This window comes from Vicia villosa, linkage group LG4, assembly GCF_029867415.1.
Source record: "Vicia villosa cultivar HV-30 ecotype Madison, WI linkage group LG4, Vvil1.0, whole genome shotgun sequence".
Taxonomy (NCBI): domain Eukaryota; kingdom Viridiplantae; phylum Streptophyta; class Magnoliopsida; order Fabales; family Fabaceae; genus Vicia; species Vicia villosa.
The window spans coordinates 134800887-134937386 of NC_081183.1; the positions used below are offsets into that span (position 1 = coordinate 134800887).

At 34.2% G+C, this 136500-nt stretch overlaps 11 protein-coding genes, 1 long non-coding RNA gene and 1 other non-coding gene across 19 annotated transcripts in view; 7 read left to right on the forward strand and 6 right to left on the reverse strand.

Moving 5' to 3' along the window:
* The window catches only part of LOC131599723 (chitinase-like protein 2), a 2044-nt gene extending 1016 nt beyond the window's left edge, over positions 1-1028 (reverse strand). Inside the window, exons 1-2 of the mRNA XM_058871995.1 lie at positions 499-1028; positions 52-211 (exon numbers count right to left, since the gene is read on the reverse strand). Coding sequence (XP_058727978.1) covers positions 52-211; positions 499-880 — 542 coding nt within the window. The 5' untranslated portion in view covers positions 881-1028. The remainder of the gene's footprint in view (positions 1-51; positions 212-498) is intronic.
* Positions 1029-10058: 9030 nt separating this feature from the next.
* LOC131597923 (uncharacterized) lies at positions 10059-11812 on the forward strand. Its single transcript, XM_058870582.1, has 2 exons — positions 10059-11008; positions 11104-11812. Exons 1-2 carry the CDS (start codon positions 10059-10061, stop codon positions 11810-11812), a joined length of 1659 nt encoding a protein of 552 aa, XP_058726565.1.
* A 50248-nt stretch (positions 11813-62060) lies between these two features.
* On the forward strand, positions 62061-68685 carry LOC131595262 (calmodulin-binding transcription activator 5-like). Of its 5 annotated transcripts, none has more exons than XM_058867567.1 (14): positions 62061-62204; positions 62347-62480; positions 63440-63565; positions 63930-64045; positions 64241-64329; positions 64527-64572; positions 64979-65150; positions 65269-65388; positions 65481-65539; positions 65723-66112; positions 66233-66930; positions 67055-67601; positions 67741-68049; positions 68259-68682. In XM_058867567.1, the coding sequence occupies exons 2-14, from the start codon at positions 62414-62416 to the stop codon at positions 68322-68324; spliced, it is 2805 nt and encodes a 934-aa protein (XP_058723550.1). In that variant the 5' UTR covers positions 62061-62204; positions 62347-62413; the 3' UTR covers positions 68325-68682. The 5 variants fall into 5 exon arrangements, with proteins under 5 accessions (XP_058723550.1, XP_058723553.1, XP_058723552.1 ...); XM_058867570.1 differs by having other exon boundaries at positions 62066-62204; positions 62340-62480; positions 65290-65358; positions 68259-68685; XM_058867569.1 differs by having other exon boundaries at positions 62066-62204; positions 62340-62480; positions 65269-65358; positions 68259-68684.
* A 728-nt stretch (positions 68686-69413) lies between these two features.
* Positions 69414-71453, reverse strand: LOC131595263 (GTP-binding protein SAR1A). Its single transcript, XM_058867571.1, has 3 exons — positions 71156-71453; positions 70923-71054; positions 69414-69969 (listed from the first exon to the last, which is right to left on the reverse strand). Exons 1-3 carry the CDS (start codon positions 71282-71284, stop codon positions 69649-69651), a joined length of 582 nt encoding a protein of 193 aa, XP_058723554.1. The 5' UTR covers positions 71285-71453; the 3' UTR covers positions 69414-69648.
* On the reverse strand, positions 70111-70232 carry LOC131600923 (small nucleolar RNA snoR83). The gene has a single exon (XR_009283525.1). It is a non-coding gene; the product is annotated as a small nucleolar RNA snoR83 (small nucleolar RNA).
* A 14218-nt stretch (positions 71454-85671) lies between the features above and the next one.
* LOC131595266 (uncharacterized) lies at positions 85672-88832 on the forward strand. Its single transcript, XM_058867573.1, has 4 exons — positions 85672-86040; positions 86404-86547; positions 86622-86827; positions 88413-88832. Exons 1-4 carry the CDS (start codon positions 85799-85801, stop codon positions 88571-88573), a joined length of 753 nt encoding a protein of 250 aa, XP_058723556.1. The 5' UTR covers positions 85672-85798; the 3' UTR covers positions 88574-88832.
* A 203-nt stretch (positions 88833-89035) lies between these two features.
* Positions 89036-91628, reverse strand: LOC131595264 (transcription termination factor MTERF5, chloroplastic). The gene is made up of 4 exons (XM_058867572.1): positions 91323-91628; positions 90947-90996; positions 90625-90831; positions 89036-90533 (listed from the first exon to the last, which is right to left on the reverse strand). The coding sequence occupies exons 1-4, from the start codon at positions 91457-91459 to the stop codon at positions 89413-89415; spliced, it is 1515 nt and encodes a 504-aa protein (XP_058723555.1). The 5' UTR covers positions 91460-91628; the 3' UTR covers positions 89036-89412.
* A 905-nt stretch (positions 91629-92533) lies between these two features.
* On the forward strand, positions 92534-95248 carry LOC131599724 (uncharacterized). Of its 3 annotated transcripts, none has more exons than XR_009282893.1 (5): positions 92534-93572; positions 93706-93831; positions 93985-94536; positions 94628-94981; positions 95079-95248. It is a non-coding gene; the product is annotated as an uncharacterized LOC131599724 (long non-coding RNA). The 3 variants fall into 3 exon arrangements; XR_009282894.1 differs by lacking the exon at positions 95079-95248 and having other exon boundaries at positions 92534-93055; positions 93512-93572; positions 94628-95003; XR_009282892.1 differs by lacking the exon at positions 95079-95248 and having other exon boundaries at positions 94628-95003.
* Positions 95249-96955: 1707 nt separating this feature from the next.
* Positions 96956-103248, reverse strand: LOC131595267 (dihydrolipoyl dehydrogenase 2, chloroplastic-like). Its single transcript, XM_058867574.1, has 15 exons — positions 102745-103248; positions 102292-102438; positions 102016-102150; positions 101544-101652; positions 101265-101389; positions 100894-101019; positions 100726-100806; positions 99299-99361; positions 99138-99212; positions 98980-99058; positions 98801-98901; positions 98483-98596; positions 97884-97997; positions 97628-97699; positions 96956-97527 (listed from the first exon to the last, which is right to left on the reverse strand). Exons 1-15 carry the CDS (start codon positions 103072-103074, stop codon positions 97516-97518), a joined length of 1683 nt encoding a protein of 560 aa, XP_058723557.1. The 5' UTR covers positions 103075-103248; the 3' UTR covers positions 96956-97515.
* Positions 103249-107612: 4364 nt separating this feature from the next.
* Positions 107613-108414, reverse strand: LOC131597924 (uncharacterized). Its single transcript, XM_058870583.1, has one exon. The coding sequence runs from the start codon at positions 108351-108353 to the stop codon at positions 107613-107615; it is 741 nt and encodes a 246-aa protein (XP_058726566.1). The 5' UTR covers positions 108354-108414.
* A 4871-nt stretch (positions 108415-113285) lies between these two features.
* On the forward strand, positions 113286-115358 carry LOC131599725 (outer envelope pore protein 16-2, chloroplastic-like). Its single transcript, XM_058871996.1, has 6 exons — positions 113286-113576; positions 113692-113769; positions 113861-113892; positions 114075-114108; positions 114391-114458; positions 115075-115358. Exons 1-6 carry the CDS (start codon positions 113387-113389, stop codon positions 115216-115218), a joined length of 546 nt encoding a protein of 181 aa, XP_058727979.1. The 5' UTR covers positions 113286-113386; the 3' UTR covers positions 115219-115358.
* Positions 115359-118671: 3313 nt separating this feature from the next.
* Positions 118672-119579, forward strand: LOC131597925 (uncharacterized). Its single transcript, XM_058870584.1, has 2 exons — positions 118672-119296; positions 119482-119579. The coding sequence occupies exons 1-2, from the start codon at positions 118672-118674 to the stop codon at positions 119577-119579; spliced, it is 723 nt and encodes a 240-aa protein (XP_058726567.1).
* Positions 119580-129601: 10022 nt separating this feature from the next.
* Positions 129602-131539, forward strand: LOC131599726 (DNA-directed RNA polymerases II, IV and V subunit 9A-like). Its single transcript, XM_058871997.1, has 4 exons — positions 129602-129728; positions 129815-129890; positions 129981-130139; positions 131318-131539. Exons 1-4 carry the CDS (start codon positions 129700-129702, stop codon positions 131396-131398), a joined length of 345 nt encoding a protein of 114 aa, XP_058727980.1. The 5' UTR covers positions 129602-129699; the 3' UTR covers positions 131399-131539.
* The last annotated feature ends 4961 nt before the right edge of the window (positions 131540-136500 follow it).

Sequence of the window (136500 nt, forward strand, 5' to 3'; positions counted from 1 at the left end):
ATACCAAACATGTCTTTGTTTAGAGGTGTCGGTGTTAGAGAAACTGCTTACCAGTAAATTGGTATGGCGCCGCGGCCATAGTATGCTGCGCCAGGACTACATGGATAGGTTAACTTGTAGTAGTCATCACAATAAAATTGATCAGGACTCAACTCCTTATTATAGCATAATCCCCATGCCATGGGTCCTCCAGTAGCTACACCATAACCACCTGAAAAAATATATATTTCGAGAAAATATTACCATACAATTCATCATGTTATACAAATTAATGTGAAACTAGAGCCATCTCAAATTTTTGGAGACTCGGTTTAAGTTAGCTGTAGTTTAACTGTGCCAAAATAAATAGAAATCTTATTTAACCATTTTACGATATCATATTTAGCTATGGTTTAACTGTGACAAATTTTATATCTATGCAGTAATCCGTCTTATACGCTCTCAAAGACGACTCTTACAGTCAAACCATAAACAAACAAGAATTGAATTGTGACTTACAAGAGGTTTTGCTTCCAACATGACCAAGAAAAGCAGCAACTTCTTTCTGTCCACCATGTTTTCCACCAGAGGTACCAAACCCAAGAGGCTGATAAAGTGCAGCAGCAGTAATAAAAGAACGATAATCCCAAAATCCAACCGCATGCGCCGTTGGATCATTCCTCTTTGAGAACAAATTCTCAAACTGATACGTTTGAAGATAATCAGAGATAGTCTCATTGCAACAATACACTGACCAACCCTTACATTCCCACCCTCTGTCACATAGTTTTTTTCCCCTAACTGTTTTCACCAATGGTTTCTCTGATGATACTGATTGTGTTGTTCCTATTACAAACATTGTTGAAATGGTTAGTAGAAAAAAGATCCATTTGGAATTCATGTTTTTGTTCTTCTTTGTTGAATGAATCTTGTTGTTTGTGTAGCTTTTGGAAGATATATTTATGTGAGTTAGAAAGAGAGTTCTAGAGATTGTGTGTGATGTTATAGTGAAAAGGATGGAAAGTGAGATTTGAACGTGTTAGGAGGAATAGATTTTCGGAGAGCAATAGATGTAGCTTTTGCTTCCATTTTCATACATGTTTTGAGTAGAAGGAAAGTAAACACTTTGCTTTCGTTTTTATCACTAGAAATAAATACTGGTGAATGAGAGGGATGCAGTTTACCAACATGGTATTAAATGGCGGTTAGATCAAGATCACACCATTTTGATTTAAGCAGTAACTTGATAGGGAAGATAAGAGTTTATCTCCACAGTTATGATTGGAAGAGACTGAAACCACTTGATATCAAAATTGAATGGTAATGAAAAAAATTAATAAATTTTAAATTATGATAAAATTAAATTTATAATTTTTTAAATAATTAAATTTTGATTGAATGGTCACTAATCTACTTTTAATATAATAAAGTAGAAGACATAGTAAATCCTTTAATTATCCCTCTAATCACCATTTTAGAGAGTGATAAACGGGGACATAAAAGTAATTGCATTTTCCTTAATATTTAAATTAATAAATAAATATTATAATTATTTCTAAACCTTTCATTAATCCTTTCATTAACCCTTTTATATTTTTCCATCATTACTAACGTGTAAAACTTCCTTGGAATTGTGCAAAATTCCTTGGAATACAGTAAAACAACCTCCATGCTTCTCCTCTTAGGTTTCCATGTGATTTTTTTACGGCTTCCCATACACACTCCATGCATTCCAAGACTGCATGCCTACAAATTCACGTTTCCAATACAACTAATCAGCAACATCCAAAACCCTTTGTACCTTTACGTTTTCCAGCCATAACCCTAAAACTCAACAATAAAAATCGGCATATGCAATTCTGCTCTCAACAATCACACAAGCAAACAATTGATTCATCTTCCATTCTACTAAGGTAAGATTCTATCGTTGAAACAATGATAAGGTCACACTGTTTCCATTATACAGTGTTTTTTCTTTCTTTTTTTTTTTGATATTCAGGAGCATTATAATGATGTTACAGTTGTTTCCACGGTGATGGTTGAGTAGATCCAATGAAAATACGACCACATGGAGGTGCTATGACGGTGCCGAAATCGACGAACGGAGGCGCAATGAAGACGGAGGCGCGCTGTTGGTTCGTGAGACAGATCGGACCATTGTTAGAACTTGAAATTTCAAAAAAATGTGTTTATTATTGATTGAGAGTGGATCAAAGAGGCTATATAATGGAAAATAATAGATTGCCGGAGGTATCCCATAATCCCCTTGATGTCTATTATATATGTTTTGCATTTCTTTGTGTTTTTCTGTCATTGTTGTTTTGTCTTAGTTTGACACATTTAGCTACAGATTTTGTAATTTTTAATTTTAATAATACAAGTTTGGCTTACAAAAAAAAACTATAATTTTGAATATTTTAACCAAGTATTTTACTTTTGTTATTTCATTCGGTTGATGGGGGTGGCTGCAAGCGAATCATTACTTTTGTCAGACGCAAGCGAATCATCTGGCGGTGGCTGCAACAATTGATGCATTTATCTTCCTTGAAGACTTATTTTCAAGATGTTATGAATTTTGAGTTGTACTTTTGTTATCATGTAGTTTCTTTAGAAGGTGAGTAAAACAACTGTTCCTGTCATCTGGCGGTGGCTGCAACAATTGATGCATTTATCTTCCTTTATAAAACAGAATGAGCACTACAAAGAATTCATTCATCCCTAAAGTGTATCAATTGTTCTGAGAAAAATTTTGAAAACTTACATTTTCTTTTTGCCTGCAGATTAGAGAAAAGTTATTGTACGATGATTTCCTTCATACAAAATCGTTTTCCAGCTACATTTATTATCTTTCTCCATTAATCGTTTTTTTTCTTTTATTAATCCATGAAATTTTTTACTGAACCAATTTGATATTTATGCTGAAAAATCATACATTCACGAATTCTCAAATTGATTCGTTTCAGTTTTTTTAGCTGTCATACAATCGGATCAAATTTTAAATTTTAAAGGTAAAACTTTTTTGTTATTCTTTTGTTTGCAGTTATGAAATTGGATTTGTTTTCTTTTATGTAACAAACTCAAATCTTCTTTCTCTTTTGAGATATGTTTTTTATAAATCATAAATTTGCAAATACTTATAGGTTATAATTCACTTAATTTGAAAGAGGTAAAAAAAATTGTTATTATAGTAATAGATTCGTTTTCAATACTGAAATTGTTGGCCAGTTCTAAATTTCTAATGTATATTTCTATGATTAATAAAATATAAATTTGTGATTTTCTAATTTAAACAGCTCATGTATCAGGTTATGGTACTAACCGAGAATTGAATGACTGGAACATTATGAGAATTTGGCCTTTATCTCCATTTAAAAAATATTTTTATCATTTATGAGACTGCTTTAATTTATTTTCTATATTTCCTAATGTATCATTATAGAATCTTAATAATTTCATTTTGTTTCTCTTTGCAATGGTTAGTTTATTTTTTTCAATACATTTAAAATAGGTCATTCTATATTACATTTATCTATTCTTATTAATCTTTCCATTAAACACTTTCATCCATATTTTTGTGTAGCATTTTGGTCAATCATAAATAGATTGCAACTATGGCATTGAAGCAAACTCACACTACTCATCAAACAATGTATTATGATCCATCATTTTCCTTGATTTTCTTTGATATAAATGTGTGTTATGTGATAAATTTCTGTTAGTGATAATTATCATCTTTTTTTTGTGATAAATGTTTGTTAATAATAATAATAATAATATAAAAATATATTCTATAATCTATCTTTTAATAGGTTTTTAACATTAAGGAAGACCAAAAATAAAAATAGGTTTTAATTATTCCGATTTTTTTGTTATTAGGTTGTTGTAGTTATTAAAGATTTTAATTATACATTCAATTTTTTTATTTTACCATTATATAAGAAAATAAATTTATTAATATGTTAATTATGTTAAAAGGCATTTACTTTTAATTATAATTCAATTTTAGTTTGTTGTATAAAAGGCATTTACTTTTAATATTATAAAATAGTATACTTTCAAATTTACGTAATTAATTAAAAAAGTTTATTTATTTGACAGATACTGTTAAAGTAATTTTGATCTTTACATTTTTCCACATGACCTGCATAATTATTCTTGCAGTGGAAAACGTAACAGTTTAACGTTTAACCAATTTCCACAATTATTCTTCCAACAAATTTATACCTTTTCATATTTCTTTCCTACATTAACCAAAGTAAGTATTCATTAATTTCAACAATATTTTATGGCTTTTGAATTTTCTTCCCACATTAAAATACAAACTTTTTGAATTCTACTATATTTGTAAGTAAACCCTATCAGACCTTTAATACACCGTATTTTTATAATTGTTGTATAATAAATCAAAATATCAAACGTACAAGGAAAACTTCCTTTAAACACTATTCCCTTTTTATAATTGTTTTATTACTTTCACTTACCAATGTAAAATCTTTGAAAAACTTCCTTTAAACACTATTCTCTTTTTATTATTATTAGATGTACCTTTTGAGTATTTCAAACATGAAATATTATTGGTAATAATTGATGTGCAGTTAATTATTGGTAATACACGGGGAAAAGGAAAAATTCACTCGATTCAATTAATTTTACAATATTCAATATAGCTAAAACAAAAAGGTCATCCTGGAAAAAAGGAATACTCATCGTACGCTTTGAGTTTTTATATATGATTATAAAATTATTTTTATAAATTTTATTGGAACAACTTTTATTCAATTATCTTCACCCTGTTGTTGTGCAAATACTTTTCTTTTATTTTTAAATATTTTAATAATATTATTGATTCATTGACAAAATAATATACATTATATAAAAAATATAAAATAATTAGAAAATTTTGTTTTTTATATGCTTCAAAAATAAAATACTATTCAACAAAATACAAGAAAATATTTTAAATAACAATAAAAATAATTTTACAAAGTTTTATTTATCTAAAAAAAATTAGATTATACTATTTAAATATGTTGTAGCTGCAATATCCATAAGAGGTTCAAATGTATTGAATTTTTTATATTTCAAATATGATTAGAATGTCATAATGAATTAAAAGGTATTAAATTTCTTATATTCTAAATATTATTTATTTAGAATATAAGGAATTTAATACCTTTTAATTCAGTTTATATTTATAATACAGTTTATAAACGAGAAAAAGTCAACAGTTGATATAATTATTTTTATAAAACGGAAATAAATTATAAATAATTTTATAAACGCGAAAAAAGTCAACTGTTAATACAATTATTTTTATAAACAGGAATAAGTTACAAATATTTTTATAAACGGGGAAAAGTCTACCGTTGATACAATTATTTTTATGAACGAGAGAATAAGTTACAAATATTTTTATAAATGGGAAAAAGTCAATTGTTTATACAATTATTTTTATAAACGGCAATAACTTACAATTATTTTTATAAACAAGAAAAAGTCAACTATTGATACAATTATTTTTATAAACAGAAATAAGTTACAAATATTTTTAAAATTGGATACACGGATTGTAAAACCTTGCCCTCGCCCTGCAAAATCAGGGGCGCGGGGTGTGGCAGACACACCAACATTGCATCTTTTATAGAAAATACAAAATTATTACATTTTTTTATGAATATTTTTAAAACTTATAATCTTCATTTTATTTTCATTATATATATATATATATATATATATATATATATATATATATATATATATATATATATATATATATATATATATATATATATTAAAAGACAATTTTAATTATTATTTTATTTTTCTACTAAAATATACATTTTTCGACGGGGCAAAGCTACTTAATCTGTATATATTTTATTTATATTTTTAACACTCACTATATTATATTTATTTACTATTGATAGATGACTATTTAATTATTTCCTTTATTTTTTATAGTTTCATATTAACCTATAATTGAAATTTTTGAAAAAATAAATCTATTAAATATATTGAAATTTTTATTAAAATAAGTGAAAAAGATTTCAAATGTTTATAATAAGATAGGGGTATGAGTGACAATGAATAAAATTTGGACAAAACAGTTTGGTACCTGTTACCAAATCAAATAAATATAAAATATAATCACATATATTATATTTATTTATTATTTATAACATTGCAATCCTTGCGAACGCACGGGTAGATGACTACGCATGGTAGATTTATAACGATATTGTATGATGCATGCGAACGCACGGGTAGATGACTACTTAATTATTTCATTTATTTTTTCTACTAAAGTATATATTTCTTACTAGATTAAATTAATATTTATATAATAATTATAATTTTAAATGTTTTTTCTTTTTAATTTGCGCATCTTTTACATATATTTATTAATCATTATTATATATTTATTTATTATTTATATCGACTTTGCGTGACCCGTGCGAACGCACGGGTCCTTTACTAGTTCTTCAAATACCAAAAGAGATTGACTATATAAATCCAATTTTGGAAGAGAGAGGGTGGGATTCTAATTTACTTTAAAAAAATTATTTGTATAATTTTTGTTATTGTTGTATTTTCTAGAAATAATAAAAATGTAAAAAATTATTTTTTTTAATTTTTGGAAATAAATTATATTTATTTCATATTTATCTTCTCTCAATCTTAATTGCATATTTTAATTGTCTCACGTCATCTTACTACAAGTTAAAATAAACACAAAATAAAAAAATAGAAATATTTTCACAAAATAAATGAAATTTAACTAAATAATTTTTTAGAATTTTTTTTAGAGAGTATAATTTATTCGAAATTTTACTTTGAGGCGACACAAAATTTATGATTTTCTTTTAGGAAAATTTTATTTAGGTTCTATTATCAAAATTACTCAAAATATCCTTAAACTATATCATTAACTAAATAATTTTTTAGAATTTTTTTTAGAGAGTATAATTTATTCGAAATTTTACTTTGAGGCGACACAAAATTTATGATTTTCTTTTAGGAAAATTTTATTTAGGTTCTATTATCAAAATTACTCAAAATATCCTTAAACTATATCAATTAAAGTACTCAATTTTAATTATAGTTTTTTTAGAAAAATATAAAACAAGGTGAGTACTTTCTGAAGAAAAATTTGGTCAACTTTTTTTATAATTTGAAAATATATAACAAATGTATTTATGTTAGGAACTATTCATTTTCGAAAAATATAAAATTCTAGATTTTAAACCTTCAAAACATAAATCTATCTTTTTACCAATACAAATTTTAGTGTCACATGTAGGAGTGGTGGGGTATGTATTGGATTTAATTTCTCTGAGATGGTGAAGCGATTTCGTGGGCGGCCAAGATTGACGGTGCCGACGGGGACGACAAGCTCGGTGCCACCGGAAAGCCAACCGGAGGTGAAATCGGAGAAGAAGGATGAGGAATTGATGGATTCAATGAAGAGTGCATCAGATTGTGTCAATAAGGGAGCTACAACTGAAACCCTAACTGATACCAAAGATTAACCTAAGAAGCGAAGGCTATGGGTTGAGGTCATCAGTGACAATCGGAATCCAGCGAAAGGAAGATCACTGGAATATGTTGCACCAATGGTGACTACTGGCGAAATTGAAGTTGAGATCAATGATGAAGACCTTGCATCGAAAATTCAATTTTGGGAGAATGCTCTGATTTTGTATGTGTTTGGTGAGGATTTGAGTATGCATGCTATCAAGAATCTTATGCAGAAGATGTGGAATTTTGTTCAATTACCAGATTTATTTTATCATGATGAGGGCTATTTCATATTGAGATTCAAGAACTCAGAGGATATGGATTTGGTGCTGATGAAGGGGCCGTATTCAATTAGATGAATGCCAATCTTGATCAAAGAATGGAGTCCTGAATTCAATCTAAAGAAGGATCTGCTCAGAACCCTTCCTATCTGGATCAAGCTTCCAATGCTTCCTCTCCAATTATGGGGAACATCAAGCCTAAACAAGATAGGAAGTGCATCAGGTACTCCCTTGGTGACAGATAAATGTACTGCTCATAAATTGAGAGTGTCATATGCTCGCATTTTGGTGGAGGTGGATATTACTAAGAAGCTTCCAGGTGAGATAACAATCCATAGCAGAGGTCAGACAATGAAGCAAGTGGTGGAGTATGAATGGCGCCCAAAGTTGGACATCAATGTGGAGAGAGGCCACAGATCAAAAAATGGAAGCCTGTTTTGAAAAAGCCAGAGGATCAGAAGCCTGGGAGCCTAAGCAAGACACAGTAGGAGTGTTTACTCCTAAGGGTAATCATATTGAGAATGCTGCTCAAGATGAAGATAAAGAATGGACAAAAGTGCACAAAGTTGGGAGAGACAAAGGTAAGAATCACCTATTCCCTGAATCTGCATAGTTTTTGGATTGTCTAAACGGGTTTGAGGCACTAGGGGTTATGAATGATTACCTAGTGACTGTTGATAGAGGCCCGTGTTAGTCTCTTGGAACATTAAGGGGCTAAATAAGGCTAGTAAAATTAGGGAGATTAGCTCCCATCTCCTAAGTTTTCAGGCTGAGATTAGCATCCTTATTAAGACTAGAGTTAAAAAGAAGAACTGTAAGACTGTTAGAGACAAGCTTCAGTTAAAGGGTAACTACATTGACAATTATGATCAACATGATAATGGAAGAATTTGGATCCATTGGGATAATACTAAGGTGGATATCAGATATATCTGTAGTTCATATCAGTTTATTCATTGTGGGGTTTATGATATGATGGGAGGGTTCAAATTCTAGTTGACTGCCATCTATGCTTTGAACCAGTTGGAGCATAGGAAGATTCTATGGAAACACATTATTAATCTACAGAGACAACACAAGGGACCTTGGTGTTCTATTGGGGATTACAATAATGTTGCTAATGCTAATGATAGGATAGGTGGTAAAATGGTGGTGGAAACATAATATAAGGATTATAATGATATGCTGGGAGCTACAGGGCTTTGTGAAATGGATAGTAAAGGAAATCATTTCACTTGGAATAATAAACAAAGTGCTAATCCTATATATTCCAGAATTGATAGGCTCATAGAAAACACTGATTGGTTTCAGGACAATGGCAATCTCAATTTGAATGTTTTGTCTCCTCACATCTCTGATCATGCAGTTTTATATTTGAGTGATCCTGGTACTCCTAGATTGAGGAAGAGACCTTTTAGATTTAATAATAGTTGGACTGATATTGAAGGATTTCAGGATGCAGTAAAGGAGAGTTGGAATAGGCATATGTTTGGCAAACCTATGGAGATCCTTTGGAAGAAATTAATGAGGTTGCAACCTGTCTTAAGAGCTCTTAATAGACTTGTGTCTGATCTGCAGAGGAAGATTGATGATACTAGAATTAATCTTGAGAAGGCCCATGAGGATTTAAGTACCCATCAGATGGATGCTAACATTATGGATAAAGTTAGAGAGCACACTGAAGAGCTTATTAAGTGGAATGAAATGATGGCTAAGAATCTGATGCAAAGAACCAACATAGATTGGATTAAGATGGGAGATGAAAATAATTCCTATTTTCATGCCTACCTTAAGGCCAGGGGTAATAACAAGAGCATTCAATTCCTACAGAAGGATGATGGCAGTATTATTACTAATCAGAAGGATATTGAAACTGAGTTCTTAAGTCTGTATAGAAATCTGATGGGCACAGCTAATCAAAGCACTACTCATATTAATATAGATGTTATGAGAAGGGGTAAACACTTGGACAAGAATCAATGCAACTTCCTGGTCAGCAGAGTCACTACAGAGGAGATCAAGGAGGTTCTTAGAGGCATTGAAGATTTGAAATCACCTGGGATTGATGGATATGGCTCTAAATTCTTCAAAGCTTGCTGGAATACGGTTAACAGGGATGTAACTGCAGCCATTGAGGAATTTTTCTCATAGGGAAGGATTATTAGAAATTTTACTAGAACTAGTGTGACTTTGATCCCCAAGACTAGTGAAGCTAAACATGCTAGAGATTATAGACCTATAACAGGCTACTCAACTGTCTATAAGATAATTTCTAAGATCATGACCAAAAGATTGGGAACTGTTTTGCCTAGCATTGTCAGTCTCAATCAGTCAGCATTTATTCCTGGGCAAGTGATACATAACCATATAATGATGGCCTATGAACTGCTGAAAGGATATACTAGGAAAGGTGGGCCACTAAAATGTATGCTACAGCTGGGCTTACCAAAAGCATATAACATGGTGGATTGGAATGCTTTAGAAACAGTGTTGCATGAAGTAGGAATGCCTCACATGTTCACCCATTGGATCAATATTGTTGTTACAAATGTTTCCTATGAGTTTAATATCAATGGGCACACCACTGATATTATGCAGGCTAGGAGAGGGCTGAGGCAAAGGGATCCTATCTCCCCCTTGATGTTTGTGATCATGATGGATTATCTTGATAGACTGTTGAGGAAGATGCAAACATATCCTGGCTTTAATTTCCACTCAAAGTGTGAGAAAGTTGGTCTAACCATCCTCACCTTTGCTGATGATATTCTCTTATTTTGCAGGGGAGATGTCACTTCAGTGCAGAGGTTACTTAAGACTGTTCAGCCATTCTCTGAGCCCACAGGGCTGGTGGTTAACCCAAAGAAGTGCAAGGTTTTTTGTGGTGGGATGGACAGAGTGGACAAAGAGCAGATGATTGGGACTACAGGTTTCACTAAAGGGCAGCTGCCTATGAGGTATCTTGGAGTTCCTATCACTAGTAAGAGGTTAAGTATCAATCACTATATGCCCCTGATAGATAAAATTATGTATAGGATAGCTCATTTGACATCTAGACTCCTTAGCTATTCTGGTAGAATTTTGCTTGTTAAAAGTGTGATTTTGGCAATCACTCAGTATTGGATGCAGTGTGTTCCAATACCACAGTTTGTCATCAGGATAGTCTTTGTAGGATGTTTGTCTAGAATGGAAGTATTGTTGCTGGCAGGAAGAGCCCTGTGGCTTAGAGAACTGTCTGCAGGCCTAGAGCACAGGGTGGTCAAGGCTTGCTGGATCTCAATATGTGGAATAAAATTGCTATGATCAAATGTCTTTGGAACCTCTGCAGGAAGATTGATAATTTGTGGGTCAAGTGGATCCAGATGTATTACTTGAAAGGCTGTAATGTGATGAAGGCTAATATCAGTCAAAATAGTTCTTGGGTGGTGAAGAGGATTATGGATACTATCGAAGATCTGCAGCAACATCAACAACTGTGGGACAGAATGCTGAGCCAGAATAGATTCAAGATGAATCTGATGTATGCAGCCATGAATGAGAATGATAACTTGGTGGATTGGAGGAGCATTTTCCATAAAAACTTGGCTAGACCCAGGGCAAATTTTATTACTTGGATGTTGTATCATGCGAAACTTGCGACTAAGGATAGGCTCAAAATATTCAACATGATTATGGATAGTGTATGCAGCATATGCAAGACAGCTGATGAAAATATTGCCCACCTGTTTTTTGATTGCAGGGATAATAAGGAGGTATGGTGCCAAGTCTTGCAGTGGATAGACAAGGCTCATCACCCTCTTCCTTGGGCTGAGGAATTGAAGTGGGTGACTACGGAAGCTAATAAGAAAGGCTGGAAAGCTTGCCTTTTGAGATTAGCTTTTTCTGAAATTGTATATGGTATTTGGAAAAGAAGAAATAGTATAGTCTTTACCAATAGTATAAACATTAATATAGTGAATAGCATCATAGAAAATATTGTTTATAGAAGTTGGCAAGATAGGAAACTTAGAAATCATTTTGCTCTTTTGATGGTGTAATAGGTCTTGTTGATAGGTTGGATCTATAGATCACCTTTGTAATAACTGTTTTTGATGTAATATATTATATTTGCTTCAAAAAAATGACAAAAAATCTGTTTGGACGTAAAGTCATACATGGAGAAGATTTGATTATGTAACAAAGAGTACTGATAACGAATGTAAGATTTAAGAGGAGAGCGAAGAGAAGAAACATTAAAGATTTAATATATCGAGTGGTGGCATTTGAAGAGTGAAAATATATTACTTTTCAACCCAAGATCTTCGAAGGAGGTTTTAAGAAGGAGAAAAGTTATATATAGGTTTGCTAATAAAAGACAAAGCAAGGCAAAATGCTTGGATCAAGTGAAGTGTATTAAAAATGAAGAAGATTGGTTTTGATTCAAGAAAAAGATACAAAAGATAGATGAAAAATATTTTTACAACTTATTAAATGAAAGATATGATATATTTACTCGACTTTAAGAGGCTAGACATTAAAAAAAAGGGTAAAAAATATAACTATTATTGTATAATTCAAGAACACGAGGTAAAAAAAAGCTTTGAAAAATATGAGTAATAGCAATGTAGTTGGGTTGGACAACATACCCATTAAAGTGTAAAAAAGTCTTGAAAAATGCGGCATTGGGTGGCTCACAAATTTTTAAAGAAATTATGGGGTCAAAGCAAATGTTTAATTAGTGGAAAATAAACATTTTAATTCTGATATATAAGATCAAGGGAGATCTATAAACTTGTGCAAATTATAGGGGTTAAACTTATGAGTCATACCATAAATTTAAGAGAATTAATGATTGAATGGGACCAGCGAAAAGATACATAAGTTACTAATAATCAATTTAGTTGTATGTATGATAGGTCAACCATAGAAGTATTCTAATTACTATGACATGTCATGGGACATTATCGGATGGATAAAAAATACTTCCACTTTGTTTTCATTGATTTGGACGAGGCATGTGATAGAGTGTCCAAAGAGATTTTATGGAAAGTCTTAGAGAAGAAAAAAGTTAGGATTGTCTATATTGGAGCTATATAAATGACATGTGTGAGGGGGTCTCGACTTATTTAAGGACACATGTGGAGACACATAATATTTTCCGATAACAATAGCTAGCACTAAGGTGTTTGTCTTTTTTTTTGCATATACTTAGAGAACAATTCCAAGAGCTAGCACTAAGGTGTTTGTCTTTTTTTTTGCATGTGATATAGTTCTACTTGGAGAGTCAGTGGAAAAATCAATTGGAGGTAGGAGGCGAGTCTTAGAAGAAAATGACTTTTTCCTGAGTAGAAAAAAGAAAAAATATAGAGAATGTAGTTTTACCAAAAGGTGGGGCATTTCTAGCTTAGAGTGAAAGTTGGAGATCATATCTGGAAGATATTCAAAGATTTAGTGAAGTGCTTATATGATCAGTGTATCTAGAAAAAGAACTTGAAGCTTCATAGTTGTGAAAGATAGGAAATGCGAAAGGTCACCTGGTCATGTCTATTTGAGTAACGAGAGTCTTGTAGAAGTAGGAGAGTAACTCCTAAGCTACTAAATAATCTCTCTCTTTCTCTCACTCACACACACACACACACACACTTAAAACCTTTGAGGAGTCTCTCTTGATTTGATAAAACCACCTGAAAATATATCAAAGGCTTAGCTTATTGATTGGGGAACTTTATTTCCTTTTTTTTTTACCATATTTTCTCTTATATAAATGAGGTTTCTCCTTATTTGAAATCACACTAGAATTCGGATTTTTTATATCTCATTTAATCTTGTTACTATCCTCTTCTCTTTCTCTTTCTGATAATTTTCTTTCACCAAAAAGTTGCCTTGGTGCCTTGTGAGTAAAAACTACTTATGAGAAAAGTTGTGTATTGGTGTCTTGCTTGTTTGGTTCATTCAACCGTGCGATTCTCTTGATAATTATTTTTTTTCTAGAGATAAACATATGGAAATATTTGTTTGGTTATAGAACTCATCCTGGTAAATGTTCTGTTTGGTTATTGAGATTAGTTGGTAAAATTTCTACTCAATTCGTGAGCTTAGCCCGTGGAAAAGCTCTTTTTTGGTTGGGGAGATAAGGTAGTGTAAAATCTCTCGATTCTCGTGTAACAAAGGTTCGTGGGTATAACTTTAAAAAGCTCATGTAATTATTAAAACTCTCAAGAAGATTTATTTGGGAGAGGACTAGCCAAGATCCAGTCAAAACTCTATAAATTTCGGTGTCATCCCTCTAAACTTATTTCTGTATATTTTGTCATTTATTTTCTTTCTTTTGTTTCTTTCCTCTGTTTTTTTTCTCTATGTTGTCTCAATACTAGCACAAAACTAGGGGTGGTAAAACGGGCTCGGCCCGCGGGGAAAGCCCGTTTTACCCGCACTTTTTTGCGGGGCGGGGCAAGGTTTTAGGCCCGCTCTCTTTAATGTGTCCGCCCCACCCCGTTTTTTTGTGGGCTTTTGCGGGCATTTGTTTTTTCATAGAATTTTACTATTTTTAGGCCTAAAAAGCCGAATGCCCGCGGGCTTTCTCCGCCCCGCCCTCAGTTTTTTGCAGGGCGGGGCAAGATTTTAGACCCGCACTCTTAAAAAAGCCCGCACCGCCCCGCCCCGTTTTTTCGAGGGCTTTTGCAGGGCGGGTCTAAACGGGGCGGGCATGCCCGTTTGCCACCCCTACACAAAACTATTTTAAATAAACAATTTTTTAAAATTAGTTACAAATTTTAAATACCACAATTCACCTCTTTTGTGTTTGAAGTCATTTATACAACATTTATAGTAAATGTGAATGTTTGTATGGAGTACCCTAGTATTGTCAACTAGTTTTTAAGGAATCTAATGTTGTTGGTCCGGATGCGAATATACAAGAGGGTTTGGTAAATGTGGCGTTGCTAAAGTTATTATTTATTAAATTGATGCAGGAAAATAATTTATTATAAAACAAACATTTACATTAAGGAAAAATATGATTAAACGGGTTCATGCTAAAGCTATTAAATTAAATTTTGGTGTAATTGTTGAGAGGTTTGATTCATTTTTCTATAGAAGAAAACATTTTACCATGTTAGATTGTGAAAGAAGTGGTGGTTATAAAGATACAAAAATAAAGCTCAAATGTAATCAATCTGGATAAAAGAAAATTGGATGTCTATTCATGTTGCATGGACTATATGATTTCAAATTTTAGAAGTTTGTGGTGGTGTGTGATGTACACATATATAACTTGGATCGCAAGTTAGAAGATCATTTAATTGTCGGTCGTTTAGATGTTGAAAGAACAAAAATGTTGTTTATATGACAACTAATATGATTCTTCCAAAAAAAACATTTTCTTGACATTAAAAATAAATAGGCTCAATAGTATAATAAATATTAAGCAAGTTTATAATGTTCGCCACATAAATAACAAGGTTATAAAGAGTCCAACAATCAAAATGCAACAGTTGTTGAAATTGTTTGATAAACATGAGTATGAGTATGTCTTAAATTTATAATATATATATATATATATATATATATATATATATATATATATATATATATATATATATATATATATATATATATATATATATATATATATATATATATATCAAAATTAAAATTTAACACTCACCTATTTGTTACATATACGACGAGCAACATGGTTCTTAATGAGTAGAAGCAAAAATAAGTTTAATGGACTCCCAAGAAAATATGTCAGTGCCCGAGGTTGAGTTTGTGGTTGACTACGAGCATGGTACTTGGCCTATGACTGGGACTATATGTTGTAATTTATTACAAATGTGTTCTAAAATGACAAAATGGTGAAAACGAGTAAATGCTAATAAATGCATGTAATAAAGTCCCACATTGGAAGATTCACTCATTTTCAAAGTCCTTATAAAGAGTTAATAACATTAACTCAACAAAAGGACAAAAGAGGATAAAGTGCCACATTGACAAATGTGATGGTCCCAAGCATTATGCCACTTGTCCCAATCCTACAACCACTCGCCGGTGTCGCCACCGGCGACACCGGCGACACCGGCTCCGGCTCCGGGTTCGGGGCGTGGGCGTAGAGGCGCTAGTGGCGGCTTGTAGACGGCAGATCGTTCTTTGCTGCATTCGAGTTTTCGCCGGTCTTGCGCAAACTCGATAAGGCTGAATTATCCTGGGTATTCCTGCATCAAAACTCTAAGACATTTCGGGAGTGCTTGAAATACTTTAAGGAAAGTGATTCCGTTCACGATTCCAGCCTCGGTCCTCTCGATTGAAACACATATTTCTAACAATCTTAAAATATATCAAACCATGGCAACCGACGCTTCTGTTTCAAGCATCAAACTCATGAACCAGGATCTTGTGAAACTAGATCGCTTTGATGGAACAAACTATACCCGTTGGCAGGACAAAATGACTTTTCTCCTGACTACTCTGAAAATTCAGTATGTCTTGGATCCTGACTTGGAAGAAATTCCAGAACCAACCGCGGATGACACCGATGAAATAAAAAAGGAGAGAAAGAAACGTAAGGAAGATGAATTGCTTTGCCGTGGACACATTCTGAACATATTGTCTGATCGTCTCTATGATCTCTACACTGATACTGCATCTGCAAAGGAAATCTGGAAGGCACTTGAATTCAAATTTAAAGCCGAAGAAGAAGGTACGAAAAAGTTCTTAATATCTAAATACTTTGACTTTAAAATGTTGGATTCCAAGCCTATTCTTGCACAAGTACACGAGTTACAAGTTCTCGTGAATAAAATAAAGGCCGTAAAAATTGATGTCCCTGAAGCTTTCCAAGTTGGTGCAATCATAGAAAAATTGCCACCTTCATGGAAAGGATACAAAAAGAAATTGCTGCATAGTTCTGAGGATCTCTCGTTGGAGAAACTTCAGAAACACCTTCGAATCGAGGAAGAAACGAAGGATCGTGAAAAGACCGAGTCCGCTGGATTTGCAAAGGCAAATACTGTTGCTGCAAAGGGAAAGAAAAAGTATGATGGCACAAAAAACCATCTTGGTCCAAAGAAAGATTATAACAGGTTCAAAAACTCTGGCGGACAAAAGGGTACTAAAAATGGATGCTATGCATGTGGCAAACCCAGACATTATGCTCGAGATTGCAGGCACAACAAACCCAAAACTGAGGTCAATGTTGTTCATGTCAATGACGACATAATCGCTACTGTGAGCGAAATTATGGCCATCTAAGGAAAAGTCCAAGGATGGTGGTATGATACATGTGCAACTGTACATGTGTCCTATGATAAAGCGGCATTCAAAACCTATACCGAAGTCAATGATGGACAGGAAGTGCAAATGGGCAATGAAGTGCGATCAAGAGTCGTTGGAACAGGATCCGTCGAACTCAACTTCACCTATGGAAAGAAAGTCACTCTTGTCAATGTCCTTCATGTTCCCGACATGAATAGGAACCTTGTTAGTGGGGACCTGTTGGGAAAACTGGGCATTAAATATGTGTATGAATCAGGCAAGTTAATATTGACCCGTAATGGTGTATTTGTAGGAAAAGGATATTCCGCTGAAGGAATGATCAAACTTTGTACTACCGATAATATTATTAATGAAATTTCTAATTCTGCTTATATGCTTGAATCTATTTCATTATGGCACTCTAGATTAGCACATATTGGTATTAGTACTATGAATAGACTAATTAAATCTGGATTGATATCATGTAACATTTATGATTTCGGAAAATGCGAAATATGTGTTAAGTCTAAAATGATTAAGAAACCTTTCAAAAGTGTTGAAAGAAAAACAAATGTTCTTGATCTTGTGCACTCTGACTTGTGTGAATTCAACGGAATGTTGACCCGTGGGGGTAATCGTTATTTTATAACATTTATCGATGATTGCTCTAGGTTCACACATGTATACCTTTTAAAGCATAAAGATGATGCTTTTAATGCTTTTAAAACATATAAAGCGGAAGTCGAAAATCAATTAAGTGTTACCATAAAAGTACTTAGAAGTGATCGAGGCGGTGAATACTTCTCGGCAGAATTTGATGCATATTGTGAAGAATATGGCATAATACACGAATGTTCTGCGCCTCGCACACCACAACAAAATGGCATGGCCGAAAGAAAAAATAGAACATATCAAGAAATGATTAATGCTATGTTAATGCATTCAGAATTGCCATTTAATTTGTGGGGTGAAGCATTATTATCCGCATGTCACATAATGAACAGAATTCCATTAAAAACAACTGGAATTTCTCCATATGAAAAATGGAAAGGAATATCACCTAATATTGATTATTTTAGAGTGTGGGGGTGTGTGGCATATTACAAAAATATGGATCCCAAAATAACAAAATTAGGTCCTCGAGGGATCAGATGTGCCTCCATAGGATATGCACCAAACAGTAAAGCATATAGACTTTTAAATTTAGAGTCTAATGTAATTGTCGAATCTAGAGATGTGGAATTCTTTGAAAATCTTATCACCAAGAATAAAGAACCAGAGAATCCCACGATCAAAGAGTCTTGTGACAATGATTCGACTCGGATGGTTGAAACACAACCTGAACCAAGAAGAAGCAAAAGGGCACGAAAAAATAAAGGTCTGGGACCGGATGAAATCGATTCTCAACTTATTTTCGTTTTTCTAATTGAAGGAAATAACAAGAATGATGTTCATAAAATTCCAATTATTCTTCAAATTGAAGATGATCCTAAAACATATAAAGAAGCAATGACTTCTAGAGATGCTTCTTTTTGGAAGGATGCTATCCAAGATGAAATGGATTCAATTATGTCAAACCATACTTGGGAACTAGTTGATCTTCCGAAGGGATCAAGACCCATCGGATGCAAATGGGTGTTTAGGAAGAAGTATCACAGTAATGGTACATTAAACACCTACAAGGCCAGACTAGTTGCAAAAGGATTTAGACAAAAGAAAGGTATCCATTATTTTGATACATATGCACTAGTAGCAAAAACTATGACGATTAGAATCTTGTTTGCACTAGCTTCCTTGAACAACCTTATTGTACATCAAATGGACGTTAAAACAGCATTCCTAAATGGCGATCTCGACGAGGAAATCTATATGGAGCAACCAGAAGGCTACACACTTCATGGAAATGAAAAAAAGGTATGTAAACTTGTCAAATCTTTATACGGTTTAAAACAGGCACCAAAACAATGGCACCAAAAATTTGACACTGCCATACTTTCAAATGGGTTCATTCCAAACTCTTGTGACAAATGCTTGTACACAAAGGTGTGTGGAAATGCTATTATATTTCTATGTCTATATGTTGATGACATGTTGATTATTAGCAATGAAATGAATGGAATCTTAGAAACAAAAGGTTTTCTAACTTCCACATTCAAGATGAAAGATCTTGGATTAGTTGACACTATACTAGGGATCAAAGTAAGACGAAATAGTGGGGGTTATGAACTTAATCAAACACATTACATTGAAAAAATGTTGGAAAAGCTCAAACACCTTAACTTCAAGGAAGTAATCACTCCGTTCGATCCTAGTGTCAAACTTCAAAAGAATAATGGTAGATCCATGGCACAATTGGAATATGCAAGTGCCATTGGATGTCTAATGTACTTAATGCAATGTACTAGACCAGACATAGCATTTGCCGTTAGTAAAAGGAGTAGATTTACTAGCAATCCAAATGATGAACATTGGAAGGCAATAACAAGGATTTTTGGATATTTGTCAAAGACTAAAAACCTTGGCCTTCATTATGATAAGTTTCCTGCCATACTAGAAGGATATACCGACGCAAGTTGGATATCAAGTGTTGGAGATTATAAATCTACAACTGGGTGGATATTCACATTAGCTGGAGGTGCGATTTCTTGGAAGATCAAGAAACAAACATGCATTACTCTCTCAACCATGGAATCGGAGTTTGTGGCTCTTGCATCTGCTGGACAAGAAGCATAATGGTTGAGGGATCTCTTATTAGAGGTTCCATTAGCTAAAGATAATGTTTCAAAGGTGTTGATACATTGTGATAGTCAAGCCACCCTGGCTAGAGCATTCAGTGAAGTATACAATGGAAAGTCTAGACACATAGGTCTTAGACATTCTCTCGTGAGAAAAATGATAAAGGATGGGATCATTTCACTGACATATATACAAACAAGCTATAATTTAGCTGATCCTTTTACTAAACCACTGGCCAGAGATTTAGTAAAGTCTACCTCGAAAGGTATGGGATTAAAACTCCTTGAATGAGGGTTCCGACAATGATAGCAACTCAATCTGAAGTTAATACATCTTAACCTAAGATTCAATGGGTAACAACAAGTCATTGATTTGGAAGTTGGTGCAACATTTCGTGATAATGTTGACTATTACATAATTGAGGGTTGAGTTTTAAGGAAACTCTTAATGAAGTTCTATATCGAGGATATGTATCTAAAGAGATACTAATAAAACTTCACCTATATGAATTTCGAGATGGTGCCGTCTCAAAGTGAGAGTTGGAGTTTCTCTCATGAAAAATTCATGAAAACAGGAAAAGCACATGGCCATAAATAGTGCTAGGCGAGATATGTAGGCGAAGAAACCTTAAAAGTGTGTGTATAGCAATGGCGGTATGATCACATGGGATAATGGTTCAAAGCATAGCTACCTAACGTTCCGATTAGACTTTGCGTTGTCTTTACTAAGGTTAAGTTCAAATCGAAAGATAACTAACTGTATTAACACTTTTATCTTCTATATTCCGGAATTGGATTTTTCATTATTAGAACAAGTGGGGGATTGTTGTAATTTATTACAAATGTGTTCTAAAATGACAAAATTGTGAAAATGAGTAAATGCTAATAAATGCATGTAATAAAGTCCCACATTGGAAGATTCACTCATTTTCAAAGTCCTTATAAAGAGTTAATAACATTAACTCAACAAAAGGACAAAAGAGGATAAAGTGCCACATTGACAAATGTGGTGGTCCCAAGCATTATGCCACTTGTCCCAATCCTACAACCACTCGCCGGTGTCGCCACCGACTCCGGCTCCGACTCCGACTCCGACTCCGGGTCCGGGTCCGGGGCGTGGGCGTAGAAGCGCTAGTAGCGGCTTGTAGATGGCACTTGAGCACTTAGGCACGTCGCATCGGAGCGATCGGGCTATTCGCGGCGTTAATGAGGCGGCTCCGGAAATTAAACCATGCAAATAGGTGCATGAATCTGTACAAGTGCAACAGTCATAACTTTTGAAAATATATTGTTTCATTAAGGGTCGCAACTTTTGAAACTAATATTTTCATGGCCTATAAAAAGATGGTTCCGCATTCAGAAATCACATCACAAAAAATTCCGAAAATCCTCTGAATAATTCCAGATCGTTCTTCGCTGCATTCGAGTTTTCGCCGGTCTTGCGCAAACTCGATAAGGCTGAATTATCCTGGGTATTCCTGCATCAAAACTCTAAGACATTTCGGGAGTGCTTGAAATACTTTAAGGAAAGTGATTTCGTTCACGATTCCAGCCTCGGTCCTCTCGATTGAAACACATATTTCTAACACTATATGCCTAAGACGACTACCATGAATCAAACTAGGAATCCTAAGTCTCATGCGTCTGTTTTGACTCATACCTCGGACTCTAATGGTTAGGCGACCTCGATCAACCTATAAGTTACATTCTATTTCTCTACGTACAAATGCATATTGGACTACTCTATCGTGTCATAAATGTTTATGTCTATCCACCTGTAATTTTGAATGAGAAAAGAGAAACAACCATAAGATAGGAGTTTTCTTAAACAACTGCGAAATATTATTGATAATTGTCATTCAAGAAGGATTTATCCGAAGAAAATTCATCATAGTTTAGGAATGATCCATCTAGAGGATGATCATCATGGTTGTGGAAGGAAAAATTCGGTATTGTAATTACAACCATGGCAACTAACCTAAGGTTTCAAGATCCTGACAAATATATTATAAATTTAAATATATTTGATAGATTAATTGATAATCAGAAATAAATTGCAAATTTTATCGCTTAATTTGGATGAAAAATAAAAGATTGAAATAATTGAGAGTTTCAAAAATAAAAAACTGAAATAATTGAGAGTTTCAATATTTGAGAAATTGAAATTGATAAAATAGGAATGGTAAAGATGAGGTCTATATATACTCATATGCTCTAGAAAAATCCTTCTAAAAGAGTTTGAATGAATCCTTCCAATAAAAAAATAAAATAAACGATTTCTGAGATTTCTGAAAAATGATGAAGTTTGATTGAAAATTTCTTTTATTTTTTAGGATATGTAAATGCAAAGTCATATTAGAATTTGGAAAAGTTGCTCACTTATAACTAATGTTGTATATACCCCCTAAAAGAGTATAATTCACCAGAATTACACCTAGCCCAAATTTTATGAATTTGCCATTTTGTGTTTTATTATTTGAGGCCCAAATTTTTTAGACTAAAGAAAATAATAATTTGGACTTCAAAAGGAAATGTTCGTACTTTGTAGTAAGTTTAAAAAGGGGGCATTTCTTTCTCTAAATTGAGTTTGTTTACCTATAGTTTTCCTAAATTAAGATGTATATGAAACGTGTGAAATTAATACTATCATAGCTTTTTTTCTTTCTCTGATAGAACTATCATAACTGATTGAAAATTTAAGTGAATTTCATGATTTCATAATTTTTGTCGCAATAATGTTATTGTTTATTATACTTATACTATTAGTACCTCTTGTGTATAACTAAGTAGTTGAGTTTAAGTAATTAATAAATTTAATTAGGAACGGTACAAATATTTGACAATTTCTTCTTTAACAATATTAATCAAAGTTATCCAGAGCACTTGAATTAAATGATATGATAGGGTCTGTTCCTATTTCATTAGAGTCTAATCTCTTAGGGAGAGTTTCTTTTAGGAAGAGTTTGTCGTCTATTATGGTTCTACAAAACTCAAAGGAGAGAGAGTTTACGACCTATTATGATCATCTAAATATAGACTATTATGGTTCTACAATACTCGAGGAGGATCGTCCTATAAATATATATTTTGCCTTAAATATTTCCTTCATTTGTTTCAACAAAGTAAAAAAAATTCCCTATGTCCATGGGAAATGCTATTGAGGTCGATAATGTATTTTTGATAAGTTTATTTTTATCAGGGGTCTGGGTTCGAATTCAACCCTGAACACACATCAATGTTAAAATTCTTAGGGAGAGTTTGTCGCATATTATGGTTCCACGAGACTCGAAGGAGGGAGAGTTTACGATCTATTATGATCATCTAAATATAAACTATTATGGTTCTACATTACTCGAGGAGGATCATCCTATAAATATAGACTTTGCCTTAATTATTTCCTTCATTTGTTTTAACAAAGTAAAAAAAGTTACCCATGTCAATGGGAAATGCTATTGAGGTCGATAATGTATTTTTTTTATAAGTTTATTACGAGTTTATTTGTTTTAATTTTAAAAAAATAGATTTTTTTATATTTTAAAAAAGATTTTTATAATAATATTTTTAAAAAAAGTTGTATATTATTGAACATCAAAATATAGTCGAAAGCAATTTTAAAAAAAAGTTGTATTTCAAAAATTATTTTTATGAAAAACTATTTGAAATGCCTTCAAAATTAACTGATTTTTTGAAATTTTGATTTCCAGAAAAAGTTTCAATAAAATGATGAAATACCTAAATTAAAATCTTAAGAATAAATATTCAAAGCAAATTTTCATTTGAAATTTTTAAGAAAATTTCTTTGTGAATTTTTTTATACAAAAATATGTTATACCATAAAAATTATTTTTAAAAAAAGTCAAAACAAACAGGTCCTATGTCATATTAATTTTAAAACATTTAACGATTTTTCATTCAAATGATGTAAAAAAATTATTCTTTCAAATGTTTACATCATTTCAAGTATTGAATTTATTTTCACTCTAAAACTACTTTTCACTCATTTACTGACTTGAGTGTTGAAGTGTTAACCTTGTAGGTTTACCCTCTCTCCATCACACTACAAATCTCATTTACCACACTGAAAGACTGATCCTTTGCATCTAAGCTTTATTCCATCACTTCATCACATATCTCTAGTTCCTGAATGGAATAGTGACGCCGTCCTTCATCACCTATCTCTAGTTCCTGAACGAAAAAATGATGTTCTATGTGGGAATCACATGCTGATTCTGACCATTTCTCCATAGAAAACCAACACCTCTTCACAAAAAATTTAGATCACTGATACTCCTCTCGCGAATCACATCTCTTTCTCGAACAGATAATATGTTGAACTTGCAAGGCCATGGTGACATTGAAGATTACTAAATCTAACGCATAACATTGCATCGTTGATACGGCCGCTGAAGCTAACAAGACTCCATGTCCTCCTCTGTTAGTAGATGATCAAATTCTATTGACCTCGTTGCCCGTTCTTGCACAGCAATATTTTTTTCCTCTGAGAGTTGACTAGGGAATGTTCCAAGCCTTTCCATTTTTCCAACCTCTGCAACAAATTTGTCAAGCCCAACCTTCAAAGTAACACATGTCGCAACCGTCAATTCCTGGACAAGATATGCTCCCAAATATTCAGTGTTTCATTGCGGAATCAGAAATGGTGATAGTTGCGGAAACTACGACGGAGTAGAGCTTTCAAAGCACTATGACGTGACGACACTGTGGATCGAACATTGCAATCACGATACTTTTGTTGGGTGAGAATATGGATACAAAGTGGTCTAGAAGGAGGGAGATAGAATAAACTCTTTTCCTTTTAATACAATTTAAAAAAAATAGGCCTCATATACGAAAGTAGAGATTTTAAGAAGCGCATAAGCAAAACACAAAAATAAGAGAGTTTAGAAACATCTCAATAAATTGAACCAAATGAAATAATACATGATATTTACTAAGCACTTATTACTTCTAATGTAAGTCAATTATAAACCAACCAAAGCCACTTTAAATAAACAGACTTCAAAAATCTTTAAATATATGTTATATCAAGACATAATTAGATTCAAGATACTTCAATAAGATTAATACACCACAAACCTGAGGTTATACATTAAATCTCTATAAGCAAAGTCTAACTTATATGGCATACAATCAATGTAATGATGCACTAATGTAATAGAAAAATTAATTAATACTAGAAAATTAAAAGAGATAAAGGAGCAAGAAAAGATATACAAAGATATATAGTGGTTGGACGTTTCCCCTCGCTTTGCCTACTCCACTCTTCAATGGTGTTTAAAACCATTGGAAAATAATCACAATCTTCCACTATTTTGATAAGTTTAATTACAAGTGTTTTGTTTACAACAAACTATCAAATGATAAATCCCTTTGTTGATACATGCACTCAACCGCTAACAAAAAAAAATCTCTAAAAGATCTTGATCCAACAACCTTGTTATCCACAATAACTTCTTCCAAGTATTCGTATGTGGAAATCCACCTGATCACACCGATTTCTTCTCTGAGCGATTCCCATTAGCTAAGTATTGATTGGACAACTCCCAACTTTTTCTGTGAGCAATCTTTCTTCTCCATCAAAGACGGACAACTTCCATCCCCACCTTATGGACAGTTGATACTTGATCTCGCCAAAGTATTATTTGGGGTATATTGAAACTCTCTTCTTGATGGATAACAACAAATGCCAAACTGCATTCAAGAAGTGATACTTGCACATGTAACAAACATTAAACTTCATACAAAAACATTATATACCCTAAAGTACCACTAGTCTCCCTCAACACTCAATCTTTAGACATGATGATCCTCAACAATGGAAAAAGATTAAGGGTGGAGATGATGAACAATGCAAGAATATCTTACAAACACTCTAAAAGCACAAGGTGTTAGTCAAGGCATTAGATAAATGTGAATGAAGAACACACATTCACAGTTCTCTCAAATTTCTAGGTAAATCGGTATTGGTATTTGGTTGTTATCATGAGCTTTATTAATCATGAATAACACAACAATATTAATCAACTCACTCTATCTAATTCACTCAAAACAACAACAAATTGCACAAGAACAAGATGCAACAGAAAAGGAGAATGGATCTGACGTGAATTCATAATCAGGAAGTTATTCTAGAGAAAAAGAGAAAGATTCATGGTGATGGGTATAGACACACTAAGAAGAGAAGAAAAAATCACTCTTTGTCTCTATGGGCTTCACCCTTATGTTTCACTCGCTTGTTTCTTTCACCAAAGAAATAACTATTTAAATCAATGATGAAAAAATTGGTCTTATGAAGCCTTGATTTAGATCAAGTAAAAACTATAATTCAAATCAATTTGAGAAAGAGCCCAAATATAGCTTCATGGAAACAGTTGATTCAAATCAATTTTTACACTTGATTCAGATCACATGAGGTTGTAATTCGAATCATTTTCCTAATGTGATTCGAATGACATGGTCCAAAGGTAATTCCCAATTTTACCACAGCTTCTGATTCAAATCATGTTTTATACTTGATTCGAATCAACTAAAAATCCAAATTTAAGAGTTCTAACTTATGATTCAAGCTACGCCGGATGAAACGACAAAGTAGCAATTTTCTAGGCTAAAAAAGAAATGATATCAAGGATCAAACTCTCTTAAAAAAGAAATAATATCCGAAGTGATTACAATACAAATGAAAACTAATAGAGTACAAACACACGATTAATAAATGAAAATACAATTACAAATACACAAGTACTAAAACAACTATATTCAAATTGACAAAATCATCAAAACAGATAAGCAATACCATATGATATTATGACTCTACTTTTAGGCTCCCCTTTTTTGTTGTTGGGAAAATTTGAAATATTATTGTTAATCAATTATTCAAGGTGTAAGAATAATATTTGATTTTGCATCTGGCCTTAAGTTTTTGTGATAACATTACATGATATCTTAGAGAACAATTTAGTACTCTAACGATTTATGTCTAATGTGTAGCTTTTGCTAATAGGCTTTGACTCTGGAGATAAGGTGTGTGACGTCATCAGGTTCTAGATTTAACACACTATGACTCTGGAAGAAACCAGTGGTGTTTACAAAGACTCAGTCAAGTTCGTCTAAATTTGTCTAGGGCAAAAGTGAATGAATGTGAAGTGCTATACATCTTGGAAAAATTATTCTGGCTAACTTTTCACCATGGTTGAAATTGATAATTGTGAAGAAATGAAATTTATTTTTAATTTAAAAATAAAAAACAGGAAGGTGCCACTTTTCACCACAGTTGCAATTTCAACCATGGTGAAAAGTGGCTTAAAATTAATATAAAAAAATGTTGTTGCTGGAATTTGAATCCATGACCAGACGCCATTTTGCACAATGGTTGGAAATTTCAACTGTGATAAAAAGTATATTAAAATAAATAAATAAATTGCTGGTGTTGGAATTTGAACCCATGACCAGGCGCCATTTTTTATCACGATTCAAAACTTTGACCGTGGTAAAAAGTGGCTTAAAATGAAAATGATAGAAAAACGCCCAAATGAATAGATTTTACCATGGTGGACACTATGACCGAGGTAAAAGTGCATTACGAAATCTATATTTTGTAGTAGTGTATGTACACAGAGCTTTTCAAAAAAAACTTAGACTAAAAAGGGAGAAACTATGATAGTATGAGAGATTTGACCTATAAGCCTTTAATGGCATGATAGCTCATCCATAGGGGGTATATTAAGCTAATGGTTACTCTGGGATAAGGGAGAGACACCGGGACGGTCAACTTACAATTCCTAGTAATTCCATGTAGAAGTGTATATAACTTCATCTTAGGAAGACCTTTCGCTGAAATGATGGACATAATAGCCTCCTTGGTTCTCCTCAAATTGAAGTATAACAATGTTTATGACGAGCTGGTATCAATATGCACCGACCTGTATGAAGCATGAAAGATACATAAAGCTTTGCAACACGACTAGAAGGGGAAAGACAGAGAGAAGACAATGGAAATCAACGTGGTCTTCCTCTCCAAGCAGTTAAAAGAAATGGAAATCAAATCCCTAAAATAAAGGACCAGTGATCCCAGTACATATATGGTGCGAATAATTCTGAATAAAGATTATGATAGTCTATAAATTTCCTTTTTATTTCATGTGTAAATCACACCTTTGATTATAATGTAATATCCTTTTTTCAATATCAATGAGTAAATTTTCACCTAATTCTCTTCCTTGTGATCTTAAAGGATAGCCACGAATCAGGGGTGTTGTCGCAAACACCACAGGCCTACGACCAAAGAAATTAAAACCCATGACGAACATCTCAAGGGTGTTTTCATAAACACTACAAATGTATGACTAAATCAATCAAAGCTTGTAGCAAAAGTCACATGGATACATACAAAAATCCACAAAGTGGTGAAGGGCTCACCTCCTCTTCGTAGCTAGCCATTCCATAACATACATGGTGAGTCCTCACTAAGTCGGCCTCAAACTAAGTCTAAACTTAGGGAAAAGGAAGAGGAATAAATCCTTGGAAGAGAACATTCCTTAGAGACGTCCAATAAAACAACGAGCCCAACCTCTGAAAAGTAGATTTTCCATAGAAATGAACTCAGGGCTCAAAACAACGTTGTAACAGGTAAAACAATGAAAAGTAAATGAAGTAGGATATATACCCCCAAGCAGGGACCATGAAGTTTATTTATCCAACAAACTTACACAGGATAAGAGCACCCCATATAAAAAGGGAGACTAAAGGATATGAATATGGCTCATCTCCAACAAACATCAGCTTCCTATTCACCATTTCTTGATCGAGACAAATTTGTTCTTTATAAATATGCACTTTAGGAATGCGTTTTCAAAAGATACGTGCATGATAGAGAAACTGTTTTTCACCGACTTTATTTATTCTTTAGATAAGGCAAGGTTTTCAAGCACATCTCCTGAAGGCCATCTTCAACCTTCATCCAACCTTCCTGAGTCTCGCTTAGAGACAATTCTAACTCCTTCACCGTCTTATGGGATGAATCAAATGCCTGGTTCGCTTAAGTAATAATGATCTCGGTCATAGATAGGGTTGTTCAAGCAACGATCAAAGCTTCATCCTTTGTCTTCATCTCTTGCACTATACCTTCTTGACCAACAAATCAGTATACCTAAAATAATTTACATCAGCCCTTATTTCCGACAACAAGATTGTCGCCTTTCGATGGTGATAAGTCGGTCATGCAATAAGGGTCCACGTCAAAGTCCTAGCACGTAAATTTTTTAAACAATTTTTTGGGGTGAAATACTAAAACAAAAATTACAAGTAATTCTACATTTTTATATTTCTTTAAAAGATATTGCACGCTAATTTTTAAACAGTTACAAATCAATTAATATCCTTTAATCCACAATCTTTTTTTAGCACATTTTTACAGGTTGGAAATCTTGAAATGATGAAAAACTTGAAGAAGAAATTTGAATGATTTATTGGTTTTAAAAGGACAATAGATGAGCACAGGTAAGAACTAATATGGAAGTGTATTTGAAAGGAATCATTTTAGTCCCACATAGGAGAGAACACAAATATTAGTAGTATATATATATATATATATATATATATATATATATATATATATATATATATATATATATATATATATATATATTCCAACTTGGCCAAATGGGTTGGGCCCCAAAGAGTATCCAATTTTGTAAAGGAGTGAGGACACACCACCAAACCATCTAGACACACACGCACCGCCGCCTGCTCGGCTCGGTCTGATCCAGTCTAAATGAATTAATTTTTTAGAACTTGAATTGGTGAAATTTAATTAATTAAGAATTAATTCTAAATGAGAGTTAATTATTTATTAATTGATTTTGTGGAAATTAATTAATACTATTTAATTAACGTTTAATGACGTGTCACTCATTAGTCTTAACCTAGTTTTGACTGAGTTTGGCTTGCCCTCCAAAAATGAGTCAAAATATGACTTGTTGATCAAGCAAAAACGGTCACTAATGGGCCTGAAACTTTCAACTCCCACCCACGACTTTTTCTCAACTCAGTTTAATCTCTTACCTATAAATAGAGTTCCTCAATTCATTTGCAAACTACTCATGAATTCCATATTTGAATTACCTCCTCTATCTCTCTCTACTTCGCTTCATTTAAAAAAATTTCTTTTCTGTTTTTTTTTTGAGTGGCTTATTGCGCCATCAACGAGTGGTTTAAATACAATTCAAAGGTGTATCTCTTCGAACGATTCATTACAGTGCAAGTGATAATCGTAACTTTGAACATACTGTTTTATCCTGGAGACATCGCCGAAACTCGACTGTATTGCATAATTATTAGCAGTACCACGAAACGTTTTAAAGAAAGCGACCTAGTACGTGACTCATCCCAATAATTTTTTTCTGGCAATTTTTCAAAACCGAAATACTTTCGTTCACGTATTCGATTTTCAAGTCATTAATACATATATTATATTATTATTATTATTATTATTATTATTATTATTATTTTATTATTATTATTATTATTATTATTATTATTATTATTATTATTATTATTATTATTATTATTATTATTATTATTATTATTATTATTATTATTTAAAAGAACAAAGTCATTGCTGAAAGCTACTTTTCTATTTCTTTTAATTGTCATACTTTCATTTAGCAATGTACCAGCATATCTAATGAGTGATTAAGGTTGAATTGTTGGGGAGATAGAAGGTCCATCCCAAATTTTGGCCCTAATCTATAGATAGGACAAAAAACTAGTATTAATTATTGATCAGCATTGTTCAATGTTTTCATTGATCTCTCTCTTTCCAGACAACGCATGAAGCTACATAACCTTTTTCTCATTTTGTAGTCTTTCACATGATTCTTAATTTTGATATTGACTTAGCTGCACTTTTGACCCACAAATATGACATCTCAATGTATTCATAAGAGGGATTTGGATTATCTATTGTTTGTGGATATTTTTTCAACAAAATTAAACAGCATAACAAATGTACAAACAAAAATATGCAAGTTTATTTTTTTATTTATTTATTTACTAGCTTATTTTTCTTTTAGATTAGACAAAGTCAAAATTAATTTAAGAAAAGTTGTTAGAAAGCTATGAGAATGTAATGATTCTAACTTTTTGTATCAGATGTACAAGTTTTTAAAGAATTATAAAGATGAGTTTTATCCTTCTTCATTTTCTAGTTTCAATCATATTTCTACAAGTTGAATGTAGATTTAGCCAAAAAGTTGGACCGTCGGCAGAATCTTAAAAAGGTATTGAACTTTGTAAGAGAATTTGTAACGCATAGATAGTGGAGACAAAAGATGAAGTGTGAAACCCCGATGTCTCAAAAGTCTTTCTGTGAAAAAGGAGAGAAAAAAAATATGTTATCTTAATAAATTATATTTGATGGTGATATATAATAATATTTGACCACACAATTTTTTTATACTTAAATGAAAGAATATTAACAACTAAAATAAATTGTTACAAACAAAATTAATTAATTTGTCAAATATTATAAACAAATTCGAAATAATAATAAGATAAAGCGACAGGTAAAAAAATTGTTTACCATTTTTTTCACCGTGATATATTTCGGGGTTACTATACTTCAAGAGTTGTCAGAAGAAACTACAAAAGAGTTACAATAAAATAATCTTTCAATTAGTTCACAAGAATTTCTCCTATTCTCTAACTAAATGTTTCTCAATCTTCACAACTCTCAATATATATGAATCACACAAATCCAAATGTTTAGAAGTATTTTTCAATCCCTTTATATATCTTGAAATGTCTTTCAATTCTTAAAATAATGAATTCTAGAAATCCCCCATTTGCATCTCTTATCTCATTAGGATTTCTCTATCTTCCCTCGACCTCATAAAAGGGTAGGAAAAACTTCTTTTATAGGGTTAAAGAAAGCACCTTGTGTATCCTAAGACACATTATGTTTTTGAAGAAACATATGAATGCATGGTGTTTCCACAAGACGCAGTGCGGTTTGTAAAATCCAAATTAGTTTTTAAGCAAAATACCATAATTTTCCTCCTTGATGCGTCCGCAAGCGCACGGATGTATCGAAATAATATAAAAGATTGTCGAACCCACAAAGACCAATGTCAACCTACTGTAATCCATCGTTGCTTTATAAAGCTAAGGCTAATGAATATTTAAATTAGGGGAAACTAAGAACTAAAACTGAAATAAATGAACTTTGCAAATAATACTAAATCGAGGTCGGAATATGATTTCCGCGTTCCTGAAGGACTTATAGAAAACGGGTACTAATTACGACTATAACTTAGTTCCGTAGAATATACCAACTTAAAGACTTCGCCTCAATCTCTCGCAGTATTAACTAAAGTCATACTTCCTAACCCCAAGATTTTGATCTCGCTCGCCCGGTAACTAAGAAATATATTTTGAAAGCCAATAATATCCTAAACGCATCTAATGCGCTCTCGCTGTATTTAGATTTGTTGCCTAATTTCCACTATCCGGTCCGATCCTCATGCTCTCGTAGTGACGGCTCTAACCTTAATTGATTTCTCACTCTCGTGACAAAATCGTGTTAAATAACCTTTCACTCTCGTGACAAAGCTATTTAAATTATACTTGAAAATTAAAACCAAAACAGAATTTTAATCATAAGTTCACACCTATTATTTTCTATCGAGTCCGTCGGTAACAACTGTCCTCATACACCGGACTCAGGAATATTTAGCCGGACATGTTACTAATTAAAAACGCATAAATAATTATAGTTACGATAAAAAATGACATAGCAATTAAATTTGACAAACAAAATATTAATAATAAATAATGCGATAAAAGGAAGCCTGTAAATAATTCAAAAAGGAAAGCTGGAATTCTGAAATAAACTTTGCGTACAATAACATTTTGGATTATGCGGACATGCTTGAAATTCAAAGTACATAATGAATAAAAGAGAAAAGACTCCTAAAACAAATGGTGCGGTAGTTCCTCAATGTGAGAAACTACCACTTTCACATGGTAAAAAAACTACCTAAAAACTAAACAAGGGAAAATTCTGGCTAAGCGGAGAGAGAGAGAGAGAGAGAGAGAGAGAGAGAGAGAGAGAGAGAGAGAGAGATTTGCTGTCAAATGCCATCTATTTATAATCGTCTCTAAGAACTGCTTCTTGAGAAAATATAGGAAGAAGTGGCATTCCTTGCTTGACTCAGTATGTGGAGAAAATATAGGATGAAATGGAGATATTTTTTGTTCCTCAACGTAGTCGTTTGTTGAGAAGAAATAGGGATAAGTGGACTTAATGGCTTCCGTCAGTGTGGACTTAGTGTGGAGAAAAACCAGGAGAGATCCGTTACACATAGTTGAAGACGTGGCTGGTGTGATGACCATTGAGCATGGTATGACGTGGGCCACACTTTTATTTTTCCTGTGCCGACCGTAACGGGATGTGTGGCGAGCGTCACACTTGCTTTTATGCTTGTGCCGATCGTCAAATGAGGGGGGTGTGACAGTCGTCACACCTTTGCAAATGGGATTTTTTCTTTGCTTCTTTGTTGGGCCTTTTCCTTTTATACTTTGTGGATTTTACTTCATTTCTTCTCATTTTTTTTCTCCTTTTCTCAAGCAAGCCTTATAAACATTAAATTCCTGAAATACATTAAAATACCATCATAATACTAACATAAAGCAACATATTTAAAATAAAATAGAGACATAATCTATGTAAATCAAGCCAAATATGTGATACATTTTCGTGTTATCACTTCTTCACTTTAAATCAATGATGATGTCAATTTATCGATCAATCACATTGTTACTTTCTCTAAAGCTTAAATAATTATTCAGAAAACTTGATCAAGTCTAAGCAACACTTGAACTATGGGGAGACATTTGCTCTTGTTGCCCATCTTGAGGTGATTCGACTCCTTTTGGCATTTGTCTGCTGTCTATATTTTGAGTTGTATTAGATGGATGTTAAATTCACTTTCCTTAATGGTTTTATAAATGAAGAATTCTTGTTGGACTTTTCGCCTTAATTGTGGTCCGCCCCTAGTCGCCTTAATCGGGACACTTTGCAACCTCTAACACCATCAATGTATTAGCTTTGAAGTGGTGGATTTAGTCTCACATTGCTTAGAGATATGACATGTGTTGTGTTTATAAGTAAGGGCAATCCTCACCCTACAAGTCAATTTTCTAGGGATGAGTTAGGCCCAACCCAAATTCTGAGATGGTATCAGAGTATATCCTAGATCCATTGTTTGGCTTCCCTCATCATCCACGCTTCGGGCTCATTGATGCACAAGCATGAGGAGGTGTGTTGGACTTTCCGCCTTAATTATGGTCTACCCCTAGTCGCCTTAATTGAGGCACTTTGACTTGCCTTCATTGCAGCCCCTAACACCATCACTGTGTTAGCCTTGAAGTGGTGGATTTAGTCCCACAATGCTTAGAGATGTGACATGTGTTGTGTTTATAAATGAGGGCAATCTTCACCCTGCAAGCCGGTTTTGTCGAGATGAGTTAGGCCCAATCCAAATTCTGAGAATTCTAAGTCTCTTATCCTTCTGGGTTTGAAGACCGTTAAAATTTTGATTTTATTTTAAAACTAAAACGAGCACTTTATGGTCTTAAAGAGGCTCCTAGAGCTTGGTATAACGTCTAATTGGCTTTTTGATTAAGAAAGAATTTAGGCGTGGTATTATATTTTGCTTATATAGCGTAAATAAACTCATACCTTATTAGTTCATATTTATGTTGATGTTATTATTTTTGGATCCATTGATGAATCTCTATGAAAAGAGTTTGCTAGTATCATCTAGGGAGAGCTTCAAATATCGTTGATGGTAGAGCTAAATTACTTATTAGGATTGTAGATCAAGCAAACATAAACTGGTACGTTCATCAGTCAGACAAAGTATTGTCTGGAGAATCTAAAGAAATATGATATGAAGTACTCAAAGAGCATTTCTACTCATATGGCTTCAAATTTGCTAAATGATAAAGATGAACAAGGTGTCGAGATTCAGATCACCAAATATAGAGGTATCATAGGATTTTTATTCTATTTGACAGTGAATAGACAATATATTATGTTTAGTATGTGTATGTGCGCTCAATTTCAAGCGCCATCGAGAGAATATCATAGGGTCAGTTAGCTTATATCTTTACAAAATTGTTATCCATTGAGCCTTTTCATAATATTCGTAGGAAACTGAGGATATTGAATTCTTTGTGTTTTAAATACATTCAGATTTTATTACGTTTCATTTTTCTATATTTTTGTTGTGTAGTAACATCTCTTGTGTAGCAAGTTACTACTAATTAACTCTATTGGTATGATCACTTCAACTTTTATCTTTAGTTGTATTAATTCTTTAAAAAAAAGTATAAGTCTATGTGTTTACATCTTATATGTCGCTTTAGGTTTATAATTTCTTAGTTGTTGAATAAATTTTTGTTATGCATTTAAAACCTTTTTAAGTGCATGTGCATTTTGAGCATCTTTTTGAATTGTTCATGCATTTTTTAACCTTCCATTTCTAAATGTCTTAATCATTTGAGTATTGTAGTTGTATGTTTCATGTTGTGTTCTGCATATTTGTTGCATTCGACATGTTAGGTACCTTTTGTTTCTCTGATATATTTTTTGTATCAAATGTATATCCTTCTTTAGCTATGTTTAGCTTGGTTTCTTTGAATTATTTTTTGTGTCAGTTGGTTATTTTGTATTTAGTCTCATTAACATTTATTTCCTTTTGATCTTTTCAAAGGGGGAGAAGTTGTAATGTGAACCTATATTTTATTTATTTATTTTATGCTATTTGTGGTATTGTGAAATGTTTCAGGAGGAGCACAAGAAAAATAAAGAAAGTACTAATCATACTCTGCTTCTTCTCAACGTCGACTCAAATTCAATTGAAAAACTTTCAAGTTGCCAAGCCTCAAAAAGTGGAAGACCAAAGTTGTTATACCTCCTTGGGTTTTACCTAGTCTATGTTTTGTTGCTTGTCAATTTAGTTATGCATTCTAGCATTAAGCGCTAAATCATTTTTACACATGCATAAATCAAATTATTTGCTTAAAGTCAATGCAATACTGTTCTAGTTATTTAATTGGAGTGTTGGATCAAGAAACACATGAAAGCATAATTCAAATCATACCAAGTCTCGATTCAAATAAACACTTCATTATTTTTAAAATTTGAGCTTTTTGAAGTGTTATTCGAATCAGAGAATTGTCTGGCTAGAATAAAAAATTGAATGTGAAAATCAGAAATTAATTTTGTAATTCAAATAGAATCGTGAAAAAAGCCTAACTCAAATCAAAGATTGCATGCTACATTTGAATTTTTGTTCTATATTTCTGACTCGAATTATGAAATAGTCTGATTTGAATTATAGATGCAATTTTTTGGGTTTTTTATTCTTGATTCAAATCTCTAATATCCACTTTCACTAACACTTATCTTGAAACCTAACTGACCTGGGCGTTAGAGTACTAACCATGCAGGTACCCCTCTTAGGTCCATCATATCGGAGATAGAAACATCGGTTATCATCACCATATCAGCACCAATACCTTTGGTTCAAGAAGCACAGTAGTCGCCACCTTCGATCCACGGTGTCATATTCGCGAAGAGCATCAAAAACTTCATTCCACGGTGCCATTTTTTGGTTCCACAATGGAACACTTCTTAACCTTAGTTGTGAGATATGTGTGTGGAGCTTAATTTGATTTTAACATTTTATTAAGGTTTGAAGATTTCAGGTTGGTAGTTATTGTGTGGTTGTGTCTGAGATTGACAATCTAATAGTGAAAAAGAAGGAGTTTCTTTTCTCAGAGATTGCTTTGGTAGAACTGTGTCGAAGTTGCTACGAACGAAGCTGGAGTTTCTATTGCCTTCAGATATATCGAGGCTCAGATAAGGAACCAGTAGGACTTATAAGAAGTTTCCACAAAACGGACACTTGAGCATAATTCCTGAATCTATAAGGTGGAAGTCAAGAACGAGTGAAGATCTTGCAGAGATCAGTTTTAGACATTGTATGCATTCGAATAAAAGATTCAGATAATAGATTTTTTAATTTTTTAATTTTCAACATTATCTTGATTCTAGTAATTGTATTAAAATACTCTGTAAAAATAGTCAAATCATAGTGAAAGACTACGAATTTTCAATGGAAAACCATTAGAGAGTGGATTAGGCATAAAGTGATGACAAACATGCTGAACCACCATAAATTCGTATACTATGAGAAGACCATTTTTATATGAGAACATGATAATGAATTTGAACCATTAGATTTATTCTCATGTTCTCATATAAAAATGGTATTCTCATAGTATACATTATATAGCATGATTTTAAGTTTTACCACCTTCATAGTGGTCTATATTTTGTTTTATCATTTAGAATTGTATGCTTAGGTCTTATCGTTTTATTTGAAATAGCATGATATTAGGTTTTACTACCTTCATAGTGATTTCTTGTATAAAGTTAGATTTGCGTTAGAACATGATTATGGATGATCTTACTTGTGATTAAAATTGGAAAATATATTCATAAATTTCTTAATCAATTGAATAACTTCGATTTACACATCTCGTATAAAATGAATTTAGATGAATTGAGGCATTGATTGCTTTAGTCTCTTTATTTTTTGTTCATTTTGTTTTTGAATATAAGTTTATACAACACAATCATTCCGATCGCTATATTGTATAAAATTCTGTACGTCGAGCAATTTCATAAAACTCTGATTTTGAAAAGCAAACATTTTTTAAATTAGTCTTTTTGTGAATAGTCTATTCAACTCCCCTTCTAGATCATTTGATTCCATATTCTCCCCCAACATTCATCATCGCCTAAGTCTCCACACTCCATTTGGTATTTATTCAGATGTTTTATTGTGGATTCCCCTGCCTCAATGGATTTGCAAGATTGCATCAGGAAAGGGATCAAATATCCCACATTGAAGCCATGCTTTTTAAGTACTATTTTGACAACATTCTTTATATGTTGTCCCCGAACATTTTGCCTCACTTGTTGAATTACATCATCAACATTTTGATTTATATTAACCAAAGCCACTTTTTTTTGGATCTATGTGATTTATCCGAGCTATAGGTGCATTATGGATCATGTTTGGATTGATGGAATATGATGGAATGGAGCGAAATGGAATGGAATAAGTTTATGTTCCATCGTTTGGATCGATTAAAAACGGATGGAATGGAGTGGTATCGGATGGAATGCATTCCATCACTTTCCACCATTTTTTGTACCCTCCGATTTGGACGGAATGAAAAAATTACTCTATTCAATCATGAAGTTTCCAAACAATGAAATGACGTATTTATTCCATTCCACTCCGTTCTACTCTATTCCATCCCGCTCCGCTCCATTCCGCTCCGTTCTTTTTATTGTATCCAAACATAGCCTAAGGGAACCGATTATTATCACCCTCATTTGGAGCTTAAAAAACAATTGTTATTCACCTCATTTGTTTAGCCAATACTTGATATGTGGCCGTTGTGTTTTCAATTACCATTTTAAATACGATGGATTCTTTCAGTGTTCATGTTCATCATCTCATAATTGTTATCATCCATATCTTGACTGAATGGTTATAATATTACGTTGGTCACTGAAAAATATATTTGATTATCCATTTGTCCATGTAAGAAGCTTGTATTGATGGTCCATACTTGATCAATTTGAATTCCCAAGTCTTTGGCCTAATATCGACCAAGAAAACTAATTAACACCCATGTTTGCCTGTTTGGCATTACATGAGCGTCTAGTACGGGTAGTAAAAACCTTGGTGGCCGGTCAGAAGATGGTATTGAAGTGCTTACTCTTTCGAACATGAGAATTATTTGTGTTTTAGTATTAATATTAATTTGACTAATCATTGGATCTGAAGGTAGTTCCCCTTGGGGTACTTAATTATTAATATTATGAGTTATATTAACCTCTTAATCATTGTCATATGAATTATCATTTTCACTATTATTTTGATTAGGAAAATTATTAGTTCTTAAGTGGAATAGTCATTTTATTGTTTTTCAAATGCATATAATTGCTGAAATTTTAAACAAACTATCTCTAACTTTATCCACACAACATGCAAATTTGTTTTTGAGTACGAGACCTTTATAAGATCACGTAATGGAACTAAGAGTAATTCTTGCATGGACACGACCCTAAATCCACATTCTTAGACACAACCAATAAGAAAGAGTTTTTTTTAAATTTATTTTAATTTTAATTTTGGTTTTAATTGGATTCATGGGGTGGTTGAGATTATGAAGGAGAGAGAAAAATCAGTATTTATTTTTTTAATTAATTAAAATTTTGTGATTGGTTGTGTGTAAAACAATTTGTTAGGTATGTGTCCACCTAAAAATTTTCCATGGAACTAAAATTGAAACCAAACTTTTTAATGCTATAATTGAGAAATCGGTTTTTTATATTTGATTTCACCTTTATTCTCAAATAAAATACACATCAACAAGAAGCTCTAACTACCTACTTTAATAATTCCAACAAATTTATTTTTAACATCCAAGAATGATTGAAAAATTGCATTATCAATTTTTTTATTCGTAGATGAAGTGATAATAATTATTAAAAACTCACACATATCATTGTATATATCACAATTTAAATTTTATTGATAGCGTTTAACTTAATAATATTGATGACCACTTTAACCAATTGAATTAGAATTTAGAGACTTTACAATCAAATATTGAGAAATACGCACCTAAATCAATATGCTTAAAATCATGTGTTATGTTTTTGCCGTATTTTTTTTCAAAATACGAGTCAACTCATTATTAAATGAATGTAGTGGTTGAAGGATAGAAAAACACTTAGGAAGGGGGGTTTGAATAAGTGTAGTCTAAAAACTTGGACGATAAAAATAAATTGCACAATTATTTTTATCCTGGTTCGTTGTTAACCAAACTACTCCAGTCCACCCCCACGGAGTGATTTACCTCACCTGAGGATTTAATCCACTAATCGCAACAGATTACAATGGTTTTCCACTTAGCCCACGACTAAGTCTTCTAGAGTATCCTGATCACAACCTGATCACTCTAGGAACAAATGCTTAGACACAAGCTAAGACTTTCTTAGAGCATCCTGACCACCACATGATCACTCTAATTACAACTGCTTAGACACAAGCTAAGACTTCCTAGAGTATCCTGATCAACACTTGATCACTCTAGTTACTTACAAATTAATGTAATCAATTCTAAGAGTATTGCAATTGCTTCTGAAAAGCTATAACCACAACAGTGATATTTCTCTTAACGTTTAAGCTTAATCTCACTAATATATTACAACAGCAATATGGTGAGCTTTGATGAAGATGAAGTTTCTGAGCTTTGAGTTGAACAGCGTTTCAGCAAGTTTTTCAGAATAAGTTCTTTCAGAATTGGTTAACCTTGCTTCTCATCAGAACTTCATATTTATAGGCACTTGAGAAGATGACTGTTGGGAGCATTTAATGCTTTGCGTATTCCGTACAGCATTGCATTTAATGTTTCACGCTTTTGTCAACTACCTCGAGCCTTGTTCACGTTGTGTCTACTGACGTTGCCTTTAATAGCTTCCAACGTTCCTTTTGTCAGTCAGCGTAGCCTGCCACCTGTACTTGCTTCTGATCTGATGTTTGTGTATACAACGTTTGAATATCATCAGAGTCAAACAGCTTGGTGCATAGCATCTTCTTGTCTTCTGACCTTGAAGTGCTTCTGAGCGTGATACCATGAGAACTTCAGTGCTTCTGCTTCTGATCTCAAGTTCTTCTGATGCTTCCATAGACCCATGTTCTGATTCTGCTTCGACCATCTTCTGATGTCTTGCCAGACCATTTTCTGATGTTGCATGCTGAACCTTCTGAGTCAAAGCTTCTGAGCGCTGATTTGTGCATACTCTTTATATATTTCCTGAAAAGGAAATTGCAATGTATTAGAGTACCACATTATCTCACACAAATTTCATATCCTTGTTATCATCAAAACTAAGAATATTGATCAGAACAAATCTTGTTCTAACAATCTCCCCCTTTTTGATGATGACAAAAACATATATAAATGATATGAATTTGCGATCAGAAAGAGCAGACGGCTAAAGGCAATTTACACAGTTATAGCATAAGCATGTGAATATGTCTCCCCCTGAGATTAACAATCTCCCCCTGAGATGAATAATCTCCCCCTGAAATTAATACTAGAAGAATTTTATAAATAAAAGACTTCCCTGAGTATTTCAGTAGAGACGTTCACAGTGCTTGATCTTCAGAACATTCATGACTTCTGATTTCTGCTTCCATAGGACAGCTTCAGAACATTGAATTTCTTTAGATCCTCAGAACATTCACAGCTTCTGACTTCTGCTTCCATCGGACAGCTTCAGAACTTGAATTTCTTTGATCTTCAGAACATTCCCAGCTTCTGACTTCTGCTTCCATCGGACAGCTTCAGAACTTGAATTTCTTTAGATCTTCAGAACATCCACAGCTTCTGATTCTTGCTTCCATTGGGACAGCTTCAGAGCTTGAATTTCTTCTTACATCACTTCATGCTAGATTGTATCAGAACATTATTGAATGTACCAGAGCATCATCAGAGCATCTCTACATCCTGAAATGTTACAGAACAAAACTAAACGACAAAAGTCAGCATGAATGAGTCAAAACATAGAATATGTTTCAGAACACATAATATGTATCAGAGCCATATAGAATGTGTCAGAACAAATAGACATAATGTTTCAGATCATATTCTATCATTAGAATATCTGAACATTCTTCCTTCTTGCTTCTGATTCTGAAGCTTCATAGCACTCAACTTGCTTCAAGAATCCAAGAGCTTGATTCATCTTGTTGCTTCTTATGTTGATCTTTAAAGAGAATCTTTAATTCCTGCAACAACACAACTTAAAGCATAGAACTTTGCAAGTTCTGTTAGTAAAGCAACTGATTAAATTAAATCATTTATCACATATTTCTCCCCCTTTTTGTCATATCATCAAAAACATAAAAGATTCAGATAAAAACAAAAAGAAACACACGGAAGAAAATGATGATTTTCATTGAAGTTCAAACAGACAAGTACAGACGTACACGAAGAGAAGGAAGACCAGATGCACAAAAACAGATGCAGCAAAAGCAAAAACAAAACAACTAAGACTCAATCTAAGATGACCCTAGCTTTGATAAGATCTTGGCCAGCATCTCTTGAACCCCATTGTTGTGCTCATTCTGCTTCTCTATGAAAGCTCTAAACTCAGCATTGACTAAGCATTGCTCATCCTGGTTCCTCTGAAGAACTTCCAGAGTCCTTGCAAGACGGGAAGGTTCATCAGAAGAAGCTTCACAGCTTCTATCCAACGGGATGGCATTGTGATCTGTAGCTTCCATTGATAGATCATTTGCAGGGATTTCCTCAATATGAACTGATTCAGCAACATGATCTTCTACATCTGCTTCTTGCATTGAAGCATCTCCATAATCTGCAGCTGGAATCTCAGAATCTCCATTCTCAAGTGCCTGAAGAATGGCAGCTAGATTCCTGGGGGCAGAAGGACCTTCAACTTCTGGTGGGTCAACAACTTCTGGAATGACCAAGCTTGGGTCTTCCTTAGAAGGGTTTTCCCTCAAAAAGTCAAAGAGAGTCTTGAAATCTCCGAGCAGAACAGGATATTGAGGTATCCAGACCACAATCTCCCTGCAAGAGTTGGCTTCCAATGCAGCAGCCAGTTTTGCTTCTTCCATCTCATCCACAAACTGCTTCTCCTCAGCAACAACACAATTTCTGAGAGGATGGTAGTATATGCCATTATCACCCTCCAGAAGGTAACCAGGGTAACCAGGGGCAGCAGCCACTAGTCTTTTCTGTACTCCCATTGCTTCTACTTGAAAATCCTTGCGAAATCTTTTCCAGAGATTTCTTGTAGAAACATCATCCAGACCATTTAGAAAGGCATCCTTCAGAAGGTCTAGACTGCTAATCACCTCATGTCTGAATAGTTCCAGGTAGGTATAGGGTTTAGGTTCAGGCGGATTGAAGGTGAATTTGTAGTCAGGGTAGAGAAGACAGTAGGGTTTGGATTTTCTGGTAGGTAAGGGATGGGATATAGAAGGTGGAGGTGCGGTGGATGAGGAAGAAGGGATATCTGAGAGAATGATTGATGAGGATGGAATATCAGAAAGGATAGATTGAGAAGAGGATGGAGTATTTGTAAAGGGAATTGGTGAGAAAGATTTATCAGAAGGAGTTGGGGGAAGAATACTTAGAGGTGTGGGGTTTAGAATGGGAGAGGAAAAAGATGATGGAGAAGGATTTGGTAAAGTGAAGTTTACTTTTGGTTCAGATGGAGGTGATTGGAGAGATAGTTTAGGGACATAAGGAGGTGGAGTAAAAACTTGCCTGGAGATTTGTATAGAAGAAGCATGTGAAGATCTAGTTCTATGAAAGGAGTCTCTGATCCTTTTCTCCCTTCGTTCTTCAGAGTCCACCTTGTCAGGATCATAGGTGACCCTCAACTTCTTGGCTTTCATAACCTCATCTTCTCGGGCCTTTCTTTTTAGCCTAGCCTTTTGTTCCTTCTGATCCTTCTTCAGAAGATCAGCTTTGGACGGAAGTACTCTGCCACGGATCCAAGCAGGATCAATATCTGATTGCTTCCTAACACAATCTTCCAGGTAAAGCTTGACAACCTGATGCAGTTCTTTATGAAACAAAGAGGCAAAACCTTCAACAGCAACTCTTCTGGACAGGATGTCAGGAAAGCTTGTACACACAGAAGGTACATTTTGAATGAGTTCCAGTCTGAACAAATCCACATCATTGAAAATGGGACCTTGAACTACTCCAAGAAAATGGGACGCATTGAGTTTTCTGATGGAGTCCAGCACTTTGCTTTCAATCAGAATGTCTGAAATCATTCTTTCGAAGGGAATAGTCGTTCTTGGAATATGAGGGTACTTCGCCCTTTCATCTTCTCTTGACTCAAAGATAGAAGTCTTCAGATTCTCAAACAGAATATGAGAGATGTTGATCTCAGTCTTTTTACCAATGCAGAAAAGAGTATACTTGTTATCCGGACTGATGTAGGAGGAGGAGAGCATCCTCTTTCTATGGTGAAGGGAACCCAGAATAATCTCATCCCATGCTTTATAAAATGGCCTTAAGGTGCCCGTGTTATGAGAATCAATTCCAAAAGCCAGAGAGATTTGTTTTTCAACTTTAGACCAGTCAACTGTTGCATGTTGAAGACCAGACCAACCTTCTTCATCATTCAGATTGTACAGCTTCCTGATGAGCTTTTCAGTGATAACCACTTCATGCCCTAGCACGAATGAAATGATGGCAGTTGGAGTAACCGTTGCATGTACCCAGAAATCCTTCACAAGTTCAGGATAAATTGGGCCAACCAATCTATCAAGATATTTAGACCATCCTTGCTCAAAGATTCTTGCATCACACTTAAAGCCATTTGCTTTTAGGTTTTTGATGTCCACAGCAGATTCACAAAGAACTTCCAGTTCTTCCGTGGGTATTAAGCATGTTTTTAATAATGGAGCATACTCATATTTGCGTAGAAGGATTTGTGTAGAAGTGAGTCTTTCTTTTGAATTTGATGAACATGAAGATGAGTTCATGATGATTATGCTTTGAGATCAAATCAAAAACTAGGGTTTGAAAAACAGATGCAACAAAAGGGATGCACAAAAGAGAGAGAGAGAGAGAGATAGAGAGAGAGAGAGAGAGAGAGAGAGAGAGAGAAAGAAGGAATGAAGGTGAAGTGGGTTATTTAAATGATTTGAAAATAACGAAATCATTATGCATTTAATGAGAAATGACATTAGGAGAGAGAACACGGTAAATGAAATGATTTAACACAGTTACCTAGGTCGGCGTCTTTTCAACTGTACGCTTTGTACTAATCGTACATACACGTGTTCACCATCAGATAATAGATGACAGCTGTAAATGTTTTGAATAGACTTTACGCCTTCTGATTCTGATCACTGCTTCTGATTGTCATTCTTAAGAAATGATCTGGTTCTGATAGGATCATCTTTCTTTCCAAGGATCACATCTTCTGAGTGAGCAGATGTGAGTCTAGATGATCTTCTGATAGTTGGTTCTTCAGAAATTCTCAGATTTTCCAAGGATGCAGCAACTTGATCTTCTGATCCATTGCTTCTGAGACTTCCAGCTTCTGCAGCATTGCTTCTTGGTTCTACAGCTTCTGATATATCAATATCTATATCTGCAAAATTCTCAAGCTGCTTTGGTTTTTCAAGACCAAGCTTATCATCAAACCTGATATTGATTGATTCTTCTACAATCAATGTTTCAGTATTGTATACTCTGTAGCCTTTAGAGCGTTCAGAATATCCAAGAAGGAAACACTTTTGTGCCTTAGAATCAAACTTACCAAGATGATCTTTAGTGTTCAGAATAAAACAAACACATCCAAAAGGATGGAAATATGAAATGTTGGGCTTTCTGTTCTTCCACAATTCATAAGGAGTCTTATTTAGAATAGGTCTGATAGAGATTCTATTCTAAATATAACACGCAGTGTTTATTGCTTCTGCCCAGAAATGCTTAGCCATATTGGTTTCATTGATCATGGTTCTGGCCATTTCTTGTAGAGTCCTATTCTTTCGCTCTACAACTCCATTTTGCTGTGGAGTTCTAGGACAAGAGAAATCATGGGCAAAACCATTTTCTTTGAAGAACTCCTCAAAGAATTTGTTCTCAAATTCACCACCATGATCACTTCTAACCTTTATGATTTTACACTCTTTCTCAGATTGGATCTGAGTGCAGAATTCAAAGAACACTGAATGAGACTCATCCTTGTGTTTCAAGAACTTTACCCATGTCCAGCGGCTATAATCATCAACGATGACTAATCCATATTTCTTCCCTTTGACAGATGTTGTTTTGACTGGGCCAAACAGATCAATGTGCAAAAGTTCTAACGGCCTTGAGGAAGAGACAACATTCTTAGACTTGAATGCAGGTCTGGAGAACTTGCCCTTCTGACATGCTTCACAAAGAGCATTTGATTTGTATTTCAGATTTGGGAGTCCTCTGGCCAGATTTAGTTTGTTAATCTGAGAAATCTTTCTCAAACTAGCATGACCTAATCTTCTGTGCCAGACCCATTGCTCCTCAGAAACAGACATAAGACAAGTCACCTTCTTCTTCTCAAGATCAGAAAGATCAATCTTATAAATGTTGTTCTTTCTCTTGCTTGTAAACAGGATTGAGCCATCCTTCTGACTTACAGCCTTGCAAGACTTTTGATTGAAGATTATATCATAACCATTGTCACTTAATTGACTTATGGACAATAAGTTATGCGTCAATCCTTCTACAAGAAGTACATTAGTTATGGAAGGAGAGTTACCAAGACTTATGGTTCCAGAGCCAATGATTTTGCCCTTCTGATCTCCTCCAAACTTGACTTCTCCACCTGGTTTAAGCACCAGGTCTTGGAATGTAGACCTTCTTCCCGTCATGTGTCGCGAGCACCCAGAGTCCAGGTACCATGACATTTTGCTTTTTGTCCTCTTTGCCGCCAAGGATATCTGCAACAGAAATTATCTTCTCCTTAGGTACCCACAATTTCTTGGGTCCTTTCTTGTTAGTTCTCCTCAAGTTCTGATTGAACTTGGGTTTAACAAAATATTTAACAGGAGGAACAGCATGATATTCTTTAGGTTAGTCAGCATGATATTTCTTAGGATGTGTCACATGCTTCTTGGTGTGAACAGTGTTAAACTTCTGTGCATGTGAAGTGAGCCTAATATCATGTGCATGGCCATATTTGAACTGATCATACAATGGCTTGTATGTGATCTTCAGATCATCAATAGGTTCAAATTTATGTGAGGTATCACCCTCATAGCCAAAACCAAACCTTCTGTTTCCAGAAACACCATATATCATAGAAGCAAGTTGACTTCTGCCAATACTTCTAGATAAAAACTTTCTGAAACTTAAGTCATATTCTTTCAGAATATTGTTCAGACTTGGAGTAGATTTTTCAGAGACAGAAGGAGATCCAGTATTTTTGGATAAATTTAAAACTTTTTCCTTCAGTTCAGAATTCTCCACTTCAAGCTTCTTAGTTTCAAATTCAAATAGCTTTTTCAGCTTCTTGTATTTGATACTAATCTGAGACTTGAGTTCCAGAAGTTCTGTTATACTGGAAACTAACTCTTCTCTAGATAGTTCAGAAAATACCTCTTCAGAATCTGATTCTGATGTAGATTCTGATCCGTCATCTTCTGTAGCCATCAGCACAAAGTTGGCTTGTTCTCCTTCAGAGTATGATTCTGATTCTGATTCAGAATCATCCCATGTTGCCATAAGACCTTTCTTCTTATGAAACTTCTTCTTGGGATTCTCCTTCTGAAGTTTTGGACACTCGTTCTTGTAATGTCCAGGCTCATTGCACTCATAGCAGACAGCCTTCTTCTTGTCAGATCTTCTGTCTCTAGAAGATTCTCCTCGTTCAAATCTCTTTGAACTTCTGAAGCCTCTGAACTTCCTTTGCTTGCTCTTCCAGAGTTGGTTTACCCTTCTGGAGATCATGGACAGTTCATCTTCTTCTTCAGATTCTGATTCTTCAGGATCTTCTTCTCTAGCCTGAAAAGCGTTAGTGCATTTTTTAACATTAGATTTTAATGCAATAGACTTACCTTTCTTTTGAGGCTCGTTTGCATCCAGCTCTATTTCATGGCTTTTCAAGGCACTGATAAGCTCTTCCAACGAAACTTCATTCAGATTCTTGGCAATCTTGAATGCAGTCACCATTGGACCCCATCTTCTGGGTAAGCTTCTGATGATCTTCTTTACATGATCAGCCTTGGTGTAGCCTTTATCCAGAACTCTCAATCCAGCAGTTAGCGTTTGAAATCTTGAGAACATCTTCTCAATGTTTTCATCATCCTCCATCTTGAAGGCTTCATTTCTCTGGATTAGAGCAAGAGCTTTAGTCTCCTTGACTTGAGCATTTCCTTCATGAGTCATTTTCAAGGACTCATATATATCATGGGCAGTTTCCCTGTTAGATATCTTCTCATACTCAGCATGAGAGATAGCATTCAGCAAAACAGTCCTGCATTTGTGATGATTTTTGAATTCTTTCTTTTGATCATCAGTCATTTCGCTTCTTGTGAGCCTTACACCAGTAGTTTTAACAGGATGTTTGTAACCATCCAACAGAAGATCCCATAGATCAGCATCCAGACCAAGAAAGTAACTTTCCAGTTTATCTTTCCAATATTCAAAGTTTTCACCATCGAATACTGGTGGTCTAGTATAACCATTGTTACCATTGTATTGCTCAGCAGAGCCAGATGTAGATGCAGATGTATTTGTTGGAATTTCACCAGGCATCTTTTACTGAAGCGTTTTTCTCTTCCTGAATCTTTTCTAAACACGGTTAAGTGCTTGCACCTTAGAACCGGCGCTCTGATACCAATTGAAGGATAGAAAAACACTTAGAAAGGGGGGTTTGAATAAGTGTAGTCTAAAAACTTGGACGATAAAAATAAATTGCACAATTATTTTTATCCTGGTTCGTTGTTATCCAAACTACTCCAGTCCACCCCCACGGAGTGATTTACCTCACCTGAGGATTTAATCCACTAATCGCAACAGATTACAATGGTTTTCCACTTAGCCCACGACTAAGTCTTCTAGAGTATCCTGATCACAACCTGATCACTCTAGGAACAAATGCTTAGACACAAGCTAAGACTTTCTTAGAGTATCCTGACCACCACGTGATCACTCTAATTACAACTGCTTAGACACAAGCTAAGACTTCCTAGAGTATCCTGATCAACACTTGATCACTCTAGTTACTTACAAATTAATGTAATCAATTCTAAGAGTATTACAATTGCTTCTGAAAAGCTATAATCACAACAGTGATATTTCTCTTAACGTTTAAGCTTAATCTCACTAATATATTACAACAGCAATGTAGTGAGCTTTGATGAAGATGAAGTTTCTGAGCTTTGAGTTGAACAGCATTTCAGCAAGTTTTTCAGAATAAGTTCTTTCAGAATTGGTTAACCTTGCTTCTCATCAGAACTTCATATTTATAGGCACTTGAGAAGATGACCGTTGGGAGCATTTAATGCTTTGCGTATTCCGTACAACATTGCATTTAATGTTTCACGCTTTTGTCAACTACCTCGAGCCTTGTTCACGCTGTGTCTACTGACGTTGCCTTTAGTAGCTTCCAACGTTCCTTTTGTCAGTCAGCGTAGCCTGCCACCTGTACTTTCTTCTGATCTGATGTTTGTGTATACAACGTTTGAATATCATCAGAGTCAAACAGCTTGGTGCATAGCATCTTCTTGTCTTCTGACCTTGAAGTGCTTCTGAGCGTGATACCATGAGAACTTCAGTGCTTCTGCTTCTGATCTCAAGTTCTTCTGATGCTTCCATAGACCCATGTTCTGATTCTGCTTCGACCATCTTCTGATGTCTTGCCAGACCATTTTCTGATGTTGCATGCTGAACCTTCTGAGTCAAAGCTTCTGAGCGCTGATTTGTGCATACTCGTTATATATTTCCTGAAAAGGAAATTGCAATGTATTAGAGTACCACATTATCTCACACAAAATTCATATCCTTGTTATCATCAAAACTAAGAATATTGATCAAAACAAATCTTGTTCTAACAGTGGTGTGTGTGTTCATTGTTCAGTTAAATTTGAACCAAACTATAGTGTTTGGGTTCAACATTTTTTCAGTTCGGGTAAGAACCGAATCAAATCAATGAGATTCAATGTCAATTAATTTGGGCATCGGATTTTCAATTTTCTACCTGCAAATATAATCTAAACAACCATAATTAACTATCATGAAAATTAATACCAAACATTCAAGTTCAAGAAGAAAAAAGTGAAATGTCGAATGTGGATAAATTATGATATTTTAATTTGTTGTTAGAAAATTATTAGTGTAACGTGGTAGCTGAGCATGAGCATAGACCTATGAAACACACTCACTATCATATTAACTCAAGTGATTACTTATAAATTCAAAAGTCTTTATGTTAAATTTTTTTTAAATATTTTTGAATCAGGAAAAAATTATTAGCCTGTTATTTACAATTGAATACTATTAATATTATTTTTTATCTATTATAAAAAAAGTAATTTCTGAAAATAAGTTGTTTTTTCAAATATTTTTATATTTTTTTAACTATCCGATCAATTCAAACTAACATGTTGTTTTTCAGTTCGATTTAATTCGAGTTTTATCATGAAAATTTATAGATCCAATTCTAATAAATCAATTTAATTTTAATCGATTTGAATATCAAATTCTTTTAAAACCGAACCGTCCGTGAACAGAATCGATTTTCATTGATATATTGTTTTCTTGTTCATCCAAACTATTTAATGAATTTATTTCCGTGGTAACGTGTGCCCACGTATTAATGTATGAATGTACACGAATGTAAAATTTGGGACTGACAAATCTTGACGGCAGATTATTTGCAAAAATGATATCATATTTTTAGACTTAAGACGACAATTACATTAAAGTTTGAAATTTCGTTAAATAAAAAGCATTCAAATTTGAATGACAAGCGAAATATCACACAGATAACTTGGTCTAAACTTTATGAAAATGATTGGACTTCTTTCAATAAAAAGTCCTACTTTACAACCATATTTTTAATGCTTTGATAATCGGTTGTTAGAAACAAAACAAAATATATTTTGTGCAGATTACTCTCACATGTACGGCAGGGGTATTTTGATTTAATTTAATGTTTCAAACGTATTATTTAATCGACAACTATTCAATTTATTAAACGATGTATCTATTTTGTTCATAACTTTATGACCTCAAAGAAGTTTAAATCTCTTACTCTGGTAATGAATATTAGTGTCAGTTTAAGTTATTATATAAAAAACTAATAAACTAATCTTGATTAATACCAAATGCGTTACATTATTATGTGCTTTCTCTCTAAATTTGCATGTGATAAGTGGAAATTATTTTAGCTAAATTAAAATTAAGATTAATTGTTATGTACGTCAGTTGTAAATCTTTTTACACAGTCAATGTATCATAATCTTTCATAATATTTTAAAAATGATTGAAATCAAAATCAAATTTTAATTAAAATCTAACGGTCACAAATAAACGGCAGTGTAAATTTTTTTTACACTGTCGATGTATACCAATTAGATTGATAAAAATTATTGATCCACTAAAACTTATTTTTCCACTTAAAATGTAAGGAAGAGAGAAAAAATTTCAATTAACTTATGGGTTAAATATACAAAACCACTGTAATATTAGCGAGTTTTGATTTTAGACCCCATATGTGCTTTCAGAATAATTCATTTTATTTACCCCCCTTGTAAAAATTAGGGTTACTTTTCACAGTAGCAACACTAACTGCGAAGGAGAGAAAGGGGCGAAGGAGGAACGACGCAACTCAAGTGATCTCTGCTTAGGGAAAGACGATGGCTACAACGTTTTTGGTGAACGAAAACGAGTTCCACGACATTGAAACATATGATTACCGAGGTAAGTCATATGTACAAATGCTCTAAATGAAGACTAAGAAAGGTAAGGATACGAGAAAGTGGTGGAGAAGGTACAAGGAAAAGAAGACTTGGGATTGCCTACAAATGCACTAAATGTGATAAGTTTGGCCATAATGCATTGACATGTAAGAGCTTGACACTGGACTCCAGTGCACTTAAAAGAAAGGTATTTTGTGTTGTGTTTGATTATTAATATGTATGTTACCTGAAATTAGACTTTGGCTAATTGAGATTGAATTTAGACTATGTAGAAAAAGGTTAAAGATGAGAAAAAACCACAAGCTGCAGATACTCAAACAAGTGACAAACCAACTGTTGTCATGCCAACTATGGAGCCAAGTGACAAACCAACTATTGTAGAGACTCAACCAACATCTGTCATGCCAACTGTGGAGCCAAGTGACAACCCAACTGCTGTAGAAATTGAAACAACATATGTCATGCCATCTATGGAGCCAACTTAAAACATTATTGAAATGGTGCAAAGTCAAATTAAATCTTGTGTTGTAGACATAAGTCAGATCAAGCCAAAAGAAAGAAAGCAAAGAAACTTGTCCCTGTAATTAGCAGGAGGAGTGAAAGAGTAAAGTTGAGCGGGTTTAAAAAGCCCATTATAGGCCCAGGATTAAGTGACCAACCAATTTCAATACTAGAACCTGAAGAAACAAAAATTGCTCAAGCTTCTAGGCTTGGAGTGTCCACTAGGTCTTTGAAGTCTTGGAAGAAGAAAAAAAACAGAGATTAAGTAGTTGTTATTGAGTTATGTTTTGTTTTGTGCTAGTTGTTATTGAGTAATGCTTGTACTGATGTTGAAGACCTATAATGTAACAGATCTATAATGTCCATTTGCATTTACTTATATTTTATTTTATGCTAGTAAGAAGTGTTAGTGCTCGTAATGCTTGTAACAGACATATAATGTTGTACTGATGTTTCAAAGATAATGTCATTTTGGTCTTGTGTTAAAGTTATGTTGATAAGTTTGTGCTTGTACTGATATAACAGACATATATTTATTATTTGTTAGCTATGTAATCTCATATTTGTGGAACTTGTTTATACCACTACAACATAGAAACATTGAATTATAGAAACACTATTGATGAAGCTGCACCAAATAAAATGAATCTGAAATTGCCTTTCCATTAGAACAAAATGTCAATACAATTCATTACATTAACTGATGCACTTTTGAAATCACCTTTCATTACATTAAGTGATACACTTTTGAAATCATAACCCTAAATTACATAAACTTGAACACTATTAAAAACATTACTGAAAACAGCATTCAGGACAAAGCAAGTGCAAACATCAGTTTATAGTTCTTTTTCTTCTCCATTACAAGTTTTTTCTTCAATTTTACAATCTTCTGTGAACTGCCTTATACACCCTAATTCTCCTTAACAATGTCCTTCAAAATTTCCTTTGCCATCTCACAACATCTTGAGGGAATCAATGCATTCCTCTTAACCTCGCATATCTCATCATCCCTAAAGAACAATCCACATCCATTCTACAAATATGATTAACACATAAATACATTTCCAGAATTTCTACATAAATACATCATTGAAAATAGTATACAAATTCAAACAAAAAGAAACACTTACCAATGAATTTATACATTTCCAGAATGTTCGATTTGGGTTATTAATAATGTTTGATACGCACATCTTCATCGCCTCGTTACAGCCACATGTTAGCAAGCTCCGCCCAATAGAGTTACCAACGGATGATGCATTTCTACCACCCATGATTGAGACGAAGAACAAGAGCTGGATGAAGAGAGAAACTAGGAACGATGAACCCTGAAAAATTTCCGTTCGACTACAAGATGACGAGAGAAAGGGGACAATGAACCCTAGATTCACAAACAAGAATGGAGGCAAAGTAAATAATACGTTGTCACTGCCACAGGGGATACTTGTAAAACAAATAAGTCACGTTGGAAAAAAATGGAGAATTTGGGAGGAATCTGGATGAACAAGTGGCAATTGGAGGAGTTTAGTGAAGGAATCTACATAACTTAGGGGATAAAAAAACTTTTACAGGGACTAAAATCAAAACTTGCTAACATTACAGGGGATTTTGTATATTCAACCCTTAATTTATTAATAGAAAAGGACAATTATTGAATGAAAACTAACATAAATTGTTAACAATAGTGAACCACATACAAGAATAAGAGAGAATAGGTAAATAAGAGAAAGACTCTTTCTTATAGAGTGTTATTGATAAAATTTTAATTTATGGAAGAGAAATATATAATCGACATAGAAGAATTATGTAAGACTACAAACTATATGAATATTATTAGTACAAATAATGGAGAAAATGGATCTTTATAACACATGCTACAGTTCGACCTATATTCGGTGGGATATCAACTGACAAGCACAAATTCGATGAAATGTTAATAGACAAAGAATAAGTTATGAACTATGAATACATGATCGATCTATCAAGATTAGTTAAATCGAATAACTCTCATGATTGTGACATGTCACTAAAATGGCAGTTAATGATCTCATTTTCAAATAAATAAGAGGTCTTATGATTAACAAGTAACCAAATACTTAAATTTTAAGGTATATGTTAAATGTAATTCAAATTCAAGTAGTTTAATTTCAATTTCACTTGGTTTGCATTGTGTTCTGGCTAGTATATAAACTCAAAGTTAGTTGCAATTGTAACAGATTGAACATTTGAGAAAGTTTATTGAGATAGAAAAATTTAATTAAATTTTTCTATCTGTCTCTTCAATTATTTCATCTTCTTCTTCTTCTTGTGCATCAATGCAGTTTCATTGTTAACTCCAACAAATTAGTATCCAGAGCTTTGATTTTCGATCAAAGGGAAACACTAGTTTACGTGAGGCATGTGCTTGATTTTGTTCATCAAATTTACACTGAATTAAAGATTGAAATCAAAGAGAATCACAATGTTGATTCTCAGGGTTATGGAAACATGTGTGTACATGAGAATTGAGCAATTTGCACAAGAGCAAAGATGAACAGCGAAAATGGTAGCTTAAATACAAAACTACCAGTATCCGACGGAAAGAATTGGAATCGGTGTTCGATTTTGATGCGTGTGTTGTTTGGATCTCAAGATGTTGTTGATCTCGTCAATGATAGTTACACGTTAATTGTAGAGAATGCAACAAAATCATAAATAAATGCACAACATGAAAAGAAGAAGAAAGATCATGAGGAATTGTGCTATATCCATCAGTTTATGGATATGATGGTGTTTGAGAAGATTTTTGACTTGACGATGGGTAAGGAGATGTGGGACACACTTGTGCGGTGCTATGTTGGCGACGCATCAGTGAAGAAAGTAAAGTTGCAGTCCCTACATAAGAAATACGAGAATCTCATCATGAAGAATGATGAGAAAGTGCCTGATTATATCTCTAGAGTGATTATAGTCACAAATGAGACGAGGGCTTGTGGAGAAACGCTCTTTGAACAAGTAATCATTGAAAAGGTACTAAGATCACTTACCCCTCAATTTGATTAATAGTTTCATCTATAGAACACTCGAAAGAGCTACAAAGTAGTTTAGAGTCACAAGAATTACGTCTGACTGAAAGAAACTCTGAAAGGGAAATAGAACAGACTATGAAAACTTATCTTATCAAGATGAACAAGAAGAAAGCATGGCTAAAGAACAAGCAAAAGAATATTGGTGATGCTCAGAAGTCATAAGTCTCATATCCACATGAGAAGAAACATAATAATGTTCAGAAAGGAAAGGAGAAGTTTGATAAGAGAAAGGTTCATTGCTACAACTGTAACAAGTTTGGCCATTTTACTTTTGATTGATGGTCAAACAAAGAAAGCAAAGGTGGAGAAGCCAAGATAGCCATAGGAGATTTATTATGACTGTAACAAAAAGTTGATTATGTAGTTTGCACTTGAAATAAATAGGGAATTCAAGGTAAATGTTGAAACAACACACACTTAATGCCTTAGTGCAACAAATGTTGAAATGGAGAGTGAGACGTGACATAAGAGATTAAGACATCTGAACTTCATAAGTGTAGGGCATCTAAGTTCAAAGAATCTGGCACATGGAATTCCAAAGATTGTGGCATCAGAGAAATCATGTGACATATGCATGAGAGGAAAGCAACTAAGACTAATATTCTCATCATAAATGCCTCCATGAGTAACTCATGCTTTGGGTGTAGTGATGTATGTGGGCTATTTGAAGTACCTTCACTTGGGGGAAACAAGTACTTTGTGTCATTTGCGGGTGAGTTCACAAGAATGGCATGGGTAGCACTAATAAAGTTCAAACATGAGGTGTTTGCTTAATTTAAGAAGTTCAAATTTAAGGCTAAAATAAAAGTGGACAAAGGTGAAGGATAGAAAAACACTTAGAAAGGGGGGGTTTGAATAAGTGTAACTTTAAAAACTCTTAAGATTAAAACAATGAACACAATATTTTTATCCTGATTCGTTGTTAACGAAACTACTCCAGTCCACCCCCTTAGAGTGATTTACCTCAACTGAGGATTTAATCCACTAATCAATCTTGATTACAATGGTTATCCACTTAGAAACACTCTAATTCTTCTAGAGTATACTGATCACACCTTGATTACTCTAGGAAATCAACACTTAGAAACTTCTAAGTCTTCTAGAGTCTACTGATCTCACTGATCACTCTAGGAACCTTTTACAAATCAATGTAAAATAAATGTTTACAAGAGTATTCAAATGCTTCTTAGAAAGCTATAATCACAACTGTGATATTTCTCTTAAGTTCTAAGCTTAACACTCACTAAATATCACAAAGTATGTGAGGTTGAAGATGAAGTTCGTAAGTATTGATTTCAGCAGCGTTTTGGTATTCTTGCAAGAGTTGTTCGTAATTGCTTCTGATCAGAACTTCATATTTATAGGCGTTTGAGAAGATAACCGTTGGAATGCATTTAATGCGTTGCGTGATTGGACAGCTTTGCATTTAATGTTTTCACTGTTTTGTCAACTACCTCGAGCCATGCTTTTCTCTGCTTTTACTGATTTTGCCTTTTGTAGCTTCTAAGGTTCCTTTTGTCAATCAGAGATTAGACTTCGTAGCCTGTCATCTAGTACTAACTTCTAATCTCAGATTTTGTGAATACAACATTTGAATAATCAGAATCAGAGTTACAGCTTGGTGCAGAGCATCTTCTTGTCTTCTGACTTTGAAGTGCTTTAGCGTGAAACCATAAGAACTTCAGTGCTTCTGCTTCTGATCTCAAGTTTTTCTGATGCTTCATAGACCATGTTCTGATTCTGCTTGACCATCTTATGATGTCTTGCGAGAGCATGTTCTGATGTTGCAATCCTGAACCTTCTGAGTTAGTGCTTCTTAGCACTGAATTGTGCATACTCCGTATATATTTCCTGAAATGGAAAATGCATAGGATTAGAGTACCACATTGTCTTATACAAAATTCATATACATTGTTATCATCAAAATAAGAATATTGATCAGAACAAATCTTGTTCTAACAAAAGGTTAACGATTCTCATAACCGATGGTGGAAGTAAGTTCAATTCAATAGGGTTCGAGAAGTTTCATTGGGAGTATGGAATTGAGCATGCGGTGATTGCTCCATTTACTCCACATCATAATGGTCTTGTTGAAAGAAGAAATAAAACTCTGCTTGACATGACAAAGAGCATGTTGAATGAAAATAATCTACCTCACACATTATGGGGTGAAGCCATTGCCATGTCAGCATATGTGCTTAATAGATGTCCCACAAAAAAGTTAAAGGAAGTAGTACCATCTAAAGTATAGATTTACTAAGGTGCTCATTGATGCACGACAGGAAGATGGTGATCCAGCTGAGGTTGAGATACACAGACAATGTGTGTTGAGGTGTTTCTTTCTATATTTGATCGACATTAACTGTTTGTGGACACGAGCTCCACGTATACTGATGTCGCTTACCTCAGATACGTTTTGGATCCTACAGATATTCATGAGTACAACTGGGGGCGGCTACGCTGGCGTACACGTATTCGAGGCTATGAGAGGGATGTCTATGGAAAACCAGGACTATCATAGGCAATTGTTCATTATATGTGGTAGCAATCTTATATCCTTATACTTTTTTCACTTCTTCTTATTCTATATTCGTGATAATGTTTAATCCCGATGTTTTTTATTTTTATTTCAAGGGTAGATATTCAAGTACTTTCCAATGATATTTGGTTGGGATGTTGTGCCGAATTACACCGACAACTGACCGCGTGCTCGTGCCTTCACCCCCCTTAGAGGGAACCAGGTGGCTGACCCTTACATACTCTATCTGGATCGCATGGTTTTTGAGGACACCCATTACGGCATCTATGATGCTCACTATGCGACGCGCCCGTTTGATGACATCTCATTATTTTCTGGATGGTTGGCATGCAGTTAGACCATTATTGCTCCATATCTATCGGTGCACGTCATGCAACAGGCTACACTCAGACGATATATGAGATCTCACCCTGCTGTCTCGCTCCTCTTGGCTTGACCCGTAGGCAGATAGATGAGATCTTTGCTGACTATTAGAACTGCATGGTAGTGGATGGGGCTCAGGCGACCCACTGCAGAAGGATCACCGCCCAGACCAGCTCATCAGGAGATATTAGAGGAGCAACAGTCTTAGTTGGACCACACTCAGGATGTGCTGCTTCGCTGTTGTCAGATAATTGAGATGGGGCATGTAACACCCTTCTAAAACCACGCGGCATTTAAATAGATTATTACAGAGTACATGAAAACAAGGGTGCCACAATTCAATAATTAATAAAACATCATACGTCTATGTCATGCATTCACCGAGGAAATCATCATAAAATTAGAACACTTCATGTTAACACAGCGGAATTTAAGTCACACGGATAAGTTTAACATCTCTAAAAACTTTATCCTTCAAACATCAAATAATAACTAGAGTTATAAAACATAAACTCAAAAACATCGTGTTCCCAGTGTTACATTATCAGAGCATGACACCTGACGCTAAACTAAACGCACTGACTCATGTGCTAATTCTCACCAAGTCGAAAAGCCGCTATCCTCAATCTGAAAACGACAACATGTAAGGGTGAGTCTCATCATAATTAACAAATGTTATAGAGTTATAAATAATAACACATCATAGTCGCATTATTCGCCCAATTGTATCATAAAACAGATATTCAGACAAGTTTCATCGTCACAAACAATCAACACACCATCAATATTTATAACACTGGAAAACATCCAATCATGTTATAAAAAGCATGCATATGAATGAATTGACACTATGCATGTGGTACCAACATCATCAATGGGAAAAACCCACCGACCGATCCAACATCGTCAAGACACGGCCCTGCCAACACAGATTCCACACAATGGAAATCATGCCCTTCACTGATCCAACACATCATCATGGATACAGCCTCACAAATGATTATGAATGCATGCAAACATATATGAAACATACTTATACCATCGTCAAGTCTATGAGTAACATCATCTAATACTCAATTCATCATCATCATCATTATCATCAAAGCATGTTTATATATATATATATATATATATATATATATATATATATATATATATATATGCATCATTCAAATACAATCACATCATCAATCATCTCAAGGATTATTTCACAAGGTTCGCCCTGCTCGAAACGACACACAAAACAGGCCAACGGTTCAAAAGTTATGGGTTTCATAAGATTTTTTATTTTTTCAAAAACCATCAGTGGTAATCGGTTACCCAAAAGCCAGTAACCGGTTACCGTATCTCATGAAACTCATAATTCTGTTTTTTGTATGGGTAATAGGTTACCCCCCTTTCAGTAACCGATTACTGCCTCCCAGGCAGCAATACTTACCCTTTTCACACAGTGGTAACCGATTACTCTAATCCCAGTAACCGGTTACTTCGTACCTGCAACCCCAAAACTCAGATTTACAGCATCCCACACTTCTATTTTCACTGAATTCATACCAATACGAATTCAAGCAACCAAATTCCACACACAACACACAACACATACACATATAGCATAAAGTAGGCATCAATTAACATCATAACAATACTAACATCTTAGATTTCATCAAAATGAACAATTATCATCCAAACATCCCAAATCCCTAATTTATCGTATGACCCAATCGATACGAATTATACACCTATTCTGTACTATCATCTTAAAACCCGATAATAGAAGTTAACCAGATAAGTCCCCCTTACCTTAGCCAAGTTCTTGATTTGGTCCTCTTCCTCTTTGGTTCCTCTTTCACGTTCTTCAGTTCTCTCCTTCAGCTTCTCTTCTTTTCACGTTCTAACTCTTTTTCCTATTTTCCTTTATTTTATGAAAACATAAAATAAATTAGTAATGAGCTCACTCACTTGGCACCCCCACATTACTAACATCACCATTTGCCCCAACGACTCACATTTTATAATTTCCCAATAATCCCAATAAAATGTTAATTTGAATAATTAATTTAAAACTTAATTAAATTAATAAATAAGAATTTATGGGGTGTTCTTCACTGTCTCACACCCTTACATGGTGCCCACTGCAGAAGGATCACCGCCCAGACCAGCTCATTAGGAGATATTAGAGGAGCAACAGTCTTAGTTGGACCACACTCAGGATGTGTTGCTTCGCTGTTGTCAGATAGTTGAGATGGGCGGACATGCATTGAGGCCAGTTTCTTCCCTGAGGGGTCTAGTGGCAGGCGTATAGTGGATGACATGATTGCGGTGGCACAGGGGGCACTTATGTACCGTAGACATCGCGCTAGGATGGGTGGGAGAGAAGGCGGTAGAGGCAGAGGAAGCGGCAGATGCAGAGGAGGCAGCAGTGGCATAGGCAGAGGAGAGGATAGAGATATTGTCCAATACACATAGTAGTGACTGTGGTGATTATTTTGATGTACTTTATTTTGATGACATTGATGTACTGTTTTTTGATGATGTTTATGACATATGACTATTTTGATATATTATTTTTATGTACTATATAGGATCGAGGTGACATATGATTATTTTGATATATTATATTTTGATGTATTATTTTGTTACATGAAAAGATTGGAGTTTTGAGGTGAAATATAACCGGTTTAAAATATAGCAGCAACTTCTAGAGCTATGTCTACGAAAACGTATGGCGCTAAGACGTTCCTGATATACATCTACGAAAATTCTCCTGAAATGGATTATTTTGAAGCGTTTACCAGTTAAAAATACTTCCGTATATGTAACTCTGAAAAAAACTAAATTTTAGCCACAAAAAGTATTTCCTAATATGTATCTCCAAAAAAAGAGAATATAAATGGAATTGCGTTAAATGCCTAAAAGTATCAAAGATGAATTAAGAAATTGCCAATTAAAAAGTCTAGTTGGTTAAATGATTGTTATCTGTATTAATAGGGATATGAGCAATTACCTCTATTTTTTTCTTTTTTATATAACAATTATCTCTATTTTAGTCTATTAGTATTTTTGTCTTTGTCTTTCAAAAAAGAGGCATTGACACCGAAGACTTAGCTATTTAAAATGTAATATTTGGTCATTTTGTTTCAGCTTTAAAAAAATAATTTTTTTATATTTTTTAAAAATAGATTTTACAAAATCGTTTTTTAAAATATTACAAATTTTTTTATATTCACTTTTTCTAAATTCAAACTTTACTTTTGACATTCTATAACATAAATAAACATTACTGAAGACCAAAACATAATAAAAATAATTTTTTTAAAAAAGTGATATTTCAAAAATGATTTTTATAAAATTTATTTAAAATAGCTTCAAAATTAAATGATTTTTTAAAATTTTAGTATCCAAAAAAATTTCAATAAAAAGATAAAATACCTAAAATAATATTTTAAAAATAATTATCCAAACCAAATTTTCATTTGAAAAATTTCTTTTTACTATAGATTATTTAATATATAGAAATTCAAAAAAAAAAAATCAAAACAAACAGGTTATTGTTGAACATATTTCTTATGAAAGATCAAAAGTTTGTATATTATTTTCTTCCTTTTGCAACCTAAAATATATTTTAATTCTTAGTGTAATCTATCATTCTGCATCTTGCAAGGCTAAACATCCACTGTCATGTTCTCTCAACTTCTTCATCAGCACATGTCTTCTCCTTTCGTGCCACCAACTCCTTCCCTTACTCCTCTAGTAATTCTATCACCATCAATTTCATGAACTCCTACACTCCCACCCTACTATCACAATTGTTCTCCTTCATCCACCAAGCATTTCATATATGACATGCTTCCCTCTTTTTTATTTTAATTCCCTTTTCCATTTGGTTGAGTTGGACTATGGTCAATGGTCATATTCATAAAAAGCTGCATGGGAATGAATAATGAAGTGTGATCACTCAACAATCTTGGTCCCACATTTCACCCTTCAAATAATTATACTAATATCCTATTGGTTATCTTACCTATATAATAATATAATAATATATAGATTTTGAAGTATACTACTTTTTAAATTGAAGTTTTCTAATCTAAGTAAGTGTGATAATTTTAGTTATCTAATCTAAGAAAGTGTGGTGATTTTTATTCTCGACAAAAATAACAGTGTAATAATTCTGGCCAAAATAATAATATTAATAATAATAGAAAATAAAACCGGGAAAAAAACGAAAATAGAAAATAGAAAAGTAACCGAAGACAAAGAACAGAGTGTCATTAATATTCAGTACCAGCGACTTCTTCTTCTATTTTTCTTTTCTTTCTCTCATTCTTCTCCTTCATATCCATCTCCATAATTAGGTAAAGTTTTCACCTTTTCTTCTTTTTCTCTCTCTCACCCCCTTTTTAAATTTTGTGCCCCCTTTTTTCTGTTCACAATTATTGATTCAATATTTACTGCTATATTTTGTGTACTTGCTGACTTTAATGCTGTAGCTTGTAGGTTATGAAGTTGTTGTGTTTGCTGTGAGTTGTGAGAGGAGATTTTTTCATAGGTTTCCTTTTCTGTGATGATGGCACAAAACTTAACGGGGCAGCTTGTTGGTTCAGAGATACATGGCTTCCACACTTTGAGTGGTACAAAGATAAATTATATGCATTCTTGTTTTTCTGTCTGTTGGTTGTTCTTTGGATTATGCTCTTAATTAAGTTCTTATGCTCATAATTAAGTTCTTATTTTGAAATTTTCATTTTTATGTTCTTGTTTAGCTTACCTTGGTTTGGTTTTGTTTATTTAATTGAAACTAATTAGCTTGTTTTAGCTTCTAAAGATGGAAGTTTGTGATTTTCAAGTGCAACTTAGGAGTGAAAATAGGGTATCATGAATCATGATTCATGACGACTCTTCTATGTTTTGTGCTTTTGTCTTCATATTAGAAGCCACTTTTTTTCTTGTTCATTGGTGGACTTGGTTTTAATTGGATTGACTTTTAGGGGAGTTTGTTAGTTAAAATAATTACCTGCTTCTTCGTTTATGAAAAAAAAGGCTTATTTCTTGTCCATGCCGAACACCCACACTGAATATTTGTGATTACGTTTAATTAATTTATTTTTTCAAATTATTACCGGTGTCGCAGTGTCCGTGTCCGTGTCGTATTCGGGGTGTCCGTACTTCGTAGTGTTTCTGAAGAATTTAAGAAAAAACATAAACTAATTTCAACTTATGTTAAGAATGGTGAATTGAAGTAGAAACAAATGGCTGCAGATTTAGTAATTGTTGCTTGTTAGCATCTCGTACAACTAATGGCTGCAGAGTATATTAATTTTGTGAGCTTTAGTAGGGTGAACAATAGTGTTTCGACATAAAGCTAAAAGTAAAAACTAGCATACGCATATGGTAGTTTTTGTCCAGCCATATTAGTTGTTGTTAAGAGTCTCACATCAGATAATATATGGCCTGAACATGAACATGAGCTTATAGATAGTTGCAAACTCAAAAGAAAAGAATATTGATCATCTATTAAGAGTGGTGATAGTGATCGTCTATGTTAATTTGTTGTTCTAAAGTTTTTTTTTTTTTTTTGTATATGGTTTAGATCTTGATGTTGGGGAAACTTTGGAGGAAGCAAAAAGCAGATGGCTTCGTCCAAATGAGATTCATGCCATTCTCAGCAATTACAAATATTTTACTATTCATGTCAAGCCAGTGAATTTGCCCAAAAGTAAATTGCTATCCGAAGTAACTTGACGTTTCTTGATTAGATTCGTGTTTCCATGTATATACTATATAATATGGTCAATCATATTTATATGTGTCTGTTTCAACTTCTATTTCCTAATTTGGATGAAATGAAACATTTGATTTTCTTGCTTCCTACTCTAAAGCATTTAGTTTGCATACTTCTAGACTCTTCAGTTCTTGTTGAACCTTTTCCCTACAAATAGTAAATAAAAAATGAAATAGAATTTTGATTAAGTGGTTACTTTGCATCTAAATCACATGTGTTCGCGTTATTATGGATTATATGATGTCAAACAGGATTTGAGTTGCCAATGCTAATTTCACCATAATTGTGTTTAAAACAGGTGGTACTCTTGTACTATTTGACCGCAAGATGCTTAGGAACTTCCGAAAAGATGGGCACAACTGGAAAAAGAAAAATGATGGGAAAACTGTTAAAGAAGCTCACGAGCACTTAAAAGTCAGGATTTTAATTTTCTTGGCTGTTTATTTGATGTTTTGTCAAAAAATTACACTTTTTATTTTCTACTGTAATCTTTTTCTTCCTAATTTTTTTTGTTATACTTGATACTAATGTTAGTTTGAGTTACTATAGATTAATGTATCTGATTGTTGACATATTTTCTTTTCATTCTTATTTCCCCCTATCAATCAGGTTGGTAATGAAGAGAGGATCCACGTATATTATGCACATGGCCAAGATTGCCCAAGCTTTGTTCGAAGATGTTATTGGCTGCTTGATAAGTATGTATATCAATATTTATCTTAACCCTTAAGGTCTCAATTTCTATATATCATGTAGGCATGTTCGTATTTATGATCTAGGAATTAGTGGTGGTGTTTTATATTTCTTGCTTTGTTTTTTCTTCTTCTGTTAAACAAAATAAAAAGAAGTCGGCTAATAGTCAGGCGACTTACGATTGGTGTCGTTTTCTTTTCAGGAGTCTGGAGCACATAGTCCTTGTTCATTATCGTGAGACACAGGAGGTCGTGTTAATCATTTTCTTTCTTTCTTTTCCTTTTAAAAATTTAACTCGGCTTGACAAATAATGGTGTATGTGTTGCTTTGCCTGATAGAAAAACCCTGTGTGTATTTTTGGTTTTGTGATGCATTTGTATAGCCTTGTTTACCAATGAATGTGCTTAGGGGTATCCCAAGTCTAGAAAAACTTTGTTGAAAGTGAATTTATTGCTAAAACGAGCAAGTATATCCATCTTTGTATTTTCAATGAAATTTGAAAAAAAATAACCGTTCATGCTCACATTAGAGGAGCCTTGTCTTTCTAAGTCCCATAATGGTTGATGGATGTGTGTGATTGATGCTTTACCATGTGATCTATTTATTGAATAAAATTTGGCTTGCTAACGTTCTTTAGGTTGTGGATTGATACAGTCTCAAGGCTCTCCTATTACACCGGTAAGTTCATTAGGTTGTGGATTGACACAGTCTCAAGGCTCTCCTTTTACACCGGTAAATTCAAATTCGAGCTCTATTTCTGATCCAACTACGTCGTGGATTCCATCAGAAGACTTAGATTCTGGAACCAATAGTGCTTTTACTAATGGTGAGAAATGACATCTAGATAATTGTTGTATTTTGTTATTGTTGTCATAGATACTGTTGTTATCTTTCCACGACTGTGTACAAATTTTCATTCCCTTTACTGTTTCGGAGAAAAACAGGGCTGAATGGAAATTTAACAGGTAGAAGTCTTGAACAGAAGCTTCATGAGCTCAATACACTTGAATGGGATGACCTAGTGGCTTCTCATGGTAATACTAGTACTATACCCAATGGAGCAGGTAATTGCTTGTGTAAAAATGCTTTATCTCAGAACCAGTGGCTTGTTGAGAAGGAACCTTACAATTTAATACTTAAATTTAAAATTTGGCAGGAAACGAACCACATTTCTATCAACTAAATCAAAGCTTAATGAATGGAAGCGTTAGCAATGTAAGATAATTTCTCCTTTCATTTGTGCTATCTATTCTGCTCATGTTGTAAAAAAATATTTATTATAATCAATATAAATCAATATATATTCCTCGTGTTTTTCTTCTTCCTCTTTCTTTTTGTGATACTTGTTTTGTATTTGTACAGCTGTTGTTCTAACCTATACAGAGTTTTTATTACCAGGTTGCCGGGAGTCCAGCAGAAGTTCATTCTTTTGGGAATTCACCTCCACTAGAGTCTGGGACTAGTAATGTTTCTTACAGTTTCCAAGAATGTGTTAACCCTCAAAAGAATCATGCTATCACTTTTGGTGGTGTTGATTCCGTGGATAACACTTTAGTCAATGAAGGCTTGCAAAGTCAGAACAGCTTTGGAAATTGGATGAACAGTGCCATTTCTAATACACCATGTTCTGTAGAAGCATCAGCTCTTGAATCATCAATTGCTTCATCTGTTCATGATCCATTTTCATCCCTGCGGATGGACAATAATCAGCAACCTTCACTGCCGGAACAAGTGTTTCATATCACTGAATTGGCCCCTGCATGGGCTTCTTCCACGGAAAAAACAAAGGTTTCCTTTTGCTTTTCCTCATATGTCTAATTGCAACTAACTATTTTGTTACAACATCCTTCTTTTCTACCAGTCTTTTGCAATTATAACTGAACATTCATGTTGCTTTACTTCTTGCAGGTCCTGATAACTGGATATTTTCACCATGATTATCAACACTTTGCAAAGTCCAATCTAGTGTGCGTCTGTGGCGAAACAATTGTTCCTGTAGAAATTGTTCAGGTTGGAGTTTACCGATGCTGGGTATTGCCGCATTCTCCAGGATTCGTAAATCTCTATTTGAGCTTTGATGGCCATAAGCCCATTAGCCAAATTGTTAATTTTGAGTATCGTACTCCTATTTTGCACGACCCTGCTGCTTCGATGGAAGATACATACAACTGGATTGAGTTTCGACTTCAGATGAGGCTTTCTCATTTGCTTTTTACAACACAAAAGACCCTTGATTCTTTCTCTAGTAAAGTATCACCTACTGCACTCGAAGAGAGTAAAAAATTCGCCTCCAAAACATTATTTATTTCCAAAAGTTTGCAACACTTTATGAAGTCGTCCGACGCAAACACAACTCCATTTCCGCAAGCAAAAAATACCTTCTTCGAAATTGCGTTGAAGAACAAGTTAAGAGAATGGCTTTTGGAACGAATTGTACTAAGATGTAAGACTGCGGAGTATGATGCACAAGGGCAAGGTGTGATTCATCTGTGTACACTTTTGGGATATACTTGGGCTATTACATTATTTTCATGGTCAGGCTTGTCGCTCGATTTCCGTGACAAATTTGGATGGACAGCTCTTCATTGGGCAGCATATAATGGAATGTACGATGATCAATGTGGTTTTTTTATTAATACTTTCTTTATATGCATTTTATCCTTCTAATCTAGTAATAAGCCTGAACAAACATATCGTTGTCTGTTTGTTTGATTCGAAATTTGTTTTCAGGGAGAAAATGGTTGCGACTCTATTGTCTTGTGGGGCAAGGCCTAACTTGGTGACAGATCCAACTCCACAAAATCCCGGTGGCTGTACTGCTGCTGACCTTGCTTACATGAATGGATATGATGGTTTAGCCGCTTATCTTTCGGAAAAGTGTTTGGTTGAGCAGTTCAACGACATGAGCTTAGCTGGAAATATCAGTGGTTCACTCGAAACCACCACGACTGATCCAGTAAATCCAGAGAACCTTACCGAGGACCAATTGTACCTAAAGGATACATTGGCAGCTTACCGAACAACAGCTGACGCAGCAGCACGCATACAAGCTGCGTTTAGAGAGCGCTCACTAAAATTGCGCTATCAGTCGGTTCAATTTAGCAGCCCGGAGGAGGAAGCACGCCAAATAGTAGCAGCAATGAAGATTCAACATGCCTTTCGCAACTTTGAGACAAGGAAAACGATGGCAGCCGCTGTTCATATTCAGCATAGATTCCGTACGTGGAAGTTGCGTAAAGAATTTCTCCACATGCGGCGTCAGGCTATAAAAATTCAAGTAACAGCTGCTCTTCCCATATCTGTTATTGTTGATTCTCTATTATCTCTCTAAAGTTTTAAATATAAACAATAGAAACCAATGGCTGCATTAATATACATAGTCTTGAAAAGCTTGATTGCTTTTATTTTCAATACAGGCTGCATTCAGGGGCTTTCAAGTGCGTAGGCAATATCGTAAGATTTTATGGTCTGTTGGAATTCTTGAGAAAGCAATCCTCCGTTGGCGTTTAAGGAGAAAAGGTTTTCGCGGACTTGAGGTGAGTCCTGTCGAAGAGATGATAAATGAGAAGCATGAAAGCGACGTAGAAGAAGAGTTCTTTAAGACCGGTAGGAAACAAGCAGAAGAACGTGTTGAGAGGTCTGTGGTACGTGTACAGGCAATGTTCCGATCGAAGAAAGCACAACAAGAGTATAGCAGGATGAAGATGGCCCATAGTCAAGCAAAGGTGACTAAAATAAGATAAATTATATTTTGACAACAAAAATCAACAACAATATGGATGCTTAACGCCGTTCAAATTGTATTTGAATTGCATTAACTACTTAAATTTTTGTCGAAACTTGTTATTCCGTTTTGTGCCAAAATAAAACAGTTCCTAAAACAAATACATGATTAAGATTATGATTATTTACTTGTTAGAATTGTTTTGTGCAGCTGGAACTTGAATTAGAAGACCTTCTCAATTCTGATGTGGACATGTTAACAACAAAGACAGCATAGGTTGTTCCTATGAAAGGTTTTATGTTTCTGGAATGCAGTCAACTCCTTTAGTCTTGTGTAATGTAACAAACTAGTGATAATTTGGTGCTTTTTTTTTTTTGTATAGCATGTAGATCCTGTAAATTTCATAGTGTGTAATTTCGATGCATGATGACCCTTTCAAAATGCTTTAATATCTTGAAATGGGGTCATCTTTAAAGCTTTCAGCTTAATTAGGTGTTTGGTGGATGCTTTTGAGCCCTTCTTTAATGTGATTAGACATAAATGTTGTCAGCACTTTTATGTATTGATAAAGTTTACACTTTATAATGAGTGATTAATGTGGAATAGAACACTAGCATACAATAATTGATTACATTCATATCATATGGTTTCATTCCACCTGTTCTAATTGTAGAAACAAAACTCATAACTTTTCTAGGCATGCTGTTTTTCATATAATCATATTCCACAATACCAAACAGTTCTCCAAATTCACTCAATTAATCATCTAACTAGGCTTTAGTTACAGTTCTCCAAATTCACTCAATTAATCATCTAACTAGGCTTTAGTTAGGGTTGGCATGAGACCAACCATGTACCTCCATTTGGTTATGGTTATCAATGTGATATTCAAATTATGAATCATAAGATAGTCATTAATAAAAACAATATTTTTAAATGAAATCGAGTGATATTCAAATTATGTACATAGTAAAAATAATGATTTACTATACTATTGAATTACATAAAAATTAATGTTATATGAAAGACCATTTTACATAAAAATTAATGTTATATGAAAGGCCATTTTGACGTTAATCTTTTGATATCATAATAGTATGATAAATCATTATAGATTAATTTCAAATTTTATAGATATGATCTATATTATGTTTCAATCTAACAATTGATTTTATGAATTTTATGATGTGTCATCAGTAACCTCCATCGAGTCATACATTTACCCTTCTCTCCAATATTATGGATGTGTCGCCATGTTTGTATAAAGCTTTTTAACATTGTTAAAGTATTGAAACTAACATTGCCATGGAATCCTAGTCATATCATAGGGTAGAAATAAGATAAAACAGTGCTTCCATTCACATGTAAGAGGGAAAAAACTGTATTAAGATTCTTCAAAATTATTTAAGTTTCTGCCAAGCCATTCCATCCTACAACATAATCAAGTGCTTAAAAAAAACCTCTACAGATACAAATGTTATTACCATGTAACATTACTGCAGTTGTATCAAATAATCCAATCAAAAGCAAAAACAAAAGGTAAATAACTTGTGATTTAACTGCAGAACAGTGCCTAGTTGACCAGCAAACAGATTGGACTCTACTTGATATATTGTGAAAGCCACTGGAAGCCTTCGCCGTATCCCATCTTGCGGACAATGCTGCACATGAATACTTCAAGTGGTCGAACGTTGGAGTCTATAAGATTCACCTTTCCTTTACCGGTGGTGAAATTGGTTAAGCCCAGATGATATCGTAGCTCGTCTTCTGAAGCTGCATATGGGATGTCAATCTTGTTTCCTAGAATAAGAAATGGAACATTTGCCAAGGATTCGTCTGAGAGCAAGGCATCAAGCTCCTTCTTAGATTCTGCAAACCTCTCTTTGTCGTAGGCATCGACTAGGTAAACTACCGCATCCACCTGGACAAAGAGTCATGTCAAAACAGTCTCACAAGTGCTTATCAAATAGACAAGCTCAAATAAATCAATTCAACCAGATCATATATCAATTCAAAACTTCGTCTTTGAGTGCATAAGAGAGATGATTAAAAGAAAAAAAGTACATGTGTGGAAGGCAACTAGTAAACACCTCCTGAAGGGTTTAAAGAGGTGCTATCAGCGAAACTTCCTGTTACTTTTTGCCTCCCATGAATCAGATAAATACAGATAGCTTTATCTGGGATTATGAAGGCATAAACTTCTGAATCAATTAACACTTGTGTAAAATGTAAAATTCAGCCAATAATTGTGCTACATTAAATTATTACCAAGAATGAATCATAAAAAGTTTCACAAATACAGTATCTAAAATGTAGATGCTGTATATTTCAAATATTTATAGCAACAGCAGCAAGAGATTGCCACATATGAAATCAAGCATCCCATACAATAGGAAGTAACACCTAAGAAACACTAACCGACACAAACACAACACCAGACACAACACTAACATGTCAACACCACCAATAATAATTTGAGAAAATTAATGATTTCAATGTGCAGCCATTGACATGTTGTTGGACACTGACACTTGTCATACCTTAGATTAGACACACTTTCATCCAAAGTGTTGGCACAACATAGATCATAACCTTGACAAACAATAGAGCCTCAAAAATGAAACAATGAAATTGTTACTAAGACCAAGAACCTATCAACAGCTACTGGAAGTTATTTTCCAATCAGCACAAAGGCTCTATTCAGAAAAATAAATCACTTAAAAACCAAGTTGAAACAAATTAACAAACTCCTCCCACAAACAAATCTCACTTTAATAAACTCAAAATCACACCAAGAATTGCAAGTACTCGCTTAAAAAAAACAAGAAATTGATAATCAACAGAAAGTGAGATCTAAACCCAAATCAAACAGACCTTAGCATAATAGTCTTTCCAAACTCTCCGAGCAATTTGATGACCACCCAAATCAAAAGCTTTAAACTTGATCTTTCCAATACTCAATTCCTCCGAAGTGGGATGTTGGGTCGGCTGATGTTGAACTAATCTCTGCAACAAAAAACCAAAAATGTAAAAAAAAAAAAAATCAGATTTTTATTCAAAAATCGAATTTTGATGATGAAGGGTTAAGATGGAAAGGATCAATCAACCTCATCTTTGAGCATGTGAAGAAGGGTAGTTTTGCCGGCATTATCGAGACCAAGGAAGAGAATCTTGGCTTCTTTTTGCCAGAGACCAAGGGAAGCAAGAATGCCATAGAACCAATCAAAGATGAACATAATTGGTGATCAGAGAGAGAGATCTAAACCCAAAACTTGAGAAAGAATGGGTTGATTTGAAATCTGAGATGGTGGATCGAAGGAAGGAACCGCAACAGATCCCACAGAGAGAGATCACGTGTCTCAGTCTTTGTCTGTCCCTCTTGGCTACTTCAGCTTTGCAAAACTCATGTGAATTCAACCTCACACCCCCAAAATTAAACCTCGTACCCACATCTAGGATGGTTTGACCAAAATATCCTTTAAATAAAAAAGTGAAATTATAAAAATAAAATGAATGTTTTGGGATTTTTAAAATAAGTTTAATATCATTTTTAGTCTCTTATCTTGTCAGAGTACCTTTCGATCCTGTAATTTTAAAAGGAAATATTTAGATCCCTCAATTATTCAAATAAGTTCATGTTTATCCTTACCGTTCAAGCTTTTATTTAGTTAAAGTCAATTAAAATGTAAAGATGGTGCATAAGTGTATTAGTTTATGATAACCTGACAATGTAATGCATAAAAAGAGAAAACTCACCCACTCAGATTTCTCAGTTCTCTCAAACTTTTTCTAAAAGTTTTCTCAAACCTCACTCAATAGAACGACAAGCACGAGGATGGCGAAGGAAGTGAACTGTTAAAGAACGAAGAAAACACCAAGACAATTTTTTTAGTGAAACGATGTATACTGGTAATGTTCTTTTTAATCTTCGCCCAATTCTAGTTTTGGGTTTTTTGGGTTTGCATTTTAGGGTTTGATGGGGTTTGCATTTTAGGGTTTTTCAACTTTTGATACGATTTCTATCAATGCTCATATTTGATCATCCAAATGCGTCAGGTTGTTTTGGATTTGATTTGAAATTGTGAGTTTTGATCATTTTTAATCAATTAGCCTAATTGATTAAATTTCTTCAGCCAGGGCTTCTTGGTGTTTTGGTTTGATTGTTGGACCTATTGCTTCTTTGACACCTCTAATTCATGTTTTTAACACCCCTAAACTTAAAAGCACTTGAACAAATTTGTTTTTAACGATTATAAATAATTAAATTATTTAAAATAAATATATTTAAAATAAATATATTTAAAATATGAAAGGGTTGAAAATGATTATTTTAAAAGGTTAATCAGATTAATTGATTATTTCAACCTTAAAATAACTTTACATGCATCAAGAAAAAATCTTGATAAAATTTTCTTAGGGAAGAACACTTTAAAACATCAATGGATGAGAAAGTGACACCGGAAACACAATTTTTTTAGTGTTGGCGTGTTTAAATCAATTACAGACACATAAAATGGCTTAGTGGTAAATCTAGTAAAGTAATAATAATTCCACCATAAAGTAGAATTGTTAAACACAAAAAAATTTATACATATATTAGTTTACTATTTAATTTACAAATGGTTTTTTAATACTTTGACCAAGTAACACTACACAACTAATACAAAATTCCAAAAACAATTTATAATATATAATTCAAAAATCAAACACATAGTGCATAAAAACCAAGCACACGTAACAGTTGAAACACCACAATTTTTTCCATCACAGAAACTCACTTGCTCTTACTCACATCATAAAAACCATTTTTTACAATTCCAAAAGACCAAAATGAAAGTCAAAACACAAATTAAATAACAAAGAGCATAGAAAAAACGTCATCTTGAAGAAACTTACCGATTTCACAACTGCGTCGTCGTTGTTATGTGGTATCTCGTTTCGATTCGTTTCGTCTTGTCGTCGTTATGTAATATCTCGTGTTGTTTTGTCTCGTTTCATCTCATCCCCGCATTTCATTTCATTTCTGTGGTGCCTCATTTTATTTCATCCCGTCACCGCATTTCATTTCCTTTCTATAATGTCTTGTTTTACTTCGTTTCATCTCGTCGCCGTAAAAGGCAGCGTTTTGTTTTGGAATAAGCGAGAAGAAACAGGGAACTGTTTGCAGAAGAAAGCGAGCGTCGTTTGAACTTTGGAGAATGACATTTGGAGAAGAAAGAGAGTATAAACTTTGAACTTTGAGAAGAAAGAGACTCACTTATGTTTTTGGAGAAGAAACAGAGTTACTTATATTTGTGAAACATAAGAGTATTCAATAATATTTAATAACTGGAAAAAATGGGCCCTCCATAATATGAGGCCCAGCGCTGTATAGCCTGTTGTGCTGGTGGAGAGTCGGCCTTGTGTTCCGGTTCAAGAGTGAATCAGATCCTATGGTGGGGACCCTGTATCCTTGATGGTGGAACAAGGAGCAAAATGAACCTGTGTGTTCATGAATTGGTACCACATGCATTGAGTCAGTGTTGTTGCATAACATTCTATGTGGCATTCCATAATTTTGTTGATGCTATATGATTTGGTGATACTTGTATTTGTTACGTGATTTATATGTGTGCTTTATGATGGAAGTTATGCATGAATTACTGTGATGATTGAGGTGTGAGTATATGATGTATTTGATGTTTTTATTTATAATTTATAATTGTTGCAAATCAATTATTTCTTATATCTTTAATAATTGATTACGATTACTCACCCCTTCTGTTTGAATATTGCTTCTACATGGGCAACGTGCAAATACTCAATAGTAGCTTTCGTTGAAGTAAATGGAAGCTAGTTGTGAAGACATTCCCTTTGATTATCGTTTTATTTAGTGGTTTTTGCTATGATCATGTAACATCAGGTTGGGGTTGACGTTTGTCTTGCCCAACTATGACATTGTTTATTTTTTTGAGACAATTTGTTGAACTACATTTATTTTGTTTCGAGTTATATATTTTTGGACTCAAAGTGAGTTTTATTTTATAATAAAGATCAAGTGATGATGATTCCAAAGCGAAGTTTTTAAATAAAGGTTGATGCCGTATAAACATTTATGAATATGTATGTTTGAAAGATTGAGTGTTACTTTTGTGTAACCCGTGTTATGGAGTAGGATATTTATGTTGTAATTATGAAGTGTGACACCTTTGTGTGGCTTGTTTTAATTAATTTACCCGTAAATTATACGTGGGATTTAAAAGGGTATTACAAGCAACATATCTTGAGCAGGATTAAATTTTATTTTTCAAAAAATCAAACGAGTTGAGAATTTAGGTTTTTATAACTCAAAGTGTGATTTTACACTTAGAAAAACATATGGTCTTCCATGTGCTTATCTAAATGAGTGTATGAAAGAGTGTGAATTGATCTAACAAGATATAGTTTCTCGTAAACATTTTTTCCATTGAGCACTACCCCACCTCAAAATCCAAATAATCATATTACGTGTATTAAATGACTTTCAAAAATACGACACTTTGTTTAAGTTTATTTGAAACCGGGATGCCCTATACCACTGACATCACCAGAGTGGATAGTTCATTCAACAAGAGAAGTTGAAACTTGGCCGATATTTTTTTGGATATGATGCAAGAATTCACCAAGTTGAGCAAGATTGAAAGAGAAACAAATAAACAAAAGTCAAAGTCGCAGCCACCCATACATATAGATTTCAATGGTGAAACATATTTCGATTCATTTTAGTTTTTATTCAACAATATGTTTATGTGGCTAGACATATGTTGTATGTAATCTTATCTTAATATTAATGACGTCTAATATGTATATTTTTAAGATTTTAATATATGATTAGACATATTTTGTATGTAATCTTGTCTTAATATTAATGACGTATGATTTTGATTACGTGTTGGATGGTTCCGGAAATGCATTTTCGTAAGATCAGGAAAGAGTGCATCCATAAATGCATCTCCAGAATTTCTCCTGGTATAAGATTGAATTTCTAAGTACACGTTGACCTAGAACTTATACAAATATGAGTCTGCCATCTCCTACTTTTTTTACAAAATCACATTACTCCAGAATGAACATAAGTTCACATGTCGTATATGTCTATTTCAACGACACGAAGTCCTCAATTGAATTTAAGTTCACATAGCACACCCCTTTTATAGATTTTAAATTCATACTAAAGAACAGGGTCGGACCTGAGAGTGTGCGAGGAGTGCCACCACAAGGACTTCCAAATTTCAAAGGCCTCAAATTTAGTTTATAGGCTTAGTGTGTGTGTATATATATATATATATATATATATATATATATATATATATATATATATATATATATATATATATATATATATATATATATATATATATATATATATATATATATATATATAAGGCGTATGCCGATTTATGTCACTAGTTCATATATGGCCACACGGTTAAGAATTTGTGCCTATCTTGCCCCCACACGTGTTTTATATTATATAATTTTACATTGTTGATTGTTTATTAATTAAAACAAATTAATATTAAGCTTGTTGAAAGTGTTCAAAGAATAATTGATTTTTATTGAATGATATAAATTTTTTGATAAATCGAGGATAGCAGAAGTAGAAAATGTGAAAAACTAGACTTTAATGAGCCAAATTTCCATAAAATATACTATATCAAATTTTTTTATATATTTAATTTTATTTACAATTTAAATAAAATACGACTTTTTTAAATCTATTGAGTTTTTGTCTATTTGAAGCCTCATTTTAAAATAGACCAGGGTCTACTAGAAAATCTCCTACAATATTCAAACAATCGAAGAATTGTAAAGTTCGAGTATCATTCACCCCTCGATTGACAAGAATAAAAGATTCAGTTCACCAACTTTGAGCTGAAGACGAATGCATATTTAAGGGTTATGTATAATACATTTAATTGTTACAAAACAAAACGTCTGATAGACCTGGATGGGACGATCGTTAGATTGCTCAAAGATACTATGAAGATGTTGAAATATAATGTTCGATTTAGGCTAACGATTGTCTATGTAATGTTTCATTTTTTATGTTATCAATGTTAATTTATCTTTGTTTTTGTATTTGTTTCATTTTTGCATTTCTTTCTAGTTTAGTAGGTTCCGAAAATGCACTTTCGTAAAATAGACGGAGATGCATTTCCAGATTAAATTCATTCATAGAATTGGGGTGTGGTTCAATAATAATAATTAAAATGTATGTGATTGAGGTGCGTCCGAAAATGTATTTCTGAATTCTTTAAAGATGATAGCGCACTGTTAGTGTAAAGTAATTTTACACTATCATCCAATAAAATTATAACATTTAGCCATGTCATAGTAGTATTTAACAATGTAAAAATACTTTACAACTATTTGTTAGGGGTGTTCGTGGTTCAGTTTGGATAGGTTTTAAAGTAAAAACTCATATGATCCAAAGATAAATTTACTTGCGGTTTAGTTTAGTTTGGTTTTGGATGATGTTTTACAAAAAGATCTGATCCGATCCAATTTAATGCGGTTTAATTTGGATCGATTTTTGGATACCCAATTTCAAATTATATTTTTATTAATATTATAAAAATACTAATAAATCATACATTTGATATAACATATAATATATAGTATTTAAAAGTTAATATTACAAAATGAGAGTGATGATTATAGTTGTAATAATAAAAATAAATAGATTAAATCAAGTTAATAAATATTATGAAAGAAATAGTTATCATCTAATAATAAATTCACGCCACATATCATAGTAATAAAAAAAACGTGTGTATAAAAATATATACATGCGATTTGGTTCGGTTTAGATCGATTTTAAAAAATTAATTCAAAATCCAATCAAAACTGAAAGGTTTTTACAAAATGGCATCCAAACACATTCCATAAATTTCTTTTTTGCAGTTTTCGTTTTTTTTAATTGATTTGCGATTTATATTTGAACTAGTTTGAATTTGAACATCCCTATTACTTGTGTGCATACTTTTTTTCTCTTCTTTAAATAGTCTTGATTTTTCACAAAAGTTTAAACAATTATCTCCTTTTCTCCTCATTTCATTTCTTGTTTTTACCTTAATAGATGGGATTTTGTTTTGAGACATTTTGACATAGTAAAACACTGCTCCATTAAGTAAGAATAAGTTGACACATACAAATTTATAGTAAAAGAAATATTTTGTACTCTATTTTCACCATTAAAAATTATGCTACATAGATAAGCTAATAACAAAAATATTTTTTAAGGAACCACCACAACTATTAAAAAACAACAACATATATAAAAAATTAAAACAAATGAGATAAAGGAGACATAATGTTAAAAAAATGCAACTAATTCGTACATAAAAATGTAGTACTTCACATTAGGCAAATCTATCATATAAGAAAAGTCTACCATTTGCTCATCTCTAAGCTATGCCACATCAGCATCTCTTCCCACAATAATCCACATCATTTCTTCCACAATAATCCACATCATTTCTTCCAATTTTTGCCTTTTGATCATTTCTTCCTTGATCATTGATCTTCTCTGCATTCAACTTCTCAACCTCTCATGATCTAGCAGTTACACATTCTTTACTCTCTCTGCCTATCCACGTTCCAAACCGCTTCCACCCAAATCATTGTGATTTATTGTTTCCCTTTTCCACTTCCAATCTTCCCTATATTTATGCAATTGAAGTAATAGTTTCAGAATCGTTTCAAAAGGAGAATCTGCGATATAAAAAAGGAGAAACAGGGTACCAACCAAAATATCTGATACGACGACGAATTTGGGGTTTCCGACGTTACAGCGGATCTGACGTTTTCATCGGTTTTACAGAGGGGTGCGATTTTCCGGTGGTAGATCAATTATGCTGCGTTTTCGGTGGCGAGTTTGGTGGTCTCGGGTTCGATATGGTTGATGTGTGACTTTTTCAATTTTCTGCAAACCTCATTACGATTCTTTATGCAATTTCGATGTTTTTCAATTTGTTGCAAGGATGGTATGACAATTCAATCTCTTCGTTTGTTTTTTTATTTCGATTTTTCTTAGCTTTTCTTTTGTAATTTGTCAACTTTTTTTATTTCAAATGGAAGATATGGAAGCATCAACTGCATTTCGATTTTTCTTAGCTTTTCTTTTGTAATTTGTCAACTTTTTTTATTTCAAATGGAAGATATGGAAGCATCAACTGCAGAAAAAGTGTGCTGTTGAAATTTTATTTCATCCTGTATAAGACAAGTTGTTGTGGAGCGGGCACTGCTGTTGATACAGAGGCATTAACAGGTATCGTTAATAATGCTTACATTTCATGTTGCCCATTTTTTTTACACTGCTGCTAATAGTTTTAAGATAGTTTCTTAATCCATCCCCTTCTACTCCATATTGTAAATCTTGATCCTTTTGTTACGATTATGGTGTACTGATTGAATAAATTTTGTTGAGCTATATATAGGATGACATAGAAAAGTTGGTATCCAAACTGGAAGATGAAGTTCAGGCTCTCGACGAAGGGACTGTGTTCTTACCGAATTGGGTATATATGTTTTTCTTCTGTTATTCGTATTTATTTCGTTTTACTTAATCGAGTAACCATTTTTATTAACAGGTGCAATGTTTTATATTAAGAGTCATTTTTATGTTTTGAGATGTTAGGTTGTTTAGTTTATGTTTGACGCAGTTTTATCGGCTAGCGACTTCAATGTAGTGGAATTTTAACAGACTGCTATTGTTTCGTGATATATGATTTGGTACAATCTGTTGTTGCAACTATAGAAGTGTTATAGCACTTTGGCTATTATTGTGTATGTATATTGGCCTCACTGTTATTTGGGTAGCATTGAACACAATGAAACACGGGAGAATTCTGATCCACAATGAAACACCTGCCATTGAAATGTCATTTAGATTTAGTTACATACCAAAAGAGTAATTATAATAACATTTTATCACATGTGAAATGATTAATAATTGTGCTTTATTTTAATTCTTTAAACCACTCCTTTATACATGGAATGTCTTTGTTCTAATTATTGTTCCTATTTTTCTTTTCCAGGATAACAAGACATTCAAAACTTCATCTACAAACATTCACACAGATGTTGATTTTAAGTTACAAATATAGAAATTGTTACCAGGATTAATAAACAATCATTATAAATTTATTTTTAGTTTCTATTTATCCTTTGATGACCCAATTTTGATCTAAATTGATTATTATATATATTGAGATTTCACTATAAATAGGATTGAATGTATATTTATGATAAAAGTAGGTGATATAAATAATGAAAATAAATAGTATTGAATGTATATTTATGACATTTACATGAATATATTATACAAATATAACATTTTATGTCTTATAATAAAAATTATAAGTATATATAATGAAATGCTATTTCGGAGAAATCTATATATGAAATATTTTAAATTTGAATGATTTTATATATTAGAAATCTTGGATAAATAACTATTCTTGATAGTTAGCATAACTATTTTTAGTTTATTGTTATTTTATTTGTGATTTGTGATATGAATAGAAACAAATACGTAACAAAAAATTATTAATTAAATATAAATTTTTAAAATTTATATAAATATTTAATGAGCTATAATAAATCATGATTATATTTTAATGTCAATTACATTTTATTTGTAATATGAATAGAAATAAATATACATAACTAATAAAGATTAATTTTATAAATTATTTTATTATTTAAATATTACTTGACTACTAATGATATGAATTCTCTAAATATATTGGTGATAAATTTAAATAAATCCACGTTATAATTTATGGACTTTATTTTAGCACATATTATTTTATTTTATTTTAACTTGAAACATAATTATCTAACTTTTCTAAATATATTTAGAGTTGAGTATGCTGGCTAATCTGCGCGCTTTGTTTAATTGTTACGCATAAATCCGCAAATTAAACAGGTTTAGTGCCTCTTTATCCACAACTATTAACAAAACTCTTTATCCGCAACTATTAACAAATTGTGAGTAGTATTTAAAAAAAGAGGAGAAAATTGGATAAAACATTACACAAAATATTTATTCAACTTCTCTAACTATAATGGATTAATTACAATACAATAAAAACTAATTATAATAATTATATTTAATATTAGAAATTATTTTATTATTTTAATTTAACTTGAATAATAATTATTTAACTTCTCTAATTATAATTAGAGCTGAGTATTATGGATGAAAATATTTTACTGATACTCTGAAAAAACAAAAACAGAAAAATATTCATGTCATTAGTTGAATCAATTACTTCAACAATATATCCTTTTAATTGATTGAAAATATATCCTTCAACAATATAAAAAGTTACAGTATTAATATAATGAAAAGTAATATCCCTTTAATGTCTCTATTTGAGATTAGTTTGAAGAGTTTAGATTTTAAATAAAAAAAAGTTATTAGTTTTATTGTAAAATTAGTTTTTATTTATAAAATTAGTATAAATTAGTATAATATTTTATATAAGTGTATTAAAAAAATTACTAATTTTTTTATATCAATGTCTTTTCAAAACATTATATATTAGTAGTAATTAAAACAATGATTGCCAAAAATATACTACCATTAATTGCAATTATATATTTATATTTGATTAGTTATTTCTTTTATATTTGTATCTAATTTTTTTCTTCATAATTCTTATTGCATTAATATTGTATGATTTTTTTTATTAATCATACCATTTATTTCTAATTTTTACTCTTATATAGACATAGAAGATTTTATGTACTTTATCTTTTAGCGATATGAAATGTATGGGCAAAGAAGACGTAAACCTTATGTGCCAAAGAAAACTTAAAATAAATTGGTTCATATATTTTTTATCAACCAATTAAAAATAACACTATATTATAATAATAAATATTAATAATGTGATAAAAAGATAAAAATATCGAAGATACATAATTTTCTTCTATTAATTTTCTATTTTAATCGTTAAATTTAATTAATTGTAATTAATGTACTACATGTTATAACTCACGTTTGTTCACATAATTGATGATTTTAAATTATTTCCTATAAAGTTAGAAAATATTTTCTCTTTTATTTCTTTTTAAAAGCAACACCTTAAAACAAATATTATGAAAATATTAATAGGCCTTAAATCATTCCAAATATATGTATATATTGTGTTTGTATATTACATAATATGATGATTGAAAATTACTAGATCATTGGCCCATGCGATACACTGGTATTTCAAATCGAATTTTATAATATTAATATTTATTTTATAATTATAATATATTAAATTATTTTATTAATGTTACATATAACAATTATATTATCATATTAATATATTTTCTACTAATATTATTCTGTTATATATAACTTTATATTTTATTTATCATAAAAATTAAAATATTCATAATTTTATTAATATAATACCACGAAATTTTATTAATATTAAAATTAGTCTTATACTGTCATATATTGTAGAATTAGCATAATTTTATTCATAATAATATTAATATAATAACATGTGCGATTGAGAGAAGTAAAATAATATGAAAATATTTTAAAAAAAAACTTAATAATACAAAGAAATTCAAAAGTCAATATAATAACACATGATTTTATTTGTACATGATTAAATTATTGACATTTATGTTTTTAATTTTTCGTTGTGAGTTTAATTTCAACTTAAAACAATAAGTAATAATTATTGATACTTAATAATTATGTCCTTTGATTATTTCTTATTTAAGATGATTAAATGTATGATTTTAATACTTAAATGTATGAATTTAATACTTATTATGTGAAGGGGATTTAACTTTTCATTCTTCGTAACCAGTACTATTTTGTATAAATATTTTGTCATTAAGGATACGAATAAATTATATATTATTTGGTTTTAATTGCACTACCTTTCAAATTTCTCAATGATTATTTGACTTTAAGTGATAAATCTTTCTAATTCTATATTGTAATATTTATGGTTTCCATTTAAGATACAATCTTTTTTTAAGAATAATAATACATGGAATTAATTTTTATTTTTCACAATTATCAATTTTCAATGCCTATTCTCAATACTTATTTTAAAAATAAATAACGTTACAGATTACTTATAAATGATGTCAACATACGGGAAAATATATATCATTATTTCAAATATTTGTATAAACGATATTATTTTTGTCTCTTATTTTTGTTCTCCAATATCTCTTATTTTACTTTTAAGACTATTAAAATGAGCCAAATATTAGAAACGAGTCAAATTTTTATATTTGAAGTTTTAAAATAAATTTTAAAAATTAGTGTTACTTTACAATTTTGTTAACAAATAATCATCTTTATGTTAGTTTCTACATATATTCAGGTAGATTAAATAATCTAATTTGTTTTCTTTTTTCTACTTTTTACTTTTAAATGAAAGTTAATTTTACTTTAAAATAGTCTTTAATTTTTTTATTTAATAATATTTACATTATATTTAAATCTCAACCATCCATTATCACCACAACCCCATGATCCCTATTAAAAAAGAAGTTAAATTTAAAATTAATTTAAAATTTCCCACTAAAATAGTGACACATATTCATTCTTGCATTTCTTCTTCAAATTCTTTCGTACTAAATAGCATTACTCTTAATCAATTTGTGATTCAATTAATTAAATTTGATTATTTAAAGATAGTTGGGTTAAATATGTTTTTAGTCCCTATAAAATTACCCAAAATGGTTTTTAGTCCCTATAAAAAAAATAGTGACTTTTAGTCCCTATAAAGTTACTTTTGCACTCAGTTTTAGTCCTTGTAGAGGGACTAAAAGTGAGTGCAAAAGTAATTTTATAGGGACTAAAAGTCAATATATTTTTTTTAGGGACTAAAAGCCAAAATTGAGATATTTATAGGGACCAAAAACATATTTAACCCAAGATAGTTTAACTCAATTTTATAAATTTGATTATTTAAAAATAGTTTAACTCAATTTTACAATTTAATTTAAATATTTAAATTATGGAACAGTCCTAATCATTGATTTGGTAAAAAAGAAAAAAATTATAATAAAACGAAAAATATTACTATATATAAAACCGTATAAACCTACAATTTTAAATATTAAAAAGGTGTTACAATAATATTTTTAATATTATAAATATGCCTATAAACCCATATTTAACTTGATGTTTTTGTCCTAATGTCTAACTTGATTTTTCATTTTTCATGACATGAAGGTAGCATATTTGATCTTAGACCTCAACATAGGTTAGACCAATGATGAAACATAACATCAAACATGATTTAGTATTATCAATTGAATGACATTTTCATAAGAATGACATATATTTATACCAATACAAACGGGTACTTATATGATACATGTATATGGTACTGATATTAACACATTTAATTAAATATTGAATAATAACAAGAATTAGTTTACTATTGATTTAAATATTTTTATAGATAATTCCAAACAAAATTATTTATATATAGGAATAATTATACGATCGATTTAAATATTTTTATATATGGAAAAATATTGAATATTAACGGGAATATTAAATTATTGATCAAAATATTGAATATTAACGGGAACATGAAGTTACTAATCAAAATATTGAGTAATAACGGAAACATGAATTTACTAATAACGGGAACATGAAATTATTGATAAAAATATTGAATATTAACAGGAACATGAAGTTACTGATCAAAATATTAATATTAGCGGCAACATGAAGTTACTAATCAAAATATTGAATATAAAGGAACATGAAGTTACTAATAAAAATATTGAATATTAACGGGAATATTAAATTAGTGATCAAAATATTGAATATTAACGGGAAGTATATCAGTATTATACATCTTTGGTGATTATGAAAAGTGTCTAATTAAATTATTTTCAATTAATTATTCATTTGTATGGTTAAAGTATTTTCAACTATTATTTTTTTAAATGATTTAGTTACTAATTTAAATTAATATAGAATATGAATAAATGATTTAATATTAATAATTTTATAACTTTACCCATTTTAACCAAAATTTAGTCTTTTATTAATACCTTTTATTATCCTCAATCCAAATGCGCAAAAACGACGGGTACTCGTACGAACGCACATGAATCAAAGTGACGGCTGCCATTCAATTGTACTGGTGGATTGCATGAATTTAAATATCTATAAGATATGGGAACAAGCTCAAACGTTGGTGCCTACACGCATATGGGCTTCAGTACGTGAATTTTTTAAACTGCGGATATGGGAACTGGCTAGCATCTATCATTTGTTATTCCGTTATCTTTCTTTTGTTAAAAAAATAAATTAAACGAATTAAAATATCTATAGGATACGGGAACAAGCTCAAACGTTGGTGCCTACGCGAATATGGGGTTCAGTACGTGAATTTTTTAAACTGCGGATATGGGAACGGGTCCCTACTAGCATCTATCATTTGTTATGCCATTATCTTTCTTTTGTTAAAAAATAAATTAAACGAATTTAAATATCTATAGGATACGGGAACAAGCTCAAATGTTGGTGCCTACACGAATATGGGTTTAATTACGTGAATTTTTTAAACTGCGGATATGGGAACAGGTCCCTACTAGCATCTATCATTTGTTATGTCATTATCTTTCTTTTGTTAAAATAATAAATTAAACGAATTTAAATATCTATAGGATACGGGAACAACCTAAAACGTTGGTGCCTACGTGAATATGGGCTTCAGTATGTGAATTATTTAAACTGCAAATATGGGAACGGGTCCCTACTAGCATCTATCATTTGTTATGCTATTATCTTTCTTTTGTTAAAAAAATAAATTAAATATATGTACTTTGAAATATTTATATAATATAAATTGTCCTAAAATATATTAATTATAGTTTAATTATTAATGACTTTTTTTTTCAATATTCAATTTGTTTAATATTAGTAATTTCATAATTTTATCCATTTTAACCACAATTTAGTTGTTTACGAATACCTTTTATTATCCTCAATCCAAATGCACCTTTGACTTGGTTGTTATAGTAGCTATATTTTTTAATCCATAGGAAACGGGATCAGGCTCAATAGCTATATTTTTTAATTCATAGGAGACGGGATCAGACTCAAACGTTGATGCCCACACAGATATGGGCTTCATTACGTGAATTTTTTAAACTGCATATATGAGAACGGGTAGTATAGTACCCTATCCATACCCTACTAATTTGTAAGTTTTTCAATTTTAACTAAAATATAATATTTTACTAATACCTTTTATTTGACTCAATCCAAATACGCGAAAACGGCGGGTACGCGTGCGATGCTGTAAAATATTATTAAATTGACTTATCAAATTAGGCCCAACATATTCTTACAAACATTTAGGCCCAACACTTTAAAAATAACTTCTGTTCTCCACACACCATTTTTCTTTATGATAACCTCTAATCTAATTTATAATTTTTTCCTAACATTTCTGATTTTTCTATACCCAAATGCGCAAAAACGACGGGTACCCGTGCGAACGCACGGGTAAGACACTAGTTAATATCGAAAACTACTGCAAAGAAAATAAAACTCAATTTGTGTTACTTAGATATCCAAAGTTTGTTTATTATAATTTTTTTATGCCAAATAATTACTTTTTAAAATTGCACAGAAAAAAGTTTTGAAGGTTCACGTAGGTAGAAGAACACACAAAATCCCTAATTCAGAATTGAATTTTGCGAACAACATCAAATCTCAGAAGAAAATGGGAGATTATCACTTCATATACAAGGATCTAGATGGAGCTTCCACTCAATGGGACGATATTCAAGCCAAACTCGGCAATCTTCCTCCAAAGCCACCCGCTTTTAAACCCCCACCTTTCACCCCTGCTTCTGATCCCGATTCCATTCCCAAAGATAAATCATGGATCGATTCCAAAACCCACGATGAACTTGAAGACCTTGAAGATGATTTCGATGATGATCGGTTCCTCGAAGAGTATAGGTACCGAGCATTTTCGATTGTTTTTCTTAAAAAAATTGATTTTGGGGTTTCCAAATTCCCAATTTTTTTTATCTGGGTCGTTGTTGTTTTTCCCTGATGTGATGAAAAATTGATTAAAGTTCGATTTTTTGGGTCAATTTCATTGTTTCATGAATTTGAAAGCTTCAAACTTTTGAGTTTTTTCTGTTTTGGATCATTTTTGTTTGCCTTGGAGATGATAGAGAATGAATAAATGTGAAGATGGATTTAAGGAAATAAGTTTTAGGAGCTTAATTATCTTGTTATTCTGTTGAATATAAGTTTTTTATGCCGTTGTTTTTTCAGTTTTCATGTGTTTTAATTTGGGTAGTTTTGATGTGATAGGAAGAAGAGGTTAGCTGAGATACAAGAGGCGGCTAAAGTTTTGAGGTTTGGGTCAGTGACTCCGATATCAGGATCTGATTTCGTTCGGGAGGTTTCGCAAGCTCCGTCTGATGTTTGGGTGGTTGTCATTCTTTACAAAGACGGGTATATATGGTTTAGCAGTGATTGGTTATACTTTTAATGTTATGTTTCTTGTGCTGAAGTGTGATGTTCGACAGGATTGCCGAATGTGGGGTGTTGATGCAATGTATTGAAGAATTGGCTACAATGTATCCTGCAACAAAATTTGTGAAGATAATATCCACTGATTGCATTCCCAACTACCCAGATTGTAATCTTCCCACTTTGTTGGTATACAACAGCGGAGCTGTTAAAGGAAATTATGTTGGTATGAGTAGGTTTGGGCGAAGATGCACTCCTGAAGGTATTTATTTCTCTTAGGATGCTTGCGAGTTTCACTTTTCATGTTTTCTTTCTTTGATAGTTTCCAGTTGTTAATGTTATTTCAAGTATAAAAGGTTTGGGAACAGATTCTCTTACTTTAAGCCGCAAAAATTAGTCTAACTTGCAACTATTACTGACCATTAGATCAATCACATGCTTTAAATAGTGTCACGTGTCCTTAAAATAAATTGAAAACTGAACAAAAAAACACGACACGCATAACACCGTCTTCTCCATTTGCCACACTGCAACTTTCCCGCTGCACAAAATCACTGTAATCAACTACGACCACAACATCCATGCCACTGCGACCTCCCGGATACAATTCAAAGACAGTTGTATGCCCAAAAGGGCAGTCAGTTTCTTAATACTACATTTTTTATTGTCCTGCAAGAAATTACAATCACCAAGAGCAGAAAGTCCGCCTTCAGTTTGGTAAATGTTAAGAGTTCTTCAAAATCCGCTTGTAAAATCAGATTAACATGGTAGAGAAAAAAAGGAAAATCTGTATTTACTCGTAGGTATCTATTCCGGGAGTGCTCTGAATTATTCTGCTGTATTTTACAATATTTTGCACTGTTTAAGTTCTAGTCCATTGATTTGCAATTTTCTGGACTAACAATTCTAAAATTGATTAAAATTGAGTTTTAAAACCATAGTTTCCAACTTCCACATGAAGAAATATGTGCTGTTTGCAATGGCTTGCATTACATGTGGTTTGAGCATATGCTGCTATTCTCCTGAACATATAGACTTATCATTGTTAGTAATATACTAAAAAAACATGATAAGGTATATATGGTCAATCCATAATGATAGGGAACTAGCTATTCAAAATTAAGATTAAACACATAAACTCTTCTACATGTTCTACTTTGTATATGTGGTGTTTCATGCATGTGCCAGTCAGACTGTCATACAAATTTATTTTGCAATGAATGATTACTTTCTTTCAAATTAACCTTGATGCTTTGGAGGGAGAGACCAAGTCTCTCGAATTTCTTGGATAGGAATTGCTTTATATTCATTCTATCAGTCTCTCTAAATTTTCTGCGATTTACTAGTTTGTTAATTCTGTATTAATGATATAAACGGTTGTTTTAGACAAATTCTGCAGAGGATTGTTCTTTCGTTTTTGTTTTCTTTAATTTAATTCACTCACTATTAGTACCAGTTTCTATCATTTTGTTTAGAGTTGCCGGTACTACGTGACTTATATCTCTTTCTCTTATTATTCTATACAAAATTATTTTTCAAAAAATGTCAAATATTTTCCTATATTTTATTAAAAATTCATTTTCGGAAGCCTTCCTCTCCTTCAAACCCCCAAACATAGCCTAAAAGTTAAGACAGCTACAACTAATAAGTTGATTGATCATAAATGAGAGCACAATGATATTATAGTTCTAACTAACACATTATTTTGCATTTGAGATTAATTTAAGCAACATTTTCTTAAGGTGTTTCCATTTTACTTCTCTTCCAAATCTGGTTCCTTTATTTAATGAATGACTCTGCCTATATAACATGTCACGTTAACTTCTTTGCTTATTTTGTTACATCAGGTGTTGCATTGGTCCTGTGCCAATCAGATCCTGTACTTAATGATGGCCAGAGCAGAGATGAGGAATCAAGACAAGCCGTCATCGATGGAGTTCGCAAGAGGTTTATAGAGAAAGTCGTCGCTGATCACGAAGAGAAGGATTATGATTCATCAAGTGATTAGCATTTTTTGCTTGTATTTGTTGTTTTTCTCTCTCATTCTCTTGGACACATGCTTCTCTTTAAGAAGCTATGGTTCGATGAAGTTGAAACTATACATTTGTGAAGTTTTCTTCCTTCCACAACTTTGCTCCCCCTAAGAATCTTGTGTAGTGGGATAAAGTTTATTGTAGTATTTGTTGTAGGCACTGCTAACATAAAATGTAGTTTGGAGTGTGATTTATTTCTTATTTGCTAGTCCAGATTAAGTATTCTTCAATCTAGTATTTTCTTATAAAATTCAACATAATTCAGCAAGACATAGCAACTGCATAAAATTTCTATATCAAAAAACGGCTTTGCACAACCAAAATTCAAATTGGGATTATGATTTCATAATCTTTGGACTAAGATATTTGATTCTTATCTTTTATAGCTAAAAGGGACTATTTCATTTTATAAGCAATAAGACAAGCAATATCATCTGTTTCTTGCAAACACAACTAATGCATTTTGAAGACTCTAATGACCTTTTTTACAAAGTACACAAGAAATACTCTAATTACTATATAACTCAACACAATCACATATACCATAACAACTTGTAAGTAGAGCTGACTAGTGTTATTCGTGCCGAAACCCTGCAAAACATAATTGATTGCAGGTGCTAGCATGTTCCGAAGTTGTAATTTGTAATGGCATGTTCCAGTTGTAACTACAACTTTTCGCTTCATATATGAATTAAAAGTTGTAATTTGTAATGTCGTTGATCCATAAAACAAAGCAGTCATGACAATCTTCTGACCTGAAACATCGCCTGAAAGTCTCAATTATAGTTATCTGATTGAACAACCTTCATTTTCTTCATTTTACAGTCTCTTCATTTTTTTCATTTTGCAGTTTCTTCATTTTCTTTTTAATAACCTCTTCAAACTTACTGCTTGATAGTGAAAGAACCTGATTCAGCAATAATTTCACCCCATAACTTTTCAGGAGTGCATATCTCGCATATCTCGGTTTAATCCTTTTTTCTAAACTGTATCCAAAAAAGTGAGGGAATTTAACCAGCTCAGATTTAGGGTAATCCATAGTCAAAAAGAAATCCCATTTTGGCATCAAATTACCGGTCAAGCTGAAAGTGTACAATGCTCCATATCTCGAAATCATAGTCCCAATTTCTTCCAAAGAGTATCCCCTCTCCAAGAAAAATTCGGTTACGGGCTTTATATTAGCCTCAATACTAAGACCAAAATTTTGTGGACACTTGAATAGAAGAAGGCCAACATCAACCCCCAAGGAATGAAAGTATTTTACTTTTGGCCGGAGATTGTCCTCTACACTGTAACTAACAATACTAGGGCAGCGAGTTAAGATCTTACCAATGCTCTCTTCTGAGATGCCTAATTCAAGGAGAAAATCTATACTTTCCTTAATCTTCTGCCTGCTATAAGTTAGCAAGGCCGGGGAGCGGTAGATCACCTTCGCCCATTCCTTCTTGTCAACACCCAAAGTTTCGAAGAATTTCATTGTCGGCTTAAGATTTTCAGATAGACTGATTCCACATAACTGAGGCCTTTTCATGAGGATAATAAGAATTTTTTCTTGTGGCACTCCCAGTTCAAGAAAAAACTCGACCACCGGCTTAATTTTACCATCCAAGCTATAGTTTGCGAAAGCTGGGAACTTCCGTATAATAGTCCTAATCTGGTCAATTTCCATTCCGAGTTGCATGAGATAAACAACATGAGGACGAAGATTTCCCGTAGCAGGGTCTAGCCCACTCACTTGAGACACGACTTTAAGTTTCTTGGACTCTACCGCCAGACTAGGATTAGGAAGGGGAGTCGGTACGGCTGATTTAACCTTAACTGGTGGGTTTGGATAGCTTTCCACTATATCCACTAGCATATGTCCGTGCTCTTCGAAAAGCGTTTCAAGATAAGAGATAAGTACATCCCTGATTTCAAGAGTTGTAAGTTCTCTCCCTGATTAATATGTCACAGAGACCGTGATTAGCATAATCCAATGTAAAAGAAAAGTTACGAAAGATAAGTGATTAATTTGTAGCAGACCAACCTGAAAGGTACCAAGTTTTGTGCTTCGAGTGAAGCTTTGAGATAAGGTGATCAATAAAAGGATCTGATCTGTTAATGGTTTTTGTCGCCTTCGCATTGCTCAACCCTTGTTTCTTCAAAAACAAGGTCAATACAGCTTTGGCTTCTTCTTTTTCTGCTACTAATAGGGTTGGAGACAACAATTTTACGTTTAACAACTCGTTTGTTCCTGAGTAAAAAAGTGTCGTGAAAAATCTATGCTCATTAGAAATTTAGAATAGTATATTATCACATAAACCTCATGTAAATTTCAAAATCCACATAAAATAAACAAAATTGCATACCAGATTTTGCCTGACAAAAGAAGACCCTTCCAGAAAAAGAAACTTGAGTCCTGATGCAAAATCAGAAGGATTTAAATTAAATAATTAATCTAACAAATTCTTGTTATAAGGTAAATCACCCAGAGTTTCAATAATAGTGAAACAAAGTTAACAATATCAAAATTAAACATTCATATGATACAACTCTTATTTGGTAGTTGGCAATTAAATCATACCCTTATATCCTATTTTGCAACCACAAATTCAGATAACCTACCAGTTCTGGATATGCATGTGTTGAAGTAATGAACTAGTGAAATAAATTTTGGATACAAATACACTATTGATACATGAAAATGGGAGGAAGAAGTTTGAAAAGGAAAGAAAAAGAATATACCTGGGAGTGGAAGAGAAAAACGATGTGGAATGGAAATGATGGGGTGGTTGAATTGAGGAGAAAGTTTTCATCTTTGAGGGTTTTGAGAATTGCAGTGTTTGAGGAATATTACTGCAAGTAAAAGATACAAGAAACATAGCAACGGGTGGTGCTGGTGAGTTATCCGGTGAGAGGAACGGCGGAGCTTGGCTTTGACGGTGGTTATGACGGTTCCAGTTGCGCACAAGTTTGGCTACTACTGGATTTTCTTGTCTCGACTCTGAACAGTGAACTAGTACTCCTAGCTTCTGTATTTCTTTCAATTAAAATAAATTCATGTATTTTATGGCTAAATTTTTTTGTTAGATAAAAAACGTATTTCTTTTTAAATTTATTTATAATTTTATTTGACGATCCTTAAGAGCATCTCCAATGGTGCAACCCATTTTTGGGTTCTTTATGGGTCCCACTAGCCACATCATCTTAAAATAATTTTTATAATTTTTATTTTAATTGTATAATTCTAAAAAGTTATTATTGGGCCCACAACTTTACCTCATAAACTAATTTGATTGGGTACCACAATTTTTTCATAGTTGCATTGCAATGCAATGGTACTATGATGTGGCATGTCTAGGTGGAGAACTTATTAGAAGGAACTACCATTGGAGATGGTCTAAATAAATGAATTAATTTTTATACATAGATATTTTTTGTTTTCACCCACATCAATTCATTATTCATAGCCATTTATGTTTAATTATGCACAGTATATTCTTAAATAAACTTAATCATAATCATGAAGTACATACTACTTTAGAAAGAAAAGAGTAGTGCCATTTGAATATTTGAATATTTTTACATACTACAGAATGTCAAAATAACATTTCTCTTTTAAAAAACACCATATGAATATGAAAAGATCTCAAAAGAGAGAGAAAGGATCATCTCCATTTTTTCTCTCCATTTTTCCTCTCCATTACTATAGTTTTAGATACATATGTAGTGCATAGAAAATAAATGTACCCATTAAATGTCACGTTATTAATTAATCTATAATATAAGAAAATTAGATGCTCTGGAAAACACTAATTTAACCCTTTGTCTTTGCCCTCCACCTCATCATTTGAGGGGCATTTTTTGTCTAAAATTTACTTTTTGTAACCAATTTGTACTTTTAGTTTGAACTCAATGATAGTTACTTTGATTTGTGTACAAATTACAATCACATTTGGTGTTAGTAGATCAACTGCAACAAAATAGTAACTGAAAAGTACCATTTTCAAATACTTTTTGAGTAAACAGTGCCCTCCTTCCCAAGACCTTACTTTTCAGATGTAGAAAGCCTGTCATTCCAAACACACGCAACCTCTCTTCGCTCTCATTTGAATCCACCCTCTCTTTCACATTCCTCATTCTTCAACTCAACCTTCAGCTTTCTTCTTCTTCCACCGTGTTCTTTGATTCTCAGACGAAAGATTTTTTTAATTCCACTTTTTTATTCATTTCTCTGTTTCTTCACACAGTACATATTTGTGGTTTCATCTCTCTCATTACTTTCTTCATCCCTCCATCTCTACTTCTATGAAGAAACCCTAACCCTTAAAACTTCCACACTCAAACTTTCTTCTTCTAACATCATTTTATCATGCTTATCCTCTTCTCCCTCTTTCATGTAACTGAGCCCAACATTTTCTCTCCCTAATCCACGCTTTTATATATGTACCTTCAACTTTCGGCAACATCAAAAACGGGTTAATTTGTTGTATCAATTTGTTCGATTTTTGGTGTTTACTTATGGTTTACTGGTTTATCATTGATGGCTTTTGTTATGTGTTTTACGTTCTTCTTCGTAATGTTTGTCATCGCTTGTGTTTTGTTTTTTTGATTTAGATCTGACTTGTCGTAAATGAATATTTTAGTTCATGAAATGCCCTTAGGTTCTTCCCCCTTCCTTCATTCCCTCATTCATTTTCCTATATTATTTTTTTTCCAAATTTTCCATTTCTTATTTCTACAGTGACTTTGTGCTATGAGTTTGGAACTTTGATTTCGGAAATTGAAGAGCGTTGCAAAAATTCAATAGAAAAATTTATCTTTTAAATATGATTTGAATTTTGTTGTGCTGTTTTGATTTATGCTAAATGGCTTTAAAAAGCTATTATTTTGACATTTGAGATTATAATTTTTTTTTGCTTCTGTAATTCCAGATTGATGAGAATGTGGCAAGAGAGATTATCAACCATGGGTCTCTTCGGTACCCGAATATATGTATGTAAATCTTTAACGAGGCAAGGACTTTATTTGTTGGTTTATCTATTGGATTGGATCAGTTTGTAATGTGTATATTGTTGATTAAATGTGAGTTGTTAACTGTTAATTCAACGGGGTTATGATTGTTCAGGTGGTTTTGATTCCTACTCATTTAGAAATAGTGATGGAGTATGCAACTAGAGGTGAACTCTTTCAGAGGATATGTAATGCCGAATGGTTTAGCGAAAATGATGTTAATAACTTGACGGTTTTGCAGGTTTTTTTGCTTTATTTCACAGTTTTTGTATCTCAATTGTTTTCTTCACGGATTATTCATGATATATATTTCTTTCAACTGTTGATATTTGGTATCTATTGCTGCTATGGTTGAGATCTGACTTAGTGTGTATTTATGTTTTATCATTTGCAGAGTCTCTAGCAAATTGGTCATAAAGCAAATCGTCTTGGGAGTAAATATGATATTTATTTGTATTCAAGTACTGATATTGGAGTATTGTGCTATGGATTGATTTAAAATGATATGCCATAAGATATGGTTTGGAAGGAATTTTTTAATTAACTTACACCTTTCTTTATCATACTAACTTCTGTATCGCTGTAGAGTTGCGTGATTTGAAAAACCGCTATTGTTCCGCAATACACTATTTAGTATAAAATATTGTCAAAAGCTACTATAGCATTATTGCATTATTTAAGTGTTGATATTGGTGTAGTTTGTGTTTAAACTTGATCTGACAGACATAATTATATGAGAAACCAAATCATAGGTTATGGGTGTGAGCTCTGAAGAAACCAGATCTGAGTTATCTGATGCAGATATGGTAGTATATTTTGATCTTTAGAGATTCCTACCAATGAGTGCAGTGGCATTGCTTCAATAAACTGTCACATTTTACCTTTGCGGTTAAAATCTTCATATTTAACTTCGAATGCAGATTGTTCACTTTCAGACTTGCTTAAGGTGAGAATTGTGACATGCAGTTCATTAAGTTTTTTGTGCCAACTAGATTCAGGACAGTTAATGGTATGAATTTGATAATACAATTTTTTAGGACTTCAATGCAAAGCTTGGTAATAGTTGGCGTGTACATCAGATTTCGTAAATTAGCTGGCGTGTTTCGTGGGGGCTTTGCAGTCCGAACTGGTTGGTGTTTTCAAGAGTGCACCTCAAATGCAATCGAATGGTGGTTGATAATAGTTGCTGCAACTTTGGTTGTTGTTAACAGCTTCAAGAATTCAACTCATTTGTTTGGAGTTATTTATGAACAAATGTTACTTTGGTATGTTATATCCAATGAGTATCAACGTATGGTTCTACATTTTGGTTTTTCGCACAAGGACTGACATCACTCTGCCCGGATTAGTATATGTTCTATTATGTAATCCTTACATCATGGATGTGAAAGGTAATGTTATGAATTTCCCTACACAAATTCTTGACACTTTTAATTATGTGTATATCTATTAATTATGAAACACTAACATTTGATCTCTAAATGACAGGCAATGGACTTTTTCTTTTTGAAAGGGCTAGAAGGAGAAAAGATTTGGACTTTCTCGGTTTAGAAATGAATGAAAAGTCTGTGTTTCTTCATATAGTTTGTTTAACTTTCTAAGCTTTGCTTTCCTGATTTATTTATCTATTCTATTTTTAAGCACTTCATTAAATCAGATTGAATTGTTGTTTAGCTATGGTGGTTCAGCCATGTTTTATTTTTAATACATATTAATATTAGTCGTTTGTTTTAACTTTGTTTGAACTAATTAAACTGGCTTCGATACCTACGCTCACAAAGTATATTGTCATTGATGAATTCTACAAGTTGAAGTCTAATAGGTTCCGTAATTCTAGCCTCCTTCCTCTTATTCATACATTTAACAATAATAAATTTTGATCATATATATAAATTAATTCAATTGTAAAATTGTTTAGAGAAAAAAATTCAATTGGTTTGTTACATTCATCCAAATATTTTTTTTAAATCATATCTAAATAAAAATAATATTTGTATACGGAAAAAAATCTCTAAATATTATTAATACGAAAAATGGTTTTATGATCCAAATATTTTTGATTCAAAAATGATTTCAAGAAAAAAATATATTATTGATTTAAATATTTTTATATACGACAATTTAATGTTGATCCAAATATTTTTGTAAATGATACTTATACAAAAATAATATTTATATACGTGAAAAAAATCTATTATTGATTTATATATTTTTATATATGAAAAATGTTATTTATGATCCAAATATTTTTTATTCAAAAATGGTATACGAGAAAAAAATTTATTATTGATCTAAATATTTTTATATATGAAAATTTACTATTGATCCAAATATTTTTGTAAATAATACCTAAACAAAAATAATATTTGTATACGGGAAAAAAATTATTATTGATCTAAATATTTTTATAAATGAGAAATGGTATTTATGATCAAATATTTTTGATACAAAAATAGTATACGGAAAAAAATCTATTATTAATCTAAATATTTTTATATATGAAAAAATCAATTATTGATCTCTTTTTTTTTTCTTTTTTAACATTTTATTTAAAACAAATATATTATGTAAACAAATGCGCGTAACATACCAGAACCCGTGCGTATGCACGGGTTTGTTACTAGTATTTCTAAAACTTTGATAATGCACAAAATGGAGAAGGGAGAAAATGGAGAAGATCTTGTCTCATACGAGAAAGGCTTAATACCATACTAGTACGGTATTGTTGATCACATCATTGCGTATTTTTACCATTTCTTCATGCAATAAGTTTGTATTTTTTTTTTATATTTGCTTTATAATTTCGACTACCACTAATAACATGAAAAATACTTGCATGAGCACAAACATAACAAGTGGCTTTACAAACAACCAATCACAAATTTTTATTAATTAAAAAACAAAAATATTTTTTTCTCTCTCCTACTTAATCACAACCACCCCATGAATCCAATTAAAAAAGAATTTAAATTTTAAATAAATTTAAAATTTTTTCTTTTCTTATTGGTTGTTTCTAACACTAATGATTTATGTTCGTATCCATGCAAGTTTTTCTCCTAATAACATACATACTTGGTTATTTTTATTACGTGATTATTAATTTTTTTACTGGGATTATTGAATCATTTTGGTACTGCACTTTTGATAATCAACTAAAAAAAGCATTATTTTTCTAGAAATAAGAATGCATAGTTAATGAGTTACAAATGTTTAATTAATTTTATTTTATAGCTAATGATTTACTATACTTTAACACTACATTAACAATTGTGAATATATTAGGAGCGGTGAACCGCAATTGATTAACTAAACTAACCATTATTAGCATGTATTCATGTAATTTTTGGTAAAATGTGAAACATAAATTAACTTCTGTCAAAAAAGATTGTATTTCATTAATCACATGCTTAACCACATAGGACTTTTTTAGTTCATTTAGAATGACATCCTTTTATATAGACCAATGCCAAGGACAGTATCATGGAGACAGAAAAATATATCATCAAAAAGCAATTTCAAACTCCATTGGTGGATTATGTGTCACCTAGGTTTATTCAAGAAAACCTTGCAACAATAATTTATAGTGAGCGTATTGGATTCACACTCATGCACACTGAAAATACTAGGCCGCTACAAAAATACCTCCCCACTAGTAATATCTTAGGCATGACTCTGGGGACAAGTCTCTGAAGTCCAGTGGTTAGGAATATGAGTCTCTTTGACAGACGTTAACAGTATGCAAAAATAATAATTCGGTGCCAATCCACTTATCAAACCATTGAAAAGGATCCTTCAAAGTTCAAACAGTTCCCTTCTTTTAGACTGTTCTGAACATGCTGGTGTATAACGCCTGAAGAAGGGAGGGAGCACATGGCACGCATGCAATAGATTAGACTGCAACTGGCTCCTTTGCTGGGTCAGAAGCTTATGCTTTAACCTGTTTTGATGGTTGAAGAAGGGGCATAAATATTAATGCACCAGGCACAACAACTTATTTGTGTACTGATATAAGTGTAGATAAATTATAGATACTTCACCTTTGCTGATTTAAATAGCTCGTCAAGCACCTCTGATAAAGTTGGATGAGCATGAACTGCAAATTTAATATCCTGCATTTGTAACAAAAATGGCCGAAGTTACCAAACAAACAGGAAATGAAAGATTACTACAGGTATATTCATCAACAGATATGAACAGAGTGCCTTATTCTAGATTTTATAACAATGCAGCACATGCAGCCACTAACAATTAAGAGCGAGGCTCACAAAAATGACTGTTGGAAAGAAAATTTACCTGAATGCGTGTCCCTAATGCTATTGCATTGGAAGCCTCATGGATGAGATCTGCAGCATGCAACCCAAAAATATGAACTCCTAGTATCTCTCCGCTGTCAGGTCTGTATATTAACTGCATGAAAACATCATGATGACAGTTAGACATCGATGAAACTGGTAAGAAGATAGTAAATTTCCATCCACCCTGCTCTCAACCAAATACATTTGTTTTCGCCAAAGTAACTGCTTAGAAGATAACTCATCACCACTACCAACTGTTAGGTGTCAGGTCATGAAGAGACCACTGGTTGTTCAGAATTTAAAATCTATAATAATGCTTGGCCATTTAAAAGCTCTGGAGTAGAAGTGATTATAATAGAAGAATGATTTTCTTGCTTCTCCACTGACTTTTAGTTTTTTTTTTTGGTAAACACCATAGATCTTTTCTTTACTATCGAAGTTAACAAGACTGACCTGGAAAATTTCCAAATCTTTATGTTTAAACTTAAAAATAATTCTACTTTACATCACCTAAACATTTAAAAATAAAATCTTTTAATGTCATTTTTTACAGTCTTGCACAACAGATCACTTATTAGAGAGATACAGAAAAATCACCTTGGCAAGACCCTCTCCTTCGTTTTCTGCTAAGGCTTTTGTGTTAGCTTTAAAACTTGTTTTGGCCACACTTACATCAAACCCTTCCTTTTCACCCTTCTCCCTTGCTTGAGGCTGAAAACAGCATATTTAATCATAATGGACGAGTTCACAACTGATGGACACCTACCAGTAATAATATAGAACAATACAAGGGGACAGAACAAAAGAGTAGAGGCAGAGAGAGTTAACCACCAAGTAAGCAAGAGTGGAGAAAGTAGCAAGTGGATAATGAAACATCAATCAAAGTAAAATAAGGAGTATATCATTATATCTTACCTCTGTCAATCCAACCATGCTGATTTCAGGATGAGTGAAACATGCAGCTGGTATGCTTAAATGATTGAGCACATGATCTCTTCCAGTGACCTGTTCAACCACTGTCAAATAATCTTTTCAATCAGTGAACTGGAAACATCACTTGAGCATTGGTAGCAAATTACGTAGTTTCCTTTTACCTGAAATTCCTTGTGCACTGGCAGCATGAGCAAGCATCATCTTGCCATTTGCATCGCCAATACAGTATAAATGAGGGACCTATCATTCCACAACCTAAATCAGTAACAATAATGGGCCAGCATGAAAAACTAACGCGTGTGAGAATTTTGAAACAAACCAGATTTCCATTTGCATCAATTACTCTCATGCGCTCATCCACGGGAACAAAACCACGCTGTGTTGCAACATCAATCTGCAGGAACATGTAACAATAATATCCAATCACTTCCTTCGGGGAAAGCTTTTTGTACTAAAGACATTTCTGTTTGAAAGGCATACATTCTCCAATCCAAGACCTTGTGTGAATGGAGCCCTTCCGGTTGCTATTAATGCAGCATCCACCTGCAGAGTAGAATAGAAGAAGCAACAGATTGTAAACAGCAGGTTATTAAATATGCACGACCAATATATAAATTATTTATAATTAATATTTTCAGATAGTCGCAATGGGTCTACGCTTAAAATCCTATTATTAACATTACAAGTTTTCAAGAATTTCAGCCATACCGAATTCACTAATATCAGAGTTATTAATCCCGGCCGCTCCGGCCGCTATCCCGGCGCTCCGTAGCGGAGCAGCACCCTGCCGCGCGATATGAAGGGTGCGGAGCAGGAGATGAGAAAGCGGCCGCTTCAGCCGCTATACCGGGTCCCGAGTCGTGGAAAATTCCCGGGCGGAGCGGCTCCGGTTCTTTTTTACCTTTTTTTTACATTTTTCTGGGCAAAATTAACAAAACACCCCTGTGCAAGAGAGAGGTTGAAGAAGAAGTGAAATCTGATTCGTAGAGAGAGTAAGAGTGAGTGAGAGAGAGAGAGAGGTTGAAGAAGAAGTGAATTAGGTTAACATACTGTATATGTTTTTGACGAGTAGTGGTAGTGTACTAACTAAGTATCAATCTTATTATATATTTATTCAAAAAAATCATATCTTATATTATTTCCTATTTTTTATAACTAATTTTGTATCTATCTATTATCTTAAGAAAATATATAAACAAATTATATATTTTTTGAGTCTATTTATTAAATATTTAACTTATTTATTAAAATTAAATTTAATTTGAATCTTTATGTTTTGAATCTTAATTAAGCATTATTCTTTGTTTCACATTATATTTTATAAATATTTTATGAGTGGTTTATAGATTATTATATAATTATTAGTATACAAAAATTTATCCCGCTATCCGGGATGCCGCTATTCCCACTATTCTCATTCCCGGAGGTTGGCCGCTCTGCTCCGCTATCCGGGATTAACAACTCTGACTAATATATAAAGCTACGCCAATTTATAAATTAATGAAAGGACGGAAAAGAAGGGTAAATGAGAGGGAAGATGCATAACACAGTTCTGCATCATTCATAGATTTGTCTCCACAATTTTGTATTCTTTTCTCCCACTATATAAATAGATGGTGAGATCATTAACCATCTCCGGATCTTGAAACGTGATGTGTTCATTACAAGGTCTCATACCATGAGAGCAAGTTGTATTAAGGGTGTCCTAGAAAGCATATGATCATAGGTAATTACTAGTAAAAATATACTATTATTATGTATTAGTTATTTCCTGTTCTCAGGTTCTCCAATCAACCTTTTCCATTAGTTTCTTTAGGAGAAATTTACAGTTAAAAACAAAGTGATTGACTAAAGATTTCAACCTACAAAAAAAAACCTATACAAATTTCAAGTGAAAATTAAGGTACCTCTAAAGTGTCCTTTTGTTCCTTGGTCTTTGCATCAATGAGCTCAATCATTACAGGTTTTCCATCTCTTGCAGGAGTGATCTATACAAAAAGCATATGTGATGTGACAATTCAAAATATCAACCTAATAAAAATTTAGTGGAGAAGTTATCCAATGTAGTTAGTTACCTTGGATGCAAAAACGCCTGTATGATAGTCAATATTCCTGGGATTTATGAGAACCCTCTGAGCCAACTTGCTAATTTCAGGATCAAATCCAGGCATAAGCTGATCTAAAGCTTCAACAAAGGTAACCTGAAAAATACCTTTATTACCCATTATATTCCTTCTGCATATAGGGGCATATACATTTTACAACAACATAATATCAAGTTTTTTTAAATTTTATTTGTTGTGTTAGTAAAAAAAATCTGAACTGTAAAAAGAATTGTATGAGCACAGCCTTTTGGCATTATAGGAGTTGTAAACTATTGGAATCCTTCTCATGAACAAAATATAATAGATGATGGGAGAAAGACGTTATATCAGAAAAGTGCTACCTCACTTCCAAGGGCTGTATATACATCACTGAATTCAAGGCCGATATAACCACTTCCAACAATTGCTATCCAATCAGGAACTGTCTCCAATTTGAGTGCATGGTCACTGGTGATCACAGTCTTCCCTGAAGGTAATTAGTTGGCTAGTTTTAATTGCAGTAGAGATATACAAAATCAATCTTATAATACGAAAAAGGAAACCAGAAAATAGAAAATAATAGCAATAGTAATAATGCCATTGAGATAGAGAAAAAAAGAAATACATAGTGTACGGTGTACCATCGACTTCAATTCCCTTAGGAACAAAAGGAACAGAACCAGTGGCAATGATGATGTCTTTGGCAGTTACTACATTGTTGGAAGAGCCAACTTTCACCTTTTGAGGACCCTACAAGATTTACAAATAAGGGTAAAAAAATGATAAACTTGGCATTTGTCCTGTGGCAATTTAAATTCAAACCCAATATTGTCAATTGCGGATCATGGAAAATAGAGGTTTCTTCAAATTTGCTGCGTGACAGTGCCGCTAAAACCACAATTAGACAAAAATTTGTACTAAATAGCATATCGCAGAACAATATTAATTTGTTCAAAATCCACTACACTATTGAGCCGCTATAGACAATATTTGACAACATTGTTCAAGCCTTGGCTGACAAACAGACAACTCAATTTCTGAAGACAGTCAAAACAGCAAAAGCATGCATCTCAAATAAGTGACGCCACAACACATAATAAGGCAGCCACTCACCAAAATAGTTCCAAAACCAGTGAGTATATCCACTCCAAGTGCTTTCATCGAGCTGGTCAAGTTACCGCGAATTTTCGAAGCAAGATTATTAGCATGGTCAGCTACAGCTTGTCTATCATACCCAGCATTAGAAACCTAACATAACAAAACACAACTAATCACTTAACAAACCTGGACATCTTTTAACCATGAAGTGAAGTTCTAAACACATTTCACCATACATATTACTATTTTTTTTTCCTAAGCATGAAACCTAATCTCCTAGATCTTTTTTACCTGTAAGCCCAGCGATTTCAAGTGATGATCATTCCTCAGCTCTCGCATTCGACCACTTACAGCCAAAAGAGCTTTAGAAGGAACACAACCTCTGTTCACACATGTCCCTCCCACCACATCTCCCTCAACAATTGCCGTTTTCAAACCCTGTAAGTCACTCACTCATTTCAAATATTAAACTTCAGCGTTTCGATATTTATATATACTATCAATTAAGCTGTGTTGGACTCTTTGAATCGGCTTATTTGAGCTTATCTATAAGCACAAAGCATAAACACTTGAGAGACTGTTTGCTGGAGCATAAGCTGCTTATGAAAACAGATTTTTTTTTTTAAAAAGAAATAGCTTATGATAGGTGATTATATTACAAGCTCTTAATTAATTTGTTTATCCAAACATGCCAGATTAAACAAACTCAGGTGAATTTCAACTCAGCAAGAGCAATGAGTGTACCTTCTCAACAGCGTGAAGGGCGGCACCGTGACCACCGACGCCAGCTCCGATAATAAGCAGATCGTAATCGAATGATTTGGGAGAGGTGTTGTTGTCAGAAAGCGCGGCGGATATTGCATTGAAGTGTGTCCAGCGTATGGGATGGTTACGCTTTGAGCGATGGCGGATGGAAGTGAAAGCGAAGGCTTCGCGCCTTAGAGCGCAGAATCGGAGATTGAAAGACGTGGCAGTTGCAGTGGTGGTGTCAAAGAGGGGACAGTGGCGCGGTCCCGAAATGGCGGCAGGGTAGGAGGTGCCGGAGGAAGATAGGGACATCGGTGATAGCGTCATTTTGGAGGAAATTAAACAGAAATGTGGAAATAGGAGTAGGGAGTTAAGGAGTATGAGATATTGGAGTTAGGAGTTCGGAGAGAGTGGACATATCCAAGTGTGGCCGTACTTTCTATTTTCCCCCAAAACTGTGGGACAACTCCCATATTAAGGATAATAATGGATTAATCATTTTTCTTGTCCCAATATTTGCATTATTATTGTGCATATAATTATAATATTTATGTTCGGTTCGAGAATCTGAAATAGATGCACATGTATGATGATTTTGGGTGGTGATTCAAATCTCATAATGTCTAAATTAATTTAAAAATGAGTGGAGTGAAAAATTGAAGATAGGAGATTGATATTTTTGAGTGTGAACTAATTTTTATATTTTAGATTAAGTTGCATATATTCAACATGATCAACTAGGGTATTAACCAGGAGAAATCTAATATAGTCTATTTTGTGATTTCTTGCATTCAGCAATAATTTATGGGTCATTCTTCTTGTTTCTTTCTTATTTCTCTAGGGAACTGTGTTGGAAGCTTTCGCCTCTCTAGCTGATACTGTCGGCATTGTGTGGATTCTAGGCAGAAGAGAGTTTACAAAGATCACGTTTTGTAGAGAATCAAAATTACATGTTTCAGGTCCTTTGTTTTGTTAAATGCCTTTTCTATTTGTAAAACAATGTGTTGTGATTTTTGGTGTAGCATATACATAATTCCTCCAAACAATTTAATTAAGGCAATTCGCTTACCCAGACCTATATTTTATATGCTTACGTAGTAAGGTTATTTGGCTCCCATACTGATTTTTTTTGTAAGAGTTATAAATTTATGAGTAATGATTTGGAATCACAAATTTTAACACCAACACCGATGTATACTTTAATACGTTTTATAAATTTAAAGTAATTTTTCTTTTTTCTGGATCTATACGGTGTTCACTATGTCTAAAAAATGTGATCAAATAAGAAGTCTCTGAATTTATATACCTTTTACACATGTTTCACCAAAAACCTTTTATCTGACAAAGAAAAATTGTTTTGGGATTTAATTATTCTAAAAAAGTAAAATAAATGCATTAATTCTTTATGAAAAATCAAATTAGTATTTTTAAGAGATTAATTGATACTACTACGAAAAAAGTTTTATAATGTAAACAAAATTACAATAGTTTTTAATAATAGAATAGTCCGACATTTAAAAAAAAAGTTATGATTTAAGTTATAAAAACTTATGAAAGCAAACAAAAAAAATTATAAAAACATATCAATATAAAAATTAAAAAATAAGGGTAAAAAATATACACAGTTGTAAAATATAGATTAGATGGTTAATTTTAGAATACACTTATGATCGTACCTGATCAGAAGAATCGTCGCTGGCTGTTCGGACTGGATCTTCTAGGAAGGAGGAGGGGGGTGTACCTGCAAGGTACTCCGATGCCAAAGTAAGTTGACGAGCAATAGAGCACAAGTACAAGCTAAAGTGAGTAAGAAGTGAATACCTGACCCTCTAGTCAAAGAGGGTATTTATAGCCCCCAGCACTGGGCCATGATCTCGCTATTGGGTTGGACTTTCAAGCCCAACTAGGAGACTGCCAGGTTTCCTGAGCGGAAATATCGGAGGTGCGTGAGTGCCCTCTGTCCTGGTTAACCGCTCTGAAGTTCAAGGGAGACGCGGTCCTTTAGGAGTCACGTGGAACCCGTATTATTCGGAGGGTTGAATATGAAGGAGCCCTGCGCGGAGCAGGGTCCTCGGCGATGAAGGTGCTCGCGGGAAGCGCCTATGCCGGGCATCAGCCAGCTCGCGGGGAGCATGGTGCCGAGGGACTACCGACTCGGGGGAAGCAGTCCTGCCGGGTGCTACGTGGTCCATGAAGATGTCCTTGCCGAGCATATCTAAAATGGGTGCCTTAGACCCAGAGGTGAGTCACCGAGGATCTTGGGCCTCTGAGGTTTACTGGGCCGAAACTATGTTGGGCCTACCCTTGGCCCAGTCCAGAACAGAAGCCCCCCAAGTCGGAGCTTCCTGGTCAAGGAGTTGTGACTTTGATAATGCCAGGACTTCATGACCTTGGTGATGCTCGGCGGGATGAATCCTCGTCTAGCGGTTGTGCTCGGAAGGCACGATCTGTGGATTGGAACGAAAAGTCGCGCGTGGGCGACGCGTGCTGACGTGGCATAGGTAATGATGGCCTAGGGTCTAGGAGGCGGCGTTTGTCAGGGGGCGCGACGCTTCGCCTTCCGAGCCCTTTTCCTATAAAAAGGGGTGAGTCCCCTCATTTAGGCGCTTTTCTCTCTCTATTTACTTGCTCGATTCCAGGCAGACGATCCTCGGAAACAGCTGTTCATCCTATTGTTCGTCGCGACAACCGCCGTTCGCCGAAGAGCTTCTCCTAGCCACTGTCATTATGTCTACGAGTAAGTTCGCATCTCTCTTCGTTGCTTTATTCTTTTCCCGTAAGGTTTTTGGGATCTTGTGGCTTTTTACTTTCGCAGTCTTCGTCATCCATGTCAGCTGAGTCCTATGCACAGTCACTACTTCCTCCTCGGGTTATCCAGGCGATGCCCGGGGGTTAGTTTGTGGAGTAGACGACGTACGCGGTCAGGTTCTTGTCCCCTTTTAGATCCGATTTTTGCCGTCGCGTCCCCTATGTTAAGTTTGTCGTGAGTCCTCGGCTGACGGGTGTCTTTCCTCGAGGGGGGTTTAGCCGGGGGCTTTACTGCTCCTGCTCTACCCTTTCGCTTGTGTTGCGGTGGAAGGGTGGATTTGATGGACTGCCGAATTCACTTTTCACTTCTGCGTGCAGGTGAATCTGATTCGAGTGCTAGTTCGGGGTCCAGTTCGGAATCTGATTCGTGGGCTAGCGGATCAGAAGATACGACGGCGAGCAGCTCCGATGTCGAAATCGTCGAAGTTTGAAATACGCCTTCCGCAGCCGAAGATGACCATGTTGATTCCCCCGGTTCGGATGCCGAGGGAGGGGTTTCCCCGATGCCGCTATTCAGTTACGATTGCACGGTCGCGTTCGACTGGGTAGCCGACGAACCTTTGACGGTCGTTTCTCGATATACCGAGTCTTTAGATGGAGCTTTCAAGGAAATTGAGATTTTGGGAGAGGGTGACGTGCCGAATTACCAAATAGGTTGCCCGTCCCCAGACGAGCGTATATGTTCTCGGTTTAACGGGGACAGTTTTGCGATGTATGAATATGTATTCAAAGAGCTTAGTTTCCGGTTTCCCTTCTCCGGCTTCCAGACTTCGATGATGGCGTTCCTTGCTCTGGCACCGTCCCAATTGCACCCGAATGCTTTTGCTTTTATGCGAGCATTCGAGATTGTTTGTGATTATCTAGGTATCGGCGCTACGACCGCTCTGTTCGGCAGGTGTTTTCGCGTCCAAAGGCAGACGGAGGACGAGCGATATAGTTGGGTCTCGTTCAGAAATGCCGACCGAAAACTTTTCGGGATGTACACCGACTCGGTGAGAGGTTTCAAGGACCGGTACTTCCTCGTTCGTCCGCGCAGCCCGGCGGCTTATTCTGCGGTGTCTGATATGGTAGTTGTGCGGGACGCGACCGGAGAGTTAGAGAGGGACGAGGACGGGTAGCTAGTAAGGGAATTCTGCACGGCGTTCCCGTTCTTTTGGTGGAAGGGCCATTTCTCGTCTCCCCCGAAAAACTATGCTTGGGAAGACGGAGATCTGGACGAGCAGGATACAGAGTCGTACTCGGCCCTTTGTAAATATGTAGATGGTTTCACCTTGTCTCAGTGGGTGACGAAGAATGGAGACCCCGTTTTGGACGAGAATGGTGTGCCGAAGGTGGAGTCGCGGGCCATTAACACTAAGGCCCTGTTATCTTGTCGGACCCCCGAGGAGACCCGGGCGCTGTTAGGTCGTGTCTATTTACCTTGCTTGGCCCTTTCTGTTTGGTGTTTTCGCTAACCTGTTTGTTTCCTTTTTTCAGAAGCTTTGCCGGAGAAGGATGACAAGCTCCTGAAGATGGTGACTCAGGACGCGAAGAAGATTCGTCAGAAGAAGGCTCGGGGAACTGGTGCCGGAGAGAACTCGGGCTCGGCTGATTCTCCCCGGGTGAACTTGGACGAGAGGTCTCCCAAGAAGGCTCGTCATGTTGAGGCGGCACGTCATGAGCCGTCAAATCTGGGCCCCGAGCATGCCTTCGTATTGCCCCCTTGCTTCAAAGATGGGGGTTATTTTGAAAAGTTTCCCCTGGTCACTTCTCCGGACGAAGCCCGCCGGGTCAGCGAGATGGATCCCCCGGCCCTCCATAAGCAGCTAGCGAGCGATAGTGCCGCCGTGATGAGGGTTTTAGGGATGGCACAAGTGTTGGCCAATGGTGGCTCGGGTTCGGCCGAGGCTTTGAAGAAGGCGGAGGCGGCCAAGAAGCAGGCCGAGGATAAGGTGAAAGCCATGGAGGCTGATCGTAAAAAGCTGAAGGAGAAAATCGACGCTGCTCTGAGACAGAAGGACGGGGAGATTGCGGCGGAGAAGAAAAAGTTTGCCGACCTCCAGCTGGAATGGGCGCCTTCAGCCGACGAGTTCCCAGATGTTGCTGCGTTGAAGTCCAAGGCTGAGCTTGTCGAGAAGATAGACGGGCTGAAGATGAACCTTGCCGATTTTTACCGCTTTGTCGGGGTTGTCGCCCAGCGGGATGAGGTCGAAGTCCCCTTCTGGGATAGGCCGGACGGGGTGAGTTGCCTTTGGTCTCGTCTCTTCGCCATTCTTCAGCTCTTCGTCTGTGAACCGAGCATCTAGGTCGACTGAGCTGACATTTAGTTGATGCTGATCCTCCTGAGGATGTTCGTCTTCGACCCTCGGCTTCTTGTTGGAGTTGGATGGAGGGGCGATTAGCTGCAACCCTTTTACGGAGGCATCAAAGATCCTTCTGGAGGCTTCGATGTCTGCGTTGATAGTGGCTACTCGTCCCCGCTTTGTGTAGAATTTCATTTTTAGGTGGACGGTCAAAGGGACAGCAGTGAGCTCGGCCAGAGTAGGGCGTCCGATGATGCAGTTATATAGGGTCTTGCAGTCGATCACCAAGAATCTCGTCTTGACCTGCCTGGATGCTTCCTCTTCCCCGAAAGTGACGATCAGTTCAACGTAACCCCACGGTTTGGTGGCAGCCCCGTTGAAGCCTTGGAGATCGGAACCCACATAAGGAGTGAGGTGCGAGTCGTCCAGCTGGAGTGTCCGGAAGAGGTGAGAGTACATGATGTCGACCGAGCTGCCTTCGTCGACCAGGACTCGTCGGACGTCAAAGTTTGCCATTCTGGCTCGGACGAGCAAGGGGATCGTGGCATTCGGAGCTCCGCCGGGCAGCTCTTCCAAGTAGAAAGTGATCGGATCTGATTTTCCTTTGAACTTCCGCAGAGTAGGGGCCAGATCCGAGTTGGCGCTGATCAACTCATCGAATTTTCTTTTTACTGAGCTGATGGTGAGAGAGCCGGGGTCACCGCCGTTGGATATGACCATTACGGTCGGGAAGTGTTCCCAGGCGCTGAAGGCAGTCGTCACGCCGACCGATGGAATGAAGTCTTCTGGTCGAGTTACGGATAGCGCGACTTGAAGCGGTCTACTGTCTGGTGAATTGCCCTCGTCAGAGTTTCGAGGGGCTTCTCTTCGGGGAGGTTCTCCCTTCTTTGTGTACTTCGACAGGCGGCCTTCTTTGATCAGGGTCTCGATGGCATCTTTGAGATGTATGCATTCGTCAGTTAGATGCCCGTGACTTTTGTGGTACTTACATTATTTAGATTTGTCAGTCCCCGGTCTGGTGGGATTCGGCTTCGGGGGCCTGATGCTGGAATTCTTGAACTCGGTGTTTTGGCAGTCGGCCAGGATTTTTTCGCGCGAGACGTTCAAGGGAGTGTAGTCGTTGAACCGACCTGCCGGTCCTCGGCGCTCTTTGGCGTCACGGGACCTATCGTCTCTCCTCTTATCATGTCCTCGACGCGAACCTGAGTCGTCGAGGTTTGAGCTGCGAGCAGCATCATTGCCCCTCGAAGCTTTGATCGCGGCTTCTTCGCCTTCCTCGAAAGCGATGAATGCTTGGGCTTTGCGGAGGAGGGCGTTCATAGTGTGTACCTTCTCAATTTTTATGGCCTTCTTGAAGTCGCTTCCAGGGAGAAGTCCTCGTTCTAGGAGGTATCTTTTCATGTAGTCGGCCGTCTGTACTTGGACGGCTTCTTTGTTGAACCTGTCGAGGTAATCCCGAAGGGGTTCGTTGGGTCCTTGGATCACGGCCTCGAGATTCGCTTCCGATTTCGGTTGCCGACGGGAGGCTGTGAAGTGGCTCCAGAAGAGTTCCTTGAGCTCGGTCCAGGAGTGGATGGAGTTGGGGCGGAGGTTTCTGTACCAAGTCATCACTCCTTTCCTGAGGGTGGTCGGAAAGATGCGGCATTTGATGGAGCCCTTGACGACGTGATAGTCCATGACAGCTTCGATGCTCCGAATATGGTCGTCGGGATTGGTGGTTCCGTCGTATTGGTCCAAAACTGGTGGTTTCTCCATCCCCCGTGGGAGGCGGGCTCTCCGGATGTTTTCGGACAAAGGGCTGCGGAAGTCCTCCTCGTCACTCGGTCCCGGTGAGGTTGAGTGTCTGTCTCGCCGGGGCCTTTCCTGGACATTGTCCGGACTAGCGCGGTTGTCCCGGGGAGGGGGACGCTCGCGCGGTTTCAGCACAGCTTTGGAAGGGCCTCGGTGATCCCGTTCAGGGGAGAGGCTTCTGGCTTCAGTGGTTTCTGGTCTCTGATTTCTCATGCTCTTTCGAGGTGAAGAGCAGGAATATGACCTCCGGCGATGGTATCTTCTAGGCGGAGAGCGTGAAGAAGACGGGGAACGCCGACGGTGTCTCCTCGGTGGTGAGCGCGAGGAGGAATAGGAACGCGACCGATAGTGCCTCCGCGGAGGGGAGCGGTGTCGTCGCTTCCTTTCCAGCTCGTGGATACGGTCGTCCTGAATTCGGAGGAGACTGTTTGTCTTCTGTAGTTCTTTGAGCAGGAGGATAGTGGTGGGGTCGGCACCCTCGGGGATGTTGATCTGCTCTTCCTCTTCTTCGTGACGGACTCTTCGCCTGTCGGAGGTGTGGGTGAACGAGGAGGCAGCATGCCCGTCCCTGGCGTCAGTCTCGTTCTTATTTTGGGGCTGCTCTAGCCCATTGTGGGGTCGGGCCTGCTCGTCTTCTCCGTTCTGAACGTGTCCCTCTTGAGGAACTTGTTCAACGTTCTGAACCTGTTGGAGGCCCTGCAGCTGCTGGATGGTCTGGATATGCTGCGAGGTCTCACGCCTCGGCCTTCTCTGCCCGGCGGGGGTATGCCGATGACCTTCCTGCCTACGACGATTCGTCCCCTCGCGGGTGAACTCCTCGATCAGCTGTTGCAGGAGGAAGGGATCAGCGCTTGGGATGTTGTTGTTGTCAGCCATGACGATCGTGAAAGGATTAACTTTGATCTTTGTTTGTTAAAGACGGGGAAGCAAGTTTCCCACAGACGGCGCCACTGATCGTACCTGATCAGAAGAATCGTCGCTGGCTGCTCGGACTGGATCTTCTAGGAAGGAGGAGGGGGGTGTACCTGCAAGGTACTCCGATGCCAAAGTAAGTTGACGAGCAATGGAGCACAAGTACAAGCTAAAGTGAGTAAGAAGTGAATACCTGACCCTCTAGTCAAAGAGGATATTTATAGCCCCCAGCGCTGGGCCATGATCTCGCTATTGGGTTGGACTTCCAAGCCCAACTAGTATAGCTGTCAAAACGGGCTACCCGGCCCTAAACGGGCCGGCCCTAGCGGGCCTCGGGCTTTTTCGGGCCGGGCCCAAAAAGCCCATTTTTATATGGGCTCCGTTTTTACTACCCAGGCCCAGCCCTGTTCGGGCCTCGGGCTTTTTCGGGCCGGGCCCAAAAAGCCCATTTCCAAAAAATATATTAAATATTCTCTTTAATTTTAAAAAAATAATTATATTAAGCTTAATTTTTAAAAAAATATTAAAATTTGTTGTTATATTTTACTATTATAAAATATATTTTAAAGAAATACAAAAATTTGAATTTTTTAATTAGTATTAAATATTAAATTTTATTAATTAAACATTAAATTTTATTATTTATCGGGCTCATGGGCTACCCGGAGCCCATACGGGCTAGCCCATTTAGGGCCGGGCTTTTTCGGGCCGGGCTCAAAAAGGCCCGAAACAAAATGGGCTCAAAAATTTAGGCCCAAGCCCTAACATTTTTCGGGCCCCGCGGGCCGGCCCATGGGCTTCGGCCCATTTTGACGGCTCTACCAACTAGGAGACTGCCAGGTTTCCTGAGCGGAAATATCAGAGGTGCGTGAGTGCCCTCTGTCCTGGTTAACCGCTCCGAAGTTCAAGGGAGACGCGGTCCTTTAGGAGTCACGTGGAACCCGTATTATTCGGAGGGTTGAATATGAAGGAGCCCTGCGCTGAGCAGGGTCCTCGGCGATGAAGGTGCTCGCGGGAAGCGCCTATGCCGGGCATCAGCCAGCTCGCGGGGAGCATGGTGCCGAGGGACTACCGACTTGGGGGAAGCAGTCCTGCCGGGTGCTACGTGGTCCATGAAGATGTCCTTGCCGAGCATATCTAAAATGGGTGCCTTAGACCCAGAGGTGAGTCACCGAGGATCTTGGGCCTCTGAGGTTTACTGGGCCGAAACTATGTTGGGCCTACCCTTGGCCCAGTCCCGAACAACTTACAAATTAGATTTATATGAATATGATGTGACAAGATGATGGATAATTATGTAAAATTATTTTAAAAAGTTAGTTCCCAGCCATTACACTAAAAAAATAAATGGCAAACCTTCTATCTATTAAATTCCACAATCATGAATTGTTATTTATATTTAAAAAAAATTCTTTATATCTAATTCTCTAAATTTTTAGAGTTTGTTTGTTTCAATTTATAAAATTTCATTCTTTTGAATTATATTTCCGGAATTATTATTCCTAGAAAAAAGATTCCTATGTACATGTGTTTGGTCAAAAGTTAGATTTTTAAGGATATGGATTGTTTCATACTTTTCCTCTCATGCTTCCATGCTGCTTTAATTCTAGCCATTAATTTGCTCTATTTTATTGTCTCTTATCACTATTGTTTTTTTTATATGGATGCATCCACCATTGAATTACAAATTGGAGGGATGGCTGGTCCATTAAAATAGAAGAGGATCCAAATTCGATTTCTAAGGAATGTTTACAAATTTAATTTAATTAAAAAATTTTAAAAAATAAAAATTAAATTAAATGTGAGTATTAGTGAGAAGTTAGAGTTAGTTGAATTTTGTTTTTATAGAAATGTTGGATTCCCATCTTTTAACATGGGAGTAAGGAAGGAAAAAAATTATATTTAAAATAAGTTTCTGAAAATAAAAAATATCCGAGAATAATTTTCAAAAACTTAAAACAAACATAAAGTTATTAAATTTCCAATGTTATATTCCTAGAAAGCTTATTTTGTAGCTTGAAACAAACACACATTTTAGTTTAATAGCAAAATTTGCAAAAACTTGTGGACTTCACATTATTATTATTATTATTATTATTATTTTTTTCCTGTAAAAAGACATGCAACTTTCAAGTTTTCGTGTAATAATGTAGTGATTGTAGAAACAAGGGTGTGTTTGTTTCAAGGTTAGAAAAATTATTCCTTGGAATGATATTTCCAGGATTAGTATTCCTTGGAATATTATTTCAACTTATGTGTTTGGTAAGAATTTTGTTTCCTAGGAATAATGATAAAATTTGTTTAATTTAAAAATAAAAAATAATAATAAATGTGAGTGATAGTGGGAAGTTAAAGTTGGTTGAACTTATTCCCATGGGAATATTATATTCCCACCCTTTAAGCCTTGGAATGGAAATAAAAAAGTCATGTGTAAATAAGAATCCTGGGAATAAAAAATGCCTTGAAATAATTTTTTAAAACTTGAATCAAACATGGGAATGTTGCATTCCCATGGCCATATTCCTGGGAATCTTTTTTACAACCTTAAAACAAACACACCCCAAGAGTATAAAGTGTAATTTTACTTGGAAATGGAGTATGAAATATGTTGCAAATGGGTAGCCAGCAACTCGGCATCCTGTTTGTTTAAAAAAGAGCCACGCGTACACACGTGTCCTCCACCCCACTATACTCCCAGTCCCACCACTACTCTCAAATTCCGTTTCTTCTTTCTCTCTTCTGCTAACAAAACAATAACTTGCTTTATATTTCTCATACACTATTGTATCTTCAAAAACACAAATCGAATCGCATTTCTCGCACAGTATCAAATCAAACCAAAGAAAATGAACTTGAACACAAGCAGTGAGGTGGAAACTCGTACCAAGCTTGACGAACTCTGTAACTTCGACAAAAAAGGCCTCTTTGATCTCGGCCATCCTCTCGTTAACCGCATCGCCGAAAGCTTCGTCAAAGCCGCCGGAATCGGAGCCGTTCAAGCCGTCTCTCGCGATGCTTATTTCTCCGCCATTGACGGTTTCACAACACTTCTCCATCACAATTCTTTTCATAATCTCTATTATATATCGATCATACATAACTTGCATGCAAGCTTGATTCGTTGTTGTTATTGTAATGTGTTGTTTTTTAGGTACCAGGACCGATAACAATGGCGTTAAAGCTTCGGATGGTTCAGCCGCCGGAAAACGCCGGTTGCCGGGACTTAGAGGTACACAGTCATCATCCATGCCACACTCATTTGTTAGGGTTTATGTAAGTTGGGAAAGTATTGACCTAACTTTTTGGCTTTATGTATTTAGGAGAGACCAGTAATAAATCTCTTGAGGCTATGGTGAGTTGGTTATACTTTTCCCTCTAAATTAAGCATGTTGGTAATATATAGTGGTGAAAAAGTGAACTTCACATGTTTGATATAATGCCACAATTCAGGTGACTACTGTTATATCATATTAATTGTGTGGTGATTTCTGTTAATCGTATTGCTTTTTTTTTCTTTTTTCTTTTCATTATCAGGTGATTAATGCTGGGAAAGAATCCTTACAATGGGGTAATAAAATATTCCCTTTACTTACATTACACAGGACACTACACTATATGCTTCTGAATTTCATTTTGTCAATTTTCCAATGATTAGTATTGAAAAGTTATGTTAGGCAGAATACTCAATTCTAAGAATTTTTCTTCTCTAATTGCTCTTGTTTGTGTTTATTCTAAATTCTAAATAGATTATTTTCCAATGATTATAAAATTGGATATACATTTTTGGAGACAAAATAATTTCCTATTGAGAACACGAAGTTTGAACCTTAGAGATTATTTTGAATTGCAGGAGTGGCTGCAGGATTATATTCAGGTCTAACATATGGGCTGAAGGAGGCTCGCGGAGCTCATGACTGGGTAATGCTATTGTTTTTCTGGGTTTATTAATTGGTTTCCATTTAACACCTTATGCTATTGTTTTTCTGGGTTTATTAAATGGTTTCCATTTAACACCTTATCATAAGGTTTTAAAAAAGGGTTGCGGTGAGCCGAAAGGCTTTCGCGATATTGGTGAATTGCGGTCATCGCACAATCATTTTCGCGGTTGCAGAATCTTGATCATAATCTTAATTCTACACAAACATTTCATGCATGAATGCATGAATTTAATGGATGTGGCAGAACAATTTCACTCTTATGTAATGCAGCTTTTTGGGATATTTTGATGTTTTGAGAGGCAGAATGGCATTTAATGGTGGATGGATAAAACGGAACATCAATGAAACATTCTCCATCTTGTCAATTACATGATCTCTTCTTGTGGGCCATATTTAGTTTATAATAGTTTTCTCTCATTTCAGTTCCTGTTAATAATAAAATTGAAATATTTCTCACTTTCTTTACCATTTTTGTTGTTCTCAAAGCATAGTGCTGTATGATTATGATTTATCTCTATCTCATCCTCATGTTTCTAAATTGAAACAATGTCTTGTGTTATTCCATATAATAACATCATTTATTTTGTTTGATACAGAAAAACAGTGCAGTTGCTGGAGCAATCACTGGGGCCACCCTTGCACTTACCATGGAAGACTCTACTCATGAACATGTTGTTCAATGTGCTATCACTGGAGCTGCAATCTCCACTGCTGCAAATCTTCTCACTGGGATTTTCTAAATGCCTACTCTGTCTATGGATATTTGCTTTTAATAATCTTTTTTTCTTTTGTATTGTAATAGTTGCTTATAAATATTTAAGATGAACTAGCAAGGACTTCCTTTTGTATATCTAGTTATCATAATGGTGTGTTCGTCCAATCTTTCTTAAGTTTTATTTTATGGCTTACATTTATCTCTTCAAGGAAAACATGATCCCATACCTATTATTAAGGAGGAAACACCTATTATCAAGGAAAACATGGCTATTATGTCAGAAGAGGATACAGAATAGTAAGATGAAAAATTACAGGAAGAGTTGAACAAATTAAATTACTTCGAGGGTAAGCAATGGTCCTATTTATTAGGAAAAAAGACAAGTTGATCCAATTCTTGAACTCTTAGAAGATGGTGAAATGGTGGTTTTGGAGTGAGTCCATTTAATGCTAGCAAGAGCTTAGAGGATAGTGTAATTCGGAACATCCCTCTAAGTGGAGAAACAATAATTTGAGATATGCAGAATATTGAATTTCTTTTGGGATACAAAATGATATTCAAATGACTAAACAAACATGGATGAATTTTGCAGAACAAGATCAAGATTTAACAGCAAGAGGTGTCAATCAATCTTACAACATTTGTTTCAACATTTTGTTTAAAAGGGGGACTTATTGTGACATGAAGATCATGAAATTAAAAGGTTTACAAAAATGTTATAGGAACTTAAGGTAGGCTAGTCAATAGATTTGTTATGACGTCGATCGTGGACTTATTGTGATGTATCAAAGTGATAAATAAGGGTGTTGGGAATTAATGATGTGTTTTTTTTTTTTTTACATAAAAAACTTAATTCATTTCATTAAATAATAAGGATTTAATGCAAGGAGGATTCGTGTAAAATAAACTACGCCTAGTCTAAGAATCGTCCGTTTTTGCTAACGTGTGAGCAACCGAATTTGCTTGGCGTTTTACAAATTTTACCTCAAAGTTAGGAAAAGAGAGCAACAAAGACTTAATAGAAGAAATAATGAAACTAAACTTGGAAATACCATTATGATTGGACCGAATAGCTTGAGTCACACTTTGAGAATCACTCTCGAAGATAACATGATCGAAACTCCAGTCAATAGCACTAAGCATTGCCTCCTTGAGAGTCAAGGCTTCCATCTCAAAAATTGGAAAGAGGCCGAAATCCCACGCAGTACCTGCTATCACAAAAGAACCCAAACTATTTCTCACACACCAGCCCCGATTCGAGGTCCCACGAGTAATATTAAAACTCGCATCCACATTACATTTAATTGTCCCGATCCTAGGTGGAATTCAAGACAAACTTGCCAACTGGTTATGAACCCGAGAATCATCCTCTTGAGCCATATGTCATTCCTGCCAACTAGCTAAAGCATGTAACCCAAGTTTGGAGTAATCCTCACTCTCATTATTCCAAATCAGATTATTCCAGTTTCTCCACATCACTTCGATCATTACCGCAACTCTCCCTGCCGTCCTAATTCTAGTTAGAGTATTAGGAATTATAGTTATTCTATTAAAGTAATCAATGAGCTATTATGAATAAAATGAAGGACTAAGGACATTTTTGTAACTTCTCTTTTGATGGGAAACGACATTTTAGTCTTTCCATTATGGGTTAGTTGTACTTACAAATAGATAATTTTTTTGAAAGGTTTAAGGAAATTGATTAATTACTTTTTTTTTTGAAGAAGCAAAAATATAATATTATAGATCTAGCATAAGCCAAAATTGATTAATTACTTAATTCATGATTAAGAGAAATGGTCAATTGGTGATTTAAAATAAGGGAAAAACATAAATGCCATTTGTAGGAAAACATAAATGGTCAATTGATTAATGCGATTATCAAGGAAAACATAATTGGTCATGGAAACTAAGATTGAGTTAAAAACTATAAGAAGCAAGAGGAGGAAATAATTTTGCACTTGATCAAGTTTGCATGCAATTGGGAAATGCTCATCATCACCTTCTTCTTCATAGGGTGGGTTTCCCCTTAGGTTATTATTGATGAACCCTAGCCCTCAAGTGATGCTTGCATGTCTAATTATAAGTTTAGGTTGTGTGGTTGATGATCAATAGTGTTGATTGATGTCGTATTGAGCCTAATACCATGTCTAGGAACTAGAAATGATGAAGTAAGTGAGACATGAGATCTGGGTTATGTATGGAATTATTTATTGCATGAAATGGAAGAGGAAAGTGATGCACAATCCTTGCACCTGGGCCAATTACGACTGTAATATAGATTACGCCCAAGCTATAATCCAGTCGGGTTGCTCACAGAGAAGCCATGATAACAAGTGGACCTGTCTGGGCCAATTACAGATGTAATACACATTACAGCCAGGCCTTAATTCCAACTGATTTAGGACCAAAAACTCTAGGTTACATGCTTTAAACTCCAATCCAAATAGGTAAAACATTCCTCACATAATTACCATAATGCTAACCATAGGACACTCATAAGATGTGTTTATGGTCAAGTAAGGTATGATTAAGAAATGTTAGAGGTTAAGGTACATTGTGATTAGAACATGACTAATAAGTTGAAATACATAAGGCCCGTTTAGAGTATTAGATTGAGATAAATTTCATGTTTCTTTAATACTACATAATGTATGAATGATAAAGTGATTAGGGTTCTTGTGTCGGAAGTAAGTAGTTTCATTGAGCAAGGATTCAATTGTATACTTATGCACAACGATATTTATATATGTATACTATTAAAAGTTTAATAAAGACGAAGTGAGAATAAAAGATCTATCAAAGCTAGGCATACTCTTAGTTTATACGAGGAGACAAATAAGTCAAGGTAAACCGAGAAACTACTTACGAAGCTAATCTATCTCCAATTTTATCAAAATAGAATATGTATCCAATTCTTAATGGTGACCATAATGTCACTAATCCAAAATGACTTGTAAGGGTAGCTTTAATTGTTAGGCTCTTCTATATTCACATTTCAGGTAGGTTTAGATTTTCAGATTATTCTCAACATCCAGGAATCTAATCATTTAGATTTAGGATAAAATAAGACCAATCTCAAATTAGAATATAATCTTAATTATCCTTAAGATCTCATCTATTTTTTGAAATCTCTGTTAAGCATTTTAAAGGATCTGAGTAAGATATACTTAGAACACCAGTCAAGTTATTTAAGATTCCAATGAAGCTATTTAACATGGAAGAATGCAATCTGACTGACATGCAAACAAAATGCCCCTACTACACTTGGAGAGGTCCTATTTACCATGGAGGGCAGAGAATTTATGAGAGATTGGATAGAGCCATGAGCAATGAGGCGTGGCGGTTAATGTTCACGGAGGCACATGTTAAGGTTCTACCTCGGGTTGATTTTTCTGACCATCACCCGATTATGATCATGTTACACTGCAGTAAGTATGAGATGTACAATAAACCGTTTAGATTCGAAAGTGCATGAATGGTGGAGCATAACTACTTTGACAGACTAAAAGGCTACTGGAAATATAATGAAAGCCTTCCCCATAATCTGAAAAGAATAGAAACAGATGCTACCGAGTGGAAGAAATGGTCAATCAGCCATGTCCAAAGAGTGAAGAAAGGTATCATGGCACGGCTTCATGGAATTCAATGTAAGATGCAACACAGTTATAACAACACAGGGCTAATTAAATTGGAAACGAAACTGCAAGGAGAGCTCTATAATGTTCTTAGACAAGAGGAACTTATGTGGTTCCAAAGGTCTAGGGCTAAATGGCTAGTTGATGGAGATAGGAACACTAGATACTATCATTTGAAAACTGTCAATAGGAGAAGGCACAACAAAATCCTTATTCTTAAGGATGATAGTGGGAGGTGGATAGAAGATGGTGCTGAGATTCAAAAGCATGTGAATGAATACTACAAAAAGTTGTTCTCTCTTGGAGAGAGATGGGGTAGTTGGAAACAAACTCAAATTTCGCTCCCTGACATACAGCAAGAGGACCTCAACAAGCTGGGAGCAAATGTTAGTAATGAAGAAGTGAGGAAAGCCATCTTTAGCATGAAGCCTTGGAAAGCTCCGGGGCCGGACGGTTTTCCCGCGGGTTTTTATCAAAAATCCTAGACTGTTGTTGGAGCTAGTGTTTGTGAGTTTGATAAAAAGTTGTGGCATAATCCGAATGAGATTGCAGCTATCAACCAAACGGATATTTGTTTAATTCCGAAGATTAACAATCCAAGTTTGGTCTCACAATTCAGACCCATCTCTTTGTGCAATTGTATCTATAAGGTACTGAGCAAGATTGTTGTAGGGAGACTCAAAGAGCATATGAACAATTGGATATCCCCATACCAGACAGGCTTCGTACCGGGAAGGCTGATTCATGAGAACATTATAATAGCGAAGGAAGCCATGCATACAATGGAGAAAATGAGAGGAAAGAAAGGAGCATTTGCAATTAAGGTAGATTTATCAAAAGCCTATGACAAACTTAGTTGGGAATTTATTTGGCACACTCTGCAAGAGCTGAAAATACCGAATAGTATGCTGAATGTGATTATGCACTCCATAACTAGTGTTGAATCAAATGTTATTTGGAATGGTAATCGAAGTGAATTCTTTAGACCTCGAAGGGGAATTCGTCAGGGTGACCCAATGTCTCCATATATTTTTGTCTTGTGTATGGATAAGTTATCCCATTTAATTGAAGAAGAAGAAGCGAATAACAGATGGAAAGGAATTAAGCTTGGCAAGCATGGGGTTACGATATCTCATCTGATGTTTTCGGATGATCTATTAATTTTTGGGGAGGCCACTGATAAACAAATGAGGTGTGTTATGCAGACACTTGAAACGTTTTGCGACATGTCGGGGCAAGAGGTTAGTCAAGAGAAAACAAGTATCCTCTTTTCCAAGAATGTTGGAAAGCATACGAGTATGAGGCTGCAGCAGATGTCTCGGTTTAGAAACACTAAGAATTTTGGTAGATACCTTGGAGTACCATTACATGGGAAGAAACTTAATCGTAAGGACTGTAAGTACATTGTTGAACAAGTAGCTGCAAAATTAAATGGCTGGAAGAAGAATACCTTGGCTCTAGCGGGAAGAATAACATTAGCAAAAGGCGTAATCGAAGCAATCCCACTGTACCCAATGATGACAAGTAAACTACCGGCGTCGTGCATTGATGAAATCCAAAGGTTGCAAAGGAGGTTTGTGTGGGGTGATACAGATGAAAAGCGGAAAATTCATGCGGTATCGTGGGATACGGTTACAAGACCGAAGCAGCTAGGAGGAGTGGGATTGAGGGATCTTAAAGTGATGAACCAAGTCTGTTTAATGAAGCTGGGATGGCAGCTGTACACTCAGTCAAATGAACTCTGGTGCAATGTTATGAGAAGGAAGTATAGAGTGTTGAATTGTGATGATTACGCCATTAGCAAGAACACTGACTCTGGTCTGTGGAGAGAAGTTGCTGGTACCATTCCTAGTTTGATAGCAACAGGGCGATGGATTATTGGAGATGGAAAAATGATAAATGCATGGGAGGATAATTGGTTTGGGGAAGAATTTTGCTTGAGCAATTACAGCATACTTATTCCTTTGAGCCTTCGTGGGGCTAAAGTGTGTGACTTGACAAATGAGTGTGGTGAGTGGAATATGAGCATCCTCGAAAAATGGCTGCCAGAGATTTGGATCGAAAAGCTAAATACGTGCTTGCCTCCAAGTGCGGGGCAAGGTTCTGACATTTTTTATTTTGCAGGTACAGGAAATGATAAATGTTCGGTCAAGGATATGTTTAATGAGCTTGAAGGTAATAACTTGGAAACAGTTGATGGAGATTGGAGGAATATTTGGAAAGCGGACGTTCCGGAGAGATGCAAGACTTTTATGTGGATTTTAAAGCATGACAGGCTACTCACAAATGATAGCAAGAGTAGGAAAGGGCTAGGGAATGCTAGTTGCAAGATGTGTGAGAATGTGTGTGAAAACATTATTCACGCCATGCGTGATTGTTCAAAAAGCATGCAAGTTTGGAAGGGTTTGGTGCCGAGCGATTTGATAAAGGATTTCTATACTGTGGACGTGGGAAATTGGATTCATATCAACCTTAATTACAAAGGCAGGGATGCAAATAATTGGAGTAACACTTGGATGACTGCATGTCACGCATTGTGGACGTGGAGGAATTCGAAGGAACATAATGAAAATTATGTGAGACCTGTGGATCCTATCATTCATATTCTTGATCGAGTCCGTGACTATAAGTACGCTATGCAATTGCATAAAACTGTGAAAGATGCAGGAAATGTGAGCAGTTTTAAAGGTTGGCAACCGCCAATTATGAACATGATTAAATTGAATACGGATGGAGCTAGTAAGATTGACAATGCTGCTGGTTGTGGAGGTGTGCTTCGAGATCATCAAGGGGAGTGGAAAGGAGGTTTTTCCAAGTATGTGGGAAAGTGTAGTGCGATGTTAGCAGAATTTTGGGGAGTGTTGGAAGGTTTGAAGTTAACTCAATCCTTAGGTTATAGTAAGGTGGAAGTCAATATTGATGCATCGGAGGTTGTTAAGGCTATAGAGGAGGGGGAAGTTTGTAATGTGGAGTGTGTTTCTATTCTTCGGCGAATAATAGAGATTAGCTCGTTGATGGAAGTTGTTGTCTTCTCGCATATCTCAAGGAATGCTAATACTTGTGCCGACATCTTGGCTAACCGCGGGTGTAGGGAGCGAAAGTCTGTTTTTTTATAATAAAGCGCCAGATTTCCTGAGTTCGGCGTTGGATAATGATGTGTTAGGGATTGTTTCTCCCTTTGTTGCTTTGTGGTAGTTGTTTTTTCTTTTTGGGCTTAGGCCCTCATTTCTATAAAAAAAAAAAAGATTCCAATGAAGTTGTTATTAGAAGTTTAGACACATTACCTTTAAGAATTTAATAAATATAGATAATCAGCGATCGAATGTCTTAATGAAAGGGTGTTAGTAGAGTTTGAGGTTCCTTACTAGGAAACCCAGTGAAAAATTAGTTCCCACTCTATATTTTTTTATCATCTTTATTCAAGAACGCGATTAAAGGATCGTCAAGATGGAGAAAGCGAGGAATCAAAGAAAGAATATTAGAATTTATGTATTAGTTTTTTGTTAAGTGAGATTATTAATCATGTAACTTCACTAATGTATTTTATTTATTTTTATTTTCCCTCTGAAGCGACCTTACCGATTAAATTCTAGAGGACCACTTTTGATTATTATGATGTTTAACATTTAATAATAATAATTTATATATACTTATTATATGGTGTTGCATTTTGGTATCCGAGCCAGTTGAGCAGACAATGTTGTGGGTAGCTAGGATTAGTATGCATTTGCGGACCACTTTGTTTGTTCATTAATGTATCAGAGTATCAAGTAGTAAGTGTGATCAATTTAATGGTTGTGTTTGATAGGAATATTTAATGGCCTTAATGGAGCAGGACATTCATGGACAATACTTAAGAGAAATTTCTATATAAAACACATCGAAATTCCCCCCTTAGATGATCCTTACGAATAAGCATGATCAGTGATATATTGATTACCTCTTTGGCGATTAAATGTTGGCGCTAAATCAAAAGAACAATCATGAGCGCTGAACAACAATGCCCCTACTTAGTCTATACAAACAAAGTACCTTCAATCTCCGTGCTAGCTGCTACAAATGAAGACTGTGTATGAGAGAGGGAGAAAGAGAGAGAGAGAGAGAGAGAGAGAGAGAGAGAGAGAGAGAGAGAGAGAGAGAGAAATTGATTACGACTAATGTTTCACAAACTGAATTTCAAAATTTGAGAAAACTTTAGCACATGGGTTCTATTTATAGAGTCGCTCGTGTGGGATGCAAGCTCAGCAAGCCCACTTAAGTGAAGCATAACCTTATAGTACGCTATGGTGTTTGGTGTTTCACTTAAGTTCATCGTACCTTATGGTGTACCATATTTCTCAAATTAATGCTAGTACTTCACAAGATCACATAATCGAATAAGCTTGACTTATTCATTTTATATCTTGTTGATGTGTCCTTATGTAAGCGATCTTGTAAGCTCTAGTGATGTTGACAATTATACTAAATCAACCATTTAATATAATAAATAGTGATCATTATCTAGAAACACATAATCGCTACGCAAGTCACAAAAATGTCATGTGATATGACAAAATCTTTCCGTGATAATGTTTATATGTACAATTATCCTTTTTCCCTTATGCTAGATTGAAAATAAGGCATAGATCGTGTAACTCTTTCCCTGTTCTATATTGGACTCTTAGACATTTATCATGTTATGCAGGATGATCAAATTCCATCAAGGTTACTCAGCTCCCTCATCATGATTTGTGGAGTACCCATTAACAATCTTTATGGTCATCTTGTTATGGATAATATTTGATTGATAATAAAGTACTAGACTCCAATTCTAGGGTACATAGTTGTTTCAAGTCGAAGGGTGGTATACACCACTATTACCTTGAGAATAACTTATTACACTTGCATAAAATTCTATGTAGCATTCTCATTGTGGGTCAATTCAATAAAAATATTACTATAGCTTTTATACTTGTGTAAAGACTTGATAACTCTTTATCCATGATCCTTGAGATTAAGATGAGGAAGGATCTCTACAATTTTTGTGAGAATCTTGGTTATGAAAAAAGTGTGGTCATTTTGAAGTTAATCCCTCTCTGGAGAGGAAATAGTCCATTGACACCGGTGTTATTATGGGCGCAGTCGGTATTTTAGAGAGGAAGGGAATTTTTGGTGAGGATATATTTGTCCTTTTATAGAACTTTTTATGGGTGCTTCATATTCACAGATAAAATGGATTCTTTAAGGAAGTTATATACCATTGCTAAAGAGTGGGATGCTGAAGGTGTAAACGTATCTACTTTGAATCAAGCCACCACTCCTCATCCCTGTGGTTACTGTATACCTGCCATTGTTGGGATTTACCTAGTATTCCCTGGTCTGAGCTAGCCTTATTCCAAGGTTGCTGATGCAATTGCTGAAAACCAAAGTTGGTCCCCTCCTACTAATAATAAAATGGGCTAAGACTAGGATCAAAGTCCTCCACTAGAGGATGGTTTAGATGAACGCACCAGGATGCTTAGGGGTTCCATTTTAGGTTCATCCACTCATGTCCCTAAGCTGCCGACCATTTTTCCATCTCGAATTCCTTGCATTCCTTCGAAGGTACTTTCTGTGATCTCTAAAGAGGATCTTACTTTTCTTCAAAATATTTTTGAAGTAGAGAAGATAAAGCTCTTCTTAAAAGCCATTTTCTACATTTAGTATATTGTTTCTCTATTCTCCTTGGTTGCTTCTGGTCGGGGGTGATGTTTTAGCCATGGGTAATCCTTCAAATGAAAGTGATACCTAGAAAGGGAAATGTGAGGCGGGTGAACAAAATAGATCTAACCTTTAATAAGAGTTTTGGTCCTTCAGGAGAAGTCTAGTTGTGTATAGTATTTTCAAGAGGAGGTGAAAGTTCAAGGATGTCCTTCGTCTATAACTGGAGAGATTTCTGAGCTCGAATCCTTTCTAGAAATGGAGAAAGTTTTTTACAAATGAGGCTACCACTACTACGGAAAAGATGAAGTATCGTATTGACGAGGATTTGAGATCCCATTAATAGGAGAAGGAGTCTCAAGCTAAGGGCCACGAGGTCTATGAGGGACGGTTGGTTGGACTAAGGAATGAGGTTTATGATTCCCTCTAGCAGACTCTTAAGAGGATGTACGAAACCTTCGACCAAGCGGCCAACCAAGTGGGAGCACTTTGTTTGGATATTCCTATTCCCTGTTTGCAAATTTGCCCATTCAAGCTCGTTCGGGACATGGCCTTACTGGAGGATGTCGATGTAGAGTCCCAAAATGGAGAGCCTTGATTTCTTTTTAATTATAATGTAAATAGGGTATCTTACCCTTGTGTTTTCCTGCTAACTATATGAACAATACTGATTTACTTACCTTTTTTCCTAAGTTACTGTTGTAATTTGTTTAATTTTCTTCATGGTCTTCTTGCTTTACTATCAGGGTTGTTATTGACTCAGTCTCCTAACTTCAAACCAGATTGTAGTTCATGTCATTTCCATTATTTAATTTTAATATTTTAGTAAGTGTGGGCTTCCACCATTAGTACTATCCCCGTCTTGGGTCTTTCTTGAGACGGAGTCAGCAAGATTTTCAAATCCCGATGTCGAATGTCTCTTTGGTGAGATCCTATGTATTCACTAAATTTGTTGTCCCGATTAGTGAATGTTAGAGTAATTACCAAGCTTAGTCATCTTTCGTCCCAATCGACGGGAGTTTATGTAAGTCTTCAGCGTCACTAGGAATTGTCCCCAACCAAAGGTGGGGTTCCTATCCACGGCCTCAAGTTTTGTCTTAATTCGGTTGGACGTCTCCAAGGCTTCATCGCATACCTTTTGAAATTGTTATTTTCTAATAGGGAGTACCTCAGATGCGCTTCAAGTGCTTTCCTCATCGTGATATCCTATTTAATATACAAAGTCTATCCCATATTACTGGGAATTATAATAGTACAGTATAATATTTATGCTAGAAAAAAGATTTATTTATTCGAATTTAGAAGAATATTGAGATATAATTATTTTAACACCCACATTTAATATAATATAGAAATACATTATATGTAGTATAAGCTAGTTCTGATATAACCATACTTCCTATCAGCATCGTTATATATACAAGTCAAAAAAAGGATAATATAAAAATATGGCACATGATATACAAGAGTGTCTAATCAAAATTAAGATCTATGTACAATATCCACATATGCATATAATGTATAGAGGAATATCACGATAACAAAAATCTTCGAAACATCATCATACAAGATTTCCCTTGCCTCTAACCTGCAAAGAACCACCTAGAAAAAATAATCGTAGGTTGAGATAATACTCTCAGTGAATTCCTCTATTATGGGTCAACTCGACTCTAAAGGGATCTTTTATCGATTATTAACTTAACCCTTTCATCTCACATTACTTGTGTATCACTCATAGTGTAACAAGAACTTAAGCGCTCAAGGGGTTTTACGCTTCATATGGAAACTCACAACATGAGTTCACATAACTCAATGAATCACTATTCAGGAATTCACAACAAAGTATCTTCTCCCCGATCAATCCTACATCTAGGACTATGGACACAGGTCATGGATCTCTGTTACCTCAGACAATTTCTCCCAGAAAGATCCAAATCCATGGACTATGGACACGGGCCACGATTGTCTGCTCAATAAAGAACATCTTCTCCTCCGCTGATCCCAACCCAAAGACTATGGTCATGGGTCAGAAACTTACTATAATTAGAATATTTCTCCCCATCCGATCCAAATCCATGGACTATGGAGACGGGTCACGGTATCCAATCGCGATGATTCGTCTTCTCGGTTACTACTTTATGTAAGTCTCGAACTTGATATACACATGAATAAGGGTTATTCCTGAATATGCCATTAGTCTCATTAATCACAACATGATTATTCTCATCAATCTCTATGTGGCTATATCACAACCATCATGGGATTATACACAATTTCCATGTTATTATGTTAAAATCACTATATAACATAACATGTTTCCATACAAGCTCACTGAATCGCAATTATGACATCGTTCCCCATCTATGCCTCTGGATTTCTCATGGATGAGATGAATCGTCTTACGTGACTACTCGCTCAGGTGTACACACCGAAGTACCTCTTACATTTGAGTATCACAACATAAGTTATTTACCCTAACCTAAGTTATCTTTACTAATTCATTCACCTAGATATCACTCTATGTTTACTCTCATTCATCATCATCATCATCAAACTTGCTTCATTCATTATTATTTCAATACATACACATCATAATATGATACATTAAGTACATATAATGGTTCACTACCATTATCCGAATGATAATTGGAACACAAGCATGGTTTCTCTTTACCAAAAGGTAGAACATTAGACTAGATTTCTAATGTATCTGACCTCACATCAATCAGAGTTACGAATCTCGCTTTATGGTGGAAACATCGAAACAAACAATTTCCCAATGTTTTGGAACTCTCACTTAGCGAGACATCAAAGCGAGCTCTCGCCCAGTGAGCTCCCAGCAAGGCTCAAGCAAGGTCAAAGAGAATGGCATTTTTCTCAAAATTATTTGTCTCGCTTAGTGAGACATACCCTCGCCTAACGAATATAGCAGAACAACTTCTGCACTGGGAATGATACACTCACCTAGCGAGATATTCTCTCGCTTAGCAAAAATTGTAGAACACGCCTAGTAAGAAAACATAACAGGAAGGGGAAATAAGTCACACAACTCACAATGCATCATCATATTGCACACAATAACACCAATTAACATGTTTTAACATAAATAGGCACGCAAAACAATGAGATAATCATGTATTAACATCAATTTCACACATATAGCAAAAAATCATAAAACCCTAACTCCCATTTCATGAATTTTTTCTTAAAGCTATGTCTAACCAGGATCCCACCTCTAAAATATGAAGATGATGAAAGATTTAGGATGAGTTATGGATGATTCGAGCTTTGATCTTCACTTCCAAGCTTTTCCTCTTTTTCTTTTCTTCTCTTCTTCTCTTTTCTCTTTTCTCTATTGCTCCTGTTACTAGAAAATGATAAAATGAATGGCATAAGAGAGAAGAAGAGAAAATATCTAGGTTGGACTTTTGTCCCCTAGTGAAACAATTGTCAACCAGTGACACCAAAATATCATTTCTTGTACTAATTAGTAAGGATCAAGCGAATTGAGTAAAAATTAATCTTGTATGAATATACTAATTACTCTATTTGTTTCAAGTGACAAAGAATATAACATTTAAGAACTCAATCTGTCTCAAATGACAAGGAATATATCACTTTAGAGGATATGAGATATTACATTTATCTTATGTGTGAATGGAATTGATATGTGTTTCTTGGACAACCGACATTTGGAAGTCCCGTCTGACTGCCTAGTGATCGATTTTATCTTCAAAATGATATAAGGCGTCTCGCCTATCTCCTCTCAAAGGCTTTAACTATCAAATTTAGTCACGTCACACCCTGTTCTCCAATCCCAAGGAGCATCAATTGTATTGGTAATCGACTTGGGCGGTCACGAACGTTGCTTTCCTTTTATAAGGTTCGAACATTTGTATGTGGGTGCACTTAAAATAAGCACCCATAAATGAAAACAACTTGTGTCCAGTCAAGTTGCTTAACTAGTATGAGTTTTTTTGATTGAGATCAATATAGCTGACATACGTCCTCCACCTCCCGACAGATTTCTTAACTAGTATGACGTTGGAGATCCATCGGTGTATTTTAACTTAGAAATGAAGTTGGTTCCTAACATTCCTTCGGTAGTGTTGGTGGTAGCCTTAACCTTTTCTAAAGACTACTTTTCTTCTTCGTTGTGTGCGTCAGTTCGTCCAACCGGGTGGTAGGAGCTCATTCAACCGATACGCCTTCTTCAGTAGCCGGTCGATGGGTTTGTTGGATCCACAAGGTTTTCTTTCTCCCTCTATTTTGGCCAGTGTGTAGGAGATTCCCTTTCATGTTCATCTTAGGTTATAGTCGGATCTTGTCCATTTATAGTGTATATTGAGTTTCTTATACTAACAACGCCTATCGCTAAGATGGATAAGGATCATAAATACATGGCAGATGCTCGTTCCTTCGACCGCGATAACGCTAATTCACGGTTTCTTTCAGTTTCCCTTCTAGATAAGGTGAGATATAGTGATGATGAATGAATCGTCCTCATCCTAAGGTTTCCTTTTGGATCTTTTTAACTACAGTCATCAGAGTTGCTAATTGGATCGGGGGATCTAAAGGGAATGGATTCCGCCATAACTAAGATCGAAATGTGATTTCTTCGCAATTTGGCTTTGGATCAAAAGGGATTTAATTGTGGAATATCGAAGAAATTCAACGTTGTATCCCATAGACGACAACACAGTTCCTTATTTGAACCAGAATTGGTGTTAATTGGTGACATATGACTCTATAACTAAGCTATGATATGGTGGTGCATGGTGAACTTGCAAAGTTATCACTCAAATACCTAAGTCAATTACATAGTTTAAGATGAGTGTAATAAAATGAATGAAGATTAGAAAGTATACTCTTTTTTTGTGCGGACTACATACGTTAAATAATTTTAATTAGTGTACGAATGGTTGGACTCTTGCACTTGGGCTTGTTGGACTCTTGCACTTGGGCTTTGACCGGCCTGAACAAATTTATTATAATTATCATAAATATAAAGTGAAAAAAATTACTCTAATATTCTATTAAAAATTAAAAGGAACACTTATTTTATTATTTTATTTTAGAACAAATAATTAGTGAAAAGGAGAGAAGTGGGAGGGAAGAGAAGGAAGCATCAAGCAGCGAAAGAGTGTGTAGAATCAGTCAAGTCTCGTTCTCTTCTTCCTCTGCCAAAGATGAGTACCATGAAATTTTGCCGTGAATGGTTCGATTCTCCTCTCTTCATCTTCCATTTTACCTCTTTTCATCTTTCATAAATTAATTAATAACTTCGTTTTCTTCAATTCACAGTAACAACATTCTATACCCTAAAGAAGACAGAGACGCTAAGATACTTCTCTATGCTTGCCGCAATTGCGATCACCAGGTTCTTCTTTCTCCCATTCCAATTGTAACCTATTGTAATTTCCTGTTAACATTATTAGCTTATTGTTGAGTTGATGTTGTTGTTGTTCAGGAGAATGCTGATAACTTCTGTGTGTATAGAAATGAAATTCATCACTCTGTTGGAGAGCGCACTCAAGTCTTGCAGGATGTAGCTGCAGATCCAACTCTTCCTCGTACCAAGGCTGTTCGCTGCGTTCAATGCAACCACGGCGAAGCTGTCTTTTTCCAGGTAAAACGGCCGCATTATAACGCTATCATATAGTAGAATTTGAATAAATTGTTATTGCTCTACGATGCGCTATTTAGTACTATGTGTTGTCAAATAGTGGTTATAGCACGGTGGAATAGCCGAGTAAGTTTGAACAATGCAAATCCATATGAACAGAAGAAAGCATGTTTTGAAGTACAGAAAAGACTCACTTCATGTCTATGGCAACTGGCCAAACTACATGCAGTTTCCATTGACCTATGTCTATGGCAACTGGCCAAACTACATGCAGTTTCCATTGACCTATGTCTATGGCAACTGGCCAAACTACATGCAGTTTCCATTGACCTAATTTTTACAAAGTCGATCATCTGAACCAGTAATAACATATCTTCATAACAGATCAAATGTAGCTGTAGTATAAAATTAGACTCAGTTGCATGACATTATTAAACAGCCCAACTCCAAAACCTCAGGAAAATTCATGAAAAACAGCTAGGGAAATAGTACACACAGCATGAAATTCAGGGCATTTATGTTCATTTTATGATTGTGTGAGATCATGTTTAATCAGCTGTATGGGGTATTTGATGTAGAAGGTTCTGTATGGGTGACCCTTTGCCCCCAAACTTCTGTGCCATAGGATTGTGCTTGTGGCTTCTCTTTTCCTCTTCTGCTCTGGCTATTATGAGTGAGAGGTTTCAATTTCTGAAATCAGGGACTAGAAATGGGCACCTTTGGTAGAAGGCATGTGAACTGTATAGGGTTGTAATTTATAAAGTGCCACAACTCATGACAATTTCATAGATGTTAGAAGGCGCGTGAATTGTTGTATAAGATCGTACAAGTTTGAAAACCTTTATATATTGTCTTTTTCTTGTTTTAATGCAACAAAATTCATTAGCTGGTGTATCTGCCTGCCACCTCAAGTTTAAAATGAAAATAAAGTTTGAACAAGTGTGAATATTGTTCTGCTTTGCATGTATAGATTGTTGCATGGTTCTAGGCACAGATTGTTGCAATGTATAGAATTATGCTATTTTCCTTTTAGTGGCAAGATATTACATTTCGATACTCTAATCTTTATAGACTGTAAATTACACTTTTGAATGCATTTTTGGCAAATGTCTAACACCGTCTTGATCAGAAACCTTATTTTGAGTACTTATGGATCATCTGATATTGTAAAATGTATGCAGGCAACTGCCAGAGGGGAGGAAGGAATGACTCTCTTCTTCGTTTGCTGCAACCCAAACTGTGGACACCGTTGGAGAGACTGAGATCTGTGGCTGCTCAAATCAAGGTTTAACTGTTAAGGAAATCTAACATATTTTGTAGTTATATGAAAACTTGGCATGTGTGCTACCTGTTTTAACTGTAGTTGTTGACCCTGAATTTTTTTTGATTAGTTAAAAGGAAAAGGAGGGGTGGAGAAATCTAGAATCAAAATGCCATTTTCATTTTCTGGTTGCTTTTGAGATAAATATTGTGACAATACCAAAACTAATCCTTTCCATTAGTTTTCTTCAATTAAAGAGCTTCAATCAATACATTTTAAACTGCAATGGTAAATCTGACTATAAATTATCTCTTTGAAAAAATACAATCAAATAACATAAAATTGTTTGTGTTTATAAATATTACTCAACATTGGAGGTAAACAAAGTAAAACACAAATACAAGTGTTTCATCTTTCAATAAAAATTGTATATAATGAAATCATTTACAAATACAAGTGTTTCATCTTTCAATAAAAATTGTATATAATGAAATCATTTGATGCATGTTTTTTCTTTTCTTTTCTTTGAGTAGAGCTTCTCCAAATGTTTGTTATTGAAAGTTTTTTTTTTCTTTTCTTTGAGCAGAGCTTCTCTAAATGTTTGTTATTGAAAGTTATTTTTTTCTTTCTCGAGTTGAGTCTCAAAATTATTGTTCTATTTAGTATTTCTTCAGCATTGTGTGTGATTGTGATATAAAAAGTGAAAACTTTAGAATGCACTCCTTATCATAAAAAATGCCATATTTGAGCAATGCACAATTCTTAAGAAAATATATTTGAGCAATGCACAATTCTTAAAAAAATAATTAGATGTTTTAATTTTAATGATAAAATTCATGTCACTAGAATACCTTTATAATTAATAGAGTAGTTAAAGTGAAAATAAATAAATAGGAGTATAGTAATGAAAAAATAATAATAAATATTTCATTGGTATTGTAAAGATATAATTGTTTTAAGACGGAAAAAAAGTATAAATGAGACATTTTTTATGAGAAGGCTAATAACAATACCTTGTACTCACTGTTGCACGTAACTTGTATTTTATCACCTTGTATATTATTTTTATTGTCTCTTAAATTTAAACTAGAATATGACTTCTGCGTTGCGCGGATGTGTTTAATCTATTTTTCATATTTTAAGTAATTGAAATAATTAAGCTGATTTTTTAGATATGGTTTTATTGTTGTAAAATTAATTTTTCTTTCAAAAAATTATAATTGTTTTATATAAATGATATATGACTATTGAATTATAAATTTTATTATTTTAATGTTAAAAAACTAATATTTAAAATAATATAGAAATTTAATGCGAGATTTTGCCTTTTGAGAAGTGGTAGGAAATATACTTAGAGCTCGTTTGGCCCGACTTTTTTAAGTCTTAAAAGTTACTTTAAAGTTAAAGTTAAAAATAAGAGCTTTTAAAATTAAGTTAAAGTTGTTTGGTTATGATTATTTTTTAAACTTTAAAGTTATTTTTAATTTTTTGTTTTTCATTAAAATTATATATATATATATATATATATATATATATATATATATATATATATATATATATATATATATATATATATATATATATATATAATGCGTATTGATTAATTGTTGTATTAACATCTATAATATAGTGTATAGTTTAATAATATTATTATTGAAAATCATTATACTATAAAATAAGATATAATATACAAAACGAATAAAAAGTTGGACAAAACTAGGATCTACAAAAATGATGATGTAAACAGAAGAAGAAAAAAATAAAATAAAACATAACTCTAGATGTTATGAACAGTAGAAAAAATTGAAAAATTGTCGTTTACTGCACTAGCGCAATTTTTTGTAAAGAAAATGCTTTCGTTGGGATTCGAACCGCGGCCAAATGTTTTAAGCTCTGAAAAAGTTGGTTTCAACGCCTTTTTTACAAGCTCCTTTTATTTAATTTTGTGCCTTGAAAAAAAAGCTACTTTTTTTCATAAGAGCTTTATAAAAAATGTGTTTGGCCCTCCATCTCCTTATAAGGAGAAGAAAAGTAGATAAAAAGTTCGGCCAAACACTACCTACTTAACTAAGTATATTTAATTGGAGTGATTCTTATATAGTTTTAGTTCAAAATGAGTTTTAAATTCATATTTTCTAAAATATTTTGTATTATAAAAATAAAATGTTGTAATGAGTTTTAAATTCATATTTCTCAAAATATTTTTTATAATAAAATTTTCAAGTATGTTACTGATATATTTATCATATTGTATTTGAGTTTTTGTAAAGTAATTTTAATATCAATTGTTAAAATTAACAATTGATTTTTCATAAGAGTATTATTTGTTATAAATAGTATTATGAAAAAGTAGTATAATATTTTGTTTTAAAAAAAAGAAACTAAAATTATTTTAAACATATTATATGCAACAGATATGTAAAATTTATTTTATTTTAATTTTTATTAATTAATAACAAATCGAAAGGAAAATAGAAATATTGTTTTATAAGTTTTTTAAGAATATGTAAGAAGTTATTAGGTTAGTATGTATTTTTTATTTTTAATCATATAATTAAAAATATAAATATTACTTTATATGTTTTATGACACTATATAAGTCGTTATTTGGTTAACATATTTTTTTTCATTTTTTAGGATAGTATAATTTCTATGTGATTTTTAACTTTTGAAAAGTAAAGAGATATTTTAAGATTTTTTCTTTACCCACCTCCCTATGGGGGTCACCCCCAGCGAAAATCCCATTTTACCCCGCTTTGGAAATGCATTTCCGAAATATTTTTTTTTCTAAATTTTTCCAGACTTCGGAAGTGCATTTCCGAAAAAATCCCAAAAATTGAGATTTTGACTAATTCGGAGATGCATCTCCGAAACAACAAAAAAAAATCTAAAAAAATCCCAAAAATTAATTTTAGGATATTAATTAATTTAATTATCATAAATTTGATATAATTTATGAGTAATGAATAATAATAATTATATATTTTGATATAATTTATGAGTTATGAATAATAATTATTATATATTTCTATTTTGATTCATATTTTAAAATTTAAAATAATTTTAATTAAAATAATTTCACTTACAAAATGAGTTATAATTTTTTATTTATATATTTATATATTTATAATAATTATTATATATCTATATATTTACAAAAATAATTAAAAAAAATGAGTGTTTTAATTTATATATTTATATAATAATTATAATAATTATTATATATTTATAAAAATTATTATATATTTATATAATAATTATTATATATTAATTATAAATATATTTATACATTTATATAATAATTATAAAAATTAAAACAATGAGTGTTTTAATTTATAATATATATATTATATTTATATTTATATATTATATTTAATTTTAAATAATTCAAAATTTACTTATGAAATTAAGATGTTTTTTATTTATATAAGTTAGTAAAATAATTTTTAACTTTAAAATTGTTTAGGAAATTTTATACCTATTAATTGTATTGATTCACCTTGATTTTATACCTATTAATTATATTGATTCACCTTGATTTTAATTTTTTAATAATTATTGAATTCTTTCGGAAGTGTATATCCGAAACATGAATATTTCGGAAGTGTATATCCGAAGACACCCCCCTCCCAAAAAAAATTCGGAAGTGTATATCCGAAGACACTCTCTCCCAAAAAAAAAGGTGTTTTCGGAAATGCATTTCCGAAAACTCAAAAAAGAGGTGTTTTCGGAAAACACATTTTTTTCGTATTTTGGGAAGTGCATTTCCGAAATAAGACAAATTTTAAAAAAAAAATAAGCGTTTCGGAAATGCATTTCCGAAGTGAGGGTATTTTGGGTTTTTCATCAGAGGTGACCAAGAAAAGAGGGAGGTGGGTTTTTCTCGTAGAATTATAAGTGACATGACCAAAATAATTTTATGTGGCCAAAATAATTTTATATGACAAATATTTAGGAGTCTATTTTAATATATATAATATAATAGATTATATTTGTTGAGAGGAAAATCACCAAAACTATTTTTCAAAGAATAAATTTCTAGAACCTTCAATGGTAAACAATAGATAGAATGCTTTACCATATGCTATACCAAGATGCTCCATGATTAATGTGCTCGATGCTATTTTCCCAATTCATCTTGTGTCCAGACGATCATAAAGTAGAAGCGGAACTTTCACACTCTTTCTAGAGGATATATTACTTAGAATCTATTTAACATATTTCTACACATATCATACATGTTAGATAATAAAATTATCCGCTTACATCTTATTATCATCGAAATCAAAATTAAATGTCATTGTTCCTTAAATCATCCTTGGTTGAACTAAATGGAAGAGCTAATATGACTACTTTTATTAATACTACACGAACACATGAAGAATTTGTCTTGTTCCATTATAAAATTTTCAAAAGATGGAATGAAATTTTTATTTCGCCCCGCTCTATTATGCTACATTCCACTCCGCTCAACTAGTTATTAAGAGTAATATTATTATATTATATTACTAGGATTTAGTATAAAATATATGGCCTTGACTCATTTGTCTTTTTTATGTATTACTCTTTTAACCAACTAATATAAATATGAAGATCACTACACATTGTATTGTATTTGATTGTTATTCATATTTTTTCAACATGGTATCTAGAGCATACTAGGATTCTCTAGTCGAAAAAAGAAATTGAATCCTACAAGTAGCTTCATAGAAGGCCGATTTAGCATGCTAGAGGGGTGAATAAAATTGATGGTCGAATCATGGAGAAATTTGGAGATTAGTGAAATCGTTGTTTTTGAACTTTTTTTGGTGCGCGATTTGAAATGTGTGTTTTCGGAAGCAAATGGGTTGTGATTTTGGGATAGAATGCGGCGTTTTTTAGAGTTTATAGATGCTTGGTGAATTCAACGGCTCTTTGTGGCGTTTTGTTGGTGTTCTACATTGATATAGTCTATTTTGTTAGGTTTCGAGTTAGAACAATGTGTGTTGTTGGTTAAATAATGTCGGCGAGAACTGAAAATAACATCGAAGGTCGTTCTAAGAAGTCTGTCACCGAGTTTGTTACTACTGTAAAACTCAGTGACATCAAGCTTGATGGGGATGG

Coding starts and splice junctions, on each gene's coding strand:
- LOC131597923 (XM_058870582.1), top strand. CDS start 10,059: ATGACCAAAAGATTGGGAACTGTTTTGCCTAGCATTGTCAGTCTCAAT. Junction 11,009..11,103: donor GCCCTGTGGCTTAGAGAACT/GTCTGCAGGCCT, acceptor GAACCTCTGCAG/GAAGATTGATAATTTGTGGG.
- LOC131595262 (XM_058867567.1), top strand. CDS start 62,414: ATGATGGCACAAAACTTAACGGGGCAGCTTGTTGGTTCAGAGATACAT. Junction 62,481..63,439: donor TGGCTTCCACACTTTGAGTG/GTACAAAGATAA, acceptor TATATGGTTTAG/ATCTTGATGTTGGGGAAACT. Junction 64,573..64,978: donor ATTATCGTGAGACACAGGAG/GTCGTGTTAATC, acceptor GGATTGATACAG/TCTCAAGGCTCTCCTATTAC.
- LOC131595263 (XM_058867571.1), bottom strand. CDS start 71,284: ATGTTCATCTTTGATTGGTTCTATGGCATTCTTGCTTCCCTTGGTCTC. Junction 71,055..71,155: donor TTCACATGCTCAAAGATGAG/GTTGATTGATCC, acceptor TTTTTGTTGCAG/AGATTAGTTCAACATCAGCC. Junction 69,970..70,922: donor GGAAAGACTATTATGCTAAG/GTCTGTTTGATT, acceptor CTCTTTGTCCAG/GTGGATGCGGTAGTTTACCT.
- LOC131595266 (XM_058867573.1), top strand. CDS start 85,799: ATGGGAGATTATCACTTCATATACAAGGATCTAGATGGAGCTTCCACT. Junction 86,041..86,403: donor CGGTTCCTCGAAGAGTATAG/GTACCGAGCATT, acceptor TTGATGTGATAG/GAAGAAGAGGTTAGCTGAGA. Junction 86,548..86,621: donor GTCATTCTTTACAAAGACGG/GTATATATGGTT, acceptor GATGTTCGACAG/GATTGCCGAATGTGGGGTGT.
- LOC131595264 (XM_058867572.1), bottom strand. CDS start 91,459: ATGTTTCTTGTATCTTTTACTTGCAGTAATATTCCTCAAACACTGCAA. Junction 90,832..90,946: donor CTTTTGTCAGGCAAAATCTG/GTATGCAATTTT, acceptor TTTTTTACTCAG/GAACAAACGAGTTGTTAAAC. Junction 90,534..90,624: donor CAAAACTTGGTACCTTTCAG/GTTGGTCTGCTA, acceptor CATATTAATCAG/GGAGAGAACTTACAACTCTT.
- LOC131595267 (XM_058867574.1), bottom strand. CDS start 103,074: ATGACGCTATCACCGATGTCCCTATCTTCCTCCGGCACCTCCTACCCT. Junction 101,653..102,015: donor CTGGTTTTGGAACTATTTTG/GTGAGTGGCTGC, acceptor TAAATCTTGTAG/GGTCCTCAAAAGGTGAAAGT. Junction 99,362..100,725: donor AACAAAAGGACACTTTAGAG/GTACCTTAATTT, acceptor TCTACTCTGCAG/GTGGATGCTGCATTAATAGC.
- LOC131597924 (XM_058870583.1), bottom strand. CDS start 108,353: ATGGCAAACTTTGACGTCCGACGAGTCCTGGTCGACGAAGGCAGCTCG.
- LOC131599725 (XM_058871996.1), top strand. CDS start 113,387: ATGAACTTGAACACAAGCAGTGAGGTGGAAACTCGTACCAAGCTTGAC. Junction 113,770..113,860: donor CCGGTTGCCGGGACTTAGAG/GTACACAGTCAT, acceptor TTATGTATTTAG/GAGAGACCAGTAATAAATCT. Junction 114,109..114,390: donor GAAAGAATCCTTACAATGGG/GTAATAAAATAT, acceptor TTTGAATTGCAG/GAGTGGCTGCAGGATTATAT.
- LOC131597925 (XM_058870584.1), top strand. CDS start 118,672: ATGGTGGAGCATAACTACTTTGACAGACTAAAAGGCTACTGGAAATAT. Junction 119,297..119,481: donor GCCGGACGGTTTTCCCGCGG/GTTTTTATCAAA, acceptor TGTATCTATAAG/GTACTGAGCAAGATTGTTGT.
- LOC131599726 (XM_058871997.1), top strand. CDS start 129,700: ATGAGTACCATGAAATTTTGCCGTGAATG. Junction 129,729..129,814: donor ATGAAATTTTGCCGTGAATG/GTTCGATTCTCC, acceptor TTCAATTCACAG/TAACAACATTCTATACCCTA. Junction 130,140..131,317: donor GCGAAGCTGTCTTTTTCCAG/GTAAAACGGCCG, acceptor AAATGTATGCAG/GCAACTGCCAGAGGGGAGGA.